Source organism: Sparus aurata, chromosome 6 (assembly GCF_900880675.1).
Source record: "Sparus aurata chromosome 6, fSpaAur1.1, whole genome shotgun sequence".
Classification (NCBI taxonomy): domain Eukaryota; kingdom Metazoa; phylum Chordata; class Actinopteri; order Spariformes; family Sparidae; genus Sparus; species Sparus aurata.
Genome location: NC_044192.1, coordinates 36,521,603 through 36,665,781, shown reverse-complemented (window position 1 = coordinate 36,665,781; position 144,179 = coordinate 36,521,603). Strand labels below are relative to the sequence as shown.

The 144,179-nt window shown below is 41.6% G+C and overlaps 3 protein-coding genes, 2 long non-coding RNA genes and 1 gene segment (V, D, J or C); 3 read left to right on the top strand and 3 right to left on the bottom strand.

Moving 5' to 3' along the window:
- LOC115583516 (serine/threonine-protein kinase 35-like) overlaps positions 1 to 26,743 on the bottom strand; it is a 47,557-nt gene extending 20,814 nt beyond the window's left edge. Inside the window, exons 1-2 of the mRNA XM_030420460.1 lie at positions 26,054 to 26,743; positions 24,093 to 24,841 (exon numbers count right to left, since the gene is read on the bottom strand). Coding sequence (XP_030276320.1) covers positions 24,123 to 24,841; positions 26,054 to 26,546 — 1,212 coding nt within the window. The 5' untranslated portion in view covers positions 26,547 to 26,743 and the 3' untranslated portion in view covers positions 24,093 to 24,122. The remainder of the gene's footprint in view (positions 1 to 24,092; positions 24,842 to 26,053) is intronic.
- Positions 19,777 to 21,349, top strand: LOC115583527 (uncharacterized). The gene is made up of 2 exons (XR_003984377.1): positions 19,777 to 19,808; positions 21,085 to 21,349. It is a non-coding gene; the product is annotated as an uncharacterized LOC115583527 (long non-coding RNA).
- Positions 26,744 to 48,649: 21,906 nt separating the features above from the next.
- Positions 48,650 to 98,478, top strand: LOC115583512 (Ig epsilon chain C region-like). The segment is given in 7 exon segments: positions 48,650 to 48,768; positions 48,893 to 49,231; positions 70,557 to 70,889; positions 70,989 to 71,105; positions 71,403 to 71,738; positions 73,027 to 73,344; positions 97,563 to 98,478. Coding segments are annotated over 7 exon segments (1,842 nt in total).
- Positions 98,479 to 108,966: 10,488 nt separating this feature from the next.
- On the top strand, positions 108,967 to 133,141 carry LOC115583521 (uncharacterized). The gene is made up of 5 exons (XM_030420468.1): positions 108,967 to 108,985; positions 109,581 to 109,746; positions 112,458 to 112,751; positions 112,920 to 112,961; positions 132,708 to 133,141. The coding sequence occupies exons 1-5, from the start codon at positions 108,983 to 108,985 to the stop codon at positions 132,845 to 132,847; spliced, it is 645 nt and encodes a 214-aa protein (XP_030276328.1). The 5' UTR covers positions 108,967 to 108,982; the 3' UTR covers positions 132,848 to 133,141.
- LOC115583518 (uncharacterized) lies at positions 124,114 to 129,204 on the bottom strand. Its single transcript, XM_030420464.1, has 15 exons — positions 128,990 to 129,204; positions 128,361 to 128,481; positions 128,069 to 128,155; positions 127,612 to 127,819; positions 127,144 to 127,312; positions 126,958 to 127,056; positions 126,532 to 126,710; positions 126,355 to 126,448; positions 125,879 to 126,223; positions 125,702 to 125,747; positions 125,462 to 125,553; positions 125,233 to 125,353; positions 124,968 to 125,084; positions 124,611 to 124,800; positions 124,114 to 124,383 (listed from the first exon to the last, which is right to left on the bottom strand). The coding sequence occupies exons 6-14, from the start codon at positions 126,958 to 126,960 to the stop codon at positions 124,760 to 124,762; spliced, it is 1,038 nt and encodes a 345-aa protein (XP_030276324.1). The 5' UTR covers positions 126,961 to 127,056; positions 127,144 to 127,312; positions 127,612 to 127,819; positions 128,069 to 128,155; positions 128,361 to 128,481; positions 128,990 to 129,204; the 3' UTR covers positions 124,114 to 124,383; positions 124,611 to 124,759.
- A 3,659-nt stretch (positions 133,142 to 136,800) lies between the features above and the next one.
- Positions 136,801 to 139,594, bottom strand: LOC115583531 (uncharacterized). The gene is made up of 3 exons (XR_003984381.1): positions 138,038 to 139,594; positions 137,696 to 137,834; positions 136,801 to 137,372 (listed from the first exon to the last, which is right to left on the bottom strand). It is a non-coding gene; the product is annotated as an uncharacterized LOC115583531 (long non-coding RNA).
- Positions 139,595 to 144,179: the final 4,585 nt, after the last annotated feature.

The window sequence follows — 144,179 nt, the reverse complement described above, 5'->3', positions numbered from 1 at the left end:
TTCTGTAGTCAGGTCGCCTGGCACTCTTGGCTGAGTTTATCCAGCGTGTGAAAAAAGAAAAGTTGTAAGCTATGACCAGTGTTGGGCATGTTACTTTTAAACTGACTAACTGAGTTAGTAACTGAATTACTCCACAATAAAAGTAATTAGTTACCAGGAAAAGTAACCATTGCGTTACTTTTATTTATTCCCCCTTTTGAGCTCGGCATTCATTTTAGCGTACTCGGCATCTACATATGTATTTAGAAAATGTAGTTATGCATGGCGGACCGGCTCCTGTTCTCCCCGATATTTTACCAATGAGTGCTCTGAAGGAGTCTGAGTCAACTGTTGATAACAGGAGCAAGTTCTCAACAACATACCTGTCTATCATTGCATTCAGTTCAGTCTGTGTCACAAGTTTTTGTGAAGCTGTTAGCGGAGCTCACGTTAGCCACACCTGGCCTGCTATCATCATCAACAGCGTCAGCAACGGAGTTTTTGGCCAGTGTTAGTTTTGTAGAAGCGTGTGCCACTGAGAGATGCTTCTTTAGATCAGAGTTGCTTACAATGGACGTGGACAAAGGAGATTAAAGTAGTGTCTGTACTTCCACTTTGAAAACGTTAACTTTCCCTCCGGACTCTTCATTGCTTCAGTTCACCTCTGCTAGTTTGTGTGTGTGAGGCTGCTTGTGTGCGTGTGTGGCTTGTGTGTAAACCGAACATTGCCACTGATTTGCTTAAGAACTCTCACTCAACGTTAGTGAGCCAATTATCATCACTTATGCGGTTGTCCCGCCCCTCCCTCCTCCCTCACCGGAGGAAAATAAAACAGCTCTGCAGCTCCGGTGGCTGAGAGCCGAGTCGGATGAAAACAGCTTCAATGATCAACTTCAGTTTCTAATGCGCCACATTTAATAGTCGGTAACAGCGTTGTAAGGATTGAAATAGTAATTAGTAGATGAGTAGATTACCCGTTACTGAGAAAAATCCGTACTCCCTTTTTATTTTTTCTACTCGCACAATCTATTTTTAGGCGCATATGCGAGTAAAATGCTCGCACTGTACAGCCCTGGGGTCAGGTCAGTATTTCCCTCCACTATCCTCGGGCCGGGCCCTTGATCAAGCATTTGTGGGTTTTTTTAGTTTTTTTTTTTAAGAACTAAAAATAATGACAAAAATAATAAAATCAAATAATGAATGTATTTCCAGCTACAAAACGTGCATCTCTCTCCTCCCATCACATTGTTTGTGTTGCTGTGTTGTGTAACATGTGAGTGTCCTCATGCTGAAAACATGACTTGTTGCATATGTGACATAACTCCCCGAGACGCAAGAAGAAAGCTAAAATATGTATTTTTACAAAAGGAAAATGACAAAAATAATAGTAACACACAGTGACTTGAGTGAGTACTAAACTGATTACTGGTTTAGAAATATTAACGTGTTAGATTATTCGTTACTGAAAAAAGTGGTCAGCTCATAATTAGTTAATGAGTCTTTGTTGAGTGCGTCAAGTGCGGCACTTGTTGCATTACTCATCTCTCTATAAAAGCACGGAATCTCTGTCTGTGTGTCTGTGTGTGTGTGTGTGTGTTTCTGTTAGGTCAGTGTGATCCTGATCCGCAGAAATATTTGACTGAGACTTTCAACATGGCTGCTGCGTGGTTCAGTGGTGTGCATCTAAGCATTTGCTTGGACTGCAATGATACCGTGACTAAATTATTTCATAAATGCTTTACAAATTCCGCCAAGCATTGTCCACCGGAGCCACCACAGTCACATGCGCACCAGAGCCAATCACTGCACACCTAGGCCACGTGCGCACCAGAGCCAATCACTGCAGAGCTCAAGCCCACGACATACCTGAAGAAACAAGCGGATTTATACCTGCAGCGGCGCGAGCTGGACCGGGATTTTGCTGGCGGTTAGGTCCCGTTCTGTTCTGTTCTGTGTATCTAAACTGACTGTTGTGGATTAATGAGATTAAACGAGTCCGGATCGAGTCTGTTTGGATCTGAGGAGATCCAGAGACGCGGACAACAAAGTGGAATCGGAATCTGTGGATGTTCGTGTGTAGCTAGCGGCTAGCTAGCGGCTAGCTACACGGCCCACATCCCGAGGCGACGGACCGGCCGCATCGGCACGGCCAAAACCGGACTTAAGGTAAATAATGTCCGCCACGCTTTTTCGCAAACATTGCCATCACGTTTGCTTTGTGTCTGGTGCAGGAAGAAACGGTAAAAACGGGCTTCTGTCACGAAAGTATCCAAGCAGCAAGTTTGGTTGTTGAGGAACAGGAAGTTGTGCGAGGGACCTAGGCAAGATGATTGACAGGCCGAACGACGGTCGGAGTATAGACAGCGATATTGAGAGTTGAGAGATTTGTGACATTTAGCGTGTTTGGAGTGTATAGTTAGTGTGTTATGTAGTGTTTGGTGTAGTGTGTTTAGTGTGTAGTGGAGTTGGTTTTTTTGTTTAATGGGCAGAACAATGAGGAGACTGCTGAATGTGGAGCAGGCAGTGCAGCTCTTAATGCAGCTGGAAGGAGCACAGGCAGACCTGAGCATTGCCTGCATTTAAATGTAAATAGTTACATATAACTTTGTAAATGTTTTAAATGTATGCACAAATTTAGCAAACAACAATTTATATTTGCATTATAAGTAAAAAAAAAATAAAAAATGGTTTGTTAAACATTTTTGTGGTTTTCACAGTAAAAAAACTAACTTTTTCTACTCGGATTTTATGTTTTTGTGATTTTAGGTCCATTGTGTTAATACAGTATGTCAAAATAAAAAAATAACTGTACAGTCACACATATGAGGTTGTGCTGAAAATAATGACACCAAGTAAATAGTTTTTAAGGTGAAATATAATGGCAAAATCAAAAATAGTCAAAAACAGCCAATTATACCCTGGAATATCGGATTTCACAACAAACCTAAATATCCCTGACGTCCCACCTTCAAACACAGCCTCATTTGGCCATCCATGAAAAAGCTACTTAACCTCCCACTTTTTTATAGGAATACATTTTTCTTATGGGCACTGCACTAGTTAAGATAATTCTAAACATTTCTGTAGTTCAAACAACTCAAAATTGTAGTTGATAACGTCAGTTTGAACAGCCCACGTATTAACAAATTGTCGGGTTTAAAATCGGGCTCGGGCTCATAATTACAGTTAATGTGTCGGGCCGGGCCGGTCCAGGCCGGGCAAAGACAGAACATGCACAGGCTCGGGTCGGGTCGGGCTTGATTTTGTGGGCCCGATCTAAGCTCTAATCCCTGTACGCGAACAGGGTCATATCGTAGAGGAGCGGGTGTTATGCTATGGCAGCAATCAACATTTCCAGTGCCATCTCGGAATGAATGTTTGGTAGGAAACAAAATTACACGGGTTGTTCTCTAGGACTGACCTGACCGAGGGACGACAGCAGAACGAGACATCCCCATTGGCTATCGCATGGCTTTTCTACCTAGATGCGTCATAGCTCATTACATAAATTTGGAGGATTTGTAACTTTTTTTCTCCCTCCTAATCCGCCTATTCCTGCCGCCTCCGCCTTTTCCACTTTTTCCTCCTTCTCCGCCTGGCTACTAATAGAAAGTGAATGACTTTCGGGATCATTTCCCTCTTTATGCACCTTTGGTCTGAACGTACGGTCACTTCAACCCAGTTCGATGAGTTGCCTGTTGCAGCCTTTGAATAGGATGATGAGGATTTCAGTCACTCAACTTAAACAGTGACTTGTAGAAATTATGCAATTAGCAGTAATGGCAATAATATTACTTAGGAACTTAATGTATAAATTTATGCATCTGCCAGTTGTGGGATTATAATATCTTTGACTGACCCTACCCAAGTGAGACAAGATATTCCTCCAGCTTTTGGAAATCCTGGAACATGTGTTTGCAAATTGTGTGACTTTTACAGCAACTGCAGAGTACTCACACACACACACACACACACACACACACACACACACACACACACACACACACACACACACGCTGTATGTGTGAATACATAAACTCAAAACAGCAGCAGACATACAAACATCTCATTAGAGGTGGGTGCAATTCATCGATGTGGTGATGCATTGTGATGCGTCACGTGACGATGCTTTGCTGCAAGACCGGAACAAAAACCACGCGCGCCCGGACTGCTTAGTGAGTGGGACCACAACAAACGGAGCAGTAACATTAGTTTCGGTTAGTGGTGCGGACAATGGATCCGCGCTACAAACTCCCTCACCGATGAGTGTGAGTGCCACTCTGCTCTGTTTGTGTTGTGTTCACCTCACTGTACTGAATCTCCAGGCTGAATAACTTCAGATGGACTAAAGTTCTCCGTCACTACGACGGATTTCTGTCATTCAAACTTCACAGAGGCAACTTATGAGATCAATGTAAATCGGAGAACAACTGTTGGCTGATCTTTATAGAGCTCAACAGAAGTGAAAATGCCATTCATATTCTGCATATAGATTTTGATTATTGGCCATAATGTCGTAACCACTTACCACGAGCTATCAGATTGTCAAACGATGATATATGATCCTGTAGAAGCCACAAGTCTGTATGATATCAATCTTGTTTTGAGAAAAACATGTTTTATTCGCGATGTCATGGAGAAGTACTACACTACCCACAATCCTATAGTGCAACAGCGACGTCTCTGATTGGTGGAGCTCGCTGTTACCATGGAAATGTTTACCAAACCCGCGAATTTCATGTTAGCTAGTTACTGCTAACACTGAACTCTACGATCGTTTACCACAGAGCCGCCATGATTTCACTTTCTGACCTACTGCGTTCAATTAGTAATGAGGAGAAGAGTTTATTAAGGGTTCAGCCGAACATGAAATTTGCAGGTTCGGTAAACATTTACATGGTAACAGCGAGCTCCACCAATCAGAGATGTCGCTGTTACATTCGCAATGGTTTATGGGATGAGTAGTTGCTTTACTCTTAAGATAATTATGTACACAGTCTTGTACCTTTAATTTTTCTCCGTTTTCCAACATTTTTTTGCGCCAAATTACATGTTTTATGGTCACGATTCATCTGCTAGCTGATTGGCTTGGTTCCAGGCCTAAAACTCTTTATATAAGGATTTTATGAAACGTCAATGGAGTAAATGAATAGCAAATTCACTTCCGGAACCAGAGCCGTTAAAAAAGTGGGCGGTCACTGTTGAGCTCTATGGACAGATTGTCACACTCTACAGCCAATGGTATCGTTAACGGCGTGTGTGCACCTGAGCAATGACAGTGTAGTGACCCACACAGGGCGAGATCTAAACACGGAGCGGCGTTAAAGTTTAGCTGCTTAGCTAGCAAAGACTCGTGGTGCTGCTACGTTATCAATTGAGTTTAGTCAACAGGTGAGAACTCGTCTGACACGGAGAATCTTCTGTTGTGTGCTACATGTGTGAAATAACAACTATAGTCTGGACTTTGTCTGCAGTGTATCTGTGTAAACGGCTTCATTCAGCGTCTCTCCCTCCCCTCCGGCACCATGACTTACCATGGTTACAGAGACGCCCGGAAACTTTATAATAATCAATAAGAAGTTTTTGGTTAGTTTGACTATACAAAATCATGTAGCCTGATTGTAGCTCAATGCTAAAATCTTGTATTATAACATACAGAACAAATGTAAAGCCTCAAAGCTTCTTTGATTATTAACAGTATGTTAGTGATGACAGAAAGGTGATAACTCGCCATCAGACTGACAAGGCTGCAAAAGTTGCGTTTGTATGATGTATTTTTCTTTTAAACGATAAGAGGCTCACTTTAACAATATTATTATTAAAAATAATAATAATTAATGATAATGATGATGAGAAGAAGTAGAAAAATAGCATACTGAAAAGTTCTGTAGATGGTTGATTATTTGAAAGAGTAAAACTTGAGAGAAGCTTGGCAAAAAAAAGGCACAGTTTGATTTCAAAGATTGAAAATTACATTGAAAAGACAAAAAACATTTTAAGTGTGAACAGAACAGCTGTTCCGATCATCCTCCTCCTGTACAACACTGTTGGTCAAATATTTACACTTGATGTCTGCATTAAAAATCGCAATAATCAAAGAATTGTGGCATCAATAATCGAATCGAATTGACAATCGTTATAATCGAAGAATCGAAGCTCCCATAATCGAAATAGAATCGAATCGTGAGATACCCTTGTTGGAACACCCCTACATCTCATAGGATATGCCAAAATAAGAAAGCTCTAGCTGGTAAATTACTCAACTGCACACTGGAACAAACCACCAGGAGGTTTTAACTGGGGTCACAGGCCTGCTGTATATCAACCTGACAGGACAGCTGACTCCAGGGCAACAAACACTTCAAAGCTGTCCCGTGAGGTCCTGTGCTCGGCCTCCCATAAACCCAGCTAATACTGTATGTCTGAGAGCATGTCAGTCTGTAAAACGCTGTGTTGACCATCATCATGAGCCATTGTATGGCAGTGAGGAGCCAGAGCCTCTGGAGCATCCTGCAGCACAAACAATCCTCTGTTAAATATGACCTGTAGCATGTGAGGGGATTGGTCTTTTTTCTGAGATGCGCTTGGCCCGTCAGATACAGGCTGTTCCACCGTGCTCTGTTACATAACTGCCATATCAGAGGTTCAGGCAAGGATTTAGTGCTTTATCCTTCAGCCGTCAGATATCATGTTTTGTGGGCCCCTGCGAATTTGTCAATTTTACGTAGCATGGGAATTTTAGGGACTCAGGTAGTAACTTAACCTAAATAGTAGCCCCATTCACACTACCTTTCAAGGCCAGACTATTATGCCATTATTCCACCATGTCATCTGTCTAAAATTAATGGTTAGTGATGATTCTGGTTCAAATCTATAAACATTAATCAGCTTAATTTGCTGATATGTGAGGGAACAATGAAATGGGAGAATAGGCGTGAACAGTTAGATGGAAGAAATATTACTCTGTTAAGAGATTTTAACACTGACAGGACAAATATCTAATTCAGGGTGTTGTTAACATGCAGGGAGCTGATTGGGGGATGGGGGAGAGGATGAATGGGATGTAGGGAAATTGGGAGAGAGACAAATACAATATGCCCTCCTTCCCATGCCCCTACAAGAGGCGGCAAAAGGTAAGATATTTAAGTCTTTTTCACATAGATTCCGTATTGTCATTGCAAAGAAAGCTCACGTTTTTACCACTTTTGTTCACACTAGCCCCATTCACACTGATCTTTCAGTGCGGGAATCATGCGGCAATTCTCCGCATTGCTGTCTGTGTGAACACTTCATATGCGGAGAGACGGAAAAGGTTTGCTGCGGCTCTGATCTGCCTCCAGAGGTAGTATCAGAGCCGCAGCAGCGGCCAGACGGTGTCTGTGTGAATGGAAAAGCTGGAGGCACGATCAGGGGTGTGTCAGTCTGAAAATGTTCAGTCTGACAACTAAACAGATTATTCACACTCAACAAATAGAAGAAAAATGACCCACAAAGCAATGTTACAGGACCAAACAACAGTAATGTAGTTACTGGTAGTGTCTTTAGCAACTTATATGAGGAAAAAAATACAGCAGTTGTATGTAGAGAAGCCTCTGTCGTCCCGTCTGACCTACCAACTGTTTGTCACATTTCTGCCTGTGTCTGTCCCCAGTAGCAGAGCCAGGCAGCTCCCGCAGTTGAATGGTGGTGGTGATTATGTTCAGTGTTGGGAAAGTTCACTTTCTACATGAACTAGTTAAAAGTTCAGTTCACAAACTTTAAAATAAACTAGTTTAGCTCATAGTTCATAATTCAAAATTTTGAACTAAGGTCACAGTTCCAAAAATTCATAGTTATTTTTCTTCTTTTTCAATATGTTGATGCAAGCTATTATTTTTCAAAATTATTGCCACAGCCCATAAAGAACCACAGACAGCTATTATTTTATCAGTTTTAACACTGAAGCTGCAGCTCTCCCACAATATTCTGCAAAACCAGGTTGTCCAGCTGCGGCTGGGAGATAAAGACAACAGATCCGCTACTGTACACCATTAATGTGATTTGGGTGGTAGAGGATCTGTTTTGGCTCGCTGTTGCAGTGTCTTTTGATTTTCTATTCACTTGCACATACCTTGAAAGGCTAGCGGGGTGCTTGAGTTCAATGTGTCGTTTCAGGTTTGTGGTACAGGATAGAGTACAAATTAAAAATTAAATAATAAGTAAATAAATAATTTAAAAAAAGATGAAGAAAGGGAAAAATAAAATAATAAATAAATGGATAGTTCAGACAGTGGCTTCAGGGAAAAACTTTTCATTATGACTCAGGTCATAAGTAAGGTATTTTTTGTTATTTAACAAAATCAGAGATTTCAGCAAAGAGCTCAGTTCCAGGAGAAAAGGAGCAAATTTAGGTAGTGATTTTGCAAATTTTTGTTTGTGAATAAAACATTTTGCATAAGATAACAAAGTTCATCATGTGTTCAAAAGCATTATCTTCTGTGGGTTAACATAGCAAATAACATGTTTAAGGGTAAGAGAATGGACAGAGTTAGCAGCATCAAAAAAATGAGATCCAACAACATCACTCCAAAACTTTTTAGATACATCACAATAAAAAAACAGATGTGAAGCCTTCATTTGTTTTTGCCTCTATGCTTAGCACATTGATGACACGCGACTCTGTGGTGGCTGAATTAATCTGTGTTCGTTTGGTAATGTCTCACTGCATGTTTGGTATGCAGCCGTTTCTGTCTGAAATAGTTAAAGTCCGTGTTAAGCAAATTCAGCCATTTTCTTCTAAACACATTAAAAAGGTCATAAATGTATTTCCTTAACACATGTAAAAAGCCATTCAAACATTTAGAATTTAATTTTGGAGCTAGGCTCACAAACTATGTTTCAACATTTTTGTGTTCAGGATTTAATGGGTGGATCAGAAATTATGGCCGCGTTATGTAACGCGGCCATGATTTGCATAAACCCGGCCCTGCTGCTGAAGTGGTATAAATACATTCAGCGCATTAGCTTCTGTGATTTTTCCGCCCACTCTCCAGTCTTGGATAGCATCTCTTACAATAGTTTGCAGCTAGCAACCAGTCAGCTAAACAGTCATGTCTCCTCCATATCGCTCCTGCATTTTTCCTTGATGCCACAGTATGCAGGGTAACGGCGCTGTTAGCTTATTTAAGTTTCCTAAGGACGACAACGTAAGGAAACGGTGGATCGATTTTGTCTAGAGGAGCTACTGTGGAGAGTTTAAAATCACCACCATCACCCGTCTCTGCAGTGTCCACTTTACCCCCGATAGTTACAGCAACTGTCACCAGGTAAAGTCTGGATATCTGAAGAGTCCGTTGACGCTGGTCAGTTGGGCCGAACCGACCCTCTCCGTCCCCGGCTTGCATCCTCCCATCCCGGCTTGCATCCTCCCGACAGCGCACGCTCTCATCTCCGCCGCAGGCATTATGTGCCCGCCTGCGACCGTCCCGTCGACAACAGGTCTCTCATCCGGCATTATGTGCCCGCCAGAGAGTGCAAGTAGTGTCTGACTCAGAGTCAGTTTCTGGCTCTGATGGCTCAAACAGGTCCGGCTGCCTCCGTCCGATGATTCTGTTAGCTTCCATTGTTACTGTAGGTTATGTCCTTGTACAGTACACGGAGGAGATTCCCCTCCCGTGCGTGGGTGTGGTTCCAGTGCCTCTAACTGACACGCCCCCAGCGTTTCACAGCAGAGAGAAGTGCTTGTTTTTCCATGATTTTGAGACCTAATTTTATATACTTGGTAATTTTTTTAATCTTTCAAATTTGGCTCAGTGGTCAATGACACATGTTTCTGTGGTGTGACAAACTCATAACAAAAATGTATTTCTGCTTTACACAGACTTTAAGTTTCATTTTGATTGAAAGTAAAGCGTGTTGCACAATCCTCTCGTCCAACCTCCTTTTTATACACAACAGCCAGATAGGGTTTTTTTCCGCTACATATCAAAGCCTGCTCACGGCGTGTTTTAGCCGGTTTTCGCCTGGAAGGCTCGATGGAAATCTGGCACTGTCTTGAACGAAGTTAAACTGTGAGAACGCGCCGTTCACAAACGTCAGAATGAATGCGTTCACAATAACGTTCATCAGGCAGAAATATGTGCATTCAGTTCACGTTCGCCCAAAATATGAACGAGTTCATGAACGATCGTTCATTGAACGCGTTCAGGCACAACACTGATTATGTTACGCAATTCCGAGCAAAAACCTGTAACTTATCGTGGAACTTCAAAAAATCACCGCAATTGTCAGCCCTCCTGACCGAGAATTCAGTGAACTTTTCCTCAGAAAACAACATCTCTCCCCATAAGTCAGACAGTGCCCACTGTTAACTGATGGAGATCATGTAATTCTATAAATTTAGAACGAAAAATTTAACCATGTCACTTTCCACTGTGCATGGTTGGTCAGAATCTTAATCACAGCACTGCATCCATATGATTATAAACAGTCAGCAGATACATGTTTAGATTAACAGGTGGTTACCGGTATGGTTGATGTCATGATGTGTACCATCTAGGGCTGCCCCCAAACTCATTAGCCGACCAAAATTTAATTGGTCGAATTTCCGCTCCCCGCTTAGTTATACCAGACAGCTCCGCTCAAAGACCGCTCTCCGCTCACTTAAAATTTCATTCAGCTCCGGCGAAATCGCTCCACGCTCGTTCCGCTCCCATGCCCTGGTACTGGGGAAGCTAAATTATTCAGCTCACTGTGTTTTACTTATTGTGTAAATCTCTCTACAGGCGCATCAACTTTACTGCATTATACACACACACAGTCAGGTCCATAAATATTGGGACATCGACACAATTCTTCTTTTTGGCTCTACACACCACTACAATCAGGTGAACGGTGTAGGAATTACAACAGTTTCTATATATTATTCCTACTTTTTAGGGGACCAAAAGTAATGGGACAATTGACTCAAAAGCCATTTCATGGATAGGTGTGGGCTACTCCCTTGTTATCCCATCATCAATTAAGCAGGTAAAAAGGTCTGGAGTTGATTCCAGGTGTGACACTTGCATTTGGAATCTGTTGCTGTTACCTCTAAAGATGAGATCCAAGGAGCTGTCACTGTCAGTGAAGGCAAGCCATCATTAGGCTGAAAAATGAAAACAAACCCATCAGAGAAATCGCAAAAACATTAGGTGTGGCCAAATCAACTCTTTGGAACATTCTTAAAAAGAAAGAATGCACCGGTGAGCTCAGCAACACCAAAAGGCCTTGAAGACCACGGAAAAAAACTGTGGTGGACGACAAAAGAATTCTTTCCCTGGTGTAGAAAAACCCCTTCACAACAGTTGGCCAGATCAACAACACTCTCCAGGAGGCAGGTGTGTGTGTTTCAAAGTCAACAATCAAAAGGAGACTTCACCAGAGTGAATACAGAGGGTTCACCACAAGATGTAAACCATTGGTGAGCCTCAAAAACAGGAAGAACAGATTAGAATTTGCCAAACAACACCTAAAACAGCCTTTACAGCTCTGGAAGAACATCCTATGGACAGATGAGACCAAGATCAACTTGTACCACAGTGATGGGAAGAGAAGAGCGTGGAGAAGGAAAGGAACTGCTCTCGATCCAAAACATCCACCTCATCAGTGAAGCATGGTGGTGGTAGTGTCATGGTGTGGGCATGTATGGCTGCCAATGGAACTGGTTCCCTTGTATTTATTGATGACGTAACTGCTGACAAAAGCAACAGGATGAATTCTGAAGTGTTTCAAGCTATTTTATTTGCTCATATTCAGCCAAATGCTGCAAAACTCATTGGACGGCTCTTCACAGTGCAGATGGACAATGACCTGAAGCATACTGCTAAAGCAACCAAAGAGTTTTTTAAGTCAAATAAGTGGAATGTTATGCAATGGCCAAGTCAATCACCTGACCTGAATCCGATTGAGCATGCATTTCACTTGCTGAAGACCAAACTGAAGGGAAAATGTCCCAACAAGCAGGAGCTGAAGACTGTTGCAGTAGAGGCCTGGCAGGGATGAAACTTCCAGACTTCAGGCTGTAATTGACTGCAAAGGAATTGCAACCAAGTATTAAACATTGAAAGTTTGATTTATTATTGTTTAGTTTGTCCCATTACTTTTGGTCCCTTAAAAAGTAGGAATAATATATATAAACTGTTGTAATTCCTACACCATTCACTTGATTTGGATGTAAACACCCTCAAATTAAAGCTGAAAGTCTGCATTTAAAGCACATCTTGCTTGTTTCATTTTAGATCCATTGTAGTGGTGTATAGAGCCAAAAAGAAGAGAATTGTGTCGATGTCCCAATATTTATGGACCTGACTGTATATGTATATGGCAATGTGCCGGCCTCTGCGTGAGGTGGGCGGAGGTGTTGATGAACTGCACTGTTGTGCGACCCACAGCCGGGGAGTTTTAAAACCAAGAAACAGCTGATCACAGCAGTCGGTCCATTATTTCATCCGCGGACATTAAGATGAGCAACTGGACAGCCGCTAAGACCCAGGAGATGCTAGCATCTCCTCGGTCTCTGTAGCTGTTTGGTTGTGTTAGCTTGTTGTTGTGTAGGCAAGCTAAGGACGGTCGCTACGTTCAAATAGTAGCCCCCGGCTAAGTTCGCAGTTCTAACCTCCAATGGGGTGCAATGTAACGCTCTTATTTTGAAGACAAATTTGTTGCAACTTCGAGCTTCACGTCCAGCACATGTTTACACCTACTTCAGAGGCGGCTTTTGGAAAAGGAGGAATATTACACCTCCATTTTAGAAAGACAGGCCGGCACATTGCCGTCCTTATCTTGGAGCAAATGTGCTGCCTTTTCTATCTAAAAAGGGCGAATGAGTTATTCCCGTCTTCCCTGCTCCTCTTTTTTGGTGGCTACTCTGTTTGGGGAGTGCCAGCTGTGGCACCATCATTCTCCAACAACTTTTCCCTAAGCATATCTGTTGCTTGCCATTTTGAAGCGAGGGTGAAGTAGCGGTCTTTATGTCTCGAGTCAAGTATTGTTGCCAGATAGAACAGGGGCTCCTCCTCGACATGACCAAAACGTGACTGCACTGCTTTTAACAGGTGTCCTTTGATGTCTTTACTCCATGGTCTGTTGGAACAGTTTGCTTAAGCAGACACGTCAAAGCTTGGGTGGAGGGGATAACGTCTGCAGCTGTGGCTGTGGCCTTGCTGATGTTTCTGGTCAGCTGTTCACATGGATCGAGGATGGTCAGCATGTTTTCACTGTTGCAGGCAAATGGTTTTCAACTGCATATGCTGCAATAGCTTGTTTCTGCACCACTAGACTGTAAAGCATGTAAAACGTGCTGTTACATCGCGTAGCTATGTTTTGTTGGAGTCGTGTTTGTGACACTTGCAGTCGTTCTTGTAACTTCCTCAGGGCGGAGGACTCTACTTGAGACTGTCTAAAATGTCTAACAATCTTACGTCCAATGGCAACACAGTCAGACACAGCTCTTAGACTTAACAACTCGCTGTGAACGAAGCTGTGCTAAGAGTGGGCCATGCAGCCCAGGCTTGCAACACCGCACTCTTTCATTGCCTTTTCCATATTGCGCGCATTATCTCGTAAGACAACATGCACCATCTCCTTCTTAATATTCCACCGCTGTAGCATAGCTTCATAAGTCTGGTGAATCATGATACCTGTGTGTGAGCCAGGCAGCTCCTGGGACTGCAACACCACTCTGCAGTGTTTCCCATACATTGACGAGACTGTGGCAGCCTACTATAGTCTAATTTGCCCCGCCATAGTCTAAATATGGATTGTGAAAAAATATTTCCACCTTTTCAGCGCGTACCGACGTTTCAGTCAGTCTCTTTTGTTTGTATGACTTTTAATGACTTCAGTACTGCGGAAAAAAAATATGAAGCCGTTTTCGGACCTGGAGCAGTGCGCTGCCCTCGGAGGCTTCCACACACACACACACACACACACGCGCACACACACGCACACACACACACACACACACTGACAGATGGTGGGTCTGTGTGCCACTCCGAAGCAGCCATGAATTAGACCCTGTTTACACAAGGACGCTTGCGGGTAAAAGCGACAAAATATTTTATCGGAAGTGCCTTTCGTTTACACGGTGACAGCGTTTTTGGGGCTTGAAAACACAAAAATCTAAAACCACCCACCAGAGTGGAGAAGTTGAATACGCTCCGCCGCAGCGTTTTCGTGTACACTGGCAAAACGCAAAACTCTGCTCAGATCTGCTCACGTCGCGTACGCATTTACGTCACATACATGCGCCAGTACAGGGAAATAAACAAACATGTCGGATTATTTCCATGCATCGGACCTTCAAGCTGCTCTGGTAGCTCTAATAAACGTACAGGAGTCTTTCCACGAAATGTACAGAATATGTACAGATAGTATTACTGAACAGCAAATCAAATTTTGGATGCACCAATTCGTCGGAGGCGAACCAGGCGGCTTTAGACGAGACCCAAGCCGCCTGGCATGCACACCCAATCGAATTCTACACACTTGTGTCACCATATGCACGCAGATTTCCTCCCGAAAACGCTCGTCTAAACGCAGAATAAAAAGTGAAGACGCAACACTTTTCCATCTTCTGTCATCGTGTAAATGTAGCCTTAGTTACAAAATGACTAAAATGACGCGTATGACTGACTGTTACGGTGAGTTGAAGAGTATCAGACGCATCTAGTTTGTTATTGTATATTCACAAAAAATGTCATGTAAAACCGTTGGCCTAAATAAATCGAGTTTTAGAGAAAGGAAATATTTTACCGTCGTCTTCCACCGCAGTCCTTGACGTTAACTTGTATGTTGGATCTTTAGCTTGATAATTACGTAGAGGATTAAAATGGTCACTTAGATCAGAGTCCTGCATGGGTCTCATTTTGCAAACCCGCCATACTTAAAACCGCATCCGACCCGTTTTCCGACAGTAGCACAAATTACATTCTGCACCTGAGCCAACCAGCTATAAATTGATAGCGACGCCCATACCTGACCCACACCTGAAGGAAGATTAGACGGTCGCAATTTTTAAAAGTGAAAGTAAGACAGCGTGGGGAATGGGAGTTCTGGGAGGGCGCAAGCACGCACCAATGAGCTCATATGAAATATAAATGCTTCATATGTGTGATTGGCAAAGGACAAAAAAGCAGGAAAATATACGACTCCACTATGTCTCTCTTTACATATTTTTGTTCAGGCTAGCCGCTAGCTACACGGCCCACATCCCGAGGCGACGGACCGGATGCATCGGCACGTCCAAAACCGGACTTAGGGTAAATAATGTCCGCCACGCTTTTTCGCGAACATTGCCATCACGTTTGCTTTGTGTCTGGTGCAGGAAGAAACGGTAAAAACGGGCTTTTGTCACGAAAGTGTCCAAGCAGCAAGTTTGGTTGTTGAGGAACAGGAAGTTGTGGGAGGGACCTAGGCGGATGATTGACAGGCCGAACGACGGTCGGTGTATAGACAGCGATTTTGAGAGTTGAGAGATTTGTGACATTTAGCGTGTTTGGAGTGTGTAGTTAGTGTGTTATGTAGTGTTTGGTGTAGTGTGTTTAGTGTGTAGTGGAGTCGGTTTTTTGTTTAATGAGTCAGAACAATGAGAAGATGCTGAATGTGGAGCACGCAGTGCAGCTCTTCAGCTGGAAGGAGCTCAGGCAGACCTGAGCATTGCCTGCATTTAAATGTAAATAGTTACATATAACTTCCTAAATGTTTAAAATGTATGCACAAATTTAGCAAACAATTTATATTTGCATTACAAGTAAAAATGGTTTGTTAAACATATTTGTGGTTTTCACAGTAAAAAAAATCTAACTTTTTCTACTCTGATTTTATGTTTTTTTTTTGTGATTTTAGGTCCATTGTGTTAATACAGTATGTCAAAATAAAAAAATAACTGTACAGTCACACATGTGAGGTTGTGCTGAAAATAATGACACCAAGTAAATAGTTTTTACGGTGAAATATAATGGCAAAATCAAAAATAGTCAAAAACGGCCAATTATACCCTGGAATATTGGGTTTCACAACAAACCTAAATATCCCTGATGCCCCACCTTCAAACACAGCCTCATTTGGCCATCCATGAAAAAGCTTCTTAACCTCCCACTTTTCTATAGGAATACACTTTTCTTACGGGCACTGCACTAGTTCTTATAACACAGTGTTTACACTAGTTTTTTTTGTAGCAGTGGTGCCCTGAGTCGGTAACCAGCAATACTAGGGGGGTCCACTGAATAACATTTTGAAAAATAACCCTTTAAATGGTGACCACTGGTGAGATTTTTGAAAATCAAAATCTAAGACATGAGACAAAATAGTGTAGAAGTTGACATTGCTTGAAAATACGTTCATCTTTTGAGCATTAGAGAATTTCTTTACCATTATTTTCTTTATTATTATATATTTTATATGGAAACAAAATCTGTTTCAGAAGTCAGTGGGCCACATGACATGGAAGCCATCGAGAAAAAAATCATAATTTTTGCATATTAATATTCATATAAGATAGAGGAAACACTGACGTACAATAAAAAGAGCTGTGTCTCATTTCACCAGTTTACTAATACAATCTGCTGCTGGGTTGGAGTCACTGGGTCACATGACATGAAAGATATTGAAAAAAACTGCAATTATTTTGTATTAATATATTTATGCTAAATAATTTAATGACGGTCCCTAAATCAGTTTCCAGCGATACAGTGCGAGGCTCTGGGAGGTGAGCTGACCTCCTCAGTAAAGTCACGGCTTGACCCGAGTGTATATCCAACCTGAAACTAACTTTACCCCGGTTCAATGAGTCGCCTGTTGCAGCCTTTGAATAGGATGACGAGGATTTCAGTCACTCAACTTAAACGGTGACTTGTAGAAATCATACAAATAGCAGTAATGACAATAATAATCAATTTCAAGATAACTTAGGGTGTAGTGCTTTCACTCTGTGCCACTTAAATTCGGCATTCGCCGGTGATTTTAACCCTACAGAAATCATGTGTGCAAAAATTTGCGGCTGCACTGAAAATCGAGCAGCAGAATGCATATGTTGGTTTGAGTCTGGGCGGTGTGTGGGGGCCATTAGACTCACTTCATGGTTTAGCCTGTCCCATATTGTTGTTCTCACAATAAACGAGACAACTAAAGGGTAACTTTCAACATAGGTCTCTATTGGAATCTAGTTCATGCTGAGGGACACACTAGTAAGATGCCTCTGTGACGAAGGTGCCGTAAAATCTGGCCTATTTCCGAGTACCAGACGAACTAGAGGCCATTTGAGTTTGGATTTCTAGTCCCTACCTCTGGGTATCTAGTGGGTGTGATAGATCAAAATAAAACATAAATGGGGGGTGTGTCAGCTAGCACTCAAACACAAAACTTCTTTTCTGTCTCGCTTTTATGCATGTTAGCCATGTGTTCAACAGCAAAAGCGTCATTTAACAGCTGAAATACCTTTTGAGGACATGGCCAACAGCAACTATTGAAACACAGTGACAGTAGACAGCGACTTGTTGTGCATTTGCTCACATTGGCCACCGCTGCAAACACTAATTATTTCTGCTGCAATGAGTTATTTTTTTTTTTTGGGATACCGTTGCCAACAACCAGCCTGAAGCAGAGCGTGTGTTACATGAATGTTCAATTCTGGTTTGCTTAGAGTTGAGCCAAAAACCCTCTACAGGATCCTAAAGATAAACTGGGCAATAACAAGACCAGCAGGGTTGAGAGGAGAGATGACCACTGAGTGAGTACTTTGTCATCCAACACAATGTTTTAAATACATTTAGAAAATATATACCCTACTGTCTCAAAACATATGCAGCAGCTGTTCGTGCAAGGGCCTATGGAAAACACGCATTAAAGCTTATTGTAATTGCCAAATTAGCCATCAGTCTGAGGAGACCAAAGCTGAAAAAGTGTAGTGGTCAGAGAGGGCACGTCAGGACCAGAACACAGAAAGGTGCATTTATAGGACAGAGCCCAGCAGCATCTCTGAGAGTTGGCAGTGAGTCCAACCTGGTGATAAACCTGCAGCAGGTCATGTCTCTGACCACCAAACCTGCTCCAGGGGAGGAGAGAAGAAGAACTGACCTGACAAAAACTGTAACCAAGGAATTACAGACTCGTAGCAGCAGCCTCTGAATGCTACCAGAATAATCTGCCTCATTTTCACAAAGTGATTTTGAAAACACCAAATTACTCAATAACAATGTCATAATACTCCACATACTCACAGCAGTAGCAATGTTAGCGAGCTAAATGTTGAGTTCCATTCTTTTTGATTGTTATCTTTAATCACTGTTAATACGACAAGAAAATACACAAAGAGGCCAGTTGGTGATACCAAATGTATACACATTTCTCCTTTCTGCATTAGCTGTGATGACTGTGGGTCATCAGAAAATGTTATAAGTTCATTGGTCTACTTAACCATTAGGGCTGCACGATTCTGGAAAAAATGTCAATCACGATTTTTTTGCTTAGAATTGAGATCACGATTCTCTGGCACGATTTTTTTCACAAAATGTTTATTGCACTGATGAACTTGAACAAAACAAAACAAAAAATAGTATGGCAGATACTACTATGCCTCTGCCAAAGCAATGTTTTTTTGTTCATTTCAAGTTCTATCATTGGATGAGAAATTATTTTTACACAAGTAAAAAAAAAAAAAAAAAAAATGTGTCTCCCAAGATGAGAGGGCATCCTTTTATACCTCATGTTGTACAGTGTTTATTGGGGCTGTATCTTAAGCTAGGTGATATGCGATAGCTGCTGTGATCGGCTTTCTAAACGGAGGCATAATTTTCTTCCTTTTCCAGAAGCCGCCTCAGAGGTAGAGGTAAACATGTGACGTGACGTGAAGCCCGACGTTGGGCTGTTGCTGCCCCGTCTAAAAACGGCTTCTCACTCACTCCTTCCATGACTGCAGGCGGGCTTCCGCCACTGAATCACGTGTTGTAAAGACGCTTTACCACAGGTTGAGGGCAGAGGCAGCGGCAGTGCTGCGTTTGGGGGCGCTTCAAAAAATCCGGGAGGAAAATAGGAGCATTTGTTTGTGATTCAGCTCGAGATATAAAATGCTTCAGAATCGCTGTGTGTAGATATGAGATCACGTGTATGTGTGAATCGAGATCGCGATTTTTTAACGATTTTTTGTGCAGCCCTATTAACCATCTTCCCTGTTATTGTTTGTTGCATTCATTGAAAGTTTTAGAACATCACTTCAGTTTTTATTGTGAACAATAAGGGTGTCAAGATTTAAATTTTAAATCGAAATCGACCGAAATTATGTCACAATCTCAAACTTCGAATTAAAAAAATAGAATTGTCGATGCTGCCACGCCCCCACGTCATGTCCGGTCGGAAAAAAAACAACAACACACGTGTTGAAGTGCTGCAAGTCAACCTCCTCCAACTTAGCTACTAGCTAAGCCAGTAGCTATTAGCTACAGACAGCCAAACAATAGCAGTGTTTCCCACACATTCATTTATTTGTGGCGGCCCGCCACGAAAGAATTACGTCCGCCACAAATAGATTTTTCGGCTTTTGACTCGCTCGACCGCTCATAAAAGCAATGGGACTCTGTCTGTGAATGTAACTTGTAGTTACAATTCCGGTGCAGTAGGTGGCGGTAGCCTACTATGCATTGTAACTCCGCCAATAGCGCAGAAGCAGAAGACGAAGACGCAGACGCAGACGAAGAAGAAGAAGAAGAAGAAGAAGAAGAAGAAGAAGAAGAAGAAGAAGAAGAAGAAGAAGAAGAAGAAGAAGAAGAAGAAGAAGAAGAAGAAGAAGAACGGACCGACCGGATCAAAATACGAGGGTAAGACGTCTTGGCAAACAAGTTCAAAAGTGGTCCGAACAACTCTAACTCGTCATGTTATATTAGCATGTGTCTGTATTTATAGCTGGAAGCTCAACATGTCACAGATACATTAACTCATGCTGTAGTGTTAACGTTAGCCAACAGCCGCTAACCGTGGTCTCAACACGTTGCTCACACTAGCCCCTTTCACACAGCCGTTTGCATGCGGGGATCCTGCGCCAATTCTCCGCACCCCCCTCTGTGTGAAAGTTTCAGATGCGGAGAGGGGGGAAATTTCGCTGCAGCTCTGATCCACCTCTGGAGGTAGTATCAGGGCCGCATTATTGGTGAGCCGTCCCAGTGTGAACGGATAATCCGGAGGCGCGGAGCGAGGGCGTGTCGGTCTGACAGTCTGATAACTACACAGGTCTTTCACTCAACTAAATGCAGAGAAATGTCCCACAAAGCAACGTTACAGGACCGAACAAAAGTAACGTAGTAACTGTAACTGTCTTTGGCAACTTATATGTGGAAAACAAATACCACAGATGTACGTGGAGAAGCGTATGTCCTGCCGACTCTTTGTCACATTTCTGTCCGAAAAACAGCGTCTGTCACCGTCAAACAACTTTAACTCACCGAGTGTTTGTGATAAAAATAAATCACCGCGACCGTCAGCTCTCCTGACCGAGACTTCAGGAAACTCTCCCCCAGAAAACAGCCTCCATCCCCGCGAGTGAGGGAGTCAGACAGTGTCCAGTTTACTGATGGTGATTATGTATAATTATGTAATTTAGCGCGAATAACTTAACTTCGTCACTTTCCAGGATGTTTGGTGGGTCAGGATCTCATTCACAACACATTATAACAGCATCCATATGATAATAAACCGTCCGCGGGTTTGGATTAACAGGGGGAACACCTGGGGAGACACCCACGTCATCAACATGACGTATACCGTCACGCCTCTTTAGGAGCCGCAGCGCCGGCTTTCTGTATGAATCACACACGTGAAGGCGGAGATGCTTCGCTCTGTGTGAATCAACATCGGCGGAGAATTGCCGAACCACCGCTCCGGAGATAATGCGGAGAGGCTGTGTAAAAAGGGCTAGTGCCGCTTAAGGTTAGACGGCACTGTACATAGAGCGGTTCTGCTCCCCGTTTCAAGTGTTAATTGTGAACGGGATTTTTCTACTCTGAATAGGGTAAGAGCATCACTCTGAGGAGCAAAACAAATATTTTCTTTATTGGTGCAGTTTATGACATTAACTTTTTTTTTTTGATGAATCCTTAGGTGAAAACAGACCTGAGGAATCAGCTGCAAGGAGAACACCTGGCTGCCTGCCTGAGAATCTCCATCAACGGACCTGACCCCAAGGACTTTCCTTACGATAAGGCCTTGCACTATTTTTTTCGGAAGCCCCGAAAAATTCATTGCCCTAACAAAGGGTGCAAAGTCTGCAGGCAGTAGGAAAGAAAGAAGCTATCTGTATATATATCTGTCAATTTATCTAATCTGTATATAAATATGTACATAAAGTGTTGTAATTATATTCCAACTCTGCGTTCTTCTTGGTCATCGCCGCTGCCGCCGCCACCCCCCGCCCCCCGACCACACCACCACAAATAGATGCCTGTCCTGTGGGAAACACTGAATAGCATGGTGTTACACCATTCATGTTTGGCTAATGGACCATCTTTGGTCAGGGGAGCTGATTTCTTCCAGGGGCGAAATTTATGTTTACCTTCGGGATGAACTCCCTTTCACGTGTTAAGCTGGTTGGGAAATAATACCAAGGAGCTCTGCTGTATCTTAAAGAGCCGTCGCCTTTATTCACAGCCAAACTGCAGCCTATACTGTACACTTTATTGCCGTCGCTACTACTGCTACTCCTTTCGCTTCTCCTTCCTCTCCCATTCATTCACTGTCTGCACGTACACACACTCCCTCACTCTCGCTCGCCCACTCACACCTCAGGCACCACTATATTCCTGAAAGGGGTTATGCCACTCTTACAACAATGGCAACTGGAGACCCATCGACAGAACTTGAACCCCCTCCTCTTTCACTGAATTCGCAGGTGTGGAAGTATTTTGGATTCCCAGTGAATTATGTTGACAACGTTCACGTTGTCAACAAAAAAGCCACAGTTTTCAAGCTCTGCAGAAACTAGATGGCAGGTTATTTTGTTTAAGTTTCTAATTGACTGAAAATATAAGTTTTCGTTACATTATGTTGTTAATAAATGTTTTAAATCTGACAATGTAATGTGGTACATTGTGAACAAAGGTCAGATATTATATTGCATAAAAGTCTAGTCTAAAAATGGCATAGCAACCTGTTCTTTAAAAAAAATGTATGTAAAAATTGAGAATCGAATTGAACTGTGACCTTAGAATGGAAAATTTGATCGAATAGAGGATTTGGAGAATCGTGACACCTCTAGTGAACAATGTTATGAATTAATATTTTTCTCACTGGACGAAGATCTACAGGATACTAAATAAGCTGTATTATACAACACTAAACAATATAAACAAATATATAGTCTATATAGCATTATAAAAATGAAACTATAACTAATTACATTCTTTCTTTCTTCTTCCTCTTCATCCAAAGACGTAAAGTTATTTTAGATGCCTTTTCGTACAGGGACCCATGTGAAATGTCCACCTTCACTTGCTGGGCAGGTTTATGAAATATTAGGGTGTGGGGCATCAGGAGGTTGCATGCAATGCATCCTAGTACATGTAAGCAGGATGTGCCAAAGGAATACTCCAATAATCCAACTTTCTCTTTCAAGACACCATGCACTGGGGATCTTATAGCCTTGATTCACTACATTTACCGTCAAAACTTAATGGGATATCCACATAAGACATGACAAATGTCTCGTTTAAGAAGTGGCCATTGCCTGTGGTCAGTGGTACTTAACTGTTTTAGGAAATCAAAGGTTTTTATCAATTGAGAAACTTTATTTTTGCCTTCATTTTCACGGATTTTATACATACAACAAATAAGTGTGGAGGAATGGCCAGAGGAGCGTCAGTGCTGATATGAGAATTACACTGATGAGAGTTGAACCTTAATGTCTTAAAATTAACTGCATTGAAAAAAATATCTGAAACAGATTTATGGATTTTTGGGTGAGAATATGTTATCATTAGAATATCAGTGCTAAATTTGGCTGAATAACATCTTTGAGAACAAGCAGCAAGTTTGACTCAGCTCGCATGATTTACAAGTTTACATACCTGTTCTGAACGGCCACACTCAAGGTGGTTTGAAGAGACATGACATGATAATCAGGTATAGCGCAACAATTTTAGATGGTCTTCCCTAATTATGCATTTAATTTATATAGCGCCTTTCAGGGTACCCAAAGACACATAACAAAGTGGAACAAACAAAAAAAAGAACAAATGGATGAACAAAAAATACAAGCTAAAGAAATAGAAAAGATGATTGATTTGATGGGGCTGGATCTAGAGATGATAGGCCTTATTAAAAAGATGGGTTTTTAGGTTTTTAGGCCGCAAAGACTACAGCTGACAGCAAACAAGCCTGTATGTTCTGTACCTGCATGAGAGGAAATAAAACTTAATAATACCACCAGCTGTAGTCTGCACTTGTCATTCAAACAAGGCAAACCTGAAGGCTTGGTTTGGACTGCCAGGGACGGTTGCACCAACTGTTTTCTTTTCTTTCTTTTTTTTTTTTACAGCAAAGCAGTCTAACGTAATACCAGACTCCCCATTAAAATCACAACATTTTGTGAGTTTTTAATTAAGGGAAACTCGATAAACTGGAATGACCTCTATGATGCAACAATAATTATTTATCCCCCCTATGCCAACTACTCTGACTAGATAAACGACATGCCTTGTTAGTACCACTTCAAATTTGATTTTACACCTTCTCCTGACATGGTGCAACATTTAGGCTCAGTCTTGGCAAGAGGAAGGCTTAAGCCCTTGTAGTACAACCACTATAATGGTCAGGTCGGAATTAGAGCGCAACGTTATGACAGGCTTAAGACCAGGTGCCATGATGGAACAGGCCCCAGAAGATTAAACTGTTGGTATGATCTAGCAGAATTTCTGACACCAATATAGTCACTTTTGATCAACAATATATCTGATGAAAAATTGCAAACGGCACTGCCGTTGTCATTCCTGCATCTTTTTGTTGTTGAAGTCACTGTACAGCAGCAGGCTCTGATCACTTTCCCTTTCTTTTCCCATTTCTCTTCTCAAGCACCTACTGCCAACTGCTTGTATGAAGATAATAGACATATATACCTGTAATCTTGTTGTTTATCTTGTTGAGGGTCATGCAGCACACATAACTTGGTCCATTCTGGCCTGCAGCTCAAAAGCACTGGGCCGGTCCTGAGGGTTGACTGCGAGCATGTCCTGCAGAAGCTTCCTAACTCCATCAGACATGCATGATCTGCGTTTCTGTGGGATGCTCAGTACCATCTTTGGATTCTCTAGCAGTGCCTCACCAACTGGCACAATGTCTGCTCCTTGTCTCACATATGTACCCAGAAGCTCCCGCTTAGACTCAGCATCAATGAAAGTTATTCTCTCCAGCATGGCCCAAATGATGATGCCGAGGGCAAATATGTCGGCCTTGGCTGTGTAGTGGCCCTCCCACACCTCGGGAGCCATATAGAAGTCTGAGCCACATGCCGATGACAACCAAAACTTGTTGACATTGACGTTTTTGTTCTTGTCTTCGCCTTCTTTGCCCTCACTGGTGTCTCCTAAACCTGCACAAACTTTACTCAGGCCGAAGTCAGCCACCTTGAGGACTGGAGTCCCTGACTTCTCAGAGATGAGGATGTTGTCAGGTTTGAGGTCTCTGTGCACAATGTGGTTTTCATGCAGAAAAGCGACGGCACTGGTCAGCTGGAGCATGAAGCTGTTGTTGGTTTGTGAGTCAGGCCGTCGGGACAGGATGAACTGGTTGAGGTCACCACCTTCACAGAATTCCATGACAAACCAAAGGTAACAAGGCTCCTCTGGAGGACCGAGCACCCTCTCCCCTGCAATGGGCACACACCAGTCACTCACAGTTATGCAATACTGTAGTACAGAATATTCAGAGTAGCTACAAGCACAAATAAAAAATACATATCTTAAGAAGAAAAAAACAACAACAACAACATATGATATATGATATGTCACTGACAAAGTACACCAGGCCACTGGCTACAAGTGAGAAAAATATGTTACAATTCCACAGGATACAGGACAGAGCCTTTGTGAGGGCAGTTCACAGTACTCTGGTATGCATTTTAGATTTCTAGCTGAGATAACGTTTCAAACTTAATGTTAGAGTTAACAATTCATTCATAATGACCCACTGTAAGACAGCCAATTTTGTTGCTAGAACTACTCCATTCAGGTAATTATTTGAGATGCATTTTAAATCACTATGAACAGATCAAGTACCACGACTAAGGATGAGCACTCAATTGGACTCTCCCTGGTGGTTTGGAGTCAAAGTTGAAATCAATGAGTCTGTCTTTTTTAATTCATCTCGGAGACAAAAAAAAAAAAACTGCCCTTCAAACAAGTAAAGTACATGAGTACAGGAGTTACCACAAGGCAAAGGATTGGTGTGGTATATCTGGCAAAAGTAAAAACTAAGAAATGTGTAAAAATACCTCTGTGACCACAGCAACACAGCAGACTCCATTTTAGTGAGTCCGAGCCTCGGGAGCTCCTTCACAAACCCTACCCATCCCCCAGCACGCCTGTGTCATGGCGACAACAACAATAATTGAAAGGAAATTTCATCGACAAAGCTAGCCCTGCAAACCAAACATGACTGGCATTCAGTTCAGCTACAGGTCAACACAGATCAAGACTGTACCAAAAGCAAAACCGCGTACAAACGTCCTCCTCTGGGTTAGCTAATCAAATGAACAGTGTGATGTAACAGCACAGCCGTACACACACACACACCCTGAAACTGTTAACTGACTCACATCAGCAATTCTTTGACACAGACCACAGTATTACCATTCACAGTAAACCACTGCCTAAATCTGAGTACCATTCTTGTTTTGATAGGTCAAATCTGCATTGGAAAATCTTGCGGTCCGCAAAACCAATTTCTACTACAACCATTTTCTGACGTGTTAACTTAATTGCTTTTAATTTCGGCACAATCCAAACCAAACGATAGCACTTAAGTCCATCTTATTAAAAGAAGTTACTCATCTTAAACAGTGCACGTTATTGAGCCTCACCTTTCAGTGACGTCTCCACCAGACGCAGGTACTGTTTAGAACGTTTGTTCCCATGACTCATTTTCTGGGCCATGCCGTTCCTCTGCAGCACACACTCTTCCAGCTGCACGACATTTTGATGCTTCTTCTCCAGACTTGTCAGCGCCCAGAACTCCTGCAGGGCGAGCTCCACGTTTTCCGGCGCGTCGCATCGCAGTTTCTTCACCGCGACTTTCGCACCGGACCTCCGGGCCACAGCTTCGTACACCACTCCGTATGTGCCCCTTCCCACCTCTCGCAGGAGGCTGTAGCGGGGCGCCATGACTCTCTGCTCCAGGTTGTCCTGCTTGGAGAGCCCGGTATCCCCCTTCATGTCATGGTCTTTTTCCGTGTTCCCCACGCTGAGAGAACGCAGCACATTGGACTCGTCAACTCGTGCTCCAGTTTGTTGTCTGCGGTAGGCTCGTCCGCTCCTCGTGCGTCTCCGCCAGTTGTCACCATCAGCGGTATCCATACGTGTCTGTGATCCGTCACGGTTCAGACTTTAAATGGATATATGTTCACATGTTGTCAATATTACGTCCAAGCGATTTCCACACAGTACTTTAAATGACTCGTGAATACAGGGGGGAAACTGGCCTGGTAATGTAGGTTGAAAAGGGGAGGAGGGTAAACGGAGAGAAAGACGAGTTCATGTCCATACCAACGTAAGACAATTTCCGGTCAAGACTCTCAAAATAAAACCTGTTATGTTGAATGAGTTGCCTTTCTGGTACTGGTAAACTGTACAGAGAGCAAACCAGAAATTACTGATTCTGTCGTTAATGCTGTGCAACAGAATCAGCTGTAATTTTAGGGACATGTAAATACAAGCAAAGATCGATGAGTCACAACATACAATGTCTGTGCAAGTGTTTATGTAAACTGTGGCCTTGGACACTACCACTGTCGCAAAAAAGACATAATTCTACAAAGCTCACCTTCTAATGCGCCATATTCTAAATGCGATGTTTCGGTCTTCTCAGTGTCAACATATATGTCGTTATCCTAATTATTTAAATTCAGTAATTTAATTTCTCGTGGCAAAATATCCGAGCTTCCGGCCTTCGACGGTCTCCGTCTGGCTGCTTAACGGCAATCCAGAGACCCGCGTTCAGATGTACCATTGTGAAAGAACACGGAGTACCGAAATACATTGAAAAAGGAACCTGGCCATTTCAGTGTCAGTGAACATTGAATGATTTGTAACCACTATCTAACTAAATACATGTAACGTGTGCATTTTTTAGACTTACAGAAATGCCTTTATTTAACGTCACGTCAACGTTTATTTTGACGTCACATAGAGCTGCCTGTCAATTTAGACGTGAAATAAATGTCGACGGCCTTTTACATATTTCTAATATGTTTCTAATGTAATGTGGTAAATACTCAATTGAGTAACAGTGAACATGTGTAAGTCGTTTGCGACTATTTTACAAGACTTTGTTCACAATTGCTCCCCCGCCAGTTAGCCGGATGGTTTCTTCCTTCCAGCATGGTAGTTCACGTGCGCGTGTCCTTGGCCAACGAAGGCACGTGTTGGAGCACGCTGCCGGAGAGGCCTGGACACGTCCACAGAGCACACAAACCCGCCCAGTTGATTGAAAAATAACCAAATAAAACGTATATTTTAGTGTGAAACTTATTTCATAAGTTAAATGGACATGGGGCAGGATTTATGAAAAAAATAAATATGCATTTAAAGTATTTTAATGCTGATGGGCAGGGGCATCGCTAGGGCAAAACATCAGGGGCTTTAGCCAAGCAGACAGTCAGTGCATTTACATGACACTTGAGAAAACGAAATTACTGGGTTAGTCCGACTATGATCGGATTTTTAAGATGCATGTATACACCTTAGTCTGACTAAAATCGGACCGGATCTGATTTCTCATAGTTGGATAAAAACACCTAGATTTGATTGATTCTCGCATTACTCATTATGCATAATGTTCTATCAGATTGGATTAGGATTTTGTGTTCTGCGCAGGCTCAAGATTTTTTTCTGGGGCTGTGAGCCAGAAGTAGAAGGATCCTGTGTCTTTCCTCCAAAGTAAGTGCAAGCAAGAGAGCCATTGTGCATCTAGTTTGTGTAAATATCATGTACACCATATGTACAAAGATGTAGCTTCATCTTGCTCTTCATACGCCATCTTTCTCGAATGCCGAGCTAGAGTTTGTTGTTGCTGGTGACGTAAAGAGGTCGGCCAGAGGTGGCTCTATTACCACTAGTTGAAATGGGTACAGCGCCACCTATCGTACCAGGGTGTGACATAGGGATGTGCATCTTCAACACTGAGGCGATACGATATGCATCTAGATACACTGCCAACAATACGATACATTAAAGATTCATATAAAACAACCACCGATAAGATACGATACGATACTCCCACCTACTGCGATACAGTGCGATACAGTACAATTTGGTTTAACACAATGCGATACAGTGCGATACAATGCGATGCAGAAGAATATTGTACAATGGAATACAAAGTGGTGCAGATAGTTCATGTTCATTCTTTATTTCAACAGTGTGCTTCACACTTTCAACAGGGACAATGGGAAACTAAACTCTAAGTAGTGGTGCCTTTTGGCAGTTATAAGCTGCTGAATGAATGCAAAAGTTGTACAGATGCCAGTAACATGTTTCCTACACATTAATATTTCCAAACCAGTAATCAGATTGAAGTACTTATTCAAGTCACTTTGCCTTACTATTATTTTTGTCACTTTCCTTCGAAAAAAAAAATATTTTTGCTTTCTTCTTGCGTCTCGGTGAGTGACGTCATGTATGCGAAAAGTCGTTTTCAGCACGAGGACAACTCCGAACGCCGAAGGAGACCTCTCTGTCACATTAACGCCATGTCGCCGCTTCAGGTGAGAGCTTAGATTGGTTGTGCTCCCTGTGTGTTTAATCGCGGCACGGCACATTTTACAGATGGCATTTCTCAAGCTGACCATCTCTTTATAAAAGCCGAAGTGTCCACAAACACCAGACTTGTAAGTGACCGGCGAGTGTATCTCTTCTTCATCCATGCTTACTTTGTCTCTGATCGGCTCTGATTTCCAGCCTGCTGTTTGGTGCTCTGCTGACCCCACCTCCAACTCACGTGAGACAAAACTCTGGCTGAATTGGCCGATCGCGGCCGTGGTGATGAGAACGGAAACAAGCACTTGGTCCTACTTCTAAATTAGTTTATTTTAAGTATAGATACGAGTCGGATTTTATCGATGCAGAGATTTTATACACGATACATCTCGAGTTCATCCGGATTTTTTAACCGATGCACACTTCTGTCATCGATGCAACCACATCGTAAATGTTCATACGAATGTACCGATACGAATCGGTGAATCTCACCATCCCTAGTGTGACATGCTCCGGCCAATAATTCGATTTTTCACTGGCATGTATACAATTGCAGTTGTCCGATTGAGTAGCATAGTCGAACTTTGCCTCTAATCTGACTCAACTGTGCAAGGCCAGATTACCCAATGGGCTTTATGGGCACAGGCCCAGGGGCCCACGAGCACCTGATTACTATTGTCATTACTTCTATTTGTATAATTTCGACAAGTCACCGTTTAAGTTGAGTGACAGCGACCCCCTGGCTGTACATCTCCGCTTCCCGGGCTCTCTCCCTCGCGGGGGAGGGACGGGGCCCCCTCGCTCCCGGCGCAACTGTCGACTGGGGCGGACTGTCCTCAGTGCACCCCAACCACGTTGCATCACGTAAAATGCGCCAGGGGTCTGCGGCAATGTCGGCAACCCACCCGTCATCCCATTCAAAGACTGCAACAGGCGACTCATCAAACCTGGGTGAAGTTAGTTTCAGGTTGGATATTCAGCGGCTATTCCCTCGGGTTCAGCCGGACTTTACTGAGGTTCGCCCAGTCTGAGCAGCAGGAGGACGGTCAGCTCACCTCCCAGAGCCTCTGAACCACTGTAAACTGATTTAGGGACCGTCATTAAATTACTTAGCATAAATATATTAATACAAAATAATTGCATTTTTTTCGATATCTTCCATGTCATGTGAGCCAGTGACTCCAAACCAGCAGCAGATTAAGTAAACTGGAGAAATAAGACACACCTCTTTTTATTGTATTTTAGTGCTTCCTCTATTTTATATTAATATGCAGAAATAGTTTTTTTTTTCTCAATAGCTTCCATGTCATGTGGCCCACTGACTTCTGAAACAGATTCTGTTTCCATAAAAAATATACAATGATAAAGAAAATAATGGTAAAAAAAAGTTCTCTAATGCTCAAGAGGTTAACATATTTTCAAGCAGCAATGTCAACTTCTACACTACTTTGTCTCGTGTCTTAGATTCTGATTCTGAAACCAGTTTTCTGGAAATGATTTTTAATTTTTTTTAAATCTCACAGTTTCACCATTTAAAGGGTTATTTTTCAAAATGTTCTTCCGGGTGTTGCTAGGTTACTGACTCAGAGCACCACTGCAAAAAAAAAATCCAGGGGAAACACTGTCTCCACTTTACTACAATCTGCCGCAGAATGCATATAGGGAAAACACTGGTGTGTGGATGTGTTTGTATGCGGGGGGCCATCCAAGAATTTGTGCCCAGGGGCCCCTGCCCTCTTGATCTAGGCCTATAGTTGTGCATGTAAAAGTACGGAGTGTTGCCTCAGTTACCTTGAGTAATCTGATTACTGATTACTCCTTTAAGAAGTAACTCTGTTACCTTACTGATTGCTTGTTTTTAAAAGTTTAGATTAGTTTACATAGTTCAGTTAGATTACAAGTTACTATTAGTTACATTCAGCAGCTGCAGACAAAACACCCACTGCCTCAACTTAAAAATGACAACCAGTTTTGCCAATACTCACTTTATTGGAATCGCATTTTTAACAATAATGCCAACAACGGCATTGATAGTAGTAGGGATCTTGTTTATTATGGCACAAAATGAGGGTGAGTCATCTGTGTTTAAGGGCAGTATTTCCTCTACAACATACCGCCCAACCAACTTTTGAACCCTCCCCTACTTAATTGTTTTGCTCCAAAGTCCAGCTTTTGTTGTTTGGGTGGTGGGGAATCTCCTGCAGACCATGGCTTTGCTCGCAGTTCTCTGCTTAAAGTGAGACTCTCGCAAAAATGCAACCAAGGCTTTTTTTGTGAATATATGTGAGTCAAACCTTCATGGAAAAGCATAATTACGATGAAAGACGCACCTTTAAGATTTACCATATTTTCATTGTCGGCTCAAACTCATTTTAAATGGGAGTGCTTGGGGCAAATTAGCCACAGCATCAAAATCACTGTTTTTAAAACACTAAGAACGCTCGACACAATATGAAACTTTGCTTGTATTATCACCAGGGTCTCTCCACACAAATATAAGGATTCAGAACATTGTTTGTGTACACAGAGTTTACTAAAAAGAGAGTTTTTGGACAACTTTTAGTATTGTTTCTTATATGAGGCCCTTTTTTCAACTTCAACTGTCCTCCATGTTACATCGCATTCTGATACGCATTCAACTCATGGAGGCAGCTTCAACTTGAATTGGGCCTGAAAACAAATGCTGACATGGCTCTTTTCCTAGTGACCAGGTAAGAAAACATTACAGGTCATGTTTAGAGCTTTATTTGAAAATCATATGAGATCACCGAGGACTCGGAGTGACTTAACATGCAAAGTAGTGTCTTTGTCCACCGCTGTGTAACACTCGATTGTTACAGATTGCGTATTTTCCACGGTCCTTTAGTCTGAAACTGAATAGTTAGAAATATGTGCCTTTATATATGGGACCGAAAGCCCAACCTGCTATTCGGGAGGTGACATTAGCAGTTGGCTGTAGCATCAGGCTAACAGTTTGTTTGTGTCTCGGTAGTAACATTAGCCGCTTACACACAGAAATCCTGATCAGAGATGATATTTTTTCCCCAATACCAACATCATTCCGCAGGGGCATGTGCAGGGGGCTGCAGTTACCCTAACGGCCTCAAAGGCCATCGTGTCACCATCAGTGTTGGGCATGTTACTTTTAAAAAGTAATTAGTTAGAATTACTAGTTACTTCTCCCAAAAAGTAACTGAGTTAGTTTAGGAATTACTCCACTACAAAAGTACCTAGTTAGCAGGGAAAGTAATTATTGAATTGGTCACTTTTAGGAGAGAGTTTCACTTTAATTGTCGGCAACGGGGTTGTAACGATGGAAATAGTAATTAGTTAGATGACCTGTTACTGAAGAAAAGTGACGCTGTTAGTAACGCTATTTATTTTAACGCCATTATTCCCATCACTGGTCACTATTGAGTCTTATTTCTTGATCCTGCCCTAAGTTCCTTTAATACAATCCCTTTTATACAGGAATTATTAAACCACATAGTAATTTTCTTGTTGAAGTAGTTTTTAAAATGTGTATTTTGACTCTTAACAACTCAAAAGCATGCCAATAACTGTTACTTACTGTCAAATCATTTAATTTCCCAGCAGCCTATTTGTAAACTAAAGTTGTACATGCTTTTATTGAGATGTTTTCTGTGACTGAAATTGTATCTGTCTACTTTGGTGGATGTTATGCACCTTGGGATAAAAGTATCTCCATTCGGTTTAGATAGGCCTAAAATGGGCTCATATTTATATAAAGTCTGAAGACTATTATACTGTTCAATAAAACCATTCAAGAGTAAAATATATTATAATTCTAAAATTTAAAGAAAAGACAGAATCTTATAGTTTAAAAATATCCCTTGGCACATATCCACTGGAGTAGCCAGATGTACACTGCCTGGCCAAAAGAAAAGTCACCACCTGGTTTTAATTAAGCAAATAGGTAAGATCCACTGGTGTAGTCCAGGGTATATGCGCGTATACGGCGTAATGGAGGGCACATTAGTATGCTGAGTAGCTCCCCCATACATGAAAACCCATTGGTCAAGTTAGATTGATTGACAGCCATCAAACCGATCACAGCCATTTGACCAAACCCACTAGTCCCGGCCGCCCGGGAAAGTAAATACTGACATGCTTACACCGAGCTGCCATCACTAGCTGCCGCAGACAGCGAACAGAGCAGAAGTATGAAACAGTTATTTAACTAGTTAATAATGTCGAATTTTGCCTGTAAATAACAGGTTTCTCCATCAACCAATTTTTCATCCCTGATGGCACAGGCATATTCCAAGATGACAATGCCACGATTCACCAGGCAGTCCAGACCTTAACCCCATCGAGAATCTTTGGGATGTGCTGGAGAAGACTTTATGCAGTGGCATGACTCTCCCATTATCAATACAAGAAAAATAAATGCAACTCTGGACATGAAATAAAGGCTGTGACATTGCATAAGCTTATCAGAACAATGCCACTGTAAATTAACTGGAATTGTAGACAGGATTTGGGGGGTCTAGGACATAGTACTCCAACTTAAATGGTTAAAAATGGCTTCCAAATATCTGTCCACTGTAGTGAGCACTGCATGAAAGGGATTTTTTGAAAATACATTGTTTATTTACACTAGGCATATATCACCTGACTGGAATGCTTGACAGTGGAAATATAGTTTTCGATTTTAGAACAAATGTGTATTTCAGTTTTATTTCAATGTTATCGTAGTATGATAAATTAATATTAAAAAATGGACATGTGAATTTAGTCCAAATTTTGCTTTTTTAAAATAAATGAAGGATGACTCTGGAGAGAATTATCTCTATTTACGGACTTTTACTGAAGAGTTGCTCAAAGGGATATTCCGGTGTAAGTTTAATCCGTGGTCTATCACACCGTGAAACTGTGTTAGACTCCCTCTCGAGAGATATAGTTTGCAGACTGCTAGCTAACGTAGTTTTAGCATCCTCAGAAACGACCGCATGACAACAGTACATTGCAGTAAATGGGTCCAAATATAAAACCGCCATCAAAAAGCCACAAATAACGCTCTGAGCAGCACCAAACTTCAGCAACATTAGAAATAGGGTTCCAGCACATACTTCGAGGCATCAAACATTTGATATAGTTGCCGTATTTGTTGGAAAATATAAACGAAACTCACCACCCGAGAAGCCTTCCTTGTTGTGGGGAAGCTCTGTGAGTCGATTACCGAGTGCAGTAGAGTCCCGTAGTAATGATCATCATTGAGCTGCGGAACTCTACTGCATCCATAGGGTTGTGTCCTGTTACCCTTACTTTCTGTTCTTGTGTTCTGGTTTTCGCTGAACTTTTGGCGGCTCTTCTCCGGAGACTGGGAGAGGACGAACACCTTTCTTTTTTTTTCTTTTTGAACTTTTACGGCACTTTTTGTTATGTTTTTGAGATGTTTTTGCTAGCCCTAGCAACGGAGGGTCAGGAGCGCATCACTGAGCGCATTGTTTACACACGCGACCAGCTGATTGCGCTGTGTGAACCTGCACTGCTGCCCGGAGCCAGACCTGAGGTCCTGAAGGAGCTGCGGAGGAGACGCCGTGGCTGCAGAGCCGGAGTGAAACGGAGGGTGAAGAGGAGGAGACACAGACTGGCTGTACCGGCGATCGTCATGGGAAACGTGAGGTCTCTGGGGAACAAGACGGACGAGCTCGCCGCGCTGATAAAGGCTCAGAGGGAATATCGTGAGTGCAGTGTGTTGTGTTTCACGGAGACATGGCTTCACTCACACATCCCAGACCACAGCGTGGCGATTCCCGGCTTCAGCACTGTTCGGGCGGACAGGGACGTGACAAGCAGCGGAAAGAAGAAAGGAGGAGGGATTGCACTGTACGTGAGTGAGAGGTGGTGTAATCCCGGACATGTTCACGTGAAGAAACGTCTCTGTACCCCGGACATTGAACTGTTGACTGTGGGGATGAGGCCTTATTATTTGCCCCGGGAGTTCACATCCGCCATCATTATCGGTGTGTACGTTCCTCCTTCAGCTGATGCAGCGCTGGCCTGTGACGTCATCCACTCCGCTGTTGTCCAGATACAGACGCAGCATCCTAACGCATTTATTGTCATCACTGGGGATTTTAATCATGTCTCACTGGATAAAACCCTCCCAACATTTCACCAGTATGTTGACTGCCCCACCAGAGACTGTAACACACTGGATCTGTTGTATGCAAATGCTAAGGATGCATACAGTCCCACAGCCCTCCCCCCGCTTGGAAGATCTGACCACAACCTGGTTCTGCTGACCCCTAAGTATATTCCCCTTGTTCAGCGGCAGCCTGTCCACACTAGGAGCGTGAGGAGGTGGACTCAGGAGGCTGCTGACGCACTACAGGACTGCTTTGAGTCGACAGACTGGAATGCACTTGTTGAGCCACATGGAGAGGATCTTGACAGCATGACCGACTGCATCACAGAATACATCAGGTTCTGTGAACACACCACCATGCCAACCCGGACTGTACGCTGCTTCCCTAATAATAAGCTGTGGATCACCAATGACCTGAAAGCCCTTCTTAACAAGAAGAAGTGGGTGTTCAGGTCTGGAGACAGGGAAGAACTGAGGAGAGTGCAGCATGAACTCAGGGATATGCTGAGGACCTGTAAAGACGCCTACAGGAGGAAGCTGGAGGCCAAACTCCAGCAGAACAATGTGAGGGATGTGTGGACTGGTATGAAGCAGATCACTGGGTGTAAGGTGATCGGCAGACAGTCATCGGGCAGCCTGGAGAGGGCAAACGAGCTGAACAGATTCTTCAATAGGTTCAGCTCACAGCCTTCTGTCGTCTCCATGACACCTCCAGACCCCCACACACCCTCACTGCCCCAAATGCTTCCTCCCCTCCTCCCTCACTCCCCTGCTGTGAGCTCTCCTGTGCAGCACCTCTCCTCCTCCTCCTCTTCCTCCTCCTCCTCGTCCTCCACTGAAGACACCGGCAGCCTCCCCTGCATGACTGTGACTGCAGGCCAGGTTAGGAGACAGCTGGAGAGACTCCACCAGCAGAAGGCTGCAGGCCCTGATGGTATCAGCCCCAGGATCCTGAAGACATGTGCCAGCCAGCTGTCTCCTGTCCTACAACACCTCTACAACCTGAGCCTTGGTCAGGAGAGAATACCGGTGCTTTGGAAGACTTCCTGCCTGGTTCCTGTTCCAAAGAAGTCGACACCATCAGACCTCAATGACTATCGACCAGTGGCCCTCACATCTTACATCATGAAGGTGCTGGAGAGACTGGTTTTGGCCAACCTGAGGCCGCAGGTGAGAGCCCTGCTAGACCCTCTGCAATTTGCTAACCAGCCCCACTTGGGAGTTGATGACGCTGTCATCTACCTGCTGCAACGAGCCCATTCGCATCTGGATGGTGGAGGAGGCACTGTGAGAATCACATTCTTTGATTTCTCTAGTGCTTTTAACACCATTCAGCCACTGCTACTGGGGGAGAAGTTGCGGGTGATGAGTGTAGACGACACAATGATCTCCTGGATTACTGACTACCTGACAGGCAGGCCACAGTTTGTCCGTATGGGCAGTGTTCTGTCTGATGCGGTGGTAAGTGATACAGGAGCTCCACAGGGGACTGTACTGTCTCCTTTCCTGTTCACCTTATACACCACTGACTTTCAGTACAACACCGGGTCGTGTCACCTGCAAAAGTTTTCTGACGACTCGGCTGTTGTTGGGTGTGTAAGCGAGGGACAGGAGGAGGAGTACAGGGCACTGGTGGACAACTTTGTGGAGTGGACTGGACAGAATCACCTGCAGCTGAACATCAGCAAGACCAGAGAGATGGTGATAGATTTCAGGAAGAAGAGGAAGACAGCTTTCCAACCTCTGTGCATTCTGGGAAAGGATGTGGAGGTAGTCGAGGATTACAAGTACCTGGGTGTTACCATCAACCACAGACTGGACTGGAGATCTAACACTGAAGCTGTTTACAAGAAGGGGATGAGCAGACTTTACTTCCTGAGGAAGCTGAGATCCTTCAACGTGTGCAGCAAGATGTTGGAGATCTTTTATCAGTCTGTGGTGGCCAGTGTACTTTACAAACTGATCAGGAAGGCTGGCTCTGTGATTGGCTGCAAACAGGACACTCTGGAGGCTGTGGTGGAGAGGAGGACACTGAAAAAACTGTTATCCATCATGGATAATCCTCTCTACCCTCTCCAACTCACACTGGTCAGACAGCGGCGCACCTTCTCCGGAAGACTGCTTCAGCTTCGCTGTCGTAGCAATAGATACAGGAAATCTTTCCTGCCACAATCCATCACTTTATACAACAACTCTCTCACCTCTGCCTGACAGAGAACTCTGGTCTCTCTACTGTTTTGTTGTGTATATATTATTATTGTTATAGTATATTTTGCATATTTTGTTTTGTTGTATATATTATTATTGTTTACTGTTTATAGCACACTGTGCACTGTATATATATACACTATGTATATATTGGATTCTATTTATGTATGAAATGTTTTATTTGCGGACCCACTACTGCTGTAACAAAATAATTTCCCAGTCTGGGATCATTAAAGTAATTCTATCTATCTATCTATCTATCTATCTATCTATCTATCTATCTATCTATCTATCTATCTATCTATCTTTGTCTTGTGCCTAAGTGTCTCGTTTTGCCGTGCATCCAAGCCCTTTGTCTTTGTCTAAGTATTGAATGTCATTGTTGGTCTTTCTTTCTGTTTATCCATAGCCTTGAGAAGAGTGATTTTAGTTTGTTAACTTTTTTCAACGCAGCTCTAGTCTCGCAGTTTTGTTTAGCCTTTTATTTTCCTTAGAGAGTGATTTTGGTTTACCCGGGTTTGTGGAGTTCCCACTGTTGGTGTGGTTTTCTTTTGTGAGTTTTGTTTTTTATTTATTAAGGGAAGTGTCAGGTTATCTATTTTCACAGCCTGTTCATTTGTCACTCATTTTTGAAGCCTGGATTTCCAGAATAAAAGCCTGTGAATTTCTACTTGCTCTGCATCTGAGTCCTCTTTCCAGCCCAGGTCTGACAAGCTAATTTGTACATTTTACCAATAAACCTAATTTGCAGTGCGGGCTTGATAATTTTGATTCCAACTGTATGTACCCCTCTGGAAAAAAGTGCTCTTTCATGACTGGAATCAAACAGTACCAAGAGATCACCATAACCACAGGGAGACATTTTAAACCCTCTTCTTGTGTTTTTTAATTAAAGTTTTTAATAGGCTCACATGGTGTTTTTTTATTCTGTCTTTGATACATGCAGCCTCCCGAAACCCTGGTAGGGACTTACGTTAAAATACACTGTGCAGTGTTTGGCCAATAAAAGTAAAAGTAAATAACAGTCGGTTTGTGGGTCAATATGACCAAAAACAGAAAAGATGTCTGTTTATTATATCATAATAAACTTGGTTAGTTCTAGCACCTTTTCAAGACTTATTGAATTAACTTTAAATTTAGCCATTTTTTAAACATTTATTTAAACTAATTATATCCCCAGGCAGCTGACAGTGCTGCCAAGCATAGGTAAAATTGTAGTCCTTGAGGCTAACGTTAGCTAGCACTCTACTGTTCATAGAAACTTAAAATCTCACCTCTGGTTCTCTCTGACAAATAGGAAACTTGTGTCAACTACATCTCCCCACTCATCCAAACTCATTAAAACGGAGGCTTAGTTTTGTTTTTCTCATTTCAGCATGTTATTACAAGTGTTGGGCAAGCTACTTTCAAAATGCAGTATATTACATACAATTAGATACCTTCATTTTAAAGTACTACATTACATTACAATATTTCCATCTGCACAGAGTAATATATTACTTATTACACTAAATTGCTTTTTTCTTTTTAAATAAAGGCATGCCTCGGACATAGGGATGAGCTGGCAGACATACTACAGCTACGAAATACTGCTCATTTCAGTCACACTGAGACTGAGCACAGAACTTACATACTCCGCTATATTAAACACATGCATAGCCTTTATTAGTATGGTCATGTTGATGTGGATGGATGCTTACAAAAACAACAATCGCTAATGCAGATTGTGATGTGTTACATGACCTAACTGTAGTAATATATTACTGCAATATTATTAGTAACACATTACATTACTCCATTGTATTGTTACATGTTACCACCAACACTGGCATTATAGCCTGAGGCAAGACACTTTCCCCAGAAAAAAACAACCAACAGCCTGCAGTCATTAGGCTAGTTAGTATAAACAATGATTTTGTTCATCCAATCAGGTATTATAGCCTACTGGCAAGAATATAGCCCTTACCAAATGATTACAAGCGAGCAGTTTAGATAGGCTTACTTCTGATCTTTTTTTTCTTCTAAGGAAAGGGGCTTTGTCATAAAACACTACTCCAATATTAGGCTGTCTACACTTGTACCATAACACTTCTCTCTTGTTTTATCAGGACTCTGTTGTTAAAGACTATGCCTCTACCTCGGTATCAACGGATTTTGAGCCCCCACCATCTGGGAGAGGTAGGGCCAGAGGGAGGGGAGCAGGTAGAGGTAGAGGCAGAGGCAATGGCAGAGGGAGGGGGAGAGGCAGAGGAAGAGGAAGAGGGACACAAGAAGACATGAACCCTGAGAGCCAGCAGAGGATCCAGACTTTGCAGGAGCAGCGGGACACAGATGAGGGCCAGAATCCAGGCACTGGACCCTCAGCACAGGGATGGACTCCTCCAGAGGGTCATGACCAGACTCCCTGGCCTGATGTTCGATGTATTGGCCTTGCTGGAGGAATCAGAACAGCCTCGAGTCCCTGGAGGCATTCTCCAGTGGTGTACCTGTTCCAACTGCAGGGAAATGAACACAGACCTGGAGAGACTCTGCTGCAGGCAAACCCCAGAGAACTGTATGGCCAAACATAGCCCATATGCGCCTGTACATACTCGAAGGGGTATTACGGTTGGCTAGGGCTGCCTGGAATGACATCTTTGCCGTTGAGGATGACCAGGAGCCAGGTTCAGAGCAGAGGCAAAACAGGCACGTAGCCTATCGCCAGTTTGTTCTCTGGCAGCACGGTCGCCTGGGGGAGGGCAACAGAGTAGTCCTCCCGAGCTGCTGTGTGTGGCGAATTAGGGACACTTTCCCAGACCCAAGGGCACAGTATGTGGGATTCAGGGTTCGCTGTCTCTTGTAGACAATTACAGGTGTTGCAGTAACTAATTAATAATTTCTAATTTACCTTTCTGTAGCCAGGTAAGTCAACTGAGAACTTGTTCTTATTTGCAATGACGTCCTGTAATTAGCTGATGCCAGCAATTTTCAACAACTCTAGTTTTTAATAAGCCACAGTTTCCTCCCATCACCTCTCTACCAGCAGTATTGTTTTTTAGCCAGTAACAATGGTTTATAGAATTTAAATTAATATTACAAAAGAAACAATGCAACATGATTGCTTAGCTATCATAGTTTCCAATGAATAATAAAAAATGTGCTTAAAAACAGTGCTTAAAAATGTGTTCTGTGGCAATTGTGAATGCCTACAGAACCTGAGAATATCTTCTGTATGAAAAAAACAAAAGTAGATATGAACACTGAGCAAACATGGTTGTCATTTTGCAATATATCTTTTCTTTAACTATTTGCTAACTGCTTTTCTTTCTCTTTCACTTGAGATCCCAGTTTCTTCAACTTTTCAATGAGTATGCTATAATCTTACCCCTTAAAAAAGATTTTGATGCCTCCCACACTGTGCCCATTTTCTCTGTGGATCCAACATTAATTTCAAAGAAGCTTTTGAGGTCCTTAAACAGAAACCTATCAAATACTGGATCTTGGTATCGAGATGTATTGAGTCTCCACCTATTTCTTTTGATGGAATCATTTATGCTGCCAGGCAGAGTTCTACCATTCCATGGTCTGTGAGAGCAATAATACCAATCCTGCATCCCACAATAGATTCAATCATACTTTTAGAAATTAGAAAATAATCTAATCTTGAGTGGGATTTATTTTTATGAGAGTAAAATGTGTACTATTTTTAGGTATTTCATAAGTAAATGTACTGCCTGTCTGTCCTTAGGTATAATCTTACTATAGGTTGTTCTATAAAGGACATTATCCTGGATTTGGTTGAAGTCTCCCCCCATTACTGTATGTGCATTGACAATGCCCCCTAACAATTTATTTACTTTGTGAAGAAAATTTGTGTCCTCACACATTGGGGGCATATATATTGCATAGATTTAACTTCATTCCATTAACTATGGCCTCCACACATATGAGTCTACCATCTACCATTTGTGTTGTTTTAATAATACAAAATTCAGTTTCTTATGCACCAAAATTGCTACCCCATGCTTCTCACTATTGAATGAGTTACAGAATATCTGCCCAACCCAATCTCTTTTAAGTTTAACCACCTCTGAGTCAACCAGTCTGCACCAGTTGGTTGAGATTTAGATAGCTTAAACATTTCCTCCTCTTTACCAGGGCCCGTATTCACAAAGAATCTTAAGGCTAAAAGTAGCTCCTAACAGGCGAATTTAGGAGCAACTCCTAAAAATAATGGGCGTGTCAGTCGTAACTTAAGGACTCCTAATTTTTGAAAATAAGAGTTATTCACAAAACATTTTAAGCCTAAAAGTAGCACCTAAGTCTGGGAGACCTTAGAAGTAGTCCAGAGGACTCCTAACTCGCTAAGACCTGGTCACAGCTGAATGTTTTGGAGACGCTAAATGACAGGGAATTATTAAAACGATGTAGGATGGACCGCGAAGGGACTGAAGTTGTGGTTGAGTTGGCGACCCCAAATCACATAGATGCCGATTCGCACGGGACTGATATTATCACATGACCTCAGCTGTGTTTGGTGAAATATGGTAGGTAATTTGCGGTGGAATTTTTTACTTTACAAATTATGGACATGGCAGATTCACACAGGATTAAGATCACAGACGACCTCCGCAATTATTACAAATTACTGGAGGTCCCCAGGTTATACTAGTCCCGTGCGAATAGGGCTTTTGTCAATTGGAAAAAGTGAGAGGGAGAGGGGAAAAAGTTGCATTCCATCAATACACAAATTGTCTTTGACGCATGTAACAATATACTGGTCATTGTTGCGAAATGGCCCGGATCAACACACGATTCCCGAATTTTAATGGAGAGTGGTTTGATGCAGCTTTTCGAGCAAATGCCGTTTTTCATCGCAATCTTCAAATTTGTAATTTTTGTCCGAACCGATTTTGTTGGGGGGGGGGGGGGTACTTCTCATCATAAACACATTTCTTCATTCAATATCTTTTCATAGGCTTTGTCATGGGCTTGTAGGCAACTTCCTTATTTTCACTTCATGCATTGCGTAGCCTAAATGACTTTTCAATGGGCTGCCCTGTCACTCAACAGCCAATCACCATTGTCACTGCTTCTAAGTGCGTCCTTATAAAATGACATCATCCATAGCAACAGAGAGTTACTTCTAGTTTAGGAGTTCAGTGTTTTCATAACTAAAAGTAGGTCTCAGCGGCTTTGTGAATTACTTTTAAGAAACGACTCCTACATAAAAACTTTTAGTCCGATTTAGGAGTACTCCTAACATTAAGATAAAAGTCTTTGTGAATACGGGCCCAGGTCTTTTATTCTGTTGATATTCCAAGAAAGTATTACATACTTAGCCATTTACCTTATTTTGTGTTTTACCTATAGGTGCCCTAACCAGTGGGAGACAAGCAAGACTACATCATTCAAGTGTTTCTGTGCTGTCCAACTTAAACCCATGATAATTACTCTTCCTGTGCAGGCTCTTGAACACATTGTTAACTGATTCTCCCAACAAAATGAACCAACTGAAACAGTAGCAAAACATGAACAATAGAAACTCCCCACTTCTCACTCTTCACTGAAAAGGACCCTATAACTGGTCCATCTGGCACTTCCAAGAAATGCCCCCAAAACCTGCCCAATCCCCTTCTGCCAACATCCCACATTTTACACTACATGTTGTGATTTGCAGCACCATGTTATACAAGCTTTGGTCTTATTAGAGACAGGCGGTTAGTCAAAATGCTGTAGTTTCACAGCTAAAAAAAGAGAAAATAAGTGGGTAAATTCTCTGCATTTGTGCTCATGTTTCTTTCTTTATTGCCTTCTGCAGAGATCTCCAGCACTGTACTGCGCTGCTCTGCTTTTGTTCACCTGAATCCCTCCACGCCGGCTCTATTCAACCCTCCTTCCCTTCCTGCCTGCCTTCCCTGCAACCCCTGTTATCTCATTCACATGACCCTCCAGCACCGTTTGTTGATTAGTAAAAGTAAAAGTGGCAGAGGTGAGAAGAGAGCCAACTGACCCAGGCAACAGTGACAATGAAGTCTCCAGTGACACTGAAAATGCGAGTGCTTCCCCTGCCCTGGTTACTAATTTAGGGGCTACTACAGTGACTGTGTGTTTCACACATATCACTGACGGACAGTGCTCCAGTTTGCGCCCATTCAGAGGCTGCATTGAAATGTATTATGACGCATTCAAGTTCTACTCAGTAATTATGAGCATCTGACGAAGGTCAGTTAGGTTATCATGATGTGTCCAATATGGTCTTGTAAAATGTGTTATTAGTGGGACATTTGAATAGCCTAAATACAAAAAAGTTAAATGTTCAAAGATTTGTTTGTTTTCATAGCAATATAAAATAAAAGACACCATAATAGCTGACAAGAACAAAGTAAAAAAGACTATTTAGAGTTGTGGACAGTTTACACTGACTTTTGAATGGTTTAAGAATATTTTTTGCCTGGGAAAGTGAAGCTGTCCACCTAGAGCTATGGTACTAAGAAGCCCATTTAGATTTTGTCCAAGAATAGGTTAGTTCTGCATCAGTTTCTCCATGAAACATAACATATAATGTTTACAATATATATAATGGAACAATAAACCTTTATGCTCTGCTGCACTAGAATCAGCAGTGGCTGCTTCATCTGAGTTTGACCCCACAGCAGTCGCTCAGCCCAGCAGTCCAATGATGCCTTTGATGGTGAGTGAGTGATGTAGACACTGGTTGGCTGTTTTGGTTTATTAGTGACCCACTACCTATTTGTTGAGTGGTTAATTGAAAATGTATTTGCAATCAGAGGTGTAATAACGTGTTGCAAATCAGTGAAATGAGAATAAGACAACTAATTATACATAATTTACATAATAATACTCTGACTTGTTAAGTCGTTAATCGTAAAAAAGGAAACAAATTGGGTGTATTACACCAGGCACCGTCAAGAATACTGAAAAACAAGAAAATTGAAGGTGGCAATGAATGGGGTAGAGGGGCCCACACCGATATTCTTTCAGGTGGCCCAGAATTCCTAGCAACTGCCCTGCTGAGAAGTTACTTAATTCAGAAAACCAGCGACGCTACCACCAAGCTAGTGAGAAATGTAGTTTAACTACTAGCACCGTTCCCTTAGCTACGCTTCTGCCCATCACTGGTTTGTACTGTGCTGTCTTGTGTGGTGAGATATTCCTATCTATCTATCTATCTATCTATCTATCTATCTATCTATCTGTACACTGCACTCTCGGCTTTGAATCCTTCTTTGATTCAAGATGAATCTGTCGGTGGGGCTTTGATCACATTGGGCAGTTGATCCAAAAGAGATTGGTCAACTAGATTTAGAGGTACGGCTTGATGAGGACTGGTGGAGTGGAATTGTGAGAGATGTGAGATTTCCTATTCTGGGTAAGCTGGTAAAAGCACTTCTGAGTATCTTCACTGGCCCCTTGATCGAGGGATCCTTCAATCTGATGGATGACATCCTCGAAGTTGACAGATGCTCAATGAATTTGAAGACTTATGAAAGCCTTGCAATAGTCAAATCTGCAATTAAAGCAAGGGAGGGGACAGCCACAACAATGAAGATAGAGCAGCTATTGAGGAGGTCCTGCCTGGAGTCATATTAACCATATCAGCTGCACCTGAAAAGGAAGAAAGAGAGGGAAGAAGCACTAAAAAAGAGAAAGCTGACAGATGCAGCAAAGGTTCTGTCGTCTGTGAGGGCAAGCAAACTAGTGCACCAGGCCAGGAATACGACTAGACCACTTAAAGCCTCCTCTCAGTCCTCTGTCTCTGCTGGACTCAAAGCCTCCTCTCAGTCCTTTGCCGGACTCCAAGCCTCCTCTCAGTCCTCTGCCGGGCTCCAAGCCTCCTCTCAGTCCTCTGTCATGGAGATGTGAAAGTATGATGTCGGGCAATATTTCATAAAGGCCGCCAAATTCAAAATGGCCGACTTTGAAGGGATGTGTAGATGTATTCAGGGCGAGACTGTCTACATTTATGAGGAATTTTGTGGAGATGGGGCATTGTATGTGGAAGTTATGAGGACATGATGCTTGACAGAAGAGGGGAAAAATGGCGTATGCCGTCACGCCCACCAGGTATGACACAGCTGAATGATGTCCATAACTTTTGTTCTTCAAGGCATGAAGATGATACTGAGTGAATGTGAAGACTGTGGTGTTTAAGCTCTAGGACAAGATAGTTTTCAAAGTCGGCATGAATTTATCAAAAAACGCCGTCACACATCAAAATGGCTGACTTCCTGTTGGACTGAGAGTATGGGTCCAAATGGGTTTTTTGTGCGTCTGGTCATGATGAATGTGCATACCAATTTTCGTCCTTCTATGTGCAAGTAGGAGGCGGGGCATCACAATAGGGGGTGCTACAGAGCCCGCAGGTCACGACCGCGCCCCATGACAACACAGATATTTTCAGGGCGACTCCCTCTGCATTCCTGAGAGATTTGGCCAAGATAGGAAATGTATGAAGAAGTTCGAGGACATGATGCTTTACAGCGAAGGATTTGAATTGATCGCTCCACCGCGGCCAGCAGGTATGACGTAGGATAAAGATTTCCGTAACTTTTCATCTTCAAGGTCAGAGGATGATACTGAGTGACTGTGAAGTCGGTGGTGTTACATCTGTAGGAGGAGATAATTTAAGTACGAAGATGGGCAAGATTTCAAAATGGCGGCCAAAAGCAAAATGGCCAACTTAGTATTGATGCTGATATTTATTCGGGGAGACAGCCTCTACAATTATGAGCAGTTTTGGTGTGGATAGGAAATTGTATGTTGAAGTTATAAAGCCTTGATGCTTGACGGCGAGGGGAAAAAATGGTTTCCACCGCCCCGTCCACTAGAGTTTGACGCAGCTGAATGATTTCCATAACTTTTGTTCTTCAAGGCATGAAGAAGATAATTGAGCTAATTTGAAGACTGTGGTGTTTAAGCCCTAGGACAAATAGTTTTCAAAGTAGGCATGAATTGGACAAAAATGCCACCACACATCAAAATGGCTGCCTTCCTGTTGGAGTGATGGTATCAGTCCCACAACTTTTTTGTGCGTCTGGTCATGAGGAATCTGCGTAACGAATTTCGTTCATCTATGCGCATGTGGAGGGCAGGCAAGAACATTAGGGGGCGCTACAGAGCCTGCAGGTCACGCCCACGCCCAATGACATTGAATTATAAAATTTTTCACCAGATGTGATATATATTCAAAATTTGGTGAGTTTTGGGGTATGTTCAGGCTTCCAAAACAGCAGTTAAAGTGCAGAAGAATAATTTTTTCCCTTCCAATTACAATAGGGACCTCACAGGTCGATGACCTGCTCGAGCCCTAACTAGAACTGCAAGCAGTTATGAACGGGGGCCAAGCCCCCCCGCGCACCGCAGAGCCCACGGAAGTGGGCCCCAAAGGATGACGGGCTCGGGGCAAAAGTGAGGACACAGACCAACGTCTGAGCTGTGGTATTCGCTGTAATAGGAAGTTCACTGGAAGTGCAAAAGCTGAATGTGTGCCGAATGGAATTTGTTGTGACCACCTTCAAGATATGGCGCCTCAGGATTGGCCCTACATCATACGACCAAATTTCGTGGAAAATCGGTGTAGCCGTTCAAGAGATATAAACTTCCCATATTTGTAGCGCCCCTTAGTGGCCAAAATTCGCCAAATTCGGTTCATCCCTTCCCAGTCTCATGGCAACCAAGGATCTCAAATTTGGTGTTATAGCATTTAGTTTGACTGAGATATCAAACAGTTTACATTTTTATAGCTAGCTACAGAAATTTGTTTGTTAATAAGTTGCGCATTCGCGCAAAATTCTTTTGATAACTTTTGATCAGGTCCAGCTGAAGAGTGTACATGCCAAGTTTCATGCAGATCGGACAAAATCCCAAGGAGGAGTTCGAAAAAGTAGGTTTTCCAGTTTTTGCGAAAAAAAAACTTTCTAACCGGAAGTGGGCGTGGCCAATCGCAAAGTGATTCAGCTCCATTCAGGGAATCTGGGCATACAAGGTTTTTGAATGAATGACATACGGTTTGGCAATTATAGGCAAAAACGTGTTGGCCTAGGTTATAGCACCCCCTGCAGGCGGATATATGTAGTTTTTTGTGTCTGAGATATTCGCAGGAGTCTGGACCAACCCTCCAAATTGCACCGCCCTCCCTTGCACGGTTTAGAATGCAGCACCACTTTTAGCCGGAGAAAAATAGAAATAAAATTCTTTACAATTACAAACCGCTGGTCCTTGGAAACGCGGCCCCTCGGGCTTGGCCCTCTAAAAATCTTTACAATTACAATAGGGTCCCTAGAACTGTTGGTCCTAGGAAACGCGCATGCTTGCATACACGTTCCCTCGGCCCCTTGGGCTTGGCCCCCTAAAAAATAAAACAGCTTTGCAGCTCCGGTGGCTGAGAGCCAAGTTGGATGAGAACAGCTTCAATGAGCAGCTTCAGCTTGTAACGCGCCACATTTAATAGTCGGTAACAGCGTTCTAACAATGGAAATAGTAATTAGTTAGATTACCCTGAAAAAAAGTAACGCCATTAGTAACGCCATTTATTGTAACGCCATTTATTGTAACGCCGTTATTCCCAACATTGCTGACGAGTGAGTGTAAGTTGATGCTGATAGCAACATGGACCACGCCACTGTTATTCATATAGTATGTATCTTTGATGGATACATTTCATATACACATGCGTCCTTTCATATCAAGTTGGTTTGCTTTATTTGCATGAATGTGCGCCCAAAATATGAATGGATGTGATTACCCCAAATGTAGTCCCCAAATTCTGGCCTGTAAAGCAATAGCTGCAACATGATTAGATATTTTTATGAAATAGATATTGACTGTCTTCAGCATACTGTGAATATTTATACTTTCAACAGTAAATAATTTAGATATTCCTGGACAAAACTGTACAGATGTCCCAGTTCATACAACATTTTTTTCCACGTGTTCATGATTGGGGGAGCGGCTGTGGAGAGAGGTCTGAGTGCAGGGAGGGGGTGGGGTTTACTGGCTGGAAACTTTCAAAATCTAGCCTGGACTTGACGTTTTTCAAACATACCTACCTGTTGTAAATGGAAGGCTGTTGATTCTGCATGAGATGAATGAAATATTCAACAACTGCAGTAAATGTCGATGATTGATTTTGGTCACAATAGTGCATATACAGATCATTGAATCATGACTGTAGTGGAGTCACAGTAGATTATAGTTGAGTCATGTATTTCTGCATGCAGCAGGTTTCAGCCACAGGTCAAAGTCTAGGAGATGGTGCGTGGGAACAGCACAGCATGGTAATCTCAGGTACTGAGCAGCCAGGTGAATGTTTAACAGCCAAGCCCTTCTCTACACCTTCAGCGCCTCATGATCTTCAGTCTTTTTGTTCTCTGCCAAACTGGTGCGATTGCTTTCACTTCATCATGCACTGACATTGTGGCATATGAGTCCCAATGGAGCACCTACAGTTTATAAAACTGATGATTAAAGTCACAGTTATTGTTCTACACTGTAAAGGTAAATGCCAAGTCTTGTTTTGTGTTGTTTCAGTTTCCAGTTTAAAGGACAGCCTTTTGCATTGTATATTTGCTTGATTTTTGCAAACTTGTTTTCAGTCCAGGTAATCCTCCTGTGTTTTCAGATTCCTCAGCTGACGCTTCAAGGAAGCAGAGTGTGTTGGTGGGCACAGACGTGACTCTCAGCTGCCTGTTTGATAAACTGTCCGAACAGGTGGAGTGGAGTACTCTAACTGTTGAGTGGAACATGGCGGATAAACGTGCAGAGAAGAAGGTTGTCTACACTCTCGTGGATGGTAGAGCGCATGTGAACAGAGATGGCTCTGCGGTGGATAAAACGCGACTTCTGGAGAGTGATGCATCTCTGCAGCTTCGTAACGTGACTGTGAGGGATGAGGGGCTGTACACTTGCAGAATCATCACACCTGTGGTCTACACAGAGACCACTTCCCTGGAAGTGCTGGGTAATCTGTTTCTACTCTGATCTGAGTCACACTCTCTTGATTTAGAAAATAACTCAACATATACTACTGTACTTCACTGTCAGAGGTTTTATATGAAATCTTATTTTTCACTGAGAAGGCTCAAACAACCTTTCCAGTGTACAATCCCTTTCCTCACACTGCTCTTTCTTAAAAGACTGTCCATTATGCTCCTTATTTTTTTTTTTCTTTTTTCCCCTCCAGTGATTAAAGTTGCATGTCAGACTTCTGGTATAGAAGCTTAAGAGTGTCACCTCAATAATGTGTTCCATTAAATTACATTTAATTAAACAAAAGACTTGGCTCAACTCAAAAAAATAACAAATGAAGTTGTCAGCACTTTCAAAGTATGTGTTAGATCAATAGCTTTCTTTGCTTGGTGCTTAGCTAAAGCCTTTATGCCGCCGAGAGTTCTTTTTACGTGCTTTGAGTTTTCCCTTGTTTTTGCACTTACTTGGTTTGTTGAAGTTGATTGTAGTCTGTCCAGTTGGTTATGAGTGGGTTGTGTGAGTGTGTGCATGAGTTGGCTATAAATCGAATTAATAAATCGAATTAACTAAAAGTATAAATAAACAAAGGTGCGCTAATATTTATCGATCGATTGATATCCAAAAATAGCATTCTATATTGTGTCGGTAATTGACGAAAATCAAAACAAAAACGGAGCAGAGCAGAGCAGTAAAAAGACTGTGTGCTGTCCTGGCATTCACTGTTTGTTGCACACCTGCGTGTAATTAGTGGCCTGATTATAAAGGCCTTTCATTATTACCACTGGTCAACACCAGATGGTGACATTTCTCATATTTAAATGAGCAACAAAAAAATTAACAAAAAATGGCTCCAACATACCGGCCCCTATTGTTACGGACTTACGGTAATAACAATAACTCAAAAGAAATATGGAGCCAAACATTCTTATGTAGTGCAATCTAAATATGAGATGTACTTGTTACAGGCAGGATGTTCAAGCCTGTTCCTTAATCGATCATCCTGAATGCAGCACCAACAAACAGAGTTTGTTGATGGGCCTCTCTAGGATGCTAGTTTTTGTCTTCAGCTTCACACTTCTCACAAGTCCTCTTGAATCTGGTGTTGCTTCAATCACTTGAGCTAACATCCATGATCCTCTTGGTGCGTTGCTGTATGCTATCAATACAATGTCTCCCTTTTCAAGGCTTTTCCGGATGTGAATCCATTTTTGGCGCTTCAAATACCATGCCACAGCTCTCTTAAGCTTGTTTAGGGTTGAATAGTGGTTTATCAAACAGCTGATGGGATTTTCCTCTTCTGTTCGAATGAAATTGGCTGTGACATTGCCTTTGATTTCAGGATCATCTGTTGCTATGGGACCAAGGTCTGCACCGGATTATGGCGATGAGTCCTCCTTTTCTTGTAAGAACTCTGGACCATTCTTCCATGATTGACAGCTGAGAAATTCTTCAGCAGTGAGACCTCAGGACACATGGTCTGCAGGGTTTGTCTTTGTATTCACATACAGCCACTGTCCGACATCAGACATTTCTCGGATTGTGCTTACTCTGTTAGCTACAAATGTCTTGAATCTTTTGGTTTTGTTTCTGATGTACTTCAAGACAGATGTGGTATCCGTCCAAAATACAGATTTTGTCAGTGGAAGCTGAAGTTCTGTTATTAGCATTTTGTTGATACGCACTGCAAGAACTGCTGCTGCAAGTTCAATTCTTGGGATAGTAACTTGTTTCAATGGTGCAACTCTTGTTTTTGCCATGACAAGGGCAACATGAACTTCATTGTCTTGATTGGTCTTCCTCAAGTATGACCATATCCCGATTCACTTGTGTCACAAAAATGATGAAGGCTTGCTGATGTAATTTTGCCAAAATCCTGTGGCTTTAGACATCTGGGAATGCTAAAGCTTTCCATCTGTTGTAGTCCAGTCAGCCACTTCTGCCAAGCCTGATGAAAGGCCTCTGGAATTCGATCATCCCATCTGTATTTCAGTTGACACAGTTTTTGCAGGATGTGTTTGGCAGTGAAGACAACTGGCGCCAAAAATCCCAGAGGGTCGTAAACTCACGGTGGAGAGAATTCCTCTTCGTGTAGCTGTTTGGTTCTTAATGTTCACTTGGAACCTTAATGTATCCTCCTCCACGTTCCATTGCACTCCTGTAGGAGACTATCACTTGATAGAAAAAGGGTTAAATAATTACTGGTAATTATTCACAGTCTTATACAGGGCACCACCTTCGTTTGTTAAACTAGTTTGAATAATCCGAAGGACATTATTCAAATTCAACTGTACAAGTTTGGCTTAAACAGTTGAAATCAATTTAATCAGTCTCTTATTCTGAAGCAGTGACTCCTTTCCACGTCTCAATCGATTTTCCACGTCAAATTAAACTCGCACAGACAACGACATACGGATATATATATGTTTATTAACAAAATAAATGCAGAGTAAATGATATGAGATAATAATTCAAACGAGTAATAACAAATAACAGAAAAGGTGAAGATTGTGGGAGTGAGTTATTGAACAGCTGACTTCGAAACGATGGTGGATTTGAGTGTAACAATCGGTTCATTCATAAAATCACGGGAGTAACTCCTATCCTACCAGTACGATATGCGAAATTTTCTTTGAGCTTATAAGGTAGAAGTCGAAGCTTTATAGACACCAACTCTGATTTTTGTGACTCCAGCTGTGTGCAGAGATTTCAGCCTACTTGTTTGTAGAAGGAGAGGTCCACGGGATGTCCCTCTGGTCCTCTCTCGTCTTGGCTGCAAAGGCAACAGCAGGCCGGTGACGCGGGTCTTCCCCAGTGACGTAGTTAGTCTGCCCAACGGGATTCCATTTGAGTGCGCTGCGGGCGGTCAGGCTCGGCTGGATGTCGACTTCTCTGGTCAGCTGGAGATGCTGTTCCGGCTTCTTGAACAGTTCGATTTCTGTACCGGATTTTTGATGTATGATCAGCGTCTTAGTCAGAGTGTCTTTGGTGTGGTGAAGATTCAGCTTTGACTTATTAACGGTGTTATGACCCAGCTCAAAAGGGGAAAAGGCAGTAACATAAAACCAGGTGTAGTAGGTAATTTAAGTTATTTATTTTGTGGACACGGGATCGTCCAAGGAAAAATACAACCAAAAACGAAGGACAGAGGGCCTGAGGGTGCTGGTAAATCAAAGAAACAAATATAACCAAAAGAGGACTCGAAAACTGAGCTACTGTTCTTTTTTAAACAAACTGAACAAAAAAAACTCCCTGTCTACTTCCGGCCTACAAACCAAAAACACAGTCAACACAGCACCCTTCTTAATGGATTTAACAAGAGAAAACTACATGCGAGTGCGATCAGTCAATAACAATTTTTAACCCTGGCCCAGTCCACAGACAACAGACAATCAACACGTGTCTCAGTCACAAGTACAGTTTCGAGAGACACTTAGGCGTGCTGCTCAAGAGTAATCACAGCTGCCCCACTGCCATGCTGGCCAGGAATATATATACACTTCTGCAACTTGCTCCGCCCAGATTGGTGCGTCATCCAGGTGCCGGTCCAATTCGATTTCCTCAGGCCAAGAAGGAGGAGAAGGAGGGGCACCCACATCCTGAAACCACTCAGAGACAACACATACAAACACACACACACACAGACAAACAGAGGCAGAGCTCGGCAACGGCCGTAACAAACGGATTTAACTTCTTGTCTAAAATAACTGGAGGATGAAACGTTGGCCGGCAAATCGGCCTTAGTCACTAAATACAAGAATAGTAATTGCTTATGTTTTCGAAATAAAAGTATTCTCTAAAGCAAAATTCATTACTTAGAAAAATTATTCAACCAGTGGTTCAGATTTTTCAGCGTAGGTCGCAAAACTTAGCAAGGCATGGAATCAAATGTTGAAAAATAAAAAGTTACGCAACGTAAAAAGTGCACAAGCAAGAAAAACAAAGGAAAAACACGAGCGTAAAAAAAAAAAAAGCAAGAGAGCGGAGACACTATGTCTCCGTCTTTTAAGGCTTAGTAGTAGGCGGGTCCGAGGAGCGGCTTGGCCAGTCACTTCCTTCAGTGATGTCACCTATTTAATTGCGGACTTATCACTTATTACTGAATTAAACTATCCTTCTGAAAGTTTTAAGATCGTGATTGACTGTTCACCTAAATCCACCATGGTTTTTACATAAACCTTTTGGTTACATGAATAAAAGGAAATAAACAAAATTGCATAATAGGCAAAAGGAATAATCAGTTATAATACATGCAACACACTGATACATAACCTCCGCCAGCATTGATGGCTCAAACCTGTTTCATACAGTGCCGACTTATACTTTCAAAACATATGTCGGAGGTAAGAGAAAAGTATAGATAAACAAGATTATGGATTACATTACTTAAGAAAGTCCTCTGGGAACTATACCGAAACTTACCACAAGGTGGCACTGTGGCTCCATCACTCATTCAGGTATTAATTCAGAAACTTATAACGTGGATTAGAATTACATCAGGAAGATAATAAACATATCAAAATGCGGGTCTGGTCCTGCTGTTGAAAAATATATCATTAAGGCAAAGGTGAGGTCTCAGTTTACATGTGTCCTGGATCAGGAAAGAAACCAGGACTATTTTCACTCTGTTTGTATAGAAATGTTTATGTCTCTCTTTTACGATCCTTGATTTCACAGTGACATGGGACAGTCAGATGCTGGTGGTTATCTTTGACACATGGCTCTTGTCCTTTTGGCCGGAAACTGGGTGAAGGAATATTTAGTCCACAGATAGGCTTTTGTTTGGAAGCCACAGTTTATAATATGAGAGATGATTTTGTCATGAGGTTGAGAGGGGAAAGAAGGGGAAAAAGGAAGCAGACCTTTGTGATAAAGGACACAAAAGGGTTTAAGAGGAGGGGGAGGTCACGCAGACCCACAGCCAGGCCTCCTGCTAGGAGAACAGCATGGGCCGGGTCCCTACACTCCCAAAGCTCTTTCTTCTGGTAAGTGCTCTTGATCTAAGTCGAGTTCTTTGATGTCCTTGTCTCCCTCTTCCTCAAGGATTGAACTCAGCACAACTCGGCTGTTGCTTATCCATTTGGTTAAACGAAAGCCACCTTGGGCACACAAGGTTTGAAGTTCCTGACACAGAAATACCTTCCGCCTCAGATGACTCAGACTTGAGGCAATCATCTACGTAAAAATTGGTTTTCACGGTGTCAATGGCTTCTGCTGTTTGTTGCCTTCAGCAGTCCATTTCAAGGCGTAGCTTGCACAACTTGGAGAAGAAGTTGCTCTGAACAAATGCACTGTCATTCGATCTTCCACAAGGTTCTTACCCTAGTCGCCATTTAGCCACCACAGGAACCGAAAGAAGTTGCTGTCCTGCGGTGTGACTTTGACCTGATGAAACATCCCCTCAATATCTGCCATAAATGGCTCATGTCAAAAGCGAAGCAATACTCCCAAAAGAGTGTTAGTCAGATTTGGGCCTTGCAGGAGCTTGTCATTTAATGATGTTCCTTGAAAACTGGCTGAACAGTCAAAGACAGCCCGAAGCTTAAGTTTCTTTGGATGTCTCACACCATAGATACCACACTTTGCCTTTCTCTTGTTGTAGCTGGTCATGTTGCACAATTTCTGCATGACCTTGTACGATTACGTTCTTGATGAAGTTACTCTATTCTTGGTAGCATTCAGGGTCTTTTTGGAACTTCCGTTTTAATGATAGTGCACGCTGCTCTGCTAGCTGGCGGTTGTTTGGCATTGTTATGTCATTTTCTTTGAATGGAAGTTTTAGCTCAGTGGTGTCAAACTGATCCAGTGAATGGCCATGTGGCTGCAGGTTTTCATTCATTCATTGGAATGAAAACCTGCAGCCACATGGCCCTTTACTGGATCAGTTTGACACCACTGTTTTAGCTGGTAATGTCCGTCTTTTAGTTTTGCAGAGTTGGACAAAATTTCCAAGAACATCTTGTCCTCTATTTCTGTCTTCGCTTCTCTACACTTCTGGGTAGTTTTGATTACACTGCTGTACAAGGAGATCGTTTAGGTTGACAATTGATATTTGATTACTGAAAACATGGTAAGGACCTTCTGTATCTGCAGCATTCTCATGTAAGAGACCATTGGCCACCCAACCAATTCTTGTGTCAACAGCATAGGGTCCTGTACCTTGGCTGTTGATGATGTTCCACGGTTCCATTAGCTGGCGTATATCATTTCCAATCAAGAGTCCAATATCTGCATTGATATGTGGCAGCTTAATCCCTTTTAGGTAGCTCCATTCCTTTATATCATCCTGAGTAGGAATCTGATCTTTTCTTGGGTGTACACATGTGGTAATTTAATGAAATCATCTCCTTCGATTCTTGACACTTCAAGTCCACTAACCATATTGAAGGGATATTCCGGTGTAAATTTAATCCATTGTCTAACACACCGTGAAACTGTGTTAGACTCTCTCGAGAGAGATAAAGTTTGCAGACCATGAGCTAACGTAGTTTTAGCATCCTCAGACACGACCGCACGACAACATTACATCGCAGTAAACGGGTCCAAATATAAAACCACCATCAAAAAGCCACAAATAATCCTCAGAACAGCACCCAGCTTAAGCAACATTACAAATAGGGTCCCGGCACATATTTCGAGGCATCAAACATTTGATATCATTGCCGGATTTGTCGGAATAGATAAACAAATCTCACCACCCAAGAAGCTTTCCTTGTTGTGGGGAAGCCCTGTGAGTCGAGTACCGAGTGCAGAAGAGTTCCGCAGCTCAATGATGATCATTAATGCGGGACTCTACTGCACTTGGTAATCGACTTATTACCAAGATGTCGTTTTCGAAGAACTTCTTTAGCAATCTCCGTGCTTCTTTGTAGCCTCTCTCTGGGCTCATGTACAGGCAGCTTTGCACAATAACCTTTGGTTTTCCATCTGTAAATTGCTCTAGGAAGAATAGTCGGTCACGGTCATTGTTTATTTATTCTTCAATGCACTGTTCGAAAGCAATAATGAAGATGATGAACTGTAAAGGGTCCCCTTTAAATACAGGAATCTCTCGGGATAGTAAGAGAGCATGTTTTTGTTCCTTTATAAGCATTTGTGTGATTTCATTTTGTTTCCTCATAATGTCCAATTTGCGTTCACTCTGCTGTAGTCCTGAAGGCATTCTACTCCTTGCTACTGGCTGGTCAACCTGCCTCTCATTCCTTTCCTGCACTGTACATGGATGGCCACTAGGGACAGCTGCAAGGGATGGTGTGTCAGGGAGACTGCATTCTCTTCCTCTTCATCATTGTATTCCTCTTCATCTTCTTCATCATCATCATCATCATCAACATCATCATCATATTCTTCTTCATCATTGTCAATAACATATTCCCCTTCATCATCAGCACACTCAATCTTAATTAGAGGGACGTCTGATGACTCTGGATGTTGACACGGGTTTAGATTCAGTATCCTGAGAAGACAATACTTTTAGCTCTGCATTTGTAGTAGCGATTTCCACCTCCATTTCCAATGCCTCTTTTCTTGCTTTTATTTTTGCTTCTGATTTATTGAGCTCTTGTTTCTCTTTAATAGCAGCAGCATGGGCAATTAAAGCTGCTCTCTTGGCGAAGGGAGGATGTAGATGAGTTGGTTCTCACAGATTTTTTGCTAGTCACACTGACTAAAACCGTGTCATCACATTGCATGTGCTATTGTGAATGTGGAGCTTCTTGTGTGGGTGTGGCAATAACAGGTGGAAGCTGTTTCAACCATGATGTCACTTTGTCATAAAAGCTGCAGTTCTATTAAAGGCATGACATTTGTTGGCTCACATATTCTGCATTGCTGAAGTCTTGTGACATTGGTTCAATAACATTTATTTTGTTTGTGAGCTGCCTGAGTTTAGCTTTCCTTATCTTCTGTTTATTATCAAGTTTTGCTTCAAGGGCCTTCTCTGTGAGTTTCCCATGTCTTTTTCCTTCAGCCACATTCAAATCTCCATTTCTTTCAGCTTTGTTTGCAGTTTTTTCAACATGTGTTACCCTTTCAATTCCATGGTCTGTCATATTGCAGTTTCTTAATTTTCACAGGTTCTCACAGGGTGAGATTTCTAACATTATAATACAAAATTAGATATCCCACCAATATCTGAGTTTGAATTATTCTGAAATATTGATTATAACCTCATTTGATATGTGTGGATTAGATTTTAAAGTCTGATCTGGATTCATTGTAAATATTCCACAAGGTTGCGCCATATCACTCTGCTTTGACAGTGACATCACTATTTTGGATTTACCCTTTGTACAAATTGTTTGTATGTGAGTGTGTAAAGCTACCATGACTTGTTATTCATGCAACACCGTGACCTTAACACTACCAAAGCACTACCTGATGTGGAGGCAGGGGAAGCACTAGCATTTTCAGTGTCAATGGAGACTTCATTGTCACTATTGCCTGAGTCAGTTGGCTCTCTTCTCACCTCTGCCACTTTTACTGTTGGGTGTTGTGTTTTGAAGTGTCTATGCAAATCATTTGTTGAACCGGACCGGAAATATTTTTATGACAAATATTGCATTTTGCATTACTGTCTTCCACAAGAGAAAAGTGCATCAAAATGCTGCTCCGTTTCCTTTGGCTCATTTTGTCCAAACGACGATGTCACGACCAGTGGCGCTGCAAGAGTCAACCGGGGCCCTTCAACCAGCATTCATCACCATTATTTTATAAATAATCTGACATCAAAACATTTTTACGAAATCTCAACATTTTTTTATTTCACTAGAATTTTCAAAATATTCATATAAATAACAATAAAACCAGAACAATAAATAACTCTCCTCTCCCGGTCTGTCCCTCTCTTCTCCTCTCCTCCAGGTCTCTCCTCCTCTCATCTCCAAGTCTCTCCTCATCTTTTCTCTCCTCTCCTGTCTTGACAGAACTGATATGACAAAAAACCCCAACAAAAAACAAAAAAGCAGGGTAGATATTGTGATTAAGAATATTTAGAGGGCATGGCATAAAGAAAGGTTAACAATTAAAGTGGAATTCTGTACTTAAAGTTTTCATTATCAGCATTTGGAGGAGGCTCTTCATCCTTCTCTTTTTCTCCTGTCAAAAACTTAAATAATGATCCTGAGGAGAGATAACAAAGTGATATAGTATAATCCTTGTTATAGAAGCATTTTAATAAAGTCAATTAAAAATGATTTCACATTATAGAATTAGTTATAGTTTTAGTATAGTAGCCTATTCATAGCTAGGGTTGCAATGGTGTGAGATGTTCACAGTACAATAAAGTTAACCCTCTCAGAAAAAAATCATAGTATATGGTATTACACAATTTTTATTATCATTATTATCAGTTACATTTACCCTTTAAGGAATGAAAACATAAGGGTTTTTTCGTTAAACACACAAAATATGTCCTGATAGACAACTTGAAACCATTTTTCTCTGTCTGGTTACATATTTAATTTGATAAAACTAATACGGTAGAATTCAATACCATAGATAAGCAAATGTATGTATGGTACAAGTTTACATTTCTACTTGCTACCTAGCTTAGCTAGGTTTAGCTAGCAAGTGACTCAGAAAGTTCGTTAGCTAACTAGCATTAACTGACATGTTGGAACAAGCTAACAAAGTCGAGCTCGGTAACGGCCGCTGGCGCTGGTCACTCACGGCGCTGGTCACTCCATGTCCGCTAGCTAGGCATGTCCGCTAACGTTAGCTAGGTTACATAAACGAATAAACTCCCTTAACATTTAGTCTAACGCTACTTTGGCTGAAGTTACCAGCATTCAGTTATTTAACGTTACTGACACCTAACCGTCATTATCTGCTCCACACTTACCACTGTCTTGCTTTCTTTTTCCTTCTTTCTCCTTTTTTCTCTTTCTTTTTTCGTGCCCCGAGAGATAACTCCTCTTCATCTTTCTTTGTGGACGCCAACTTCGATTACTGACGTTAATGTCAACGTACGTGTGTCATCCAAATTAGACGGGGATGACGTGGGGCTCCTTTAGGGAGGTTTCCTACTGACATTATAAATCGTGTTTTGGGAATGGAGTGGGGGCCCCAGTCTACAACCATAGACTGAATTATTTATCACTGTATATATATTGTTGTGGGGTACAGCTTGTCAGACTTCGGGGCCCCGTAAATTACGGCCTGGGCCCGGGGCAGCTACAACGTGAGACATTGTTGTGGGGTACAGTTTGTCAGACCTCGGGGGCCCCCTATTGGCCGGGGGCCCCAAGCAGTTGCCTGCCTTGCCTGTTCACAAGCTGCGCCTCTGGTCACGACACACACAGTGACTGTCCTCCTCCTAATTAAGACCGCTGCAGCTGCTCTGCTCTCCGAGGCAGGGGCAGTCACGTATTTCTGTTTTGTTTTTTTTGTTTTGTTTTTTACGCAAAGGCAGCATGCACAACTCAGGTGGCATCATGCTACATTTGCATATCTAACAAGCACCATGCAGCTGGGCTGCGCTCCTCCCCATGTAACTTCTCTGTCCCACTCAGGGGAGGAGCAAAGGAGGAGCATACAGTGATATAAAGAAATAAATAGGCTAAAGAAAAAAAAAAGAAAAAAAAACAAGGGTTCCCAGCTGCGACTAGATTCCCATCGTTCATGTTAACGAGCCGTTCAATAAAATCGGTTCGTTCGTGAACGTCACAACACTACCATTAATGTCCATTCATTTTCAAACATCCAATATTCAACTTGAATCCAATCCAGATGAGAGTAGTCTTTTTACTTATGTTAGATCAATAGCTTACCTCCTTCTTCTGTAGTGCCAATACTACTTGTCTAAGTTAACAATTATCTGACTTATTGACTATACAAACACTCACAGGTAGAGTCCTAAATCAATGATTTAACAGCTGGTCTTCAGGTCTAAGGCATTTATTTCACACAGCAGGATACATGCACTGAGTTCTCCCCGGATGAACTGAACTCTCTGTCTGATGCTCCAACTTATATACAATTCTGGTCCGGGGGTTACCACGCCCCTGGATCCTCCTTCCTTTTGGCCTGATCCCCTTATCCACGATTAGCTTCCATTTTTAGCTCATACCGGTGGAATACCTTCTAAATAAGGCCTTAAAAAGATAGCCAGACACCCCACTCTCAGCCCCCTCCCTCCTCTGGGCCTTGGGTGTCATCTGGCAATAGTCATCTTTTATTTATTTCATACATAGCAATTTCAATTTCCATATACAGTAATTGTGACTCTGGTGGACTTCTTGGGGATTCCTTCTCCAGTGCTTTATGCAATGCAGGCCTCTTGGGTAGTTTCCTTGCTCTTACAGAGAACTGCTGAGCACATCTAAAGAGGGGGGTGGTATTGCAGCTCAGATTTTAGACACTACATTTCATGTCTTGTATCTTCTTGAAAAAATAAGTTTGCCCCCCTGAGCTAAATTTCAACATGTTCTCTGCAGCGCCGTCGTACAGGGGGGAAAGGTGATGACAATTCTAAGGGCCCACAGCCCGCTATAGGGCCCACACACAGCCCCCAGTAGCCTCTATGACAAAATGGTTATGCATACACTGAACTAATATATATTCATACGAATGAATCCGAATTAAAACAAAGCCACAAGTCATATAATATTTTAATTTTAATTTTTTCAATAACCCCCTTGGCCCCTTCTTAAAAAATGGTTTGGTCCATACCGCGGTTCGTTCTTCCCATAGTTCTTCCTCATCGGAATTAAGTGAGCGCGAGCGAACTCCAGCAGGGTTAGGATGCCCACCAAAAAGCACAAGTCCGGACACCAGAGAAGAGTTGAGAAGGAGGCCAGGAGTAGGAGCAGCAGAGCAGGGGCCCAGGACATCAACAACTTATTTTCTAAGAATGGTGAGAGTAAAACTACCGAGGGCGGCTGAAACAATTAGCCTACTTGTTCATTAATTTAATGTCTGTAACATTACCTTTGACGGGGCGCAGGCTGGAGCCTACGTTAGCTGCCATTTGGCCGCACTACACTCTGGACAAGTCGCCAGTTCATTGTAGAGCAACGGTTCCTAGAGTAGCTATAACTGAACGTTACTAACAGGGCTGTAAACTAACTTTTTGGCTCACCTGCCAAGGGGACCGGTAGATGAAAGAATCTACCGGCCAAGTAAATTTTTTACCGGCCAAATAATAAATTGCCTCTTTTTGTTGCATATACATCTGTTTCGGTACTTTTCATGGAGATAACAGTATTATATACCAATATATGCTTAGAAAAGAGGCCAAAGTATTATTTAGAAATACATTTTAATATTATTAATTAAATTTCATAACATTGCAAATTGAAAACTTGAACAGTGCAAAACTTTGACAAAGGAAACACTCATTAATTAACTATCAGGCTCTGTAATAGACTTATCGGTGTCGACTGTACCATAATAACATTTACACTGGATTTGATAGACCCGTGGTTCTCATATTAAGCCACTTGATTATCAAACTGAAACCTAATTGAAGGAAGTCGTTACAAAATTATGCAAAACTTAAGTACAACTTCCCTCAGCTCATGAGTTAGAGGTGTCGTCATTGCTGCGCTCGAATCACAGTCACTGCGCCAAGAGGTGTAGCAAGCTTTTCAAAAGTGCGGGGGATGGATGTGGTGGTGTTTTTTTAAAACAATTTTGGGTCGGGGGGTGATGATAAATGACACTTGAATATTAAATCTGTGTCTATAATAACCACACCCTGACATGTAAATGTGACATCTGTCTTGACGCGTTTAATTATAATATAATATAATATTTGTAATAGAAGTCTACTGCAACTGTACTTTTTTAACCATTAAATGTTATTTTATACATTATCATATTCTATAATGTTCTGTCATGGACTACATCACTTCACTGCTAACAGAAAAGAGAGCTGTTCACTGCCAGTTGAAGCTTCTTATCTTGATCTGCAGTCTTTGTTAATTTTTTGTCATGATTGTTATTATTAGTACTTAGATTATCAAAAATCTCAGTTACATGTCAGGATGTGGTTATTATAGACAGATTAAATATTTAACTGTCATGTGTCATCACAGTAACAGCGTTACATACATTAGCAGCTGTAAACACATAAAAACATTATAAAACACATCATGTGGTTTGGTGTCGACCTGTATACTGAACGTATCAGGAGTAATTAACGTTTATAATCATCAGAGAACATTACAGACATTTTGGTTCCTCTCCGTTTCCAGAGAATTCACAGAGAAGCTGGAGAAGTTTGTGACATTTTCATCCCGGATTTTTGTGAGGAGGGAATTAAACGCCTGTCCCAAATAAACGCCTGGTCTGTTAAGTGGTTGAAACAAATACTGTTATTTGGTATTTAACGGTAGTTCCCGCCTCATCAGCACGAGCTGAACAATAAATCTAACATAACAAGAGAGGCGGGACTTAAGGCAGAACAGCCAATCATCAGCCGGTCAATCCCAAAGCCGGTGTCAGGTTTGAAGCAGCAACAGGAGATGGAGGGGGAGAGGAGGCAGCTGCAGTGAGCGCAGACACAGAGTAAGGCGTTTGTGCAAAACTGCAGAAAAAGTGTGGGTGTTGAACCCTCTCACCGGGAAAAGTGTGGGTGTTAAAACACACACATCCACCACAGGTGCGACGCCCATGACTGCGCCAAACTTTTAAAGAGCGGTGACGCGCACGCTACGTTGCTTCTGAGGGGAACTATTTTCTACAGCGGTGACGTCAGGGGAGCTACTTCAGTGCGACACACAACAAATAGCCGGTTTAGCACTAAATTTCGCTACCGTCATAATTTATCACTTTACAGCTACTACAATGTTTTGCTATATCATGCATAATTTATTGCAAGAGCACGACCATCAGGACAAACATTTACCCGCCCCGTGGCATGTATCTCTCCAAAATTAAGTCGCCAGAGGAATATTTTAGTCGCATTTGGCGAGTGGCGACCGCTAGTATACAGCCCTGGTTACTAATTTAGGGGCTACTACAGTGACTGTGTGTTTCACACATATCACTGTCGGACAGTGCTCCAGTTTGCGCCCATTCAGAGGCTGCATTGAAATGTATTATGACGCATTCAAGTTCTACTCAGTAATTATAAGCATCTGACGAAGGTCAGTTAGGTTATCATGATGTGTCCAATATGGTCTTGTAAAATGTGTTATTAGTGGGACATTTGAATAGCCTAAATACAAAAAAGTTAAATGTTCAAAGATTTGTTTGTTTTCATAGCAATATAAAATAAAAGACACCATAATAGCTGACAACAACAAAGTAAAAAAGACTATTTAGAGTTGTGGACAGTTTACACTGACTTTTGAATGGTTTAAGAATATTTTTTGCCTGGGAAAGTGAAGCTGTCCACCTAGAGCTATGGTACTAAGAAGCCCATTTAGATTTTGTCCAAGAATAGGTTAGTTCTGCATCAGTTTCTCCATGAAACATAACATATAATGTTTACAATATATATAATGGAACAATAAACCTTTATGCTCTGCTGCACTAGAATCAGCAGTGGCTGCTTCATCTGAGTTTGACCCCACAGCAGTCGCTCAGCCCAGCAGTCCAATGATGCCTTTGATGGTGAGTGAGTGATGTAGACACTGGTTGGCTGTTTTGGTTTATTAGTGACCCACTACCTATTTGTTGAGTGGTTAATTGAAAATGTATTTGCAATCAGAGGTGTAATAACGTGTTGCAAATCAGTGAAATGAGAATAAGACAACTAATTGTACATAATTTACATAATAATACTCTGACTTGTTAAGTCGTTAATCGTAAAAAAGGAAACAAATTGGGTGTATTACACCAGGCACCGTCAAGAATACTGAAAAACAAGAAAATTGAAGGTGGCAATGAATGGGGTAGAGGGGCCCACACCGATATTCTTTCAGGGGGCCCAGAATTCCTAGCAACTGCCCTGGTCCTCTGTCCTCTGTCCTCTGCGCTGCACAATGTATAATCAGACATGACGCTTGATTTAGATGGTTTAGCAAAGTCTCAACTTTTCGCTTCTGGATAAATTACATAGGTAGGTATTAGTTTTCATGTTGTCATTCATAAATATTTTACAGTTAGTAAGTTTAAACAGAGGAGACTTCAACTGTGCACTGAACCCATTTCTAGATAAAAGTATGAATTCAAACGCCCACCCAACAACTATGAGTAGGGCACTAAAAAATTGCTGTGAAGAGTTTGGCTTCCTGGATGTCTGGAGATACAAACATCCAAGGGATCGAGATTATACGTTTTACTCTCACCCTCACTCCACATACTACAGGATTGATTTAGAATTTTTTTTATGCCTATTAATGAATCATTTAGAGCATTAGACTGTCAAATTCACAATATAACCCTGTCTGATCATGCACCTGTGTCGGTGGTTTGGGATGTGGGAGGGGCGGCCACCTCGTGTAGATGGAGACTAAATACCTTCCTGCTAGGAGTTCCAGCATTTGAAACGTCTTTAAGAGATGAGTTCACCTTTTATCTGGAATCTAATGACAAAGAAGACAGTTCCCCAATCAATTATGGAATGCGGCTAAGGCTGTGTTGCGGGCAAAAAATAATCCAGTTGGCCTCAACTTTTAAAAAGGCTAAGATAGCTAAACGTATGGAACTGGAAAAAAAGATTTATGATCTAGAAAAACAACATAAAGAAAATATGTCCGCTGAAAATCTACTCAAGTTGAAAATGGCTAAACAAGAACTTGATGACCTCTTGATGGAAAAAGTTGAAAGAAATTTAAGGTTCCTGAAACAAAAATACTATGAGCATGGGAGTGGAGCTAGTCGCCTATTGGCTTCTCAGTTAAGGAAACAATACAGTCTGACAACAGTTAAAAAAATCAAAAGCGGCAAATCAGACAAACCATTTTTATACAAACCAAATGAAATTGCAGAGACCTTTGCAGGGTTTTACAAAGACTTGTTATCGGACAAAGATGAAGAACGTGACCCAGAGAAAATTGACAATTACCTTAAGTCTATCAATATACCGACAATTGACCCTACCACAGCTGAGTTTATTGACAGACCAATAACTAGAGAGGAACTTGAGAAGGCAATTAAAAATTTGAAGAACAACAATAGTCCTGGATCTGACGGATTTACAAATGAATTTTATAAGAACTTTATTGATATCATCAGCCGATCCCAGAGAGAGCATATTCCCACGCCCTTGAGAAAGGAGAACTGCTGACAGTTTGGAAAGAGGCAATCATATCAGTAATACCGAAAGAACATAAAGATCCCACAGACTGTGCCTTCTGCAGGCCAATTGCACTTTTAAATACTGACTGTAAATTGCTGACCTCCATATTGGCTAAACGAGTCGAAACGGTCATTACAACTTTAATACATCCTGACCAGATGGGCTTTATAGCCGGGCGACATCTATCAGATTATGTCCGTAGACTTCTTAATGTAATGTAGCAAAGTCATAATTATCCAGCCCCCTGTATGGCGTTAGCAGTCGATGCGGAAAAAGCATTTGACCGCGTGTCTTGGCCATTTTTACTGAAAACCTTAGATAAATTTGGATTTGGGCCTAATTTTATCAGATGGATCCAACTACTTTATACTGCTCCTCAGAGTATTGTCAGAGTAAATGGACATATTTCTCAGCCTTTCGCTCTGGGTAGAGGGACACACCAGGAGTGTCCGCTTTCACCGCTTCTTTTTGCGTTAAGTATCGAACCACTGGCACAGGTGATACGAGACGATGCAACGATCAAGGGGATAGAAATTGGCAATGAAACTCATAAAATCTCGCTTTACGCAGATGATGTCCTTGAATACGTGTCGGACCCCCTAAACTCAATTCCAAATCTGATGGGCTGCTTTGCTAAATTTGGAACCCTCTCAGGATATAAAGTCAGTGTCAATAAAACAGAAGCCTTGGCCCTGAATTCACTTACTACACACCAGATCAGAGCAGCATTCTCATTTAAGTGGCCAAAGGAAGGTATTTCTTACTTGGGGACTACTATTACACAAAATCTAGATCAGTTGTTTAAGGCAAACTACAATAAATTAATAGACAAAATATCTGCTCATCTCACCAGGTGGACTGTGCTGACCCTTTCTATCTCAGGTAGAATAGAAAGTATTAGAATGAATGTGCTGTCTAGGTTGTTATTTCTTCTTTTTCAAACATTGCCCCTCTCACCACCAAAAAGTATGTGAACAATATTAGACCATCTTATCTCAAGATTTATCTGGCAAGGGAGGCGCCCACGTGTAAGATACAAAACTCTACAGTTATCTAAACAGCTCGGAGGATGGGGGCTTCCTCACCTTAGATCAGCGGTCCTCAATAGGCGGCCCCCGGGCCGCATCCGGCCCGCCGGCCTCCTGTTTGTGGCCCCCGAACTGTTATTCCTTCACCATGTGTTTTGGTTGGGTCAGCACGTGTACACCGGGACTCGTCTCCATGCCAACGATACACAGACGGGTGGGTCACTCACTGCTGCGAGAGCAACTTTTAAGTTTGACTTTCGTTTTCGGAACAGTTCGCGTATTAACATTTTGCCGGTGGTAAGAGATTGAATATGGCGTGTTCCAAAGTAAACTGCTATAATAAAGCTGACAGTGAAATCGGCAACTCAGAGGACATTGAATTTGAAATTTGCTTTCATTCTCCCTCCAACCAGGACAAGGTCCATGGATCTGACAGCGCAGCGTTAGCAAATACTTGCCCTTACAAAGCTTAACTTTTAAGCTAGTTTCTTCATGTTAATACACTTATGATGTCACGGACGGGGAGTTTCTCCCGGCAAACACCCTTTCACTCACGGTGCCAAAATTGTTATCATCCTTGTTAAAACTCAACACTATTTAATCACAGAACAAATGACATGAATTAACCCACAACCATCTTACATATCATCTTATTCACAAACACATTCACGAACCATAATTACATTAACACCAACAGAATACCCAAGAGTCATTGCGCCACAGTCCACAAGGGGCGTTACAATATGCCAGGAGAAGCTGTGATGAAGATTTCCAATTTGAAACGGCATTATGAGATGAAGCATAGGAACTTTGAAGAGACATTTCCTCAAATTCAGAGATAAGCACAACACATATAAATGCACTGAAATCGTCATATCAAGCTGCAAGCAGGATTCTTGTCACATCTATGTCACAATGAAATAAAATAATACATGACTGAAGTGATGGACACAATGTTTGAAGGCAAACAAAAAGAGGAAATATTCAACTATGTATTTTAATTTATGTTAAAATGGGAATTACATTTTATTTTAGTTTGTATTTTGTTGTTTAGAATGAAAAGGACATTTTGTTTTGAATATTACAGTATTATTGCATGTGGCCTGACCGACCTCAATACATGGACCTCTGAGTCACTGAAAAAAATCTTTGTGGCCCTTTAAGATTTGTATTTGAGTACCCCTGCCTTAGATACTACTGGTTGGCCTGTCAGCTAAGGGCCCTGACAGTTTGGATTTTGGATGAGAGAGATACTAGATGGCTGGAGACTGAAAAGTCACTCTGTGCTCTGATGCCTTTATCAAATGTTCCATTCACTGAAGATAAAGCTCTTGAAAGCACCCTGGGTAGATGGTCAAAAGCCACCATGGCAGCATGGAGAGAGGTACAGAGGACTTTCGGCCTCCCTAGTAATGTATCGGCTCTGTCAAGTATTGCTCATTTAAAAGGGTTTATGCCGTTGAAATTGGATGGAGGATATACAAAATGGAGACATCTGAACCTAAATTTTGTCCATCAGCTTATCAGGGAACAGGAATTAAAAACCTTTGAACAGTTAGGGGATGGATTCAGTCTGCCAAGATCAGAATTTTATAGGTACCTTCAGGTAAGAAGCTATCTGTCTAAACACCCAGATTGGACTATCATTTAAAAATCCGATTCACCTATTGAACAGTACTTGAAAAGGATCCAAAAAAGAGAGCATACTAGCAGGCCAATATCTAGTGTATATAGCGCGCTGTCTAGAATGAAACAAGAAAACACTCTGCACATTAAACAAAAATGGGAAGCAGAACTTGAACTAGAGATAAGCATGGAGGTCTGGGACAGTAGTTATTCATAAGTGCATAAAGTCACTTGTGCAAACCTATGGAGAGAGTTCCAGTGGAAAATAGTTCACAGATTTTTAGAAGCCCGCTTATCCTTTTCAAAATAGATCTTAGTCAAACAGGTGCATCATGGAGGAATTGCGGAGATGAGTCTGTGAACCACACACATGTATTTTGGAAGTGTCCAATTTTGGACAACTTCTGGATGGAGATATTTGACTCATTGGCAGTGCCGTCGTATAGGGGGGAAAGGTGATGACAATTCTAGGGGCCCACAGCCTGCTATAGGGCCTACACACAGCCCCCAGTAGCCTCTATGACAAAATGGTTATGCATACACTGAACTAATATATATTCATACGAATGAATCCGAATTTATACAAAGCGACAAGTCATATAACATTCTAATTTTAATTATTTCAATAACCCCCTTGGCCCCTTCTTAAAAAATGGTTTGGTCCACACCGCGGTTCGTTCTTCCCATGGTTCTTCCTCATCGGAATTAAGTGAGTGCGAGCGAACTCCAGCAGGGTTAGGATGCCCACCAAAAAGCACAAGTCCGGACACCAGAGAAGAGTTGAGAGGGAGGTCAGAAGTAGGAGCAGCAGAGCAGGGGCCCAGGACATCAACAACTTATTTTCTAAGAATGGTGAGAGTAAAACTACCGAGGGCAGCTGAAACAATTCGCCAACTTGTTCATTAATTTAATGTCTGTAACATTACCTTTGACGGGGCGCAGGCTGGAGCCTACGTTAGCTGTCATCTGGCCGCGCTACACTCTGGACAAGTCGCCAGTTCATTGTAGAGCAACGGTTCCTAGAGTAGCTATAACTGAGCGTGAGTAATTTAGGGGCTACTACAGTGACTGGACAGTGCTCCAGTATGCGCCCATTCAGAGGCTGCATTGAAATGTATTATGACGCATTCAAGTTCTACTCAGTAATTATGACCATCTGACGAAGGTCAGTTACGTTATCATGATGTGTTCAATGTGGTGTTGTAAAATGTGTTATTAGTGGGACATTTGAATAGCCTAAATACAAAAAAGTTAAATGTTCAAAGATTTGTTTGTTTTCATAGCAATGTAAAATAAAAGACACCATAATAGCTGACAACAACAAAGCAAAAAAGACTATTTAGAGTTGTGGACAGTTTACACCGACTTTTGAATGGTTTAAGAATATTTTTTGGGAAAGTGAAGCTGTCCACCTAGAGCTATGGTACTAAGAAGCCCATTTAGATTTTGTCCAAGAATAGGTTAGTTCTGCATCAGTTTCTCCATGAAACATAACATATAATGTTTACAATATATATAATGGAACAAAAATACAAAATATTTGCTTCTCAGTTGCCTAGGAACCCACTGCTGGCCATCCTTGGGGCACTCCCTGAAACAGAGATGAATAGGAAAAAGACATATCTACTGCATATACTACTTACAGCAGCGAAGAAAGCAATAACCTTAAACTGGCTTAAAAAAGATCCCCCGACACTTGATATATGGCAGTCAGTAGTTAAGTATTTTTCTGTGGTGGCGTTGTTCAATAAAAATAAAGCTGAAAAAAAAAAAAAAAAAGGTGGTTAACATATCCATAGGTAGACTGGGTCATTTTTGGAAATATGCTTATTTGTTTTTTGCTAAGAGTTAGATGAGAAGACTGAGCACTCACATGTCTGTATGATATACATGGAGCTACAGTTATCATTTATTATAAGCTAGTTGGCTTACCCTTGCACATGGACTGGAAAAGCAGCTAGCCTAGCTTGTCCATAAGCAACAAATCCACCTGTCAAACCCTCTGAATTTTCCAAAGTCTCCCTGTTTCCAGTCTTTAAGCTAAAATAAGTTAATCTCATGTTTGCTGTTCAGATATGAGAGTGACATTGAGTGAGTGACAAGCATACTTACCAGAATGTTGAACTATCCATTTTCATTAGCACCTGGAACAGCAGAACAACCTTTACACTCTCTACAGTTATCATTGTATAAAGTTGTTGTAGTGAATTCGTTGTGCAGTGGCTTTCTTATTTACACATGGTTTTGTGTTTCAGAATGCAAATCCAATAATCATTCTCCCTCTGAAATATCTGGCTCGTCAGCTGATAATAATTACAGTATGCCTCCCAAAGTTAGCCAGTCCTGAGTTTTATTGCACTGAGAACAGAACAGCAGCAGTGTGTGATGTGTGTTGGTGCCTTAATGCATGTTGTAGAATTCAGGGAGTATCACTGACCAAAAAACATTTAATATTTTGTTTTTGGCCCGTCTCCCAGCTCAGCCTTCAGTGACACTCCCAGAGAAGGCAGCTGTGACAGAGGGGGAGGAGAAGACCATACAGTGTGACATCACAGCTTTCTATCCAGAGAAACTGGCCATTACATGGTACATCCAAAATGGCTCTCAAACTGTCCATGCCGGTGTGAGCCACCTCTCCCGTGTCTGCACTGAAATGGCTATTCATAATCCAGATGGAACCTACAGTATTCGCAGTGGCATCACACTGCACTCCTCTGCAGTGAAGGGTGGAGATATACACATCATCTGCCAGGTGGAGCACCAGACCTACAGTCGGACATACAACAGATCTGTTACATTAACTATTCAGGGTGGGACGTAATTTCTTCTTTCTTTTATTCTTTAAATTCTGATCGTTAAGATATATTTGTTGTATGTTATATGGATCTCTCAAATCCTTTTCCCTTCAGCTCCATCACGACCCCCTTACAGTGCTGTCACACTGATAGCTGTCACCAGTGTCATCAGCTTGTTGCTGGTCTCTCTTATTGGTGGCACTTTGCTTCTCTACAGGTATTTCTGTAAAGGTATGTCTTAATGTGAAGAAAGTGCATGTTATTTTATTCAAATACAGGGTATTCAGCTATTTTTTTCATGAACAAAACCAAGCTGACATTTTTAAGATTAATAAGAACTCAGTGTTAAATGTGCAACTGCTTAGCAAAATATAAGGACAAAACAACACAAAGTATTTCAGTAAGGTTGTAAGATCTGTTGTATTATATGTTACTTAAGTTTGATTCAAGAGAAAACAGTCATCTCAATTACACTTGGTTTCACTTTCAGAATTGTACAACAACATGAATTCCTATCTCTCTGAACAGCTCTACCAAGTGTTTCTGAAATAAGTCAACCCAGCATCATATACGCTCAGGTACCATTCAACCTCAAATGCACCATCCGAGGAGCAAGACAGAGGGAGCTCGAGGTTAAATGGTTTAGATTAGGAGGCGGTGCAGTCTCAATGGTCCAGTCAAAATCCGCTTCTCTGTTGGTCAATGAGGATGTGAGTCAAAAGGCCTCTCTCCAATCGGACGGCAGACACCACACGTCTGTCCTGACATTGTGCATGACTGTCACTGAAGACCTGACCAAATACCAGTGTGAGGTGCAGTGCAGGGGCAAGACCATCAGCAGAGAGACTACAGTCCGGGTCACAGGTGAGTAACTGTGGCTCTAAGATCATCATATTCATGTCACCATATGATGTTTTCTGAAATGACTGATCCTATTGTCCGACTGAGTAACAATTAGGCCTGATAGAGATGTTTGAGAAGCTGCTGGTCAGATCGATATATAATGTGTTATAGATATTCACAGTCCCCACAGTCGGACTTCTCATGAGTTTACTGACCCCCTGACCTTTTTGTCTCATGCCACCGTTGCATCTGATTTCATTAACTCTCGGTGAGGTGTTTGGACAATGATTTATCAGATTTACTTTAATTTGCTGTGGATATTTATGATCCTCAGAAGAGGAATCCTTTTGTTGTAGTTTCATCATCAGGTGTATCTGATACTGCCGTGTTGATGATGTTCCTGGAACTTCATAATTGATTGTTCCAGGACTGTAATTGAAACTGACCAATCACATTTTTGTGATGTCATAGCTTTGTGACTAGGTAAAAAGACCAGCAAAATATTTACATGGAAGAAGTTATCTTTTAAATGGTACTTTTGTTGTAAAAAGGTTTATTTTAAGCCTAACCATGTTTATTGTTTCCTTAACCTAACTGATAAATGAACAGTATAACAATATGTTCCAAATGAGCTATAAACCTCTGTCTGCTAAGTTAGAGTCCTGTACACAATCCACTCAGCCTTGCATTCTACCACAAGTGTTTGTTTGCAGGAAGTTCATGTTTCTCACAATAATTTGTCTAAAAGAGGAATTCACTCATATAAATGTTATGTGTCTGATATTCAATGGGTCATGGTGGAGGACATACATATGTGTTCAACACGTTAATCTCTGTGTTTTAATAATTCAAAGTTCAAGAGTTACAGTCACAAACACTGAAAGGATTAAATTATCCAGCAAAGCCAATAACACCAGATTCATATTTTGCCATGATCCAGCTGAGAGGAAGACCCAAACAGACAGCCGTGCTTCTTACTTCTAGTGAAAAGTCTGCTGGCAGACGTCCAACACTGAACCACTGCGGGAGAAAGCGACCCAGTGGGACCCTTCAACTGAACCACATGTTGAAACCGGGACAACGCTAGCCAGAGTCAAACTTTAAAACTCCTCAAACTGCTCATGGCTGGGTTAATGTAAACATAATAATAATAATACTAATAATAATAATATCAATAATAATAATAATAATAATAACAATACTCGTATTTACAGTACTTCAATCTCAAAATTTTGCAGTATTTCAGTATAAGTTGCTAGAATCGATATTGAACAGACATTTCCTCCACCATCCCCCTCAACACCTACAGTGGAGCCATCATTTCTCCAGATCACCAGCATCCCTCAGATCCCTAAGGTGGAGAGGCTGCTGGTTCTCTGCTGTCGAGTGGAGAACTTCTACCCTCCAGCTGTGGACCTGGAGTGGTCCAGGAATGACGGAGAGGAGATTGGCTCTGTCACGCACTTTGGACCTTTCTCTGACCATAATCACCTCTACAGCAAGTGGAGTAAGGTCCAGCTTGTCATGGAGAAAGAGGACGAGAGAGCTGTCTACACCTGCCGTGTTTACCATTCCAGCTTCTCTGCTCCAGGCTACAAAGATGTCCTGTACCACATTAATACACAAGGTACCATCATCAAGTGTTTTCTTAGTGCCATTACATAACCATTTAAAGTAAATCTCTGACTGCAATCACATTTTAAACCGAGTGATATATGTTGTTTTCTAAAATGTCATGAGACCTGCTGTATGAAAAGAGCTTGTTGCTGTAAGACAAAAATTACTTGTTGGTGGGGTAGCTGAATTTGCATGATCATTTGATCTTTCTGATAACAGCCCTGTAACGCCCTCCAATGTAATAATACCTGCAAACATAATAAACCACAAACGTAATACAAATCTGCAGCATTTAATGTAATAAACCCACAAATGTAATACATTTTCCACAAACGTAATAGCTGCTGCCTACTACAAACATAACACATGATTTCCCACAAATGTAATAACTATTACGTTTGCAGGGATTTATTACGTTTGTGAGGAAGTGAAAATCTTTATTGTAATAACTTCCCACAAATGTAATAATACAATGAATAATGGTCGTTGTAGTAGTTTTATGGCATATAAATATCTAGTTTAAACAGATTTAGTTCTTTGTATATGCAAAATGCTTTTTGTTAATGAGGATCATCTCTCTCTCACACACCGCTGTCCGCAGTGCTGCGCATCACTATAACTGCGTGAATGTACATCAAAATGAGTCGGAAGCAGCAGCAGCCCATTCCTAGACGTAGTCTTACATGAAGAAAATGAATTTTGGGCTGTTTTGGGTTTTTATGTGTTTCAGAATTAATACAATCTCAGCTTTAATATATAGACCCTAGTCAATATTCAAATGATAAGCTGTAGTTTAGAAATTAGTTTAGTAACATTAGGTCGTAGGCATTTCCCCCAAACACATGTTAGTTTGACAGACTGAATAGAGTTTATTGACAGAGGAGACAGATTGTGGTTGACAGAGGGAGACAGCGAGCTTGAATAAAAATAATTTCCGTGAGGAAAACATCGCCTGACATTTAAATTTAAATTCCCATTGGCAATAAAAATCTGAAGAAATCTGGATTTATTGCTCAATTGTACACACAACACTTATCAGTCTATAGACAAGAATCTAAAGGTTTATTAATTCAATTCATTTCAAATTTGCTTTATTTTATTGGCATGAATGCCACAACAACAATATTCCTAAAGCACCAAGAACCACGAAAATAGTACCTAGCACAGTACCATTACTTGTGTGCTGTGTGAGGCCAAATGCGGGAGTATTTGTGTGCTGGCGGGTGAATTGAATCAGTTCACCAGCCACTGTGGTGGGTTCATTCCAGTCAGATCTGATCCATTTAATCTTAATGATCTACAGTTAAGGCATAATAGTGCACTTTCCACGACCCTAGAGTTAGATCGGGTCAAATTATATGTTTCTGATTGGACCAAAGTGTCAGTTGGACTTCAGAAGGTCCGGAATTCAACATTACTAGAACAGCCGCAAGCAGTAATTTGGACCGCTAGATTCTAACTCTATATTCTTTCATGTAAATATTCAATTGAGTGATGAATGTATTCATTCTGTCATGATTTAAAAAAACAAAAACAAAAAACGAAATAACATCAAAATGTACCTTTTACCATGTTTAATTAGGCTATGCATTTATCACTATTCATACCATTGCACAGTAAACCATAATTATTGCATATATTGACACAAGAATTTAATAGAGAAAAATCAGAACTAAAAAAATTAACAATTATAAGTAACTTATTTGATTATGAAACATTTCATTTTAACACTTAATAATATAAATTTAAAAAAAAAATAATTATCGAAAAAGCTGGAAACGAGCTGATCTAAAACAAAAAAGAGCCGTTGTGATCACTGGTCAGAGTCTGCAGATTACCTCCGCTCTCCTCGCACAGTTACCACACACGGACTTGTGGCGTTTCAAGTGTCCGATGTTTGGTTCCATTTGCAGCTCTTTCCGATCGGGACTGCCTCTGTCTCCGTGTCTGCTGCTGCTGCAGTGGTTGCTTCCGCTGCTGCCCACCTTGTGCCGACTGCCGCGGCCGCTTTCCTCTGCATGTATTCTGCCCTCAGCTCCTCTGCCAGCTGCTGCAGGACTTTCCTCCGGGCTCTCCTGCTGCTGGTGCTCCTTGAATAAGATGCAGGCATTGATCCCAGCCAGGTCGAGGATGTTATAGAAGAACGCTACTGACCATCTTTCCGCCTTTGATGGAGTACGCCCTCGCATCTGGTCCGGGACGTCCACGTCCCCGGTACTTGGTGTTGTTGTAGTACATCACAGACTCTGGTTTTGCCTTTGCCCCACTAAAGGTGCCCACACCTGTGTGCACGGTGCTCAGGATGCAGACATTCTTCCTCGGCTTTCCCTGCTACACAGTCAGTTCAGGACCTTGGTGTTGGAACAGCTCCACTTGCTGTTTCACGGAGGGGGGAAATCCCATTTTTGTTTGCCCATGGTGCCAACCAGGCTTATAATACAACTATATAATAATTAACTTACAAGTAAATTAGCGGAGAAGCACAAAAAACGTAACAACGAAACCCAGCAAAATGATGTGTGGTCAATATGACCGCTTATGGCCGAAATAGGTCAAACATAATCCTGACAGCGGAGCAGAGATTCAGCCGCTGGATTTTGCACCCACGGTCAGAAGTATAGTAGGTGTATAGGCAAACACACAAACAACAACCACAACGACCATTATTCATTGTATTATTACATTTGTGGGAAGTTATTACAATAAAGATTTTCACTTCCCCACAAACGTAATAAATCCCTGCAAACGTAATAGTTATTACATTTGTGGGAAATCGCGTGTTATGTGTGTAGTAGGCAGCAGCTATTACGTTTGTGGAAAATGTATTACATTTGTGGGTTTATTACATTAAATGCTGCAGATTTGTATTACGTTTGTGGTTTTATTACGTTTGCAGGCATTATTACAGTGGCGGGCGTTACAAGCCCTATTCTGACTCAGGGGTTCAATGCCTTTGTTGGTCAGGTTGGTCAGGTTTAGGCACAAGGAGTGAAATTGGTGAGGTTTGGGTGAAAATATCAGTTGAAGCCAGTCAGACGCAGAGTAAGTCATGTTTTAGCAAGGAAAGCAGTGGGATCCACAATAGTGCATCTGGCACATTGGGTAAGGGATTCTTCACATCTTCCAAATGTTGGATTGTCTAAATCACTGTTAATGAGAGGGTGACAGCTGCTAGCTTGTTTAGCTCTGCACTGCTAGCAACAAGGTTAGTGTTAGAGTCGCATGTTATCTTTAGCGCATAGGTTGCTAGCTCAGATGTTGTTTTTTGTAAACAGGAACACACAAATGGATGCGGGGATGACATTTGTTTGTAGGCTAACCCTGAAGTTAGCATAGCCCTGGTTCCCTCTGTCTGATTTTTGAACGGTAATTTGGATTATTGCTGAAAATATTTGGTGTCAAACAACAATACTATGATTCATGATACTTTGAACAAGTTTTGTACATCAAGATAAACTTCAGAGATAAACACCACCTTTGACGACATCACGACTTAACCCTTTATCGGGCACTTATTGAAATACCTGGAAATTCAAAATTTCAACCCTAGAGTGTCACTACAGGACACTAAAAGACTTTTTTTTACTTTTGCGCCCTTTTTTACAAAATATTACAATTTTATGTTGAAAACCAAGATCAATTAAAGCTGCAAGCAGCGATGAACGGGCCCTCGCAGTCCAGGCGCGTCGGGGCGTGCTGCCGTCGATGCATGCTGCCGTCGGGGCTTGCTGCCTTCGGGGCATGCTCAAGCAACACCTTCCGCTGAGGAAGTCGTTGCTTCATAATTCGATGGACTGCTATTGCCGGTTTGAAATGATGTACGCTGAAGTCAGAAAAACTGTGTGAACTGCTGCATGATTCCCCGGACAAAGACTGAGTCGATGCTCCGCCTCTGGAGCTGGCTGAAGAGAATGTGCACACTAGGCATGATGCAATGAAATAGTTTCAGGAACATCAGGAACATGTCCATGTATATGTTGTCTATGTGAAGTAAAAGATGTGGGATCCAAATCAAGCTGAAGAGAACTTTTTCTACAGTTCTTCCAGCTGCTCTCCACTGTAGCTATGATGTCACGCATTCTATTTCAAGCAACACCAGTGTTGGGAATAACGGCGTTAGAATAAACGGCATTACTCACAGCGTAACTTTTTTTCAGCGACAGGTAATCTAACCAATATTACTATTTCCATCGTTACAATGCCGTCACCGTTACGGACTATTAAATGTGGCGCGTGACAAAATGAAGCTGATCACTGAAGCTGTTGTCATCCATCTCTGCTCTCAGCCACCGGAGCTGCAGAGCTGTATTTTTTTTCCTCCGGTGAGGGAGGAGGGAGACAACCGCATAAGTGGTGATGATTGGCTCCCTAACGTTGAGTGAGAGTTCTTAAGCCAATCAGTGGCAATGTTCGGTTTACACACAAGCCACACACGCACACAGCAGCCTCACACACTCAAACTAGCAGAGGGGAACTGCGGCAATGGCGAGTCCGGAGGGAAAGTAAATGTTTGCAAAGTGGAAGTACAGACACTGCTTTAATCTCCTTTGTCCACGTCCGTTGTAAGCAACTCTGATCTAATGAGGCCTCTCTCAATGGCACACGCTTTTACAAAACTAACACTGGACAAAACTCTTTTGCTGACGCTGTTGATGATGATAGCAGGCCATTTTCTAAATACATATGTAGATGCCAAGTAGCTAAAATGACTGCCAAGCTCAAAAGGCGGAAGAAATAAAAGTAGCGCAATAGTTAATTTCCTGGTAACTAATTACTTTTATAGTGGACTAATTCTGTTACTAACTCAGTTACTTTTTGGGAGAAGTAACTAGTAACTATAACTAATTACTTTTTAAAAGTAACATGCCCAACACTGCGCAATACACACCCATTATAAAATGAGAAGACGGCCTAAAAATCCTTAAAACTAAAACTGTGATGATTTGAAAACCGTAAAAGATTTTCAAAAACTGATTACATGCCCAATAGTTTGAGGTCTTCTGACTCTTTAAAAGTTGGAATGGAGTGTCTAGCTCAAAGTATGAGGGACAAGAAAAGGATGAAGGTCAATGAGTTTTGAAGAGGACTTGAAGATCCCATTGACACTGATTAGACTGCGACCAGAGCGCCATCTATTGGCCGATTTGCACCAAATTTTACACAAAGCCTCATCATGCCATACCACACAATGAAGAGTATTTATGTGATAATCAGACAGTATTTTGTAAAGATATGCAAGATTGTCTGTTTTCAACACAATATGCAGGAATTTGTCATTTTATATTTCGGGCAGTTTATGGACTATCAAAATTCTTTTGATAACTTCTTGTCAGGAGGGTCTACAGATGCTACATGCAAAGTTTGGTGCAAATTGGTCAAATTCTCTAGGAGGAGTTCGAAAAAGTAGGTTTTTCATTTGTCGCGATTTTGCGAATGGAAAGTTACTGCAAAAGTGGGCGTGGCCTACACCAAACAATTCAGCTGAATTCAGGAAATACATAGATATGAAGATTAATAATGTGCAAACATATTAAGTGGGAGTTATGAGTGAAAAAGGCTTTTGCGTTGAAAATAGCGCCACCTGCTGGTCATTTTTGGTGTGTGAGTCACAGGGGCCATTCTATAGCACCTCTATGAATTTCATTTCCATAAGTGTTATGGGGTGGGCACAGGGTCAATTATGCAATTAAAGTGACGCCAGAGCGCCACCTAGTGGTGGATCGGTAAACCCTTTGTCAGATGTCCTCAGGAGGGCACTGACAATAAATGTACCAAGTTTCGTCTTATTCCGATGCACCGTTGTGGAGATATAAAATACATAAATTTAAAGAGCGCCACCTTGTGGTCATCGCCTAAAATTTTGCAGAGGGCCTCAGGGGCTCATGGGGAAGTAGTATCCTGAGTTTCATGTCATTTGATCTGACTACTGTGGAAATATCCAACACTTCCTGTTTTGAGCCAAATCTGCAGGAATTTGTTATTTAATAACTTCATAATTATTTATTTTAATTAGAATCCTTTAATAACTTTTTGTCAGGAGGGTCCACAGATGCTGTGTGCCAAGTTTCGTGCAAATCGGTGAAATCGCCTGGGAGGAATTCGAAAAAGTAGGTTTTCGACATTTTGCGACGTAGCGAATAAAAACGGTAGGCGGAAATGGGCGTGGCCTATACCACGAGATTCAGCACAATCCACTGAACGCGTCGATGTAAGGTTTTTGAATGTGCGAGAAAGTATATGGGAGTTATTAGCCAAAACGCGCTTTCCTTAATAACAGCGCCACCTAGTGGTGGAAATTCAGGATGACAATAGATTATAAAATTTTTCGCCAGGTGTGACTTATATTCCAAGTCTGGTGAGTTTTGGTGTATGTTCAGGCAGTGAAAAATGCGATCATTTTGTGAGAAGAAAAATAATAAAAAACATTTCAATTACAATAGGGTCCTTGCAGGTTCCCTGCTCGGGCCCTAATTAAAACTGCAAGCAGTGATGAACGGGCCCTCGCAGTCCGCGCGCGCGCGTCGGGGCGTGCTGCCGTCCAAACGCGCCGCGGCTTAAGCCCCATTGCTCGGTCGTTGTTCACTGAGGCAGCAACCGCATGCGTTTGGGACGATGCACGCCGGGGGTGAATATCAGCCTCTTCTCCCAACGTGTGTTTGTAACGCGGTGGGTTGCCCCTGCCAGTATTAAGCATTTTCAGGTGAAGTCAGAACAACTTCGTGCAATCCACAGAAATCCAAATGGACTACAGGTGAATGATTTCTAAAACATTTAATAATCGGGTACGTTTTGACAATCGATTCTGCACCGTTACGTTGTGTGAAGTGTTACGGCCTTCTCTTTGCCTTTGTCTGGAATTCAGGCATGGACACCTGTGTTTTTGCAGGGAACAGATTGGAAGTGGGACAGAGAGGGGGGGGTTGTGGCTTGCAGTAAACTTCCTCCGCCCTAAATTCGAACCCAGGTCCACTGCATATGTGGCATGCACTCCAACCACTCGACCACCGGCGCAGATAAGACACTGCCTTCTGTTGTCACCGTGAAGGCAGGAAGGCAGCGCATCATAGGGGAGGATGGAAGTGGAATGCCACAGATTTAGATAGGTAGTGGAGTGCAGCCAGATGTGATTCTTCCTTTTGGAAAGGGACAGCGGTCAAGTGACCAGGTTTGACCAGCGTCCTGCAGTAGCGGTGTTTAACCAAAGAACTCACTCAGTTGTTTCATATCGCAGTGGAATCCACTTCGTTCATCGCGGAAGAGTTGGGCAGAATCACAACTGCACACATCTTGTTGTGTGCCACACTGACAGGGCAGACACAACACGCAAATGGCATTCTTAGCAAATTGGCTTACTTGAAAATTGTGTGCTGTGGCTCACTACCACTCACTTATCCATTATGTGGCTCAACCCATTACCCTTCAAATATGCCCTGTTGTAACGTGCAATTCAGACAAAACTACCTGCAAATGCCATGTACATCTGACTATGGCTTTGTCCGAATTCAGGGGCACCATCCTTCATCGTGCGTATATGAAGTGCAATTACGTCACTAAGCCGCGCGAAGCCTGTCCAAATTCAAAGTGTGCTCCAAATGCTCCCCACAAATGCCTCCTTCTTTTGCCTGTTCCTGGAGGACACACCACTACTATCCTTCGCGGCTACCAAGATTCATTACGCGCCTAAAGAGAATGAATAAATAAATAATGGCAACCTCAAGTGGCGCAGATCTCTCATTTAAATGTAAGTATTGGGTCTATACTCAGTTTTTAGTCATTTGAGCGTCAAACGCCAGATATGTTAAACTTCAAGGGACCTTAAAACCTCAAAATATCAGTTAAAATACGTTGCTAATGCTCAGCTTAATGCCTTTTACTTTCAACCATTAGATGTTCAGAGGTTGACTCATATCTTATATCGTATTGTGACTGTGGAGATGTTATAGACTCATTTTACGTCTTATACATAAATGGACCAAGATTAACAGATTTAGATCAGGCTGTGATCCGTGAAAAGTCTAGTTAAACGTTGGAATAAAGAGCTATGTTTATGGTTATTATCCTTATGATGATTATATTATTTTGCTGTATTAGAACTCTTTTGTCTGTTTCACATTTCATTGTGTTTTAGGGAGTAAACAGAGAAGCTTCGTCACTGTCCGAGGTCAGAACAACATTTGTTCACAGGGCGAAAAATTCCGCCAACTGGATGAGAGTGAGGCTATAATATATAATAATGAGAGGATGTGCTGTGGTATCCACTGGATGACGTGCTAGAGCTCATCCCACCTCCTCAGCCTGTGACAGGACGTGATGCACGCCACATGCAAATTCAGAAAGAGATTTGGGATCGACTGTCAGACTAAAAAGGACGCAAAGATTAAGGATCAACAGCAAAGACAATCTTAACTGATACTACTAAAACAGAAAAAAACTACAGGACTGCTGTCTGTTAAGTGTGTATGGAATGAAATTATTATAAAACATTATGAAATAGTTCTTGTCAATGATTTTAATGTTCAATTGAATGTTTTATGATTCAGTGATTTCATATGAAATACCCAATGACATGTTTGTTTCTTTTTTTTGTTACAATGAAGTCAGTTTAAATGTGATAAAATAGTTTTAACGTCAGTGATTTTCATGGTAAATTAAATGTTTTATGATTCAATGATTTCAATGTTAGATATGAAATACTAAATTACAGGTTTGTCTCATCTTGTTTGTTGCAATGAATTAATTAGAGTCAATATAATTTTGATAAAATGTTGACATTTATTTTGCTGGTAAATTAATCCAAATAGTATTGAAAAGTTGATTGAAACGTCAACCCTGTTATTCTATTCAACCCTGTTACAGTGAGTTCAACCCTGTTACAGTGAGTTCAACCCTGTTATGTGACAGATTTTCATACATTTTTGGATATTAAAAAGAAATATTTGAGAAATCTTTGTTGAACTATGTGTAAACTGTAGAGGACAACAAGAAAATATATAAAGATCTAATCTTAATGTCATTGCATATTTTCATAATATATGGAGGCCGTATTTACATGAAGGTATCATCCTACTTGAAATTCAAATTAGTATTACTAAGAATAAAATGAAATGTACTTACTATATATTTTTAAAACAAGGGACAGATGATTACCAAGGATCTCCAAGAATTAGTTTGAATATGTTTTGAAATTGTATTCACACAGAGATCACATTGTCTGTTACGGGGTTGAATTAAAAATGGCTAACATGACAAAGAAATTCCTGGTAATGTTTGGCATTCCACGTCTAAGGTGGGAAACAGTATTTTACCAGAGGTTCTTATCAGATGCAATGTTCCGAAGTACAATAATTTATGGTCTTTTTTCAAAACTCAGAGAACCCAAAAGGCACCCGTTACAGAGAATCACCCATATATTATTAGCATTGGAATACGCAGTACAATGTCCAACATAACATTAGCATAGGCAAAGCATGCTAAGCAGCATGATGGCTTGACATACTGACTGTTAACCACAGCTGTGTTTTGTGTTATTTAAAGATCCCATATCATAAAAAACACGTTTTCTCTGCTCTCAACATATATAAGCTGGTCCTCCCTGAGCCTGCCAACTCCCAGAATAAGGAAAACCACTGATTCCTGCAGCCCACAAACTGGTAACAAGGCGCTCCTACAGGCTGTTCAGATTCTGCTCCTTTCGTTATGTAACGAAAGGAGTCATTATCATAGGCCGACCTCCTTTGCGCGGTGATAGATGTCAGAGAGGGGCGCGTTCATCCCCGCGGTGAAGTTCGGTGTGTCCAGCAGAGAGACAGCAGTGTTTCACAATGTTGTCGCTCAGAGCTAGACACGCAATTGCTCTGTTGTTGGTCTTGATAATCAACATAAGTGCCTATATTCTGTCCCAGCTACAGAACAACAGAAGAGACCGTGGTTGTGTTTCCTTTTTAATGACAACGTGCCGGCTGCGGTTCGTGTTAGCTTGTATGTGTGTGCTAACCTCTTTACATCGGACTGCTTCAGTAACGAGTGTCAGTACAACGCTGTCTTTGCCTCGGCACTGATCCTCGTAAAACGATCAGTCTCAACCATACCGGACGCAGCAACTGCACCCGAGCCACCTTTAATTGTCGCCGCGATTTGATTACAGTTGCCGACGAGTATGGTGAAGTCAGCTGGAAATTGGCTAACTAGTTAGCTCCACTTCGGTCCGCTGTGCAATGGCGTTTGAAGCGAGTGTGATGTTAATGATATTACAATGGACCTTGGTTGTCACAGTAGAAAGTCTGGAAACATGTGCAGACTGGAGACAGAAACTATGCGAACAGTGTCCAAGAGTTTGGAGACTGTGTTTGAGACAAACACAGCTTTCGCTAGCTGTTAGCCATTAGCGACACTATAGTAACTGTATCAACACATACACACAAACTTACATTATTTAGCCACACTAACCATTCTGAAATGTCCTGCTGCAGCCGCAGAGTCTGTACTTCTTCAGAAGCCTCTCCTTCTGGGTCCGATTCTGGGTCAAACTGGTTCGGTTGAGCGAAAAAATCTCCGCGAGCCATAGTGTTACATCCACCGTAAACATTAGCGCATGCCGTTAGTATAACGGGCTTCCTCAGAGTGACAGCATCCAAAGCTCCCCAAGTACGCGTTGACAGACGGAGCTCATTAGCATTTAAAGGTGCAGGCACAGAAACAGAGTGCTCTGATTACAGCTCAGCAGAGCGACTTTTTGACAGCTGGAATGCAGGACCACGGATGTGTTTGGGGTAATACATATCGAATACAGAGTTGTTGGACCTCTGACAGCTGTGTGACATTGATGAAATCAGTATAATATGGGACTTTTAACCAAAGAAATCACTCAGTTGTTTAAAATGGCAGGGGAAGCCACTGTGTTCATCGTGGAAAAGTTGGTCAATATCACTACTACACACATCTTGTTTTGTGCCACACTGACAGGGCAGACACAACACACAAATGGCATTCTTAGCAAATTGGCTTGATTGAAAATTGTGTGCTGTGGCTTACTACCACTGACTTATCCATTATGTGGCTCTAAACATTACCCTTCAATTATTCCATGTTGTAATGTGCAATTTAGACAAAACTACCTGCAAATGCCATGTACATCTGACTTTGTTTGTGATCAATGCAGATAAATGAGTGTCAAATGATGCTTCACTTGCCTCCTTTCAAAAATGTATTTATGGCTGTCTATGAATGTCATGCTTTTGATCTAAGTTCTCCTTTGTTTGCTAGTTTTTATTCCATAAAGTGCATGCAGCCACATTTTGAAGTTTCAATAAAATCTGATAAATTTGAGGCTGACTTCCTGCCATGGAATGAAATTATCTAGAGGTTATCCAGAGGTTGCGAAGCACAAAGGACGTCTGTGACTTGAAAGACAACACTGCCATCTAGTGGCGACTTGTGTCACTCACAGCTTGTAGGAGCCCTAATGGAATGAGATTAAAACTAATTTATGTTTCCAGTGGTTAGGGCTATGTATATGACAGAGTATTGATGCACAGATCTATTCATGGGGACTCCATCTCGATTCCCTCTAGATTTGGCCTAGATAGGAAATAGTATGAAGGAGTTATCAGGACTTGATGCTTCATGATGAAGGATTGTTATGGCGGGCTCCACAACTGTCAGCAGGAATGACGTAGGATAAAGATTTCCATAACTTTTCATCTTCAAGGTCAGAGGATGCTACTGAGTGACTTTGAAGTCTGTGGTGTTACATCTGTAGGAGGAGATCATTTAAGTACGAAGATTGGCATAATTCAACATGGCGGCCAAAAGCAAAATGGCAGACTAAGTATTGATGCTGAGATTTGTTCGGGGAGACAGCCTCTACAGTTACAAGCAGTTTGGTGTGGATAGGACATTGTATGTTGAAGTTATAAAGCCTCAATGCTTGACGGCGTGAGGACAAAATGGTTTCCACTGCACCGCCAACCTAACCTTGGCGCAGCTGAAAGATTTTAATAACTTTTGTTCTTCGAGGCATGAAGAAAATTACTGAGTTAATTTGAAGACTGTGGTGTTTAAGCTCTAGGACAAGATAATTTTCAAAGTAGGCATGATTTGGACAAAAACGCCGCCACACATCTAAATGGTTGCCTTCCTGTTGGACTGACACTAGGGGTCCAAATGGGTTTTTTGTGCGTCCGGTCATGAGGAATCTGCGTACCAATTTTCGTCCTTCTATGTTACAAGTAGGAGGCAGGGCATCACAATAGGGGGCGCTACAGAGCCCACGCGTCACGGCCACACCCCATGACTACACAGATCTCATTAGGGCGACTCCCTCTGCATTCCTGAGAGATTTGGCCGAGATAAGACATTGTATGAAGAAGTTATGAGGACACAATGCTTTACGGCGAAGGATTCCAATTGCCCGCTCCACTGTGGCCAGCAGGTATGACGTAGGATAAAGATTTTAATAACTTTTCATCTTCAAGGTCAGAGGATGCTACTGAGTGACTTTGAAGTCAGTGGTGTTACATCTGTAGGAGGAGATAATTTAAGTACGAAGATTGGCAATATTTCAACATGGCGGCCAAAAGCAAAATGGCAGACTAAGTATTGATGCTGAGATTTGTTCGGGGAGACAGCCTCTACAGTTACAAGCAGTTTGGTGTGCATAGGAAATTGTATGTTGAAGTTATAAAGCCTTGATGCTTGATGGCGTGAGGAAAAAATTGTTTCCACCGCACCGCCCACTAAAGTTTGGCGCAGCTGAATGATTTCAATAACTTTTGTTCTTCAAGGCATGAAGAAAATTACTGAGTTAATTTGAAGACTGTGGTGTTTAAGCTCTAGGACAAGATAATTTTCAAAGTAGGCATGAATTGGATAAAAATCGCCGCCACACATCTAAATGGCTGCCTTCCTGTTGGACTGACACTAGTGGTCCAAATGGGTTGTTTGTGCGTCTGGTCATGAGGAATCTGCGTATTGAATTTCGTTCTTCTACGCACTTGTGGGAGGCGGGGATGAACATTAGGGGGCGCTACAGAGCCCGCAGGTCACGACCTCGCCCAACGACATTAAATTATCGAATTTTTCGCCAGATGTGATGTATGTTCCAAATTTGGTGAGTTTTTGGATATGTTCAGGTGTCCAAAACTGCAGTCAAAGCTCAGAAGAATAATAAGAAGAATTTTTCCAGTTTCAATAGGGACCTCACAGGTCGATGACCTGCTCGGGCCCTAATTAAAACTGCAAGCAGTGATGAACGGGCCCTCGCAGTCCACGCGTGTCGGGCTGTGGCGTTGTCGGACTGCGCGCTCACCTGTTACAAGCATGTCATGATGGGGAGAAAACAAGCAGTGAACGTCATGTCAATCGGATGATGTTTGTCTGACTTCCTGTGTCCAGTGGGTGGCGCTATGGATATGACACAGTATTGATGCACAGATCTGTTCATGGTGACTCCCTCTAGATTCCTGAGAGATTTGGCTGAGATAGGAAATTGTATGAAGAAGTTACGAGGACATGATGCTTTACGGCGAAGGATTGGAATTGACCGCTCCACTGCGGCCAGCAGGTATGACGTCGGATAAAGATTTCCATAACTTTTCATCTTCAAGGTCAGAGGATGTGCTGAGTGACTGTGAAGTCGGTGGTGTTACATCTGTAGGAGGAGATAATTTAAGTACGAAGATGGGCAATATTTTAAAATGGCAGCCAAAAGCAAAATGGCTGACTTAGTATTGATGCTGAGATTTATTTGGGGAGACAGCCTCTACACTTATGAGCAGTTTGGTGTGGATAGGAAATTGTATGTTGAAGTTATAAAGCCTTGATGCTTGACAGCGTGAGGAAAAAATGGTTTCCACCGCCCCGCCCACTAAAGTTTGACGCAGCTGAATGATTTCCATAACTTTTGTTCTTCAAGGCATGAAGAAGATAATTGAGTTAATTTGAAGACTGTGGTGTTTAAGCTCTAGGACAAGATAGTTTTCAAAGTAGGCATGAATTTGGGAAAAATGCCGCCACACATCAAAATGGCTGACTTTCTGTTGGAGTGACAGTATGGGCCCCCAGACTTTTTTGTGCGTCTGGTCATGAGGAATCTGCGTACCGAATTTCATTTGTCTACGCGCATGTGGAAGGCAGGGAAGAACATTAGGGGGCGCTACAGAGCCCGCAGGTCACGACCACGCCCAGTGACAATGCAGGATCGTAATTTTCGCCGGATGTGACGTATATTCCAAATTTGGTGAGTTTTTGGGTATGTTCAGGCATCCAAAACTGCAGTCAAACTTGGAGAAGAAAATGTCTTTCCTTCCAATTAAAATAGGGACCTCGCAGGTCTACCTGCTCAGGCCCTAATAAAAATGTTTTACCCCAGACAGGCGAAGTACCATATATGGTCTTTGTGGTACCTCGGCTGTCTAGGGTAAAACTACCATAAATAAAATTCCAGGTTGTGGGTGGTTGGGATGAAGTCTGCCACAAACCCACATGTAACCCACATGGTTACTAAACCATAAACTAAAAATTTATGTCACTTAAGTGTTTACCATGCCCCACCACAAGGTGGCGCATCAGTCCTTGACTCATTTCCATGATCAGGCAGCGCATGCTTACGCTTAGCCGAGCTGTGAATAGAGCACCCACCGACATACAAGCTGACGAGCCCTGGATCGAGTCATGTGTATTATGCTGGATAAGAGGAGCTGTTTTACCATGTGAGCCCTCTGAGAGAACTCCGATTGTTTTTTTGATTTGCCACAAAGTATTCGATTACTTGAGACAGTATGGTAAGATTGAGAGGGTAATTACAGTTACCAACAGTAAAGCTAAGTTCCAACACACAGCTATAGTGGAACACAATTCAGGTGGAGCTATTTTAAAGTTGCGTTGCCTGTTGATAGACCTACCAGTAACCCGGACATTATCCACCGCATTCAGCTCTTGTCTGAGCTGTACACGGCAGACAGAGGTTCCACCTTAACTCAAACTTACCTAAGTGAACTGAAGGATGTCGCTCAGCTAAGCGGAGCAGATTTTGAAATGGTTTTGCTAGATGAAATAGCTAGGACTCCAGAATCCACCAAACCTAAGACAACTGAATCAGGGATCGGACATGAATCTCAGCATGTTAGCCCCGCACACATAGCTGATACAACTCCTACCAACATAGGTGACAATCAGAGCCACTCCCATGAACGTGATTAACCCCCACTCGAAGTAGTTGCAGCGGTGTTATCCCCACATGAGAACTCGATCCAGTACTTACCTTCTGAGCATCTCTCCACTCCAGAGGTACAAAAAGTAGTGGTTGAGCATGTCAGCAAGAACAGTGATCTTCCTCTCCACTATCATGGCAACACCGACTCAGACCCCTCTCAGGTAGAATCCCCTGTCCCAGTTCAGAGTCTGATTACGACACGTGGTGCAGCAACATTGAGTTTTTCCTTGCAGACCCTGCCATGTCTGCCACACATGGTTGAGAGCCTTTTCCTGCCTGCTGCCACCATTATCAAACATCTTGGGCCCAACGCTTCTCCCCATCAATATCTTGCCATACTTGACTCTGCTTATGGTATCATTGATGACAGCGATAACACGAACCAAGACTCTGGAGAAAAGCCTTCTGGCTATTTGCAGTGCTTGCAGACAATCTTGAGCAAGGTCATACAAAAGAGGTGGTTTGGCTGCTAGTGATTCAGATCGTCATCTGCTTAAGCAGGTCTGTAGAGGCAGCTGGAATAATGGTCTTCTTACCAGTCTTCAGCTTGAACAGAAGAAGAATGACCTGCCTCCCTTCTCCAAGTTACTCCTTTGGGTGCGTTCTGAGGAGGACAGACAAGCTGCTAAGTCCAGCAGGATGAAGCAGCAATTTGGGGCTAACAGAACAGAAGTCCAGTCAAACACACTCTCAGTGGAAAACTATGCTACTAATGACAACACAGCAACAGCAGCCCCCTATGACCCACAAAAACTTGAAAAACAAATGGCGAAGCTACAAGCCCAAATAGCTTCTCTAAAGGCATCCCTAAACTCAAGTCAAGCATCTGCTAAGCCAGGTAAGAAACAAAAGGTTAAGCCCAAAGCTCCTGTTGAAGAAAACCCTTTCTCCAGAACCAAAACTTATCAACAAGAAGCCCCGCCCATGTTACTGCTTCAGGTGTGGCGAGGAAGGCCACATAGCGCCTTCCTGCAACAATGAGGCAAATCCTGAGTTAGCTGAGAAGAAGTGCAGAGAGCTACAGCAAAAACAAGAAGCCTTTGAACAGAAGTTAAACTGAAGGCAGTTCCTGTTGAGGGACTACCAGGAACTGGAACTGAGACTCACAGTCCCAACCCAAAACCTATGACAAAAGCATCCATTCGATCCCACAAAGTAGAGCACCAAGCTAAGCTTCCTCGAGGGCTCGTAGAACAGAAATGCATAGCAGATGTTAGTGTGTCAGGAGTTAATACTAGGTGTCTCCTTGATTCAGGGTCCCAGGTGACCACAGTAACTGCTTCTTTTTCCAAAACTCACCTGTCAGAGCATCCCATCCAGCCCTTCCATGCCCTGGATGTTGAAGGTGCTAATGGTCAAAATGTCCCCTACTTGGGCTATGTACCCATCACACTCAAGTTCCTGAAGGAATTTGTTGATGCTGAGCCGGAAATTTTGACCTCAGTGTAGTAATTGTGACTTACCTGTACTCATTGGCACAAATGCACTCGACATTTTATGTGGAAAACATTGTATTGATAAAAACCCAAATGACTTGTCCCCTGTCTATGGTTATAAACAGATTATCTGTGTACTCAGGCTTAGAAACAAGGTTAACTCTACAGGGAGAATTAGGGTTAGCAACTCTAAAAGGTAAAGTGCAGCAAGTCCTACCTGCTCATGCGAGAGTCTGTTTAGAAGGGTATGTGAAGGTTGTCACCCCCAGTGACTGTTCTATGGTCGAGCAGCCTCAATCCTCTGCCTTACCTGGTGGGCTGTTTGTGGAGTGCTGCCTCGTCACCCTGCCCAAGGATCATCCTCACAAATGACCTGTGTGGATGAAAAAGATAATGAGCTTGATGTCCCACTTCCTTAAAATTGTGTCATGGCTGAGCTTCACACACCCAAAGAGATCTATCACAACTCACCTGATTTAGACAAACCCACTGACACTGTGAGATGTTGTGCTGGCATTTCAAAACCACCCAAGGGACCAGACCAGTCAGACTTCACCATTGACTTTGGCGACTCACCCCTTTCGAAAGAGTGGAAGAGCAGAGTAACATTTAGTTTGTGTGAGTATTGTGACGTTTTTGCCTGCAGTGAGACTGATTTTGGGCATGCAACCAGAGGTTGGTCGAGTGTTTAAAGCGCATGCCATATACGTGGCCGACCCTGGTTCAATTCCGGCCGGAGGTCCTTTGCTGCATGCCACATCCCCCTCTCTCCCGTATTTCCTCTCTGTCTACTGCTTAATAAAGGTGTCTATGCCAAAAAGAAAATCTTAAAAAAAAAAAAAAAAATCTGATCGACGACACACCATTCAAGCAGAGTTCCCGACCAATCCACCCAAACGACTATGAAGCTGTGAGGAAGCACTTGCAAACACTCTTAGACGTGGGGGTGATTACGCTTCCCCAACTGCAGTAGTTCATAAAAAAAATGGAAAGGTCTGTCTTTGTATTGATTACCGCAAATTGAAGTCACTGACAATCAGAGACGCATACGCACTGCCCAATCTTGAAGAGGCCTTTTCAGTTCTTGTTGGATCCAGATGGTTTTCAGTAATGGATCTAAAATCTGGATGTTACCAAATCGAGATGGAGGAACGTGATAAGCCTAAATGGCTTTCGTGTGTCTGTTGGGATTTTATGAATTCAACTGCATGCCCTAAGGCATTACAAATGCCCCCAGTACTTTCCAGCGATTGATGGAGAGGGTCATGGGTAGCATCAACCTGCAGGATGTACTGGTGTTTTTAGATGACATCATTGTGTTTTCTAGCATGTTATAGGAGCACGAAACCTGGCTTAAACATGAAACTCTTGCCCAAAAAATGCCATATCTTTCAAAGCTTGGTGCGTTATCTAGGCCACATTGTTTGAAGCAGAGGGGTAGAGACTGACCCAGACAAGGTCAGTGCTCTCAGCATCTGGGCTTGAACTCAAACTCTTGGTGAGCTCAAGTCCTTCTTGGGCTTTGCAGGGTATTAACGCCGCTTTGTCTGAGGCTATTCAGAAATAGTCAAACCCTTGAATGATCTCACTGGTGGCTACCCACCTTATCGGAAGGGCCAAAAGACATCTAGCCCGGGAGGGTACTTCAACCCCAAAGAGCTTTTCAATGAACGGTGGATGCCTGAATGCCAAAAGGCATTTGACACGATCATTGAAAAACTCACAACTGCACCTGTCCTTGGTTTTGCTGACCCACAGCTTCCATACACGCTTCACACCGACACCAGCACCTTAGGTCTAGGGGCTGCCCTGTATCAAGAACAGGATAGCGAAATGTGAGCCATCGCTTATGCTAGCAGAGGTCTTTCATCCAGTGAAAAAGATACCCCGCCCATAAGCTTGAGTTCCTTGCTCTTAAGTGGTCGATCGTTGAAAGATTTCATGACTACCTATGTGGAAACAAATTCAATGTCATAAATGACAACAATCCCTTAACAAACGTTCTGCGGTCAGCCAAACTAGACGCTGCCAGTTATCGCTGGCTAGCTGCTCTTTAGAACTTCAACATTAAGTACATTAAGTTTGCAACCCAATGCAAACCCAGAGGGTGGAGGCTTGTCGGCCAATCCACTGGGTTCCTTGACCTCCCAGCCTCAGGATGGTACTGATGACAGCACTCCCCCTGCTGAACCTGTTGAAACACAAAGGAGCCCAAGGTCATGGTTGAGCAGCCCCCTGCTGGAGAGGACGGTACACAAATGGATATGACAAACAAACTGGATATGACAAATGAAACAGATACGGCAAATGAAAAGGAACCGCACATGACAAATGAAACTGATGAGGAGAACTCTGCAGGTGGAGAAACTGTGGAGGTTCTACAAGATGATGAGCCAAACCTCGCTCAAGCATCTGAGACATCTGACCAAGAAACTAAAAGTGAAACTGTAGCAGATAGAGACGCACATGACTCCACTAGGAGGTCAGAAAGGTCATGACAACCCCCTGACCGTTTTCACTGCATTCAGTTGGGGAAACCTTTAATGTTGTTTGCACAGAGTATTTTACAGAGCTTTAACCAAGCTCTAGACACGATTGGTAACTATGATATCCCCCATATGAACCAGAGATCAGCTCATGAAGGGAGTCATGCAGATTCAAGAGGGGAGGGTGTAACCCGCATGGTTATTAAACCAATTTATTTTTTTTAGGCATAGACACCTTCATTTGACAGTGGATAGATCGGAAAGGAGAGAGAGATGGGGGGCTGGCATGCAGTGCAGGTCCTTCGGCCAGATTCTAACCAGAGTCCACTGCATTCGTGGCATGCGCTCTAACCACACGACTACCTGCGTGCCCGCCCATTTATTTCATTTATGTGTTTAAAATGCCCTGCCACAAGGTGGCGCAATAGTCCTTGACTCATTGCCATGATCAGGTCGCTGACTAGAGCACCCACCGACATACAAGCTGATGAGCCCTGGAACGAGTCATGGGTATTATGCTGGATAAGAGGAGCCGTTTAACCATGTGAGACATCTGAGAGAACTCCGTTTTTTTGATTTGCCAGAATAGGAATTGATTCAGATTCCGAGCCTGTGGCGAGCTGGAAAGGACGAGTGACTCAGACAGAGTGGAGAGCGGTGTGCCCAGCTGTGGGACCCACTCTGAAGGACCTCAGATATCATCTCATTTCACTTATTGACACAGAGAAGAAATAACATAAAAATCTACCCGGGTAGTTGTTATTTGAACAGAACATTACACAAACCCCCCCACAGAATGGAATTGAACTGAACTTCTGATGAAGAAGAGACACTTTTTTTTAAACTTTTCCATTTTCTTAGGGGGCCAAGCCCGAGGGGCCGAGGGAATGTGTATGCAAGCATATGCATTTCCGAGGACCAGCGGTGCTAGGAACCCTATTGTAATTGTAAAGATTTTTAGGGAGCCAAGCCCGAGAGGCCGAGGGAACGCGTATGCAAGCATACTCGTTTCCTAGGACCAGCGGTGCTAGGAACCCTATTGTAATTGTAAAGATTTTTATTTTTATTTTTCTCCGGCTAAAAGTTGTGCTGCAGGCTAAACTGTGCAAGGGAGGGCGGTGCAATTTGGAGGGTTGGTCCAGACTCATGCGAAAATCTCAGACACAAAAAACTACATATATCTGCCTGCATGGGGCGCTATAACCTAGGCCAACACGTTTTTGCCTATAACTCCCAAACTGTATGTCGTACATTCAAAAACCTTGTCTTGTCCCTGAATGGAGCTGAATCACTTTGCGACTGGCCACGCCCACTTCCGGTTAGAAAGTTTTTTCGCAAAAACGCAAAAACACTCTTCAGCTGGACCTGATGTAAAGTTATCAAAAGAATTTTGCTCGGTCAAAAAATGCGCAAATTGTTAACGAACACATTTCGGTAGATAGCTATAAAAACGTAAACTGTTTGATATCTCGGTCAAACTGAAATGAGCGACTTGTCACTCATTTCAGAAAGTGACAACCAAAACTTAAATAGATTCATTACAAATAGAGTGAAATGTTTCAAGCCTTTATTCCTTTGCAATTTTGATGATTATGGCTTACAGATAATGAAAACCCCAAATTTAGTGTCTCTGAAAATTAGAATATTACATAAGGTCAATTAAAAAAGGATATTTTAAACAGAAATGTCAGACTTCTGAAAAGTATGTTTTTTTCTTTGCATAATCACTGCATCAATGCTCAGGTGTAATGGAAGCCAAGGTTGCTTTGATAGCGGCCTTTGATAGCGGCCTTCACGTCATCGCGTTGTTGGTACTGGTGTCTCTCATCTTCCTCTTGACAATACCCCATAGATTCTCTATGAGGTTCAGGTCAGACAGCTTTTGGTACATTTGGCAGTGTGGGCAGGTCCTGCTGGAAAATGAAATCAGCATCTGCATAAGCTTGTCAGCAGAAGGAAGCATGAAGTGCTCTAAAATGTTCTGGTAGATGGCTGCGTTGACTGTGGACTTCAGAAAACACAGTGGACCAACACTGGACTGTGGAGTTGAATCTGTAGGGGGAGTTCGTTAAAGTACGAGGCATGGAAATGGATAAAAATAGGGGTGAAATGGGAACTTTGAATAAAAATGGCTGTCTTCCTGTTGGAGTGACGGTTTGGTACCCCAATGTTTTTTGTGTGTCTGGTCATACATGTAGGAGGCAGGGCTTGGATTTTTAATATTCCAGGGGGCGCTATAGAGTCCCCTGGTAACACCTTTCGAGAGCTATTGGCAGGAGGGCATTGGCAATAACTGTAGTAGTTTCATGTTAATCCTACTGATAAGGAGATAAAAAATACTTCAATTTAAAGGGCACCACCTAGTTGTAATCGGCCACAATTTTGCATAGAGCCTTAGGGGCACATGGGGAAGTAGTAACCTGAGTTTCATGTCATTCGGACACACCGATGTGGAGATATGCAACACTTCCTGTTTGGAGGGAAATCTGCAGGAAGTTTATATTTGACAACTTGAGTATTATTTGAAATATCACAATTATTTTAATATTCTTTTTGTCAGGAGGGTCCACTGATGCTGTGTGCAAAGTTTGGTGCAAATCGGTAAAATTGCCTGGGAGGAGTTTCAAAAAGTAGGTTTGGGACATTTCGCGAATGAGGGAAAAAATGCGGAGAAGGAAATGGGTGTAGCCTATATCGCAAGATTCAACACAATTCAAGGAATGCGTGGATATAAGTTTTTTGAATGTGCGATAAAGTATATGGGAGTTACAGAGACAATAGTTTCTAAAATGTTTCGGCAGGTGTGACGTATATTCAAGTTTGGTGAGTTTTGGGGTATATTCATGCAGTGAAAAATAGAGACCTCGCAGGTCGAGGCCCTAAATACATACATGGCTTTGGTGCCTACCTGTATACTGAACATATAAGAAGTAGTTAACATTTATAATCAAAAAACGTTGTTTTTGGTTCCTATCTGTTTTCCAAATATATATGTACGTGCGAATGTGTAAACGAGAGGCTTTAAGTTATAGCACTTTGAAGAAGGGCGCTTTATGAAGTTCACTCGATTGACTCATATTAGTTCACGGGGCAGAGCTGCCCCCTCCAATATGGTGGCGACATTGGCGGTCCAGTGGTCAATGAGGCGTCTATGTACATCAGAGGAGGCTCGTCCATAGAGGCAGAGGAGGTTGGTCCTCCTCTATTTTTGAGAGGCAAGAGGAAGATCAATTTTGTTTTTAAGAAAGAGTAACTGGTTGAAATAAATCATTACCAAATCTCAGTATCATTTATAAAATATTATATATATTATATCATAAAAAAAAGTTTCTTCTTTTGAAGAAAATCCACTTAGAACGGTTCAACAGCGGTAGCTGCAGACGGAGGAGACAGAGCAGTCTGTGAGAGGAGCAAGGAGCAGGAAGGTGGGGGCTAGAGGAGGACGGAGGGCTTCTGTCCTCCCTGGGAGGGATCTCCTTCCATTCACTCAATGCATTTAAGATTTTTTTCATGCTGATCTATGATCTATGATGATCTCCCAAATTTCATTCTCACATTTATACAACCGTAAACAAAAAATACTGTTATGTATTTTACAGCTTTCACTGCCAGCCATCCTCGGACAAGAAATATGGAGTTTTCAGCGATATTGGAATCGGTTTCAAAGGAAATATAAGCAAATTTCTGAAAGAAAAAAAAACAGTTCGGAGAAATCAGAGAGAAGCAGTCAGAAAGATAATTCATAGTTTTCTTTTCGTTCGTCCTGCTGGAGGACATAACGTTAGCGGCATGACCGGGCGATTGTGATGAGTGATGAGTGTGATGTAATGTGCTGTCGTGAAACATGTACATTGACTGCTGTGGTAGCACAGTGAGTAGAGCAGTTGCCTGCCACACAGGTGACTGGGGATTAAGTCCCGGAAGGGGTAAACATTGGTATTTCTTTTTATCTTGTATATTAGCCATTTAATAAAATGTTTTTTAAAGAAGTCTTGTAAGTCAAGTCATTTATTGCTTAATTTTCATTGAATATAAGAAAGTAGGGATAAGTAGTTGACTTGTATAAAATAACATGACACCGTGGACTGGTTTTCCTCCTGTCCTCCCCATTTTTTTCAGTCACCAGCCTCCACTGATGTACATACAGTATATCTATGTCTATGGGGAAAAATAATACCGGTGTCCCGGTGAAAGAGCAAAGTTAGAAATGTTCATTGGAAGCTGCTGATTGGTCCGATGGCATGATGTCACTATTTGTGATGTTGCCCTAATCTTCGCTGAATGACTGAGAGAAGTCACATGGTTCTCCGACCACACCAGGCCGCTTAACAACGCCATTTTGGATGTCCGCGGAAGTGACCAGCATCTAACTAAGCACATTTCTACATGTTTTCTATAAACTGATTGGCTAATACCAACCTTCTCCTCAAACTTTCAACCCTACCTCATGTTTTCCTCAGAAGTTGAAGTTGTAATGGGAATAGCTCCTTTATCAAAAGTTTGTGGTGACAACTCTTTAATTAACAAGTTTATCTTCTGAAGAAGATACTGAAATGTGGTTGAGATCTTGTGAAAATGCTACACATTAAGTAAAGGTTTCTTACAATAATTTCATGCTCAAATTTTAAATGAATTATTTCAAGAATGTCACATTTTATTACTTTATCAAGGCATTTTATAAACAAACCTGATGCATAATTTCTTGAAATTCCCAGAATATTGTCTATATACTTTTATTAATTATACAACCAGTTTTGTTAAAAAAAACTTGTATGTGTGCTTCTGGAAAACACTCTTGGTGTAACAGCCTGATGATTAGATGATTTCACTGCATGGTTGAAAATGGTTGAAGTCATAAACCTCCGCAACATGTTGTATGAATAGATCAGCACAAACACATTCCCTTCAAGTTTTCAGAGCTGGCAATTTTATGGAAAAATTAAAAAACAGCCTCATCCCTCTCTCCCCGATGGAGGATTTCTTTTTATTCCTAACTTGGGAATTTATCAAAATGAACATGGCATGCTAAAATGCTGAATATACAGTAAAAACCTTTAACAAGTTTAATGATATTTCCCCATTTGTGTTTGAACAGGAACTCCCCCTAATGTGAGGTTCATTGACTGTGAACCGCTGTGTCCTCTGTTGAATGAAGAGTGTACACTCCAACTGTGCATCCAAGACTTCTGTCCTGAGGAGGTGTCAGTGTCTTGGACTAAAGATGGCGAGACGGTTTGCTCTGGTGTCTTCAACACTCCACCGAGCTTGAACATCAACGGCCTCTACTCCATGTTTAGTTTTCTCAAACTCACTCCCAATGAGGACGACCAGGCCTCAAAGGTCACATGCCGAGTGGTGCACAGCGCTCAGAGGGAGCCTGAGGAAAGGCTCTTCATACTGCCCAACCTGCACCTGAAAGATACCTGTTGACATCCTCAATATATGATGATGGGCTTTTTAAAAAATTACATCTGGTCCAGTCATTACTGATCTGATGGACATGATGAAGTGACTCTTTGTCAACACTTGAGCAGTTCCCATTATGAAAACTGTTGCTATGTTTGGTCTGTTTCTTAGCTTGCTTATTTATTTTTTTATCAGATATTTAAATTATACTTAATTTTATATTGTGAAACAACACAAAAAGATAATGCAATTCAAGATCACATATTGAGGTAAAATACTGAAGAACAGACAGCAAACAGAACAAAATAAAACAAATGTGGGAACATACAAGTCTGCCAAGATGTCAGGGCTCTCATCTCCTCATTGTCATCAGTGATCAGACGGTCAAGATACTGGTTGTGTCATCAGCAACCTGATGGTGATGTTGGAGATGTGGGAGAGTGGTGGACAACTGAAAGTTACCCCCAATGCATATTATGGGAAGCGCCAAGATTTAGTGCAAAAACAAATTTGCAATAGTTTATACACAACATTTTAAAAAAGCTGGGAGAATAAAATGTAAAAATTGTGTTATGTAAACAACATGATACTTACAACAACACAAAAGGCTTCATGCTTTTTTTCTTCCTTCACAATTTGGTGGCCTGCTATTGCCAGTATGAAATAATGTATGCTGAAGCAAAGTCCTTCTAGGCAACAATACAATAGTAGAACGTCTCTGGCTGAAGTCAGAAAAACTGTGTGAACTGCTGCATAATTCCCCGGACAAAGACTGAGTCGATGGTCCTCTTCTGGAGCTGGCTGAAGAGAGAATGTCCACATGAGGCATGATGCAATGAAATAGTTTCAGGAAGAAGGTGAAAGTATCATCCTCCAGCAGGGACGTGCACATGATTATAGAGGCTCAAAGTCAGAAAAGGGCAGTATGTGCGCATGATATGCACGCGCAAAAAATATTTCAGGCCTTAAGATTAATAAACAAAGTACTTATAGAAAGCTAACTTCTTAGCTGTGTATCCTGTGTAGCTGTGAGTGATATGCAACTGCCATTTCATTTGTGTCAACAAATTATTGTCAACATGAGTTTATTCACATTATCATAATACTGAGGTTTGGAAAACATGCAATTCAGCTGCAATTCTTAAAAAGCAATGCAACACTGGTTTATTATTAGGCTATTTATTGGAGGGCAAGTGCAAACTAGAAATACAGGCTACACATCTAAAAATGTGACAAAACCAAGAAATGACTACTGTGACTGTTAGTAGGAACAACAATGTTTACAACAGCAAAGTCACAATAAACTCAATATCTGGAAGAAGTTTAAGATATGTGGCAAGATAAACAGCCGACACAGACAGCTGTCATTTTATTAGGAGTCGACGATCACGCCGGCGTGATCAAATCACGTGACTCATTTAAGATGACGTAACAGCGAGACGGAGTCTCAGTGAGTCTTGGTTCCGACGTATTAGAGATGGGATTTATGGCTATTTGAGGGGAGCCAGATCTTGGAAAACCATTACTTTCAAAGAGCCGTTCAAAAAACTGGCTCATTTGACTGATTTTTACATTTATTAAAGGAGTCATCACCCGGAAATCGCAATTTCTCTTGTTAAAACATGCATATTGGTGTTGGACCTCAGTTGAAACTTGCCTGAAAAGCTGGAGTTTGAAAGTGGCTCAGTTTTTTCGCTTTGGCTCTTTGTCCGAATAGGAATAGCGCACAAGGGTGCACATTTCTAAAGCACGAGATTTTGACTCTGCTCCTGTGGTGACGTTACCACAGGAGGCTACTTGCATAACTAACTGCTAACTCCTAACTGTTGATAAAATAGCAATTATCATAGTGAGGTGCTTGTATCTAATTACAGGCAAGGTGAGTAGACACTCACTCGAAATGAAAAAGTAAGAAGGAACAAAACAAGAATTTACCATTCAGAGACATCCTGCTGTAAACGTGTCTCTTCCACCGTCTCTGCCTCTTCACTCTCCCATTCGGGTTCCGACTCCAGCTCATACATAAATGCCTGAATTCCGTAAGGTTCGTCATTTAGCGTGTGAGCCATGACAGGGGGCTGTTTATGTTTTGGAGTCTGTGTGCATGCAGGCTAGCCCCCCATTCCAGCTCTGTCCTTCCTGCAGCCAATCAACGTGCGCCTCATTACTAATACAATGCACATCCGGACCAGTCAAAACCTCGCACATAATCTCGTGTGAGAAAGTCGCGGTATGAAAAAGTGTCAGAACAAGCTCTATGTTTGATTTTTGTAAAAAAAAAAAATTCTTATAAGTTTTAAGAATTGATCCAAAGCGATTCAAGGGCGACTGGATACGTAAAAAACCAGGTGATGATTCCTTTTAGTTTTAAGAAGCCAGCCTAGTGGTAAGTCATTTTATCTTGGAAATAATCACTGGGAGGTATGATGGGGTGAGATTTGTAACAAAATAATACAAAATTAGATATCCCGCCAATATCCGAGTTTGAATTATTCTGAAATATTGATTATAACCTCATTTGACATGTGCGGATTAGATTTTAAAGTCTGATCTGGATTCATTGTAAATATTCCACAAGGTTGCGCCATATCACTCTGCTTTGACAGTGACATCACTATTTTGGATTTACCCTTTGTACAAATTGTTTGTATGTGAGTGTGTAAAGCTACCATGACTTGTTACTCATGCAACACCGTGACCTTAACACTTACAAATAAACATTAAAAAACAAAGCACCACTACTACTACTATTGCCTGAGTCAGTTGGCTCTCTTCTCACCTCTGCCACTTTTATTGTTGGGTGTTGTGTTTTAAAGTGTCTATGCAAATTATTTGTTGAACCGGACTTAAAAGAAATATTTTTATGACAAATATTGCATTTTGCATTACTGTCTTCCACAAGAGAAAAGTGCATCAAAATGCTGCTCCGTTTCCTTTGGCTCATTTTGTCCAAACGACGACGTCACGACACACGACAGTGACTGTCCTCCTAATTAAGACCGCTGCAGCTGCTCTGCTGTCCGAGGCAGGGGCAGTCACATATTTCTTTTTTTTGTTTTTGTTTTTTTTACGCAAAGGCAGCATGCACAACTCAGGTGACATCATGCTACATTTGCATATCTAATAAGCGCCGTGCAGCTGGGCTGCGCTCCTCCCCATGCCGTCAGGGGAGGAGCACACAGTGATATAAAAAAATAAATAGGCTAAAGAAAAAAAAAAAGAAAAAAAAAGAACAGTTCCCAGCTGCGACTCGGTTCCCATCGTTCATGTTAACGAGCCGTTCAATAGAATCAGTTCATTTGTGAACGTCACAACACTACACAGTAGAGGCTTGGACCCGGAAACAGTATTAGCGAAACGTTGCTACGTCACGACTTAACAAGTGGATAAGCATTAGCTTCTACACACCCTTTCAGTTACATGACTGAGAAGTCAGCCTTTGAAATTTACCGATATAAAACTTCTACTCCATTATTCAAGTGTCACTCAGTCAAACATGACAACATCTTTTTGCAAAGTTTACATTTTGTCAGAAAGATGTATTTGTTTTAACAACTTGAATTGGGAACTTTGCAAAAAAAAGTGTCACAAAGTTAACATTAAGAGCTAACTGTTAAACGTAGCTAGTATAGTATAGCTTAATCTAACCATGTTTTCCAGAAGAATTTCCTTTTTCTGCTTTTTTCTTCTCTGTGTTTAGCCTGGTCCTGTGAGGAGGCGAGACGTCAAGCTCTTCCATCTTGAGACACGTCATGCTTCTTCACACTGGATACCGCGGTGTCAGATTGCCCGAGCGGTTGAGGCGACCAGAATGAGGAAGACCCAGTCAGATGATGTTCAGCCCGTGAAATTTATTTTATATTCAACACAACAGGTTTTACGCACATCCTCACTCAACTTGATCTTCCACCAAATGACCCGCTTAAATACCCCCAGAACCTTCTTTCCCTAATTGGCATGCACCATTACCCTTCCTTCACCCTCTAAATATACCATAAATAAATAAATATTTACTTAAGCATCCCTACCCAATGTAAACACAATCAATATAAACACAATCAATATAAACCTGCAAAATCACCTAGATAAATAATCCTAATAATTTACCTATATTAACATTCACATTTAAAACCCACCAATCAAACTCCCCTCTACCTACTCTCCTCTTGGTTCATCCCGCTCCACTAAGCGGAACTAAAGGTGTGTGCACCCTCGGGGAACTCCTTTGTTGGGACACACCCTGGGAGGAAGAGAAGCGGCAGGTAAGTTTTATGCCTCACACAATACCACAATCCGTTCACCAAACAGATCTTATGTTCTCCCACCTACTGCAATAGTGGCCCGCTAATAACTGGCTTTCTCTCCTCCCAGGTGAATCTTGACGGCCAAGTGAAACCGCTAATCCTGCAAGCATTATGTCAATAAAACAATTTACCATTAGCTGTGTGTGCGCTTATCATTCCACCTGTGTATCTACATCTACACACCTGTCTGATTTATGACCGACGTAACGGCTGTCCGTCGTCACTAGGGGTGGGCGGATCGATACAAATATCGATAGTATCGATACCAAGGTGAGTATTGGTATCGGATCGATACTAGCGTGATGAGATCGATATTTTTGTTGTAGTTTCTCTTCTATAAATTCAGCAAATCACTTGCATTTCTTCACAGAGTTTGTGTGAGCGCAGCGTCTCTCTCAGTCCTTAAAGTGCAGTGCTCCTCTCCACCTCTGTCACTCCTCTCACTCAGGTTCACTGTAACTGTAACTCAAATATATACTTATATTAAAGCGAAACTCTCGCCAAAAAGCAACCGAGGCTTTATTTGGGATTGAATATGAGTCAAACCTTCGTGTGAAAGCATAATTACGACGAAAGAGGCACTTTTAAGATTTACCGTAGTTTCGGTTTTGGGCATGTTAATTTTGAACGGGATAGGGCAGGATACGCTAGCATCAAAATCGCTATTTTTAGAACGCTAAGAAGGCTCGACACAACATGAAACTTTGCTCGTGTGTGGCGGCGTTTTTGTCCAATTCATGCCTACTTTGAAAATTATCTTGTCCTAGAGCTTAAACACAACAGTCTTCAAATTAACTCAGTAATTTTCTTCATGCCTTGAAGAACAAAAGTTATTAAAATCATTTAGCTGCGACAAGGTTTAGTGGGCAGTGCGGTGGAAACCATTTTGTCCTCATGCCGTCAAGCATTGAGGCTTCATAACTTCAACATACAATTTCCTATCCACACCAAACTGCTTGTAACTGTAGAGGCTGTCTCCCCGAACGAATTTCAGCATCAATACTTAGTCTGCCATTTTGCTTTGGCCGCCATTTTGAATTATGCCAATCTTTGTACGTAAATTATCTCCTCCTACAGATGTAACAAGAGCGACTTCAAAGTCACTCAGTAGCATCCTCTGACCTTGAAGATAAAAAGTTATTAAAATCTTTATCCCAAGTCATACCTGCTGGCAGTTGTGGAACCTGCCATAACAATCCTTCGTCATGAAGCATCAAGTGCTGATATCTCCTTTATACTATTTCCTAGCTCGGTCAAATCTAGAGGGAATCTAGAGGGAGTGGCCCTGAATAGATCTGTGCATCAATACTGTGTCATATCCATAGCGCCACCCACTGGAAACATTAAGCAAGTTTTATTTCAGGCAATTTGGGCGTCCTACATGCATGTACATGAATGAAATGTGGCACGCATGTGTGTCATGACAAGACGCACAAATGACTCATTTACACCCACACTCAGTCAAACAGGAAGTGGTCAATTTTGCTTAGAAGCACATGAATTGATGGTGTAGGTGATGCAAGTCGCCACTAGATGGCACTGTTGTCTTTCAAGGCACATGTATCATATTCATCAGATTTTATTGAAACTTCAAAAGGTGGCAGCATGCACTTCTTGGGATAAAAACTAGTAAACAAAGCAGAACTTAGATCAAAAGCTTGACACTGATAGACAGCCATAAATACATTTTTTGAAAGAAGGCAAATGAAGCATTATTCGACACATATTTATGTGCAGTGATGACAAACATAGTCAGATGTACATGGCATTTGCAGGTAGTTTTGTCTGAATTGCACATTACAACAGGGCATATTTGAAGGGTAATGGGTTGAGCCACATAATGGATAAGTCAGTGGTAGTAAGCCACATCACACAATTTTCAAATAAGCCAGTTTGCTAAGAATGCCATTTGTGTGTTGTGTCTGCCTTGTCAAGGTGGCACACAACAAGATGTGTGTAGTTGTGATTCTGCCCAACTCTTCCGCGATGAATGAAGTGGATTCCACTGCGATATGAAACAACTGAGTGGGTTCTTTGGTTAAACACCGCTACTGCAGGACGCTCGTCAAACCTGGTCACTTGACCGCTGTCCCTTCTCAAAAGGAAGAATCACCTCTGGCTGCACTCCACTACCTATCTTAATCTGTGGCATTCCACTTCCATCCTCCCCTATGATGCGCTGCCTTCCTGCCTTCATGGTGACAACAGAAGGCAGTGTCTTATTTGCGCCGGTAGTCGAGTGGTTGGAGTGCATGCCACATACGCAGTGGACCCGGGTCGAATTTAGGGCGGAGGAAGTTTACTGCAAGCCACAGCCCCCCCCTCTCTGTCCCACTTCCAATCTATTCCCTGCAAAAACACAGGTGTCCATGCCTGAATTCCAGACAAAGGCAAAGAGAAGGCCGTAACACTTCACACAACGTAATGGTGCAGAATCGATTGTCAAAACGTACCTGATTACTAACTGTTTTAGAAATCATTCACGTGCAGTCCCTTTGGATTTCTGTGGATTGCAGGAAGTTGTTCTGACTTCACCTGAAAGCGCTTGATACTGGCAGGGGCAACCCACCGCGTTACAAACACACGTTGGGAGAAGAAGAGGCTGATATTCAACCCCCGCATGCACCGTCCCAAACGCAGGCGGTTACCACCTCCGTGAACAACGATCGAGCAACGGGGCTTCAGCCGCGGTGCGTTTGGACGGCGGCACGCCCTGACGCGCGCGCGGACTGCGAGGGCCCGTTCATCACTGCTTGCAGTTTTAATTATTCATTATTATTATTATTATTATTATTATTATCATTATTAGATAAAGTTATTGCATTTGAGTAGAACATGCAAACAAGCAGAATGTGGAAACTGCTATTCACATTCACATATTTTGGTAGTCAAACAGGCATTTTTTATGTATCCAAGCCTCCTGTATCATAGCTACATGTGTGAAGTTTTTAACACATCAAACTAGAGATGCACCGATCAGGATTTTTGGGGCCAATCACCGATCACCAAAAGCATTATCTGCCGATCCCTATATTGCCGATCACAGCGTCAAATCCATAAATTCTTCTATATTGTTGTCTTGTGTAACTTTCATATATTTAATTAACTAGTGCATTGCCCGTAGGAATCATGTATTCCTATAGAAAAGTGGGAGGTTCAGTAGCTTTTTCATGGATGGCAAAATGAGGTTGTGTTTGAAGGTGGGACGTCAGGGATATAACTTTTGATTATACCATTATATTATTTCACCTTAAGAACTATTTACCTTGTCTTGTTTGGTGTCATTATTTTCAGCACAACCTTTACTGTGAAAATCACAAACAGTTTAATGAACCAATTGCATTAGTTATAATGCAAATATAAATTGTTGTTTGCTAAATTTTTGCATAAGTTTTTGAAATTTACAAAGTTATATGTAACTATTTACATTTAAATGCAGGCAATGCCTCAGGCTCTTCAGCTCATTCCTGCCTGCTCCACATTCAGCCGTCTCCTCCTTGTTCTGACTCACAACACAAAAAACGACTACACTACACACTAAACACACCACACCAAACACTACATAACACACTAACTATATACTCCAAACACGCTATATGTCACAAATCTCTCAACTCTCAAAACTCGCTCTCTCTGTCGCTGTCTGCATCACCGCCTTCGTCCCTCCCACAACTTCCTGTTCCTCAACAACCAAACTTGCTGCTTGGACACTTTCGTGACAAAAGGCCGTTTTTACCGTTTCTTCCTGCACCAGACACAAAGCAAACGTGACGGCAATGTTCGCGAAAAAGCGTGGCGGACATTATTTACCCCAAGTCCAGTTTTGGACATGCCGGTGCGTCCGGCCCGTCGCATCGGGAGGTGGGCCGTGTAGGTTGGCTAGCGGCTAGCGGCTAGCAGCTAGCTACACATGAACATCCACAGATTCCGATTCCCCTTTGTTGTTCGCGTGTCTCCGGATCTCCTCAGACCCGAACAGACTCGGTCCGGACTCTTTTAGTCTCATTAATACACAACAGTCAGTTTAGATGCACCGAACAGAACGGGACCGAACCGCCGGCAAAATCCCGGATCAGCTCGCGCAGCTGCAGGTATAACTCTGCTTGTTTCTTAAGGTGGGGGGTCGTGGTGGGCTCTGCAGTGATTGGCTCGTGACTGTGGTGGCTCGGTGGACAATGCTCGTGAATTTGTAAAGCATTTATGAAATAATTTATTAACGGTGTCATTGCAGGCCAAACAAATGCGGCCATGTTGTAAGTCTCAGGTCAGTCTGATCCTGATCCGCAGAGATATTTGATAAACACACACACACACACACACACACACACACACACACAGACAGAGATTCCTTGCTTTTATAGAGAGATGATTCTTCTTACACAACATTGACATTGTATTATTAAGTATACAAATTAGGAGATGAGAAAGTATCATGAATTGACCACCGTTTTATTGCAGGCTGAGGCAATGTGCAATATTTCACACTGTAAGCTGAGACAACTTGGACTCAGCTTACATAGAGTAACTGTAGCTTACTAGTGGGAATGCATGCAGTCAGGGTGGGAATTTTGTCATTTTATGGGCAAGTCCATTTGGCCTTCACTTTTTTTTTTCAGGCCACTGAGTAAAATTTGTTGATATACCTTTCAGACTGATACCATAACATCCTAATTTATAATAAGACATGGATTGTGTATTAAAAAAAAATTTAATACCAAAATCAAGTTAAAGTTACATTAGAAAGTAGTTTTTGTTAAGTAGGGTTAGGGTGAGGTGATTTTTGTGACACCACACTGAATATTAGTGTTGTTGAATATTTCTCCCAGTAGACAACTGATGTGTGGAGTTATTTTGGTGACACTACACTCTGAATAATAGTGAAGTTATTTAATTTTTTGTAGTTTCTCTTTTCAGTGCTGCACTTTGCAGACGGTCCCTGCACCCTCGTCTCACAGACGGCTGACCATACAGACCAGATTTAATGTCCAGACGCTCGTTTTGATGAAAATACAGTTGTAGCTCGTTGTCTACCTTACTACGGTAGGAAAGTTCCGTCGTTTGTGTTTTAACAAGGTTTCACTTATGAGTTATTGATCCGGGAAGTTCGAATCTGTGAATATATTTCCAACTTTACCGGACTAAATCCTACCACATAAGTCAGTTACGTATCATGTCAAAACCGGCTGCGCTCGCTTGCTGTGCTGTAAGTTTCATTCTTCTGTTTTGAGACGGTGCTGCTGTGTGAGAGGCTTTCACGTGAGATCATCGTGATGATGAGACTCCACCTGCGCGAACCGCGGACTCACTGAAGTTACTGTGAGTGACTACTGTGCACTCAGGTGGCTGTAATTAAAGGCAAGCCCGCTACGCTGACCGGGCCAGGGGCACAAAGGCCACTGTGGCGTACGATGAGTTTTTTTTCACGCTGCATCAAGGCCAAAGTGCGGGGCCACGGCGGCAATGAAATTCCCTCTCTGCATGCAGTTAATGCACTGTCTTTATACTTAAACATCATCTGATCGGCCTGATGTGATCTATTTTGAGAACTCCGATCAAAACCGATAGGGGCATTATCGGCCGATTGCGATCGGTTGCCGGTCGATCGGTGCATCTCTACATCAAACTGATTGGAAATTGGTTGAAAATTAGGCGAATAATTGTTTTCTTGATATTGCTTAGTGCCTCTTGCCCATACCTGTACATGCACTGTGTTAGCTATGCTAATTTATACCTCTGTCAATAATGTATTTTTCAGGAGGTGTCAGCGACGAAGTCGATTGTCACAAGATCGAAGGTGTCTGTTTAACTGGATGAAATTTGTGTACAGGTTTGACTAATAATACATTTATTTTGTGTGGTGTTTGGATGTGTGTAGCCCACTAAGAATGTTGTTGACAACAGTACACTAAGTAAATCAGTGGCAAGGTATGGCTTTTACTTTACATTAGTCATTGGGTTTTGACTGAAATTATTTCATACTATTTCAAGGTTTCTTAAGGACTGAGGTTGCGCCAGCTTGATTTCATGATGAACAACATTGCTAGGTCCTCAAGAACTCTTTCAAGAATGGCAAAGCAACTGAGGGAGTTCTGCATGACAGCGATGGAGAGGCTGCGTCAGAGAGAAGGACAGAGAATTGGTGGAAGGAGACATTTCGCGGTGATAGATGAGAGCCACTTCAGACATAAAAGAAAGGCAACTTTTTATATTAACTGCTACAAATTGGAAAGCTGCTAATTATGACTTAGTCTTGTGATGCCCGACATTCAGGTCAAGACTGGACGAGACTTGGATGTCTGGGGAAGTTGGTGCAGGATTTTGTAATAGTGCTACCACTGGCTGCGAGCAGCTTCCATGAATAGGTAAAATAGGTAAAATAGGCAGGTAAAATAAGATTTTTCTTTTTCCTGCTCCTTTCTGAAGATGGATAAAGATGCAATTGTTTTCTATTTCCTTTGGTACAATTTGAATGTTTCCATGGGTAAATGAAATTAAATGAAAATCTGTGTTAGTCTGTCATCCTCAACCAATGGCTGGTAAGCTCTGCTTTGCACCTGCCTTACCAGAAACGTCAGCAATATTAGCAATATAAGGCCCATCCTAAAATATTTTTGTGACATTTAGCGTGTTTGGAGTCAACCCAGTCTCACGGGAAATCTTGATACTGTCACGTTAATTAATCTATTGTTTCGTGCGTGCCAGCACGATTTCCTCATTTTTTTCGTGCTACTCAGGACGAGTTTCAAACTAATGCATTTCAATTGGAAGTTAATTTCGTGCTATCATCAAGGATGAAGCCACCATCATGGTTTGTGCAGATTTTAAAATTGCATTTAACTGCAGTTCTGTCCTCAGTAATTTCTGTGTTCATAACAAAAAAGGTCATAGAGAAAATTGACTGCATTTATACCACTACAGCTTGTAAAATGTATACACTGCCAACTATAAATGCATTTACAGCATTCACCTATTCAGTCATAGAGTCACAAAGGTTTCTCTCTATTTTGAGTACATTTAGAAATTGTCATTGTTGATGCTTCAGTTTCTAGTTATCTTAACTAATAATAACATAATTTCCCAGTCTGGGATCATTAAATAATTCTATTCTATCTATCTATCTAATGAAAAACAAGTGTTACAAATGTGATACATATTGTACCCTTACTGTTGCTATTTGTCTAAAAGTTTAGTTTTTTGCTTACACTTCATGAACTGTTCCTGTTTGCACATGCATTTTTATACAAAACTGAGACTCACCACGAAGTTAGAGCATCCTAAATGGCATTAGTATGGATGCTGTCCTCAGTAATGTCATATTTTTGTCATTAATCAATGTGTTTAGTTAGTTTTGTAGTTGCTATTCCATTTTTTTCAACTGATAATACAAACTTTTGTCATTGCAGCTTGAGAAACTCCATGCTATTGGCTACAAACCAGTGCTTCTTCTAGGAAAGACGACAAAGAAGGAGCAAACAAAGTGTGAGATCCTCACCCCTCGTTGCAGACTGACTGATTTTGCCAAAGACTACCTCCAAAAAATTGGCTCATTTTATGAGTACCTTTGTGAAGGTGAGATGCATGCAATGCATGCTTAACAATTGGTATTATTCATGTATGAATTAAATTATTGTATTGGAAAGGAATTATGGGGCTCTATTTTCATGGCATGGCACAGGGTGGCGCAGTGCAAGTTTCATGCAGCGCAACACAGCACACGGTCAGTTTGGCAATTTGGTAGACAGTGGTGCCCTGAGATGGGTGTGGCGGCGCAGCAGGGGGAAGTGGGAAGCAGATTCAGCTTGGTGCAGTGAAAATTTCGTGCCAAAAAGCTGCACCGAAAGTGTGCTGAAAGCCCGCCAGCGCGAACCTGGTCTACTCTCGGCGCAAGGGGATGCACAGCCGGTGCAATGGTAGTTTGGTTGCACAAACGAGTTTCCATAATGTCAGGCACATTTAAATGCAAACAGTAATCACAACAACCACTATTTAATGCAACTAATGGAATCAACACGTAAATGTATGTCTATATCGTTGTCCCATCACATCTGATGAGGGATCAAAGGCGGTTGGCACACGTCATGGAAACTCGACCTGACTGAATTAACACAGATTAAAACTTGATGCAAACTAACAAGTTCACATGTCTCTCAGCCAACCACAAACAGCTTCGGCATCAGATAGTGAGTATATATTTGGCATCTCTCATCTCAGAAAATTCAAAAGAAAAGAGAAAAAGAGACGCTCGCCGACAAGGGACAGGCCACAGAGCTTGGCGATGCGTCCATTACACACAGGTGCTTCTGATTTCATCCCCGTTACGCATGGTATTTGTTTATGTTGTGATCTGTGCACACAACTCATATTTGTTACACGGTTTAAAATATTCATAGATCATGTGACGTCACACAGCGGTCGCAGCGCTATCTTGAGTACCGACTTACAACAGGCCATCTATCTGTTACCTTGTGGGCTGTGACAGCAATTCTCACAAAACGAGTGGATTAACATAGGCCTGGGCGATAAACCGAAAATTTACATATACCGAAATTTACGACAATAACCGACGTCATTTTGGCCATGTCGGTATATTCGGTGTCATAGGCATAACATCCACTAGGGACATGATGCTGCGTTCAAAGGCTGCAACAGGCCACTGTCTTCGGCCGGGCCGGTCCATTGATCAAACATTTGTCTTTTGTTTTTTATTCACTCAAAATAATGTCTCATGTCTTAGATTCTGATTCTGAAGTCCTCAAAATGTTTATTTATTTACATCCAACCTCTTCCACCACCTGCAGTACAACCACGTGATTCAATTCGAAGAAATAAAAAAAGCGAGAAGCGAGAAGCTTAGAATTTGTTTATAAGGGACTGTATATTTTATACTTTTAAACTTGTTCAGTTGTTGTCATTTCAAGTAATCTGTGCTTTTCAGCTGTTCAATCGTGTGCCTACCAGTTGTTTTAACTACTAAATAAATAATATAAATCTTAACTACAATGTAGTTTTACAGTCCTTTAAAGTGGCATTTCTGTAAGGATTTTTTTTTCTTTTTTTTAGGTGCGGGGGGGGTTACTTATCGTTCATTTATCGTTATCGAGGTGAGTTGCTCAATATATCGTGATATTGATTTGAGGCCATATCGCCCAGCCCTAGATTAACATTTCTTTATGACATGGCTCTTTTGAATGCTGCATTTTGATCACACTCTAATGAATTACACTCTTGATTCTACATCTTACAGTCTTGTATTTCTGTATAACAGACCGTTGCTAAGTAAAACCGTAAACAGTAAATGTGAGCGTCTTTATTAGTGGAAAAGGGTGCGTTTTTCTGTTTGTTTATTTTTTCCACACTGGGCAACAGTTCTTAGTGTATCGGGGCAAATCAGATTAACCATAACCTCCTCCCAGACTACTTCTGCTTCATCAGTCCGTGAAGGTCTGTCCGCGTTACCATATATTCAGTCACTGTGAGCTTGGACTTCCCCGACCAAAACATCAGTTTCCTCCTGTAAAATGTTTGGCTGTCTGGCGTCGCTGTCTCCTTTGTCCATGTCAAAGTATAAAGTGACAAAATTGCAGTGCTCCTTCACCGGACACATCTTAGTGTGAACTAAATAGTTTAGTTTCGCTTAATGCCATTTTTGAGTCAATCTTATGAGTACTCTGTCATTGTCCTGTATAAACAATATTACAGATAAAATAAGATGAGATGGAACTTTTTTCAATCCCAAAGGACATTTTCATGCCAAATGATTAGTTTATTATAGTGTGAATGGAGTAAATGCCAATAATAGTTAGAGTAATGTGCATGTGTGGCATACAGGGGGTGAGAGAAATTGTTCATGATGCTCAGCATCCTCCTCTCTCACAGCGAACTGGAGTTCCACTCCTAGGACAGGAGCAGCTTTCCTGATGAGTTTATTGAGTCTGTTAGCATCAGCTTTCAGAACAGGACGCTGACCATAAAGTATGTAAAGTCATTGTTGTGGAAAAAACCCTGACAGGGTGATGCAAGACCCTGACACCAAGTGGCTGGATATGGTCCTTTATACACTAAGAACAGCAGTGATAGCAATGGTCTGTTACAGAGAAATAAAATAATATTTTAATTAACTGAACAATATGATAATATTCTGAGTTATAATTACAGTCACAAGGAATTAAATACAGTATAGATTTGCTGAAATTGAATAGATCCAGAAGACTCACAAATTTCCTGTAATCTAAAGTGAACACAAATCTTGTTGAGATTTGACAACTTGTTTAACTGCACAGGTTGGAACCAGGATCCACATGTGAATGAGGAGCTAATCACACTGCACCTCACACCTTGTGACCCACTGGAAGGGCCAAGCAACGCGAACATGGAGGGACAAGCAGAGCAGACCGACATGGAGGGACAGGCAGAGCAGACCGACATGGAGGGACAAGCAGAGCAGACCGACATGGAGGGACAGGCAGAGCAGACCGACATGGAGGGACAGGCAGAGCAGACCGACATGGAGGGACAGGCAAAGCAGACCGACATGGAGGGACAGGCAGAGCAGACCGACATGAGTAAAAAGTCAGGTATGTACTAATGTTTATAGGGTATTTTCAATGAATTACATTGCTAATCTCATATCTGTTGATTACTGAATCTCATTATCACTGTTTATTAATACATTACATACAATTAAGAAGGAATAGTGTCATCTTTTAAAGGATATATGAGTGAACTATAATCTTATATTGCAGTGGCAACAAGGCATATGCCAGAGAGGAAGAAGCTACAAAAAAGTAAGTTTAAATTAATTTCCTGTTTGTTATCCTTACAGCACAAACCAATCATTTAATAATTTTGCATATTCACAAGAAATCTCTTTGGCAGGAACTTGGATAATGGTTTACTGGTTGACTTACTCAGAAAACATACACTGTGTGCCACTGCGCATATAGTTGCAAACATTGAGTGTAGCTTTAGTTCAGGCAGGCCACATAGTCAAGCTGTGCTGCTCACCTCATCAGCTGATGTTGGCAGGCCATGTTGGACAGGCTCATATCAGCTAGCTGGCTGTGATAGGCAAGCTCCTTGTCAGCGGACCATATCTCCTCCTTCTCATTCAATTGGGCGCTCTATTTAAACTGCATCGGTCGGCCATCTGCTTCTGCTGCTTCCTCAGCTTGCTGCTTTACAACCCACCTCCTCCCCAGCTCTTCCTTCTCATTTGGATCTGACTTACCAATGTCATAATTGGGTCATTGGTGCTTGCTCTGTTCTGGGGGTCTTGCTGACTCTGCTCTCCCTGCCTCATGTCTTCCACATAGGCGCGTGGAAGGGCAGGGAGGTCCCAGAAAAAGCCATGCCACCAAAATTACATTTTGCAATTGTAATTAAGTTTCTTGGACTGAAGTGGTCCTGGCTGAAGTACATGTAATTACAGGGGTTGATGCTTTGATCATTTTCCCCACATTATTTGCCAAATAGTTGTATGTTTTTATGAGAGATGATTTTTAACAGAAAACACAGGAAATCCATCAGGCTTAAAGCGAAACTCTCGCCAAAAAGCAACCAAGGCTTTATTTGGGATTGAATATGAGTCAAACCTTCGTGTAAAAGCATAATTACGACGAAAGAGGCACTTATAAGATTTACCGTAGTTTCGGTTTTGGGCACGATAATTTTGAACGGGAGAGCTAGGGGCATGATACGCTAGCATCAAAATCGCTATTTTTAGAACACTAAGTAGGCTCGACACAACATGAAACTTTGCTCGTAGCATCACCAGGGTCTCTACTCATGAACAAGAGCATTGAGAACATTGTTTGTGTACACAGAGTTTATGAAAAAGAAGGTTTTTGAACTACTCACGTTAGCTGCTGCAGCTCCTGCGCGTCGCCGTCATGGCTGGCAAAAAGTGTTGATCCCTGAGTGCGACCTGACAGGCAGGAGAGTAACGGTGAACCGCTCCTCAAGAGGCCTGTCAGGTCGCACTCAGGGATCGACACCACTTGTTGCCATGATGGCGATAAGATGGAAAACTCCACATACACCTCACTTTTATTATATCACAGCTGACGTATTACTTGATTTCATGTTCTTGAATCAAATCAAATCAAATCAATGTTATTTATATAGCCCAAAATCACAATCACATTGCCTCAATGGGCTTTACAATCTGTACAGTGAACAACATCCTCTGTCCTTAGACCCTCGATTTGAGTTAGGAAAAACTTCACATGTTGATGGAAAAAAAAACAATGGAAGAAACCTCAGGAAGAGCCACAGAGGAGGGATCCCTCTTCCAGGACAGACAGACATGCAATAGATGTCACGTGTACAGAAAAGAGCAACAAATCACAGTTTACAATTAACAGAAAGTCTGATACAAGTTATATGTAAAGTGAGTGGATCCAGGAGACGACCGAGCAGGACGAGGCATCACCAAGTGGTGCCTGAGCCACACGACCTCCTGTCCACCATGATGACCTGGAAGAGGGCAGGCCACACAAGATCATTAGTAATAGACAGAGAGAGGGATCAAGGTTAACAGAAATATAGATATGAGGAGATAGTGAAGCAGAGGAGAGCAATGATCCAGCAGAGCCCAGGGTGGACGATCCAGATCAGTCAGTATTTCAAGGCAGCTGGAGCCCGGAACGGTAGATGGTCCCAGGGGGCCGTGGTCCATCATAGGGTTGTCACAAGAACCGATACTTCGATACCAATTCGATGCCGAAACGAAAAAATAAATTCGATACTTGCTTTTTTCTGGTACCGTCAGAACCGAATATACAACTTTTCACTCAGCGAGCCATGTCGATTCTAGGCGGAACTGACGGGGCATTATACGCGTGTGAGCAGCACAGAGCAGTCAGCGGCGCTGAATAAGAAAACCTGCCGTCTTAGAAAAAAATGGCTTCAGCAAGTGAGAGTGAAAGCACAACACGTCGGCTCGTCGACAAGACAGGTACTAAGAGTCACGTGTGGAAATATTTTGCATTCGAAGCGGATAAATACGGAGCAATTCTAGACTCAAACAAGCCGACATGCAAACAGTGCCTCAGAAGTTTTCAAACGAAAGGAGGAAGCAGGTCAAACCTGGCCAAACACCTCAAAGACAGGCACCCTGACTTGTTTAGAGAATTCAATTTGTGATATCAAATTAGTATCGAGAATTGTGGAAATTCACAGGTATTGGTATCGACTACTGAAATTCTGGTATCGTGACAACCCTAGTCCATCAGAAGGGAGCCTGAAAGAAAGAGGGGAGGAGAAGAAAGAGAAGTAGGAGAGAGAACATGTTCAGTCCAAAGTTTCAAGAAGCATTGCAGTCATACACAAAGCAAAACAATTACTGGATCATAATTCTCTTCGCATACTGTACTGTTCACTGGTCTTGCCATATATACATTACTGCGCTGAGATTTGGGGAAACACTTACAAAACTTCATTACGGTCACTTACTATCCTGCAGAAAAGAGCAATAAGGACTATTCACAAGGTCAGCTACTTGGAACATACAAATCCACTTTTTATACAATCAAAACTACTGAAATTCACTGACATTGTATCTTACCAAACAGCAATTATCATGTACAAGGCAAAAAACTGACAATTACCAGAAAATATACAAAATGTATTTAGAAATCGGGAGGGAGGTTATCAATTAAGAGGGGAACATAACTTCAAAAGATTAAACAGACGAACAACCTTGAAAAGTTTCTGTATATCTATTTCTGGTGTCAAGCTATGGAACAACCTAAGTGAGGAACTCAAGCAAAGTCCAAATATCAACCTGTTCAAGAAAATGTACAAACACATGTTATTTAGCGGGTACAATGGATAATGGTCATTAATGATTATTGGTGATTATCACTTATTAATTGATGTGGCATGGTGATGAGAGGCAGAGAATGTGAATGTGTGTGTATGTGTGTATGTATGTATGTGTATTTTTGTGTGTATGTATATATATATATAAGCATGTATATGTGGCTGTGTATATATGTATGTAGATATATATATATTAATTTCATTTAGACAAAGGGGTGAGAGCTAACAAGCAATGCTTCTTCTCACTCCTTTTCGAATATGTCATTTATTTTACTTTTTATCATTATTATTTTGCTTCCTCAAAATCTTCATTTCCATATTATGTTGTGTAAATAATTTGTTAAATAGCAATCAGGAAGCTGTGTTCCATTTTGCATATTCGGAATAAAAATAATTAAAAAAAAAAAAAAAAGAGGAGGAGGAGAAAGCTATAGAGAGTGACACAGCTTGCAGCTTGTGGGAACAGAAAACAAAAACAGGTTTGAGAAATGCGATATTGATCAGAATAAACAGATTGTTTCTCGTCGGCAGCACAGTGTAATCTAATACTATAGGAACTCATTGAGACTGACACCGACCCACTGAAGAAGCTTACAATTGATATCAAGGGCTAATTAAAGGCTAAATCGAAGAAGTGAGTTTTGAGTTTGGATTTAAAGGCGTCAACAGAGCCAGATTGTCTGATGTCAGCTGGGAGGTTGTTCCAGAGGAAAGGAGCCCGATAGGAAAAAGCCCTGCAGCCAGCTGACTTCTTCTTTATCCTGGGAACCATCAGGAGCCCTGAATTTTGGGAGCGTAATGCCCAAGTTGGAATATATGGTGTAATGAGGTCTGACATGTACGATTTGACTTTTGATTGCTTTTTAAAGTTGGTTACTTTCACAATATGGAAAAACACAAGTTGTTAACTTTGTTGCTGACAAAACGTCATGGCTTACATAAAGAAATGAAGATCATTAAAAAATGGGAAAAGGATGATGTGAGGCTATTATTTGTTTGACCCTTACTGATGTCATGGTAAAGCATTTCTATTATATTTCTCACAGTTTTGTCATTTTTGGTATGGCAAATACTGCAGTACCTGAGGCACTGTTGCTATGGAGATGCCAATGCCAGAAGTTGCTATAGTTAGTTTCATTGCATTTTTCTTCTCTCCTCTGTGACAGGCGGGTTTCAACGTTGCTCCTCTCTCACAACACACACACATGCACTCCATCCCTGTCCCAGTTCAGTTCCGTCCACAGATGATATCCAGCCCTTGCTGGCATCTACATCCTTGACTGGACCTGTTGGTCCAAGTGGCCCTGCTTTGATTGTTCCCGCGGGCCTGACTTGTGTCACACTGTTCCAGCCTCCACCCGAAGAAGTCAGACAGTAACACATGACATAGTCAGTTATAGTGTGAATACACTTAGGTCTGCAACTTAACTCTGCAAACAGTCATCCCTTGGCGCGGGACCAATGCGCCCCTGCAGATCCACAAATGATCATTGGGGGCGCCGTGACATTCCGACACACCTCCATTGCGAAATACCACCCTTCCGAAACACCCCCACTCCGAAACACCGCTGTTCCGACCCTCCCCTCAAAACACCGTCGTTCCGAAATGAAACACCGCTGTTCCGAAATTGATTTTCAAGTTTACATTACTTCCTACATCAAACACTGCCGTCCGCTCACCGGCCGCATTCACACAACTCATTGCTTTTTATTGCTAATAGGCCTATGTCACTATCTTCATTTATTATATAGTATATTTTCGCTTGCAGCAAACACATTTAAACGTTTGTCTAATCTTTTTACACGCACTATCCGTGGTGCTAAAATCCCCACTTCCAGCCGCACTCGCACAATTCTGAAATAAACTGTGGCCCATGGGTGCGATCTGCCGGGGTATGACCCCTCTGCTCGTTCGTTTTAACATAACTTGTCTTTGTGGAAGGTTAACAATGTATGAGTGGATTGAGCACTGCTGCTCAGTTTGTCTTTGAAAAAAAAGCAATTCAAAAAAGCATTCAATGAACATTACATGAAATTGATTGTGTATCCATCTCTTATAGCCATAGACTATCATGACCACGGGCCTACACACGCAAACTGTGCGCACGCAAAGGCGCTGTAAGGCAAGGGCGCAAAGGCTGTTACATAATTACATTGAATGTAATAATGTCCGCAAACGTAATAAACCTCAAACACCTACTAATAATACTGACCGTGCGTGCAAAATCCAGCTGCTGACCCTCCGCTCCGCTGTCACACAACGGATCCCCCGTCCGCGCTCCCTCTCTCTTGCCCGAAAAATAATTTCCATGAAGAAAACATCGCCTGACATTTAAATTTAAATTCCCATTGAAAGTACAAATCTCAAGAAATCTGGATGTATTGCTCATTTGTAAACACAACACTTGTCAGTCTATAGGCAAGAATCTAAAGGTTTATTAATGCAATTCATTTCAAATTCGCTTTATTGGCATGAATGCCACAACAACAATATTGCTCCAAGCACCAAGAACCACGAAAAGAATACCTAGCACAGTAAATAATAATAATAATAATAATAATAATAATAATAATAATAATAATAATAATAATGATAACTTTGAACATTATCACAATTAAGTTATCAATCTGCACTGTAAACAAAATGCAAACATTACAGACTTCTAACCATTTTTCAAAAAGTGTCTGTATTTTAATTGAGAATAGTTTTTATATAAATTACACAAAAGGAAAAGAAAATTTGTTTTACCTATTTCAGCCATAAGCGGTCATATTGACCGCACATCATTTTGCGGGATTTCATACATTGTCTCTCTTGTCTCTGACTTTGTTAGCGGTCTCCAGCTGTGCGACTGTAACACAACTTTATATGAAGAAGGACTAACACTAATAGCCTAATTGATTGTTATTTCTTACACTTACAGAACTGTTTACGACTCGAAACAATGTTATTATATATGACGTTTCTGACCAAATGTCGCGGCTTCAAATGCATCAAATTCCCACATCCAGTTACGCAGGCAGCTGTCCAGGGTGCTGAACCTGGTGACAGACAAAGGCTGCACTCTGCGTTCTGATGTTTGCTGGGCAGATCTGTCCCCCTTGGTTTCTCATCCACTCTGTTGTGGGATATCTCCCACAGAGCAAAAGAAATACAAATTTTTTCTCTCCCCACTCGGCTCGAGCCTGGCTGAACTCTGGCTTGAGCCCACTTCACCCAGGCGCGAGCCTGCAGCCCCCGCTCCTGCTGACAACAGACCGGGGGAGAAAACAGACATTCCTTTGCTCAGAACCCATATCAGGCTGTGTTTGAATATGTCTGAAGATCGGTATAACGCATTGGAGCAATTTTCATACAATTTTGGATATTTAGCATGATAAAGTAATTTCAATTCAAAATAGCCATTTGTCCAGCTGAAGCATAATGAGCATAATGTCATTTATATGAAGTAGGCTTGTTTTGCGGTTAATCAGCCACCTGATCCGTTTGAACCCACAAAGAAAAAAAGGATAAATGTGCAGCCTCCGTTTCCTTTCTGATTGAGTCCGTTCGGAGTGGGGGGGTTTCGGAATGGAGGGGTTTCCCCAATAGACTTTTCGGAATAGCGGGGTCTTTGAAAAAAAGGGAAACCCCGCCATTACGATGAATTGAAGTCTATGTTCGGAACAGCGGGGTTTCGGAAAGGCGGGGTGTAACCATCATCATCTTCTATAAATGAAGCTTTGCGCAAATTCATGCAGGACATTGAAGTCGTAAGTGGCCCCCAGCTGTTGTCATCTGACAGCCAGCTGATTAGTCTCTACCCAATCACATCCATTCTACAGTGGAGCCTTCAGTGCCAAGTCTAACTGTATAACTTTGTTGCAATAAATGGTTTTAATCAATGATGAGAATGTTCCTGAATGCTAGATTAGAAAATTCTAATGAGCCAAAGGGGGGCCCGCAGTAGAGAAAGTTTGGAAACCACTGATCTATCCTGTCAGCGTGGGAAAGGGTGCAGTAGCTATAGCCTATGCTATGTTTATAGCCATATTAAGGGAATGGGGAAATATGCTTATTTGCAAGAATATGTATTTGTAGGGGAAGATTGGGTCTTATCTGATCCAAATTGAAAAATCTGACTGTGTGGAAGGCAGACATTAATATCTTGAACATATTTGGCCATTAAATAGGCCTTAACAAATGTTGGGCTTATCTTATGTGACCCTAAGGCATCTGAGAAAGTACACCTGAAAGAGGCTTAGCTGGGAGCAAGATTAAAATGAAATTTTATCGTAAGTGAACAATGAAGACATCATTTGAAAGGTCTTGACCTAGGGAGTAACATATTTCAGAATGGGACATGTGGGTGTTTCCTTCTCCTCAGGAATGACCTTTGAACCTTGAAATTGGGACGTTTTTGAAGGCTTCTAAATCAGCAACAAAAAGTGCTACAGATATGGGATCAACAGTTTTGGAAAGCTCTTGATCTAAACTACTATAACCGAATCAGTGTCAATAGGGGGCGCCACTGATGAAGGCCCAAATCTAAAAAAAACATGATCATGTTGTCAATAAGATGCATGAATTTTCACCTATTATATGTGTTCCCTATCCTTAAAACCTACCAATAAGCCAACAATATTCTTGGTTATGACTTCACATAATAGAGAAAACACATTGGAACTACAAAACAACATGGTGGCGCATAGCAATGTGTATTGCGACTTCCGGACATTTCCGCATCTTTGTAGTTTTCAGTTGATGGGGTTTGATTGATAGATTAGGGTTGAGAAAACATATATCTGGTTACTTTTTAATACAAAAAGTTTAACCTTGAGATATATGGTCATATAATTGGAAAATGTATGTCCGAAAAACATATACATATACATTTATTACGGTTTAGTAGATGTCTGTCAGACGTGACTACAGATATGCTTGACTGACGGAGATGCGTTCAGTGGCGGTAGGATTTTGTCATGTTTTCAAAACAGCTAGGTCTCGCTCGAGAGAAACACCGGGTGCGCACCGCCAAAAACTAAAACGAGACGGATGAAGAGAGAAAAAAAATCACAGAATATACACAGGCGAAAGGCCTATGCCTTATATGTCCTAGAGACTTTGTCCCGTCCTCACGACGTGAGTGATTGAAGATCAGATTGTGGCCCACGTTCAGTGATGAGGAAACTGTCACTCAGAGCCATCAGATCGGATCGGATTTTGCGTTCTGCGCAGGCGCGAGATTTTTTCCCCGGGGCCGTGAGCCGGAAGTAGACGGACGGCGGTGGTTGCGTCTTTCCTCCGAAATCACCGCAAGAAAGAGCGCCATTGTGCCCCTAGTTTGTGTAATTATCATGTACACCATATATGAAATGTACAAAGATGTAGCTTCGTCTCGCTTTTCGTACATCATCTTTCTTGAATGCTGAGGCAGCTGGTGACGTAAAGAGGTCAGCCGGAGGTAACTCTGTTACCACTAGTTGAAATGGGTACAGCGCCACCTATCGTACCGGGGTATGACACGCTTCGGCCAAAAAATGTCTGATTGAGTAGCATAGTCACCTATGGATGTAATCTGACTAAACTGTGCATGTAAATGTACTTACTGACAGCTGCACATCTGTCAGCAGCTGTGCTCCAATCAGACACATCACCAACTTTAATTTGTGAAGACAGATTAAAGTTGATTTTGTAAACACTAAGCACCATATACTCACCCTCATTCATAATGATTATTAAACAATAACCTAACATAATAAATCTGTCGGCTGCTGCCGGTGCAATCGCCAGTCTCCCCCCTCCCAAGGGGGCGGTTTGAAGGTTGCCCTTTGTCCATAGTGGAGGATGACAGAAAGAGTTTCAGTGATAGTTGTAGTTATATGTCTTAAATGTTCCATAATACATTTTAAGACAAACTTACGATATTAAATAAGTGTCAAAGTAACACACACAGAAACAATGCATGACCTCCATTCATGTGCACACAGTGATTTTTATTTCTGGACACTATAGACACTGCCTTGGACATGGTATGTATAACTTAGCAATATAGTAAAACGCAGATATAGGCCAACATCGTGAGGATAGTGGGGTGACTGCTTTTTATTGATTTTAGCTCTGCTTTTAACACGCTTCAGCCACATCTTTTGATTCAGAAACTGAAACAACTGGCTGTCAGCCCCTCAGTTATAAGATGGTATCACTCCTTTTTAACAAACACAACTCAGCTACTTAAGGTCAGTAATAGTGTTTCTCAGGTAAAAACCATAAGCACGGGAGCTCCACAGGGGTGCGTCAGCTCACCAGTTCTGTTCACACGGTTCACAAATGAGTGCTCAGCAAGTCACGCACAGAATTATAATTTCAAATACTCTGATGACTCTGCAGCGCTGAGCTTACTTCAGGTGCATGACAGCACTAACATTTATCATTCTGGAGTGGAAAGGTTTGTTGAGTGGTGAGATACCAATCATCTCACAAAAAATGTTAAAAAGACAGAGGAGATAATTTTCGATCCCAAAGGAGTCTGTGATCACAGCAAAATTGTCATCCACAACCAACTAGTTGCACAAATCCAGTCCTACAAGTACCTTAGTTTCCACATACACAGAACTTTAACATGGACCACCCATGTAGACTGCATGTGTTCTAGACTCCTCCAAAGATTGTACTTTCTAAGGAGACTGCAACTGTACAGAGTTGAGCAGAGAATTATGTTTTATTTTATCAGGCTGTGTGTGAGAGCGTAATCAGATAAGGTATGACTGTTTGGTTTGAGAACCTCCCTGCTAAATTAAAGCTAATGCACCTGGTTCAAACCGCCATGAAAATGATTGGCCTTGAAGATAATTACAATCTGCAGTCTCTGAAAGGTGTGTGTTGGAACAGGTGAAGAGAATCCAGGACTCATCCCATATTCTACACTCACAGTCTGAGCTGTTACCATCAGGCAGGAGATACTGAGCTCAGAGGTCCAGATTAAACCAATACAAGAACTCAATCAAAAACATGCCTTGAGTGCTGCATGGGTATCAGTTGTTTGTAAGTTAGTCTCTTTGTCTCTACCTCTGGTCCTCTTCAGTGTAAGGATCCAAATACTAGGTAATAGCGGGAACTGAGGCACTCCAAGTAGGAGAGTGATTTAAAAAGTCTTTATTGCAGCATGGCCATACAAATTAAAACAAGTCAACGCGTTACAGCCACAGGCCTTCATCAGGGCTGATATAAAATGGCTGTCCATATGTAACCTCCTACATATAGGGTAAGGTCACATGTCTGGGCAGGCCTTATAGTAGAATTAATAAACTGGTAACTTAATGATAAACTGGTGAAGAGTCATCTTACTTCAGCTCCCCAAAAAACATGGCTCAATATGAGAACAGGGAATCACAAATGTGGCAATTGCAATCATTGTGATTATATGATCAATGCCAACCACTTCACAGACGTTACTTCAGGTTACAGATATGATATTAAATCATTTATAAATTGCAACACTACGTTTGTTGTGTACAGACTGGAATGCCTGTGTAGCTGATTTTATATTGGGAGAATGAAACGTAAATTGAAGGTACGATTAGCTGAACAAAAACAGGCCATTAGGACAGGCAACCCCCAATATCCTATGGCTTTACATCACGAGACCAATCACAGCAGCTGTAATACCTTGAAGATCTCGGGCATAGAGCATATAGCTAGTTCAGCAAGGGGAGGCTCTTACAGAGAGAATCCTTTTGGATATATACTCTGAAAGCTAGCACAATACCCAGGCCTAAATGGTGAACTCGACTTCTCCCCTTTCCTTTGATCTAGGCGGGATCCAGCTCCCTTGGCCAATATGTGTCTTCCTTCAGCTTCCTGAATGAGAAACCCTTATTAACTAACCTGATGATTTACAGTGCTTCTTGTTCTCTATTGTTGTTTGCTTGTATTTTTTAAATTTGTTCTTCTTTCATGTCCGTTTTAATGTGGATGTATATTGTATTGTGCTGATAACACCACAATCTGTGTTTCTACTATAAGGCCCACCAAGACATGTGACCTTTCCCTATATATAGGAGGTTACATAAGGGTGGCCATTTTATATCAGCCCTGATGAAGGCCTGTGGCCGCAACACGTTGGCTTGTTTTTAAATTGTATGGCCATGCTGCAAAAAAGGCTTTTTAAATCACTCTCCTACTCTGAGTGCCTCAGTTCCAGCTACCACCCAATACAAGAACTCCTTCATGCCTCTGTCAGTTGGTGTTCTGCATTGGAGTTTAAACTATCACTACAACTTTTATGATCTTATTGTGTTTTTTGTAATTCTTATTGTGTGCTTTCTATCGTGTTTTTATGTGTCCATGGATATGTGATTGATGGGTCTGGCAGCGCGGAGTCTAGTCCGTCATGCAGCATCAATCTGTGAAAAAAAATAACACGGTAACAGAAGGTGAAGTCTAGAATGAAGCTGTATAAATCATTTACAGGTATAGGTTTGCAAAACAAACACTAGTATACAGTACAATACAGCCACAAACCTAATGGATGTTAAAGCGCTTAATATGTTATTAGCATGATTTAGTTCAGTATACTCTATGTACAAGAACTCAAAATGAATTCTTATGAAGCTTTACAAAACTGATTTACCACTGCCATGAACCTCCCATGGCCACAGAGGGGACACAGTGCTCTCTCCAGTAAATGTGTTCTCCACAGCAGCCACGTCAATTGCTGCAGAGTCTGGTACGAGTCCATTGTACCTCTGCATCTCCTGAAGAAGCAGTTTTTTTGTCTTCTCACAGCTTTCTTCGAAGGCGGTGGCGAAACTTGCTGCTGTCTAAACAGACATTAAGAGCAAGAACACTATCTAGATTATCATAATCTAAATGGCAGTTTAAGTAATGGACAGTTAGAATTTATGAATTGCAAGTACATGCATTTGTTGGCATGTTAACACTATTAAATACAGTAGATTGATTTTATGAACTTGTTTTATTGTTTTACCATTCTGACGGTAGAGGCTTTGTTTCCGTTGCCTGACACTAAGGTAGAGCCCCACAATGGACTGCTGAAGTTCACTCTGTGTGGTGCCCTCAGTAATATGAGGTGCATTTGGTGTCTCTATATAAATAAAAGTTACAGTAAATTCAATATAACAGAACACAGGACTATTTTTGTTCTACACACAAAATCCATTTTAATACAACTTGGGTGTAAAACATGCGATGTGCACTCTCTGAACTGATTTCTGTTATCTGGTCTTGCTTACCTCCAGCTGCCCATTCAATCACCTCAGAGATCCACTGTGATGTCATTTCATCATCCGAGCAATGTAGCTCTGTTTTTAGCTCAGCTAGCCTTGCAGTCTCGTCCAGGAGTCTTTGACATGTCTGATAGTGTTATACAATAATCAGGTTAAAGCCCTTAAGGATTAACAAGCCAAGTGAACAACACATGTGTCAATACATGACACAACAAAACCACAAATACAGACTTACCTTTACATATCTAGTGGACAGTGCTTGGTGTAGAGAGGCCCTCTTTTTGTGGTTCCACCCCAATGCATGCAGTGTAAGCATGTCCACACGTGCTGTTGAAAACAAATAACTAGTTTATGAAATGCAATCTAAAAAAGGGTACAAGAATATGGTAAACAGATTAATCACCTGCTTTCGACATATATTTTGTCGTCAGGGCACAACGAGATAGGTAGCTGTTAACTTGCTCCACCTCCTCACCAGCAGTTGTCCCTGCTCCTTCCTGGTTCCTACCACTCCATTTGATCTATAAGTAAGTAAAGAGGGATATAATGTTAATGCAAAAGCTACATACCATAGTTGTTCATAAACTTGTATGTTATTACTGTGCTTGTAAACGTTACAAATGCACATATGACACAAAAATGTTAAAAATACCTCACACTTCGTTGCATGAGCTCTTGCATGCATAACACTGAGGAACGGCTTCATTTTTGTCAGCTCCTGGAGGGCAGGAAGGACACTGGCAGCTTTTTCCAAGTAGGGCCAATATTTGCAAGCCACATCCATGGCAAAAAATTGAGGCTTGGCCGGCATCAGCTCTTTTTGAAGATAGAGGGGGTAAGCAAATATCTCCCCCCTGTACATATTAAGAGCTTTCAAAAGGAAGCCATGGCGACATACAGCAACCTCCATCCCCTCTTCATCCAATTTGGAAGCCCTCCTTGAACTCTCCCTTGCTGCTGTCGACTGGGAGTCCCCACATTTTCCTTTTCCATGTCTCTCACATACAAAACAAACATAAATAAAATAAATGCAATTAGGTCTGCTATATAGGTCATTGTTTATCTAAATTCAATTTCAGTAATATTTCAGCAATAAAGCTATTTTGTCACATTATAAAAAAAACTTGCATTTTTCACTGCTTTTTGGATGGCCTCAGTAAATGTGGACACTTCACTGTCTTTTGCCACAAAGAGCCCCTCAAAAAAGGCTGGCTCATCACTGCTGAAGAAGAAAGACAAATAGACAGATGCATTAATCACACAGGAATATAAATTAATCAATAAAAGCAATAGAAATAAGAGCACCTTCCACTTTGGCCAAAGCGATACAACTTCCTGTTTCCATCTGCAGAAACAGCCAACATTTCAGGTGTGCAGGCTGGGCAGGTGAATTCAGCACCACAGCAGAGTTGGTTTTCCTCAAATGATGAGTATGAAAACTCTAAGAAACTGCGCTGCAGTGCATCTCCATTGATATGTCCAGACTAGAAGACACAGAGAATTATACATTTTTGTGATGTTGTCTGCTTATGTAAATACAGTTCTTATATCCGCTCCTAATGAGGTCCTTTAATTCAGGAGTCCACTGCCTCTGGCATGTTCCACACAAATAAAGTGGCTGATGCAAGTCATAACGCCCTTGGAACATAATGCAAATAAACAACTTCATGAATACATACCAACCACATACTTAATACACATGATCTGTGTAGTGAAGTGAATTGTTCTTACCATTGATGGTAATTAAAATCACTGGTTTCCCTGGTGATATCATGATGTTTGTGCCCTCACAAGAACAGCATGGTGCCTTCACAGCTGGCAAAATGCATGCTAAAAAAACAAGAAACCACTGCATTACATTATTTGTAACAAGCTAGAAATACATATGGAAAAGATTAAGCTTAGATTGAAACATACCTTGCTCATGTGTGCAAAATCCATCCCCCTGTTTCATGATCTGTGTAGTTGGAGGAATAGCTTAAAAAAAACATCAATAATGGATTCCCTTTTGTGGAGTGGCTGCTTTTTGTGATGCAGTAAATCACAGTCGCCACAGAACCACTCCTCGGGAAGACAATCTCTGCACCTAAAAGGGAAAGGCAAAATGATTATAAAAAATTATTTCATGGGAATAGTGATAGGTACTATACATTCAAGTTAGGATATTCTGAATTAGGTGAGAGACAAAGTTGTATTTATTTGGGATATGTTTCTCAGGGTTTAGCCCCTTACAGTTGGGCACAGGAGGTCCTAAATAATTTTTCCACATTCCTGTGGGATGCTTCTGAAATTTTCAAGTTTTCTACCAGCACCAAAGAAAACACACTGACCACTAATTCTAAAAAAGCCCATCATGGAATAAGTTTAGTATTTAAGAATACCAACCGAATGACAGCAGGCTCATTGCAGAGGCAACACAAAGGATGACCAACAGCCTCTTTCTCTATGAGGCACTGGAGGTTGTATGGTCTTGACTCTCTCCAGCGCTCCGAGGCTTTCTGCTGACGGAAAGACCAGGATGATGCTGAGCTTCTTTGAGGCTCATCAGAATGACACGATGCCAAAATAGCAGAGAGCCTCTCCATATTTTTTTCTGTAAAGAAAATATAAACTTGAGTTATAAAAGATGATTTAGATAACAACCATTAAAACAGTTAATCAACAGATAGTATACACATATTTTCATCACCATGGAACTGGCTCTAATCATTAGTGTTCTTTATTTATGTAATACATTGTCTTTACAGTTTAAGGTTTGTTTCAATGTCTATCTTAAATTCAATTATACATGGAGATTTGAAGATTACATTTAAAGTTAAATTCATTCATCACTGTGATTTACCAAATTTTGCCAGAGGACTTGCTGAGGGTAAAGTAGGCAGATCTCCCACACTGGATAACAGGGAGCACTCAGTTGGAGGCTGTGCACCTGTAAATAAGCACATAGAAGAATAAGAATGGATTAGGGTAGGATTAGGACTGCAATCATGTTTTTTCTACCTACATACTAATTAACAATTGATATAATCAGACAAACTATATTCACATGACATACTTGGTTATGTAATTAACCGCAATGCCACTGAAAAAATTGTTATCTACTTTTTGATACATCAACAATTTACACAAACAACCTGTAGCTGAGGCTCTGCGTCGCCCACCATGCCTCCCCCTGGGCTTGCCTTGTCCTTTCCTTGTCCTCTTTGACGGAGAGTCTCTTCCAGAGCATGTCTGTTTCCTGATCTGAGCTGCTTCCTATGAGTTGATAAAAGTCTTGTCAAACTGATGTGGTTAAAGGTACTAGAAGCAAAAACAGATGACAAATCAAAGCAAACCCCAACATCTACTGAATCGAGGGATTTATACACTATCCCACCCTTACCATAATATCGCCATCTGTAGTTAAGGACAGTTACATTGGACAACTTGCTTTCCAATGTTTTGCATTACATATTTCACTAATGCACTACAGTTATGAACAGTCTGCCTGTGGCCTCAATTTCTTCATTTGTTTACTGAAGTTTTCTCCATAGCTCTAAGTGCAGATATCATTCACTACTGATACAGAGTCAGCATCATCTGGGCCTTTTTCATTATTTCCAAACATGCCACAGAGCATGCTTGGATGTTAAATACTCAACTGCATTGTTTAATAAAACAGTAAAAAAAAATCTTCTGCACTCATATTTCTACACACATTCAGTAAGGGATATAATTTGTCACCCACATGTATGGTCAAGTAAAGTATGATGTGAACACTAACCCGGGCTTCAGCGAGAATCTGATTATGCTTCAGTTCAACAGCCATGCGCCTCCCCTCTTTGTATTTGGGATTCTGGGGGTCAACGGTATATCTGTTGTCCATTGCAATACAGACAGATACAGACAAACAAATAAACAAACAAACCAATACAGACAAACAGGCAGACTAACAAACGGATACACAGATAGCTGAGAGATAGATAGAGAAACAGAGAGACAGATAGATAGATAGACAGACAGATAGCTGATAGACAGATAGATAGACAGATAGATAGCTGATAGACAGATAGATAGACAGACAGATAGCTGATAGACAGATAGATAGACAGATAGACAGATAGATAGATGGATAGATAGTTGGCTCTTAAAAGTGCCTTTGGGTCTATATGTGGAGATGCTGGGTGGGTGTTTGGGGATGGGGTGACAGAAACTACAAGGAGAACAGAGACAAATATTTAGTACTGTAGGCTAGCTATCAGTCTAGCTGTGTTTATTTGCAGAAAGGTTTAAAAAGTATATGCAACTGGTTGAGCCATGATTTCCCCATCTTCTGAATGAATACAAAAAGGTCACGTTTTTGTGGGCGGCTGTAGCTCAGTGGGTAGAGCTGGTTGACTGGTGATCAGAAGATCACTGGTTCGAATCCCAGCTCCCCAGGGCGGGACTGAGCTACATGTCGAAGTATCCTTGAGCAAGATACTGAACCCCAAAGTTGCTCCTGATGTGCAGTTGGCACCTTGTGTGAAGGCAGCCACTGCCATCAGTAAGGGTTCTGCGATGAACTGGCGACTCATCCAGGGTGAACCCTGGCCTACGCCCATAGATGAAACTGGATTTGGCCCCAGTAAGCCCCGCAACCCCTTAGGGGGGAAAAAAGCGGCAACATCCCGCGACCCTCACGGATAAGCGGAAAAAGAAAACGGAACGGAAGGTCACATTTTTAAAAAAAAAAAATCAAAACACAGGTTTTAAGGGTGCCTAATGAGACATTATTTCTCATGTTATTGCATATCACATAATAACGTACTCTTTGGTGATGCTCCACGCTCGGACATAGTTGACTCACCGGTAAGCTAGCTGGACAAACTTACAAGATATGGCTATTTTTTCCCTCACAAGTTAGAAGATCGTTTTCATAGTCTTGCGTTTAATAAAGAAATCATTGTTAATGTGAACACCCAGCAGACACACATCTTACCTGGAGAAGGGTTAGCGGGAGAAGGGCAGAATCTGCTTCCGACAGCGGGAAAAAGATATATGTTTCCTGCTTTGTCCTACAAAATAAAATAACCAAAATACTTTTCTAATCATACAATGGCTGAATCCTGCAGCAAATAAGAGGAATAAACGCATCAGATCATGAATATGGGACGATATGATGCTGAATATCACTGGATTATTAAATGTACAGGCTTGACATAACATTAAAAAAAAACGGGAAAAAAGACCGAGTTAGATACGATTTAAAAAAAAAAGTTACCTCGATAGATATGAAAAATAAATGCGGACATTCTAGCTATATTGTATAGGGAAAAAAGCAGGAAGCAGATATTACAAATAACCATAAAAGAGTTTTCTAATCATAAAATGGCTGAATCCTGCAACAAAAAAGAAGAGTAAAAGCATCAGATCCTAAATATGAGACGATATGATGCCGAATATCACTGGATTATTAAATGTACAGGCTTGACATAACATTAAAAAAACGGGGGGAAAGGTTCAGAAATTAAATAAAATGAAACCCCTTCAGTGCGCCGTGGCATTTGGCTGTCGTGCTTGTACGCACGAAATTAACTTCCAATTGAAATGCATTAGTTTGAAACTCTCCTGAGTAGCACGAAAAAAATGAGGAAATCGTGCTGGCACGCACGAAACAATAGATTAATTAACGTGACAGTATCACGACTTCCCGTGAGACTGGGTTGTTGGAGTGTGTAGTTAGTGTGTCATGTAGTGTTTGGTGTAGTGCGTTTAGTGAGTAGTGGAGTCGTTTTTTTGTTTAATGAGTCAGAATAATGAGGAGAAGCTGAATGTGGAGCAGCTATTTATTCAGCTGGAAGGAGCTCAGCAGACCTGAGCATTGCCTGCATTTAAATGTAAATAGTTACATATAACTTTGTAAATGTTTTAAATGTATGCACATATTTAGATAAACAACAATTTATATTTGCATTATGAGTAAAAAAAAAAAAAAAAAAAAATGGTTTGTTAAACATATTTGTGGTTTTCACAGTAAAAAAATCTAACGTTTTCTACTCGGATTTCATGTTTTTTTTTGTGATTTTAGGTCCATTGTGTTAATACAGTATGTCAAAATAAAAAAATAACTGTACAGTCACACAAGTGAGGTTGTGCTGAAAATAATGACACCAAGTAAATAGCTTTTAAGATGAAATATAATGGCAAAATCAAAAATAGTCAAAAACAGCCAATTATACCCTGGAATATCGGATTTCACAACAAACCTAAATATCCCTGACGTCCCACCTTCAAACACAGCCTCATTTGGCCATCCATGAAAAAGCTCCTTAACCTCCCACTTTTTTATAGGAATACACTTTTCTTACGGGCACTGCACTAGTATTCAATAATAATTAAAGATTCAATATGTAAAATGTTATCAGAATTTTGGGGTAAAACCTTACAAAATCATTTACAATTATCAGAAATATGTTTAGAAAGAATAGTTTAGATGTTATGTCAATGACATTTACCAATTGAAAATGCAAAAGGCTACAAATACAAGTGCATCAGTAAAAGTTGGGCGTAGTGCACGTATGCAACCTCCAGCGGGGGGGGGGGCGGATGTGCTCCACCACATCGGAGTGGGGTGGAGCCCCCCCCCCCCCCACTCCGATTTCGCTCCGGGGCCACCCATGCCTGACCCACAAGCAGTTTGTTTTTTAGCTGGATCTGTACGCTATAGAAAAATATGTAATTGATTCAATTATTGTTCAAATTGTGGGAAGAAAGACACCCGAAACAGAACTCATATGGACTCTGACGATGCCAGGTTTGGGTTTACGAGTACAACGCTGCTTTTTTTGGACAGGTCTGTGAGCAAGGAAATTCTCACCTGCTCCGCTTCCCTCACATGCTTTGGTCCACCATCCACATGTGGAGATCTATACTGTATTTTTTTAGCCTGGTGTTTTTTTTGTACTTTGTGTGTATAAAAACGGTTAAAAACTGCAAAATCTAACCTCCGTGTGAGCGCCGATCAGCTGAGCCAGAGCACAATGGATGTGGCGCTGCACAGCTGTAGCAGCATGTGTGTTTGTGTTTTATTACATCGGCAAGAAAAAAAAACATTGTCGATTTTCCTCTCAATCGCAGAGATTGGATTGCCAATCGACAGAAGCCTAGTTGAAACAGCAGGCCACTATGTTCATGCTTATGGTGATGTCAAAAAGAATGGGACAGAGCCATTCCTATAGAAACTCTCTTAATTCTCTTAAATTTGGCTATAGTAATCATCCATTTATATTGATCATATTGACTCGGACAGATGTGACTATTGGATTCCATGATAATCTTGCATTCTACTCAGTCTAATCAGATTTGTCAACTAGATGTCGAAATGGCTGTCAGTGTGATATACAGTTGTTAAAACGACATATTGCACCTTAATGAAAACAAATTTCCCCCTATTCCCACTAACATTATTAATTTATCTGGGTCAATGTTAATAACCTCTTGTTTCTTGTTCTGTAATGCAGCCAGGGCGAAGACAGCCAGGGCAGCGCCCTCAAAGATGGTCAGGGAAGCCGGTGCTTCGCTTGGTGGAGAAGAGGGGGAAAAGGGAACTTGTGCCACTCATAGCTCATCATGTCAAAAGGGGCTCATGTGTTATCAGTGATGAGTGGCGAGCCTGTCGAAATGCTCTGCCGCAGCTGGAATACAGGCATTTAACAGTAAATCACAGGCCACTCTATGACATGAGACTGAAATACAGGTAGACTAACAGGCAGTGGGGAGACTGACAGGGGGGCAGTGAGAGACTAAAAGGGGGGAGACAGTGTGGAAACTGACAGGGGTAGACTGACATACAGGGTGATTGACAGATTGGGTAGACTGACTGAGCGGGAAGACGGCAGCCTGATATGGCTCTGGAGCAGTACCACATACATACACACACTGTGCTGCTATGTTCATGCCCCCTCACCATATTGTCATGTTACAAAATAAGAGATGTTCATGCTTGTTCAAAGCTCTCCTCTGTGCGAGTTGAGATTCTATCTGTGATAATCTGTTTTATTCTGTGTTAAATAAAATTTGTAAAATTCTTTGTACGTGATTGCTTCAACTACTTTTCAACTAATAGTGGTTAAGTGATGCTTATGTGTTACTGAAGGAATACCTGTGTTACACTTTACAATAAGCAGGGTTCGTACACATTTTTCAAGGTCAAATTCAAGCACTTTTCAAGCACTTTTAAGGGTCATTTTCAAATTTTTCCAGCACCTTATCGCTGGGGTAAAATACATATCTACAGGAATATATACACTATTTTTTTTTTCACTTTTTATCACAATTATGTACATCTAAAATTATGTTTTATAATAACAAAAAGTTTAGAAATTAAAGGAGTCATCACCCGGAAATCGCAATTTCTCTCGTTAAATCATGCATATTGGTGTTGGACCTCTGTTCAAACTTGCCTGAAAAGCTGGAGTCTGAAAGTGGCTTATTTTTTTCGCTTTGGCTCTTTTTCCGAACAGGAATAGCGCACAGTAGTGCGCGTTCCTAAAGCACGAGATTTTGACTCTGCTCCTGTGGTGGCGTTACCACAGGAAGCTACTTGCATATGCATCGGCTCACAGCCATCCTCAGCCAGAGTGAGCACGCCGAATCTGCTTATTTCTCTGTCATTTTCACGCCATACATCGTCACCGCCAGCATTAAAACTCAGGTCTTACATGTAAAACACGAGTGTGAAAAGTAAGACGGAAAAAAAAAGAATTTACCATTCAGAGACATCCTGCTGTAAACGTGTCTCTTCCACCGTCTCTGCCTCTTCACTCTCCCGTTCGGTTTCCGACTCCGGCTCGTACATAAATGCCTGAATTCCGTAAGGTTTGTCATTTAGTGTGTGCGCCATGACAGGGGGCTGTTTATGTTTTGGAGTCTGTGTGCATGCAGGCTCGCCCCCCATTCCGGCTCTGTCCTTCCTGCGGCCAATCAACGCGCGCCTCATTACATATTAATACAATGCACATCCGGACCGGTCAAAACCTCGCGCATAATCTCGCGTGAGAAAGTCGCGGTATGAAAAAGTGTCAGAACAAGCTCTATGTTTGATTTTTTTTAAAAAGAAAATTTCTAATAAGTTTTAAGAATTGATCCAAAGCGATCCAAGAGGGACTGGATATGTAAAAAACCAGGTGATGACTCCTTTAAAGGAGAACACAAAGTTTTATCAAAAAAAATGGAAGCCACTTGGCGTTCTTCAGGCACACTCGCACCGAGACAAAGAGAGATCTGAGAGCACCCTGTAATTTTCTTTTTTGACATAAATTTGTATGTTTCAAAATGCAGTGTTGGGAGTAACGCACTACAAAAGTAATGCAATTACTGTAATGCATTACTTTTTGCTGTAACGCAGTAATGTAAGGCATTACAAAAATAAAATATTTTACTCGGTACAAATCCCAGTAACGCCTGTTACAATGCATTTTAAACCCGAAATTAAAGGGATAGTGTGTAACGATTTAAGTAATTTATTAACCCAAAACGTCTTCGTTCATAAGTAAGTCGTCATTGGTGTACAATTACCTCTGCCAACAATCTGACTTATCCTCCTGAGCGAAGAATTACCTATCTGAATATACATAGCGCGGGCAAGCTCTATGGAGGCCGCCATGTCTTTCCGGTTTTAAAAAAACTATGGACTGCCGAGAGGGACACAGAGCACTACGTGGTACTACGTAGTAGGGCTAACCGCGTTTTCGCTCAGAGCTAGCTTGACTGTGGAACTGAGAGGGAGCTCAGCGAAAGTGCTCATCACTAACAATAACTAGTGGCGAACTGTGGCCCTGGACCCTGGGCCTTCACTAGGACCATCGGGCCACACTTGGCAATAAACAATCAAACAAAGCAATACAAATAATAGCCAGAGCCCTACATGTGACATGCAAGGTCAGCACATCCTCCTAAAACCGGGAAGAAAAACATTTTTTTGTACATAATTTAATTAATCGTTGTAATAAACATATCACTAATGATGATTTTCTCAAAAATGTTATTGATTTATTGTTTATAACCTGTCCCTTGTAGTGGACATCAGGGTCATTCTCTTCCATAAAAAGAACATTACAAGGCGATTGGTATGATAAAATAATGCATTTTCTTTTAATTCTTTCTCATTTTATGAATATTGGAAACAAATAAAAAACACATTTTAAAATCTGCTCTACTGCCTTGCTCTCTTCCTCCTCATCCACTGACAGCTCAATGTCTTACTCTCCCTAAATAATCTTAAACAAAATCTTTCCTGCCTCTGTTTCCTGAAGTATGGAAAATGGTTGGAAATGAGAAGAAGCAAGTCCCACTGTCCCCCCCAAAAAGTATTTTGAAAAGCTTAACATCAACATACACTTCTAATCTTCTATCTTAATATAATATAGTTCAGACTCTCATAAATAAAGAACAACATCCTCAGGATAAACAGAAACATTATTTCTGTATAAATTTGACCACTTAACTCTCTTACTGGCATAAAATGTGTTGGTTGCAATTCCCACCATTTTGAAAAGACAGAAGATGAGCTCTGTTGACCACACCCCTTTGTGTATTACATCACTAGAAAGCCAAGGATGTGCTTTACACAGGACAGTAGGACTCAAATAAACTGCATGCATGGTTTTTGAAATAAAGGCCCCAGTGTCATGTTAACCACAGTGGACAAAAATTAATTGCTGGGTCTTTAAAGGTTTCTTTACTCCAAATGACTTCACAACACACAAAGGCCATTCAGTAAAACAAGGCACAGCTGGCTATATGACATCACTACATCTAATTATGATATGTAAAACAATTAGATTATTTTGTGAAAACAAATGATACAAGCAAATCATATTGACTTATTTTGCATATACAGTACCAGTCAAAAGTTTGGACACACCTTCTCATTCAATGTTCCTTCTTCATTTTTTATTATTTTCTACATTGTAGATTAATATTGAAGACATCAAAACTATGATGGAACACTTATGGAATTATGTAGTAAACAAAAAAGTGTTAAACAAACCAGAATATGTTTTATATTTTAGTAGTCACCTGGAATGGTTTTTAATTAACAGGTGTGTCTTGCCAAGAGTTAATTTGTGTTATTTCTTGCCTTGTTAATGTGTTTGAGACCATCTGTTGTGTTGTGCAGAGGTACTATTGGTACACAGTTCTATACAGTGAATAGCCTATTTGACTACTATTCTAATCCATATTATGGCAAGAACCACTCAACTAAGTAAAGAGAAATGACAACTGATGGTCTCAAACACATTAAGAAGGACAAGGAATTCCACAAATTACTCTTGACAAGGCACATCTGTTAATTGAAAACCATTCCAGGCGACGACCTCTTGAAGCTGATTGAGAGAATACCAAGAGTGTGCAAAGCTGTCATCAAAGCAAAAGGTGGCTACTTTGAAGAATCTAAAAAATAAAACATATTCTGGTTTGTTAAACACTTTTTTGTTTACTACATAATTCCATGTGTTCCTTCATAGTTTTGACTTGTCTTCAATACTAATCTATAATGTTGAACATAATAAAAATAAAGAAAAACCATGGAATGAGAAGGTGTTTCCAAACTTTTGACTGGTACTGTATAATTAACTGGAATGAAAGTAAAATGTCTAAAATATTCATCTATTCCCTTGAAATATATTCCATCTGAACACATCAGCTATAAGGGTAACTCTCAGTTGTTTATCAGTAGTTTTATCCAGTGGAGGTATCGCTGCAGCTTGTACAAGACATTACTGTTTTATTCTGAAAATAAGTACTCTGTGTGTGTGGTGACGAGGTTAAGGGTGCAAATGGGTGGTAGCAGATAGCTGATTGACACCAGTCAAGTGTCTGTCATAAACCACATGGAGGGCCCTGAGGTGACACAGAGTTGCAGCAGTAGAGCTCTGTGTTCCAGGCTGTTTGTGGTGCAGCATCACTGGGCCTCCTCCCCAGCCTCCTACCCCACCTGTGTCTGCCTCTTGCTCAACATGTGGCGGCTGAGGTTCTGGTTTGGGCTCAGGTAGCTGTGCGATGTGAATCACAAGGCCGATGTGCAGATAAAACTTTCTTAGAACAGCCTGGCGCTCAGGGATCAGGTTGAACTGCTTGATCTCACACAGCAGAGGGTAGTATCTGGACACATGAGCTTTGACCTGAGAGTAGAGGTGAGATGAGACAGAGAGAGAGAGTGAGACAGAAAAAAACACTTTTAGGCACTTAAATCTCATTTATATCAGTCATCGTCTGTGGGCAGATTGTGGTACGTCACAGGGGAACTGAAAGTTAACTGCAATGATGAGTGTCAGAACAATATGAGAAGAGTGTTGCATCTACTTAGAAATCGTATTAGATATCAATGGAGGTAGCTGAATAGGTGCAATTCTCATATCCACTAACTACCATCCACTACCACTTAAGGGTCAACAGTCACAGTGATGGTGCAGTGGGATATGAACGTATCACGTTTGTTCCGTACTTAAGCAGTCGTCTCTGGACCTCCTCCCAGGCGTTCTGGCGAATCTTGTTTGTGTTCATACGAAACAGGATGCGCAGGCAACATGTCAGACTGCTGGTCTCCTGCTTCGACAGGTTGGGCTTCAACTTTCCTTTGAAACCTTGACCACACACACATACAGATGCACACAGTTACAGTCACAGCCATTTTAATTTTTTTATTATGATACATTATCTCCAAACCGCTTCAAGAAGCAACACAGCCTGAAGAGCTAATCACAGTCTAACTAAGAGTCCATTTCCTTTGACCTGGCAACTGAACAAATGCAAAGCAACAAGGTGCAGACAGTAATTTCTTCCCTACCTGCTTTCCACAGTAAGGTCCTCTGCTGGCCTTCAAACATCACATTCAGCCCCCTGGGAAATGCACACACACATTAATTCATCCTGTTCGGTACAGCTTATGCTCTAAGCACAACATGCTTATATTCTGTCAAACTTAAAATGTTAGTAAGAGGTAGATGTGTATTGAATATTTTGAATATCTATTTTTTTGCTGCCTCAACAAACCCATAATATTCATGGTCTATCTAATCTGATGCACAGCTGTGGCACCTTTACAGTAAGAAATAAATGTATAGGCTATTTAAAGCAGGGCCTGTTATTAACGTTTTTGAAAAAGGTAACGTTACTCACCAAATGAAGATCACTTAAAATGAAGTCTATCCTGCGATCCTTTTTAACAAAGTGTGCAATGGCTGGGTCACACAGCCCAGCTGGGATGTTTTTGAGCTGCTTTGGTCAAGCAACTCAAATTATCGAATCCTGCACTGCACCGGGCCCCTTGTGGGGATGGAAAAGCAGGCTATCCCAGCAGTACAGCTAGTTGGTGCGCGGGCTGCCCGTTAGCCACGGTAGCGGTTGTAACGTTAGCTGCTAGCTTGAAAATACCTCTGGTAGCTCTTGCTAGATTGCACCAATCCTGGCAAGGCAGGTGATGGTCGACCTTTCCGGACAATTTCAAGTTTATCCTGACAAGGCAATCTTGAAAATGGAGTTTCAATAAATCCAGTAATCAAACAGTTTTCTTCACTACTAACTGCTGCCATTTCATACGCTCTATTTGTCTCCTGTTCGGTCTTCTCCTCACTCCCTCGCTGAATACCTTTGCGGGTCGTCCTGCTTATATACGTTCATGCTAGATATTCGCGAATGCCCGGAAGATGCCGTGAAATGATCCCGCCCCCATCTCAGCGAAATATGATTGGCTAAGACACCTGTCAATGTCAAATTCATGCCACATTCACTTGAATTACACGGGCCTTCATTGCTGCTACCGAAGGCCCTGCTAGGGGAGTAATTTACCCAGATACCAACAGAAGAAAAATTGTGATTGGTCCATTTCTCGTTCCGTTATATTAACCCACTGTGTGCCAAGACAAGTGAATCCAAGTTTAAATAGCCTAATCTATGCATTATTCATATTATTTTAGTGAATAAAAATAAATAAATAAGTAAATAATATATAATTCAATACATTTATTTGGAGTACACAAAAATATTTCAATATTTTCTTAGGCCTTCACTGAATACCTAGAAGGCCTAGAGGGTTCCCCTCTGACAATAACTAACTACATCTTTACCTCATTGCTTGAATCAGTAGAAATACTCGACGCTGTTGGGAAAGAGTCCATATTTTGAAAATGAGTTTCTTGTCCGTCAGGGCCACCGCAGCTTCTGGAAAGTCTCCAATAGGCACGTTCAAGTTGACCTCCTGCTGCCTGACTGCATCAGTGAAGTCTGCTGGCGACGGCAGGGGCGGGGATACAAACGCTGCTATGAAGTCGGACACTCTCTCTTCCCGTAGACGTGACGTGACCTGGCTGAGGTTGTGGTGTTTGCCTTCTTCGTCGGCGAAGAAGTGGAGGAAATTGAAATTCCATTAATGTTTGATTACAAACAACAACGAACTGCGATCAGTTTTCTTACCTGATGCTATGGGAACTTTGCTGGCCTTTTTCTCATATTAATCTTGTGGTTTCTGGGCTTCTCCTTCTTTAAGGTGTCGGTGTGTAGTTTGATCATAAAAGGAGTCTGCGGAGGCAAGGCGGGTGGAATGAAGAAGCAATCTTTATTGAAACAGAATCTAGCGCCTTGAGTCCTGATCAGAAGCGGCCGCGTTCTGATATTATCAAATCTGTGGACAAAACAATGCCAAAATGCTCTGCCCTCTGCTCCCTCAAAACCTCAGCCTTTGCTCTTAGGAGGTTTTCCAAGTGCCACCCCCCATCTCTACTCGTACAGGCCTTCTTAAAGTCTCTTGGGCTGTACCTGCCTACTCCTAATTGGTCACTGTGGTGGGTTGAGGGTCCATCTATCCAATTGACATAAAAAGGAGGTGGTCTATCTCCCTGCTCATCTCCCATAAATGGCTAATCTGTTACTGTCCCTCCTTGGGTCTTGTACTCCAAAATTACCTAAATGATCTTCTATCCTTTTCTGGAGATGCACACGTTTAGATATCTTCCTCCATCTGACATAGGAGTCAGGCTCCGTTTTAGTCCCTAGTGGCCTTGTCTTCTGCTAACCTTTGACCCACACACAGCTGAATTCTGCCTCCAAGGTCCCTGTGAGCCCCGTATTGTCTACATTCCTTAACTTACACAAGGAGAAACAGGTTCAATTTAAACTGAGTTGAATTAAAGGCCAGAATGTGTTGCAGTCCAGATACCTCAATCTCCTTCAGAAATTATTCAATCTGAGATGTTCAAAATAGTAGTCAATCAAAACATGTAGGCTGAGGGAATAGAGCAGTGGAATTGCTGCCGTGCTGCATGCAGACGACCAGGGATCAAGATCCGTGTCAAGTGTGACTTTTTGCAGAGGATGTATTCATCTGATTACTTTATATATATATATATATATATATATATATATATATATATATATATATATATATATGTATATGTATATACACACATATAGACAGACAGTTCATATTTAGAGACAACAGAATGTGACAGCTTTGTCACAATAACAACTTCAAATTTGGATACTTTATAATTGCCTCACTTCAAAACGGTCACACAATGGCTCATCAAGAGTAGATGAATAGCCTAAATGTTGTCTTACTGTAAATGATCATGTTCTGTTTTCCTTGTAATGTCACCATTAAATACATTTGAACTTTGTCTATCTGGTACATTATAGTAAGTCTTGCTTAATAACAATACAATACATTTACAACAGTTATTAATTATCATGATGACAACTGTGCTTAGGTGCATGATTATATCACAGCTGAGGGGAATTTGCTGACTACATTTAACAAATAAGCATAACTATAGACACATAAGATGAAGCATTTTCTCATAGCAACATTTTTCACAATGAATGAAATACATTTCACTGAATGAATGAAATACAATAATCAGAACAAATTACTGAATCAGATGCCTTGTCCCGCTGCGCCATCTCATCACACGCAGAATAGCTCAGGATAATTCTTTGTATTGTTAATGTGACGGGAACAGAAAGGGTTAATTAATAAGAGTGGATAGAACAGATAACACTGGACACAGCAGTTAACCACTTCTCCATCATCACCCGAAGCTGACAGAACTGAGCAGTTTATTGACGACATCTTTCAGGGTTGTTGCCTTACATGAAGGATTTTATAGGTTTATTCATGTTGACTATCCACAGGTGCGGCCACACAGCTGCTACTGATCTGAAAGTATTTGATATTTGAGTTTATGGAAATTCATCTAAACACATGTCATATACGTCAGCGTAGATGAGAGCCAATTAGGGCAAAGTCCTGACGTCATGAAGGTGGGTCTAGGATTGCGCAGTACCTGGAGAGCAACTGCGCTCTGCACCAGCCTTGCTCCCGCGATAACTTAAGGTCATGTGACATCAGATGCGGAGCAGAAACCACTCCCATCCAGGTCATCGTGGACACATTTTAACCAGCATGCATCACGATTTAGGCAGCGGTGCTTGATCTTGAACTCGCCTATTGTCTTCAGAACAGGAGGGGTGAGCAAAGGAGTGTTGCAATGTAGAACCTCACCGCTAGATGGTGCTAAATACTTGATATATTACACACTGTCCCTTTAAGTGGTGTGTTGTTTTTATACAAATTCGCCAACAACTTCCTGTTAGTGCTAGAGAACTATTGATTAAGGAGAAGACGACTGCAGCAGCAGACAAGTTGGACTCTACACTCGCGAGATGGACATACGCTCATTATTTTCAGTTCCTCAGAGACAAGGATGTGAACAATATTATAGCTACATGCACTTTGTGTGCAAAACCAAAAGATCTCTCTAGCTTGCGAAACAGCACAAGTAATTTAACGAAACATCTAGAGCGGTGCCACACTAACATTAAGCTAGTAACCAAAAGAAAGAAAACTGAGGATGAGAGCAGAGAAAAAACTAAGCAGCAAAAACATTCTCTCCATCTGCGATGCTTGAGCCTCAAGAAGTGAGGAGACTGTCGAAGATATGCTGCCACTTTCAACAGGGGATTCTCCGTCTTTTAGAAAAATTGTGAGCAAGATCCCCGTCCAGGCTAGCAATAACAAGGTAAGCTATCATTGCCTCAACAGGTTAGTTCTGCTGGGCTACTGACTATAATATATCAGCCAATAGAACAGCGACATAACGTCAATCTGCTTCACATCAGTCTGTATCCAGATAAAACTAAACATTAGCTAAAGGGCCTTACAATGTAGGCTAATCTTACTTTATTAGAAGTAAGTCATGAAAATGGGAGAAAAGTGAAGATTTCCTTTTCACACTTAAAGCTCTTACGTATGTTAGTGCTTGGTGTGACGTTACAGAGACAAACTGATTAGTCCCATTTCTGACTCTGGCACTTTCAGCTTTGGTGCATCAAATTCAACCTTCTCTTCAGCCATCCTTCTCTATTGCTAACAGTCTGCATGTGTAATGACACATGAACAATCAGGCGCTAACTTAACAAGGTCACTTAACGTGATTAATGGTGCGTTAATTATTCTTTAGCGTGTTATGGTTTAGCTAACGTTAGCGGTTAACATTAAGTGTTAACGTACATTTCTTGTGACTGGAGAGCGCAGACTCTCCCATTGCACAAATCAGCAAATCTTTTTTGCAGACCTTGAATGATGCCACTCTTTGATTCGGTCCTTATCTTAACCATAGTTTGTAGTTATCATTTTTTGGATGAACTGATTCTATTGAACGGCTCGTTAACATGAACGATGGGAACCGAGTCGCAGCTGGGAACCGTTGGTTTTTTTCCCCTTTTTTTTTAATTTAGCCTATTTATTTTTTTATATTACTGTGTGCTCCTCCTTTGCTCCTCCCCTGAGTGGGACAGAGAAGAGCCCAGCTGCACGGTGCTTATTAGATATGCAAATGTAGCATGATGCCACCTGAGTTGTGCACGCTGCCTTTGTGTAAAAAAAAAACAATAAAAAAAAAAACAGAAATACGTGACTGCCCCTGCCTCGGAGAGCAGAGCAGCTGCAGCGGTCTTAGGAGGAGGACAGTCACTGTCGTGTGTCGTGACATCGTCATTTGGACAAAATGAGCCAAAGGAAACGGAGCAGCATTTTGATGCACTTTTCTCTTGTGGAAGACAGTAATGCAAAATGCAATATTTGTCATAAAAATATTTCTTTTAAGTCCAGTTCAACAAATAATTTGCATAGAGACACTTCACACAACACCCAACAGTAAAAGTGGCAGAGGTGAGAAGAGAGCCAACTGACTCAGGCAATAGTGACAATGAAGTCTCCATTGACACTGAAAATGCTAGTGCTTCCCCTGCCTCCACATCAGGTAGTGCTTTGTTTTTTAATGTTTATTTGTAAGTGTTAAGGTCACGGTGTTGCATGAGTAACAAGTCATGGTAGCTTTACACACTCACATACAAACAATTTGTACAAAGGGTAAATCCAAAATAGTGATGTCACTGTCAAAGCAGTGTGATATTTACGATATTTAGCGTTACGTAACGCGGCCATATGATTTGCATAAACCAGGTGTCACGCCAGAACATGATTTATACCAGAAACTGATTTCGGGTCCGTGGGAGCGCACACGGTCTGTTAAAGTTGGGAAGCGCTGATTCTGTGGCGCTATGGCTGCTTTCATTAGGCTCAAACAGCGCCAGTATGCCACAGTTTATATCGATGATAAGTATTTGTGAGACAATAAAACATATTTTAACACATTTGGCCGTGATGAGCGTTGGCTATTCAGAATGTAGGCCAATCAAGCGTTTTTGAAGCGATCATTGAATGATCAGATAATGACGACAGTGTAAGTGAATATGATCATCAAATGTTGTTATTATTATCTCTGTTTATGTGTTTGATAGCCTCCTGTATACAGTGGCCTAATAGGCCTATTGTTGTTGGGTAGATGGTGATTTATATCTGGCTTGTATTTAGGCAAATAAAGATGTTTGGCATCGAGATTTTTTTTCTGCCCCAAAATGACTTGGTATCA

What these genes read in the sequence shown, in the direction of transcription:
- LOC115583521 (XM_030420468.1), top strand. An exon ending in TTATGAGTACCTTTGTGAAG is followed by an intron (nt 109,747 to 112,457) that starts GTGAGATGCATG and finishes TTAACTGCACAG; the next exon opens with GTTGGAACCAGGATCCACAT. An exon ending in CGACATGAGTAAAAAGTCAG is followed by an intron (nt 112,752 to 112,919) that starts GTATGTACTAAT and finishes CTTATATTGCAG; the next exon opens with TGGCAACAAGGCATATGCCA.
- LOC115583518 (XM_030420464.1), bottom strand. An exon ending in TCCAAAAAGCAGTGAAAAAT is followed by an intron (nt 126,224 to 126,354) that starts GCAAGTTTTTTT and finishes TTTGTATGTGAG; the next exon opens with AGACATGGAAAAGGAAAATG. An exon ending in TGTCCACTAGATATGTAAAG is followed by an intron (nt 125,354 to 125,461) that starts GTAAGTCTGTAT and finishes TAACACTATCAG; the next exon opens with ACATGTCAAAGACTCCTGGA.